The sequence below is a fragment of the Hippopotamus amphibius genome, chromosome 6, assembly GCF_030028045.1.
Source record: "Hippopotamus amphibius kiboko isolate mHipAmp2 chromosome 6, mHipAmp2.hap2, whole genome shotgun sequence".
Taxonomy (NCBI): Eukaryota; Metazoa; Chordata; class Mammalia; order Artiodactyla; family Hippopotamidae; genus Hippopotamus; species Hippopotamus amphibius.
In genome coordinates this window covers 134,451,307-134,581,940 of record NC_080191.1, presented here as the reverse complement: position 1 = coordinate 134,581,940, position 130,634 = coordinate 134,451,307, and the positions used below count along the sequence as shown (strand labels likewise).

The 130,634-nt window shown below is 37.8% G+C and overlaps 1 protein-coding gene, 1 non-coding gene and 1 pseudogene across 3 annotated transcripts; 2 read left to right on the top strand and 1 right to left on the bottom strand.

The window, feature by feature from the left end:
- The first annotated feature begins 4,833 nt into the window (after positions 1–4,833).
- On the top strand, positions 4,834–4,940 carry LOC130856273 (U6 spliceosomal RNA). The gene has a single exon (XR_009054551.1). It is a non-coding gene; the product is annotated as a U6 spliceosomal RNA (small nuclear RNA).
- Positions 4,941–36,774: 31,834 nt separating this feature from the next.
- GMPS (guanine monophosphate synthase) lies at positions 36,775–111,411 on the bottom strand. Of its 2 annotated transcripts, XM_057739399.1 has the most exons (17): positions 111,060–111,411; positions 95,662–95,773; positions 87,803–87,984; positions 84,305–84,419; positions 77,859–77,956; positions 75,182–75,285; positions 60,165–60,358; positions 59,618–59,783; positions 57,957–58,108; positions 57,293–57,466; positions 55,841–55,946; positions 54,338–54,453; positions 51,791–51,916; positions 48,583–48,698; positions 44,954–45,084; positions 43,850–44,022; positions 36,775–42,814 (listed from the first exon to the last, which is right to left on the bottom strand). In XM_057739399.1, exons 2-17 carry the CDS (start codon positions 95,680–95,682, stop codon positions 42,713–42,715), a joined length of 2,076 nt encoding a protein of 691 aa, XP_057595382.1. In that variant the 5' UTR covers positions 95,683–95,773; positions 111,060–111,411; the 3' UTR covers positions 36,775–42,712. The 2 variants fall into 2 exon arrangements, with proteins under 2 accessions (XP_057595382.1, XP_057595381.1); XM_057739398.1 differs by lacking the exon at positions 95,662–95,773 and having other exon boundaries at positions 111,060–111,401.
- An 8,473-nt stretch (positions 111,412–119,884) lies between these two features.
- Positions 119,885–120,385, top strand: LOC130854830 (serine/threonine-protein phosphatase 2A 55 kDa regulatory subunit B alpha isoform-like; annotated as a pseudogene).
- Positions 120,386–130,634: the final 10,249 nt, after the last annotated feature.

Here is a 130,634-nt window from a genome sequence, read left to right as displayed (position 1 = left end):
ACAAATTTAAAAAATAAAAAAAAGTTTGAGTTATCTCTGACCAAAACGTAAAGGAATAGTAACTCTTTTTTGCTGATGTCTTTTATAACTTTAGATTTACAGAACTGAATGGATCACATTCCTCAATTCAGAGTATGCTATCATTGGTGGCACCCGCAAGGCTATTATATTCTATTTCAATTTGTTTTCTTTTAAATCTCTTTGTTCCACATTCCCAGTCCCAATCTCTTCCCAGGTAGTATAGACACCCACTCTGGTACATTTATAGTTTGATCTTTCAAGCTATCTTTCATACATATTTATTTAGATATATGTATATCTATATTATGATATGTAAATCTTGTTTATATCAAGCTTTTGCCTGCTGTGTAGTATTCCATTAAATGCATGTATCACATTTCATTTAGACATAGATAGACACCTATATTATTGCTGACCTTTGTCTGTTAGAACAAGTAATACTGCCATGAACATTCTCACATGTCTTTCTGAGGACACCTTTTTGTAAAACCATGCAAGTGATTCTCTGGATGTTGACATTCTCTGGGTATGGAATTTCTAAGCACAGTATATCCTTAGTTTCACTCTGCACTGCCAAGATGGCTCACTGGAATAGCTGTTTATATTTCCACCAGCAACACAGGAGGATTCTCACATCCTCACATCTTTGGTCAGTATTTGATGATACCTGATTTCATAATTTTGCCAACTGGATTGTTGGAAAATGGAGTCATTTTATTTTAAATTGCATTTTTCTGATTATATTCACTTAAGATATTTAATAATTATACATTTCCTTCTCTATTAATTACTTATTAACAGTCTATGTTTTCTGACTTTTCTTGCTATGAGTTAAAATTATGTTCAAGAATTCCTTGAATATTCTAGATATTCTTTGTTAGTATTATACATTGAAAATAGCTTTTCCAATCTCTTTTCTTACAGGTTGCTTGTCTATGATGGCCATTGTTGAATAGGAATCCTTAATTTTGACAAAAAATAATTTTTAATATATACTATCTGGAGTCTTATTTATGAAATCTATTCTCAAAAAAATGACAAAAATATTTTCTTGCATTTTCTTTCATACACATTAATTTTTCATATTAAGGTCTTTAATCCACCTAGTGGAGAACTGGAGATTCATGCTAGCTCCCAACGGGATGATAGCAATGCAGCTCCAGCCAACTCTACCAAATCCAGGAATGTCAGCAAAAAATGGAATTCTTTTTCATTTTTCAAGAGAAGCCATATATCTGTATTCTTTCTATGTAATATTTCCTGATATTTAAAACATAGTGTTGCCCCCCACAAATTTATATATGAGCCCAGACTCATCCTTGTGGGCTGCCAGCTTGTGACCTTAAGTCACAGAATTTCTTTTTAATATTTTGATGTAGCTTTGTACTCTAGGTATTGCCAGAACAAGCAATTTCTGTTTTCACTGCTTTACACTTTCTCTACCCATTTATTTAACAAAGCTTATCTATTCCTAATCTGTTCCTAATTCTCCCCATCTAGTCATTTTTATCCCCATCTCTGTATAGATGAAATAACCATCACTCAGTCAACTTATTTCCTTATCATTACACAAATGCAACCTGAAGACAACAGAGGTAGCCACATGCTTCTCAAGAACCAAACTCTGATGTGGCATAAAAGAGGAGTTATTTTTCTACCATCTGTTTTACAATGCAGATTCCAGGAACATATATGCCTACACCAAGTACTGGCTGGATGGAGCTGTTTTGGAAATACCTTGAAAACAAGTGCTGTGTCTTCATGCCCAAGCAATGCCCAGGAGCTCCTCACAAAAGCATTTAACTGAGGATTCCTTTGTCCCCTCATCCTCTAGCAAGTAAATGTTTAAAAAAAAAACAAAATAAAACAAAAAAAACCTCAACCTCAAAGTGGGCATGGAGGTGGCCAACAGAAACTTTGCATAGTAGTAAGCACAATCCTGGAACAACTTGGATAAGAGAATTCTAGTTGGCCAACTCACAATAAGCTGGAAAAAAACTTGGTAGAAACTATGGTAAATTGTATTAATATTCAACATACCTGACACCGTTTCTACAGGAAGATTGCACCTTCTACCGTGCTGAAGTCATACGTGGCAATGTGACTTGTAATATCCTTTCCTGGAGCCCACCTTATTGAATTCAGGAGTAGCCACATGACTTGCTTTGGCAAAGACATGTGAAGAGAGGTGCTATGTGTCTCTTCTGAACAAAATCCTCTCTTTTCCTTTGACTGGCATGTGACAGGGAGAGCCCTCCTTCGACCTGAGTCACAGAGTAAAGATGACATGGAGCAAAGCGTCAGCTGACTTGCAATGGAAATGCAGCATGAGTGAAAAATGGGCCTTTGGTGTCATAAGCCACTGAGATCTTGGGGCTGTTTGCTGCCACAGCATAACTGAGCCTAAACTGACAGGTAAAATTTACTGCAACAAATTCATGATACTTGCATTTTAGACATTTTTCTTCCAAACAATTCAGAGTGCTTTATGTTCTCTCACTAATTCTCTTAAAAGCAGTGATTTTCCTGTTTTGTTGTTTTGAAATTATCTTTTAATAAATACAATTACTATTATGTTACCTCTGTCAACTAACACCAAGTACTCTTTTCCCCAGACTACTAAGCACACTGCTAAATGTCCCTGAAAAGTGCTTTGAGAATTTAGGAGTAAGTTAAACTTAAAAGTTTTTAATTTTAGAGTTCTTTCAGGGACCAACTTCTGCATGACATGTAAGGTGCTTAGAAGATGCCACTCTGTGCTAACAAGTAACAAGCTGAACAAATGGAAAAACCAACAATTCTTCTTAGAGCCATCAGAAAAGAGATGTCACAGGGCAAATTGCTACCCCTCAAATTGCAGAGATAGACAGGCAGATACAGAGAATCACAACTTACCAGAGCGGAAATAGGCAAGTAGACACCTCCTTGGAAACCAGTGCCAGGGTAGGAAAAACCAGAACTGTAACTGATGAACTGCTGGAGGCTAGTGTGGACAGCTCTGAGAGTTAAAACTCCAGGGGGTGAGGGGGGCCCAATACTTTTGTGAGTTTTACCTCCTGGAGCTGAATCAGGTTCTCACAGTGAATATCAGAGGATAATCCTCTTATGCTTCCAGCAGGGGGAAGAGAAACAGAACGATTTTGAAATACAGCAGAACATTCTATTCTTTTTAAAGAGGCCAGACCTTGAGAGAAAATATTTTACCAGAGCCTAAGCTACCGGGCTTTTATCAGAGCCTAACTGACCTGGGGGAAGGGAAATAGCCAATTCTAGCTTACATTAGCCATCCCACCTAAGGGGGCGGGGAGTTAGAGGTGAGATGAGATGCACTTGTGAAGTTCACAGCCCTGGGCCACAGGCTCACTAAAAGGCTGAAACCTAATCACAGGACTGAATGATTTCCTTACTCCCACACCTTAGCCACATCACTAAAGACTTATTTGTTGGGAGTTCCTTTCACTCAGTACATCATGTCTGGCTTTCAACACAATTATAAGGCATACCAAAAGGCAAAAAACACAGTTTGAAGAGACAGAGCAAGCATTGGAACCAGACTCAGATATGGCGGGAATATTAGAATTACCAGACCGTGAATTTGAAACATCTGTGATTGACATGCTAAGAGCTCTAATGGAAAAAATAGATAACATGCAAGAACAGATGGGTAAGGTAAGCTGAGAGATGGAAATTCTAAGAGAGAATCAAAAAGAAATGCTAGAGGGTTTCCCTGGTGGTGCAGTGGTTAAGAATCTGCCTGCCAATGCAGGAGACATGGGTTCAAGCCCTGGCCCAGGAAGATCCCACATGCCATGGAGCTACCAAGCCCCTGCACCACAACTACTGAGCCTGTGCTCTAGAGCCCGTGAGCCACAACTATTGAGCCCATGTGCCACAACTACTGAAGCCTGCACACCTAGAGCCTGTGCTCTGCAACAAGAGAAACCACCACAATGAGAAGCCCGTGCACTGCAATGATGAGTAGCTCCCGCTCTCTGCAACTAGAGAAAGCCCACATGCAGCAACGAAGACCCAACACAGCCAATAAATTAATTAATTAATTTTTTAAAAAAAAGAAACGCTAGAGGACTTCCCTGGTGGCACAGTGGTTAAGAATCTGCCTACCAATGCAGGGTACATGGGTTTGAGCCCTGGTCCAGGAAGATCCCACATGCCTTGGAACAACTAAGCCCGTGCAGCACAACTACTGATCCTGCACTCTAGAGTCTGCAAGCCATAACTATTGAGCCCATGTGCCACATCTACTGAAGCCTGTGCGCCTAGAGCCTGTGCTCTGCAACAAGAGAAGCCACCTCAATGAGAAGCCCGCACACCACATCAAAGAGTAGCCCCTGCTCACCACGACTAGAGAAAGCCGCATGCAGCAACGAAGACCCAATGCAGCCAATTAATTAATTAATTAATTAATTTAAATTTAAAAAGTGAGAGATCAAAAACACTACAACAGAATAAAGAATGCCTCCAATGGGCTTATTAGTAGACTGAGTACAGCTGAGGACAGAATCTCTGTGCTTGAAGATATGGCAAGAGTTCTATTATTTGGCACTTTAAATATAAATAGTGTAAATTTTAAAAATAAAGAAACCTCTCCATTTGGAATCCCTGAGTTTCAAAATATCATCTTTATAGGGCCGCTTTCCTTTGAGCATCATTCAAAATTATGAGATGGAAGAATCTGAAAAAACAACAGCCAGTTACAGCTCAGAACACTCTAACATCTGTTCCTGCCAGCAGAGAAGTGAGGTTTCCCCTTGCTGTTGCATTTGTCACCTTCTGAGTTAAAACAGAGGACCAGTGCTCGCTTCAGCAGCACATATACTAAAATTGGAACGATACAGAGAAGATTAGCATGGCCCCTGTGCAAGGATGACACGCAAATTTGTGAAGCGTTCCATATTTTTAAGTTGTTGTATAACAAAGGGAGTCCAACTCGAGGATGGAAGATGCCTTAGAGGACTGGGGCGGGGAGGGTGGGGGGGACTCGAGAGGGGGGGAGTCAAGGAAGGGAGGGAATACAGGGATATGTGTATAAAAACAGATGATTGAAACTGGTGTACCCCCAAAAAAATAATAATAAAAAAAAAAAAAACCAGAGGACCAGCAGCATAGTGAAAATAAAACATTAGAACACTAGTAAATTATCTTACAATACTCTTCCCAACATCTATTTGGTCCTGAAGCTCTAAAGACAGTCTTGCCAACAAAGTTTTGGTTTCTCTTAAACAGCTAGAGAAATACAGAGCACTCACAAGGGAAATCCACATAAACATCTATGGGTTTCTTTTTTTTATTTGTATCTCTGAAAATTCTTCTTTATATCCCATCTGGCTTCCTGGAAAGAAAGAGTACCCTGTGGACATCCAGTTGTTATAGTATTTTAACGTGCCATAGCCATTTTATAAGGATACTAAATCACGTCTACAGTTTAACAGTGACATTTCTAAGGTTTATAATACTCTAAATTTGTGACTACAGTGGAAACACTGAGAAAATTTAGGACTTTGGGATGATAGCCAGTAATATCATTCAACCGTACGTAGCACCTGCTTTTTTTTTTAAAGGCTTATAAGCATATTATTTTTTCTAGCTTTTAACTTACTAGACCTTATCATTTGGGCATTTCTGAAAAGGCCTCTGTGTTTGGGTATTATAGGCCCACTGGCCTCACCACCAAGTTATTCTCACAGTACCTGGGAATGATAGCTATGTAACTCATAAACACATAGTCTGGCACCTTAGGAATCCCTGTACTTTACCACTATACTACAGTGCCTCTTCCAAAGAACAGAAAAAGAGGATACACTTCTCCAATCCCTTCTATGAAGTAAGTATAAACTCAAGATCAAATCAAAAAAGTAGCATATGGGAAAGGATTATTACCCACTCATGAACATAAAGCCACTCATGAACATAAATGCTAAAATCTTAAATAAAGCATTAACAAAACAAACCCATAAAAATGATAATATAGTTGACCTTTGAACAACTTGGGTTTGGGGCATTGCCCCTCTCCCCAGAAATAAAAAAAATCTGTGTATAACTTTATAGTCAGCCCTATGTATCTACCATTACACATCTGCGAATTCAACCAACCTTGGATTGTGTAGAACTGTAATGTATTTACTGAAAAAAGTCCTTGTATTAGTGGACCTGTGCAGTTCAAACCCATGTTGTTCAAGGGTCAACTGTACATCTTGACCAAGTTGGGTTAATACCAGAAATGCAAGCATAGTTAAACTCTATAAAATCTATAAATGCATTTATCATGTTAATAGATTAAAAAAGGAAAACCATACATATAATCATTTCAATAGATGCATAAAAGCATTTTATAAAATTCAATATGAATCATAACTTAACAACAAAACCCTTTTACCAAACCAGGAATCAAAGGAACCTTGCTGAGTTCCCTGGTGGCCTAGTGGTTAGGATTCTAGGCTTTCACAGCAGTGGCCCAGGTTTAATCCCTGGTTGGGGAACAACCCACAAGCCATGCAGTATGGCCAAAAATCAAAAAACAAACAAAAAACTATCTAAAAAAAAAAAGGAACCTTGCTTACCTTGATAAAATACATGTAAAGACTAAAGACCAAGAGCAAACATAATTCTCAATGATAAAAATATTCCCTTTAAAGTCAAGAAAAAGATAAAAGACACCCTCTGTTATGAACTGTGTCCCCCCCAAATTCATATGTTGAAGCCCTAACCCCTAATGAGACTGCATTTCGAGAAAGGGTGTAATAAAAGGTAAGTGATGTTATAAGGCTAGGGCCCTAATCCCACAGAACTGATGTTCTTATAGAAAGAGGAAGAGATGGCAGAGCTCACTCTCCCTCATCATGCACAGAGAAGAGGTCATGTGAGGACACAGCTAAGAAGATGGCCATCTGAAAGCCAGGAAAAGAGGCCTCACCAGAAAACAAACCTCCTGTCATCTTTACTTGATACTTCCAGCCTCCAGAACTGTAAGAAAATAAATTTCTATTGTTTAAGACACTGAGTCTGTGGTGTTTTGTTACGGCAGCCCCAGCAGACTAAGACATTCTCAATAGTTGGTTCAATTCAACTCTGAATTGCAGGCCTCAGCAAGATGGATTAATAGAATACTCCATGACCTCAGGATAGGGATGTAAGCAATATAAAAAAGTGCTACCCAAAACAAAATATTAATAACTTTGAAACTGAAAAGACAAGTCACAACCTAGAAGATATTAGCAACACATATATCTAACAAAGAATCAATACCAAGAATAAAAAACTCCTACAAATCAATAAAAAAGGCTACAAAAAAAAGTGCAAAAGACATCAGCAGGTGTTTCAAGGAAGAGGAAGCAAGAGTGGTGAAAATAAATATAGAAAGATGTTCAATCTTCTCAAGGAAATAGAAAGTAAATAAGACCACTGTATACTCTACATTGTCTGACAATAGCAAGTATTGGGAAGAAGTAGATCAGTGAAGATGTATATATGTTTCACACATATACACACCCCTATACCTTATATGGAACTATAAATTGATACAGAAACTTTAGAAGAAATTTGGCATTATCATGTAAAGGTAAGTATGTATGAATCTTACAACTCAGCAATCCCACCCCTTGTTATAGTCCCTTGAGAAATTCTTACACATATGTACCAGAGGACATGTATGACTATTTTTTTAAATTAATTTTTATTGGAGTAGAGTTGTTTTAAAAATGTACAACTATTTTTATACAAGTACTGTTCAAGACAGAAAAGCACTTGGAACACTCAAAGGACCACCGACCAGAGAATGGATAAGTAAATTATGGTGTATTCACACAATGGAATACTATACAATCCTGAAAATAATGGATCACAGTCACATGCAACATGAAGGAATCTTAGGAAAATAAAATTGACTGAAAAAAACCCATGTTTTAAAAGACTACATTTAGTATGAAAACAATTTTATAAGGCACAAAAATAAATAAAATATGATTTACTGATATATGTGATAAAACTATTAAAAAAAAAAAAGCAAGGGAATAATACATTTGAAATGTAGGATACCTTCTACCTCTGGTGGAAAAGGCAGAGGGATAGAATAGAGGAGGGGAACTGACCGGTTAAATGGCATTGGCAAAGCTCTAACTCTTAAATTAGGTTGTGAATTAATCAGTGTTCATCATTATGCCAATACATCTGTGTTGTATACATTTGTATATAAATAATATATTAAATAATTAAAAAAAAATTTTAAATACTAAACTGATTTCTGGTTGGCGTAGTCTGGGCCCAGGAAAATTCAGGCTGAAGTTGAGTTCTGAAATATCCCCATGAAGCAGGGAAGCTCCTTAGTCTTTCACTATACAACTCTTTAAGATTCTTAACATGCCTCGAGAGTCCTACGTAAGACATGTCATGTACCATTTGTAATCTGAATTTTGACTGCTGAAGGTGCTACAATCTACTGATAAGGCAAGAAATTCTGATTTTTTCTTTAAAAATTATACTTCAATTAATCATATTTTCATACATATAAGGTGACTTCTGCAGACTTTTTCTGTTTTGTGTGTTCAGAAGATTTCAATATATCTACTTTATATAGCACTGCAGCCCATCATTTGTGTGTTACTGATTTGAAAACATATTGCTTGATAGAGGCTTAGTCTGGTTTCTGCTTTCTCCACTAGAAGAATAGTTCTTAAAATGTGGTTTGCAGATCCCTGGGAGGACCAAGAGACTTTCAAGAATTTCATGAGGCCAAAGCTACTTTCACAGTAACACTAAAAGGTGCGAAAAAGCCAATGGGTAAAACATCAGCTTTTTAGCATGAATTAGGACAAGGACACCAAACTATGCTAGTGGCTATTACATTCTTCACTTCTACACGCTTGCAGGGGCTGGGGCCCAGGGGGGAGGAGCCAGGTCACTTATGAATGTCCTTGATGAAGCAATAAAAACAATTACATTATATATTACTTGAGCACGTCTCTTACATGTTCTGTGGCATGAAATGGAGAGTACACATAGAGCCCTTCTGCCTCACACCATGTCTGATAGTTGTCTTGAGAGAAAGCACTTGTGCAACTGTTTCATTTGCAAGCTGAACCTTTTCTCATGGAACACCATTTTTAATTGAAAGAATAGCTGAAAGATAAACTAGTTATTCAGATTTGGGTTTGGTAGACATTTTCTCAAAAATGAACAAATTGAGCCTGTCACTTCAAGGAAAACACCTTACAGTGTTTGTTGCTAATAATAAAATTAAAGTTTCAAAGATGACATTAAAATTTTTGGAAACTTATGACGGCCACCACCAACTTGACAACTTCCCAATACTCAAAGGCTTTTCTGATGAGATCACTGGTGATATTAACAAACGTGATTTTCTTTTATTGTATACAGAAATGTGCCACATTCAGAAGACCTGCATAACAGCAAGCCAATATTTTCCAAATGACCAATGCATGATGTTATAAAATTATACATGGGTCAAATGTCAACTCAAATTGCAGAATGGATGAATTTTAAAATAACAGAGTAGGAAAATTAATAATCTTGTGAATGTTATCAAATTAACTCTTACCAAATCAGACTATTTTAAGAAGTTTAACAAAAAGTTATTTCTTTCCCTTTATAACTGCAGGGGAGAGGGACCTTCTCTGCTTTCCTTGCTCAGCCTTCTTTGGTTAATAATGAAGACTTGGTTTTTTTTAGGATCCTTGTGCTTATAAACCAAAACCAGGCCTATACAAAACTATAATGACACAGAACAGATCAGTGGATGCCCAGTCCTGGGGGTGGGGGACAGGGACAGGAATAGATTGGAAAGGGCCAGGAGGAAGCTTCTTAGGGTGAAGGATCTATTCCAGTCTAGATTGTGGTGGTGTTACATGACTTTGTGCAACTACCAAAATTCATCAAAATAATATCTTAAGCAATAAGAGGGGTAACTGGCCTATAGGGCTCAATTTTACTGTCAGAAAGAAGTAAGAGATATAAAATATAATAAAAATCAAATAAAGAACACAGAGTTTTTTCTTTCTATGAAAACCTTTTATTCTAGGCCTAGTGGTCTATCCTGGAGGCATTCAACAGAATGCATAGCGGTTATAGATTCAGACGCTCTAGTTAGTCCTGAGAAATCTGGTATTGCCACGTACTATCCATGTGACTGTGGGCAGGTCACTTATTCTATGCCTTGTTTTCTTCATTTGTAAACTGGGGATCAACACAGCACACATCTTACTCTTTTAAGAAGTCAGATAACATGTGTAAAGCGCCCAGGCCATAGGAAATGCTCAATAACATTTGTAATTACTTTATTGAACCATTTAGACACCTGATTACTATATGCATATTCCCTCAGATGTTATTATGGGTTGAACTGTGTCCCCTCACCCCAAAAGATGCTAAAGTCCTAACTCTCAGAATGTGACCCAGTTTTGGAAAGAGGGTATTTACAGAGGCAATCAAATTAAAATGAGGTCATTTTAGGGGTAGGCCCTAATCCAGTATGATTGGTATCTTTATAAAAAGGAAATTTGGACAGAGATACAGACACACACACAGGGAGAACACCATGTGAACATGAAGGCAGAGATCAGGATGATGTATCTACAAGCTAAGGAATGCCAAGATTGCCAACAAAACACCAGAAGCTAGGGGAGCGGCATGAAATAGATTCTCTGTCACAGTCCTCAGAAGGAACCCATCCTGCCAACACCTTGATCTTAGACTTCCAGCCTCCAGAACTGAAAGACAATACCTTTCTGTCATTTAAGCCACTCAAATTGTGGTACTTTGTTACAACAGCCCTAGCAAATTAATAAAGATGCTAATTGTAAAAAGGCCAATCTTTATTAACTCCAAGTCACCAGATAACTCAAACAGACTATACAATATGAACATAAATGAGTCACTTTGGGCAGAGAGAGGATAGGGGCAGACAGGAGAGAGAGGGAAGAAGGGAAGGGAAAGGGGAAAGAACACAGAAACAATGATTGGGACTTCCAAGGTGAAAGAAGAGAGGCTGAGAAGGAAGCAGTTTGCATTAACAAGAGAAAAACAAATCCCACAGAATCTGGCCCACTTCTTCTTTTAGGCTTCCAGGGGCTTCTCACCTCCTCAAAGCCTGTATAAAAACTCATCCCCCCCCAAAAAAAAAGAAAAAAAAAAGAAAAACTCATCCCGATTGGGATCCACTTACTGGGTGAATCAGATGTTTAAAGATTAAGTTTTCTTCTCTTTCCTCTCAGAATTTCTTTACGGGAGGAAGGTCTCAGCTCAATTCCTTTATCAAACCACCTTCTAGCCACCAGGCTTTGCCCCAAACAATTGAGCCCAATGCTTCCAGCAAGCGTGTCCTTTCCCTACAGACTCAGAGGTCCAGCCAGCCTTCACTATTGCACAATAATTTCAAGTCTTCACAACTCACTGGCTGCACAGATAATGGACTGTCACGTAAGGTTTTCTACAAGAAATATTTCCTATTTAGTTTTGTTATAAATTGCCCTGTACCTTGAGTTCAAATGAGTAGGTCTGGTTGAGAAAACTAGAATATCACTTTCACAATTTTCTTAAAAACATATCCTAGGAGAAAGAGCCCTTTAAGATAATCTGGGTTAATTCAACTACCAAATATTTAAATTCCGGTCAAGAACACAGGAATGATATAAGCAGGACTTAAGGATTAAGCTCTTGACTTTTAGTACAGTGCTTTTTCCTATGAATTATTCACTCTGTAACTTTACAATAATAAAATATAATAGGGTTTCACAATTAAATAGGGCCAATCTGGATGCTGAACTTGCCCCTTTTAAACAGAGTTTAGACTCCTCCCTTTACAAGAACAGCTAGTTCTAAGTATATCTTTGACTGTTGTACGGAAAGTAGGAAGCAAATGTTTGACAAATGTTTATGCAGATGTTGGCAGCTATCTGTCCCTTTCTGTTGTAAGAGCTCTGAAGTCACTGTGCCTCAGGATGCCCAAGGCGATTACAGGATGCAGAGACCAGTGGCAGGGCTCGAAAATGCCCATGGCATGCATGGTCCTCAGGATCATGCAGAGAAATAGATCAAGGAGGGACCAGAGGAAGAAAGATACATACTCAAGCAGAACCATTACTCTCTAGCTATTCTGGGGACCAGGTGTCCAGCAGCCGAGATTCTGAGTATTCACTCCAAGGTGAAAATATGAAATGACAATTAGCAAATCCCTAGCACCTAAAACGGTATTTATCCTTTTTATGTGCTACACCCTGTTCCAAACATTTTACACATATTATTTTGTCATAAAAACTGCCCCCTGAGGCAGACATTATTACCATCCCTACTAAACTGATGAAGAAATTGAGGCATAGAAGGGTTAAGTAACTCACCTGACATACCAAAGCAAACAGTAGCAAAACCAGGATTCAACAGAGGCAGCCTGGCTCTGGGGTCTATATTCTGCACTGCATTTCTACTACCCTTAAATCTCTACTACCCTCAGCAGTGTGCTGGTAGATGTTTAACAACCAGCTCTTAGGGGTGGGGATAGGGGGCTGATATAGCATATGCCCATTTCCATGGTGTAAATACTCCCAGTATGGCCAGTTTCAAGCTACCAACATGATGTCACTGAATATAAAATAGGTGAGAGCCAGCTCCCACACACCAATAAGTTGAGCCAGAGTGAGTGAATGAATGAAGATAGGGAGGCAGGGACCAGAATAATAAAGTATGCCTTCACCGTGCTACCTCTCCTAGCAGCAATACCTGAGGAATTTGCAGCTGTCATAGGGAGGGTCCCATTGCTGAGTGGTTCTGACAGCTTATTCACATATTAGAGTCTTTCTCACAACCAGCCTGAGAAATGGCAGTCTTGGGATGCAACCAAAATATGATGACAAAATCCATAGCCTTCAGCTAACTCCTGCTAGCCTGAGAGCTGGATCCCACCTCAGCCTCTTCCTTTCCCTCACGGGGGTATCTCAGCCCTCTCTAACTGTGCCCATCTCTGACTCTGAGAACTGGAGTCAGGGATGATGCTTCTGGCTGTCCACTCTGCTGCCATGGCTGACAGGATGGCTTCCCCAGGGCTAGGTGGGCACTGTTTTCCCCAGCTGCAGCCTTCCCCTTGCTGCTTCTCTCAGTCAGTATTGCTGCAATTGTGGCACCATGCTGAGTGTCATCAGCACTGGTAGGTACCTAGCATTGCTTCTGGCCACAGCACCTCCCAGGCCTACCCACCCTTTCAAATGGTCCTTCTCCTTCCCAGACAGAGCAAAGTTGGTCCTCCAAACACCAGGAGGTAGGTGCCTATCTCAAATCCAAACCTGTGCAGAGCAGGTCCACTTCTGCCTGGAGCTTGATTACCCTACATGGAAACAGTGTAGCGTCCCCCCCACCCCACCACCCCCAATGCACAAGGGACGGTTACTGAGTGCCTACATATCATGCTGGTCTTTAGGGATGTAACAGTGAACACAGCAGTCCCTGCTTCTGGGACTTAGTCTGGTCAGGAACCAGAGGGACAGATTTCAGGCAGGCTTTGTTTTGCTATTAGAGTGCATCAAGGACACGGATCCTGAGAAACTGACCTCTAGTCAGCTTGCTGGAAAGCACTCAGGAATGAGCATTTCTCTTGCCCACGGCCTACAACATCCTACATTAACCAGGCCTGGGCTACTTCTCTGACCTGGCTCCTGGAGCCCTCCCATCCTCCTCACCTGGAACCGTTCCTCCCAAGATATGCATGGTTCTCTTCCCTCACTTCATTCTGGTCCTGGCTCACCTATCACCCACTGAGAGGCTTTGTCTGGCCACCCTATAAAAAACTAGTACCCTCAGCAACTTTCAAGCCCCTCATCCTGCTGTGTTTTTCTTCATATCAAGACTGTCACCATAAATTTTCTCATTTGTTTATTGCCAATCTCTCACTACTAAAATATAGGACCTCTGTTTTCTTCACTGCTGATTAAGGTAGGCAGAATAATGCCCCCTCCTGCCAAAAATGTGCACTTTCTAATCCCTGGAACCCATAAATACGTTACCTTACATGACAAAAGAGATTTTGCACATGTGATTAAGTTAAATACCATGCAATGGGGAGATTATTCTGGATTAATATAATCCAGTGAAATCACTAATTTCCTTGTAAGTAAAAGAGGGAGGCAGGAGAATCAAAGAGGAGATGTGCTGACAGAAGCAGAGTCAGAGTCCTGTGATGTAAGAAAGACTCAACTGGCTATTGCTGGTGTAGAAAATAGAGGAAGGGGCCACGAGCCAAGGAATGCAGGTCTCTAGAAGCCAGAATAGGCAAGACAATGGGTTCTCCCCCCCAAGCCTCAGAAATAACACAGCCCTGTAATAACTTCATTTTTGTCCAGTGAAACCCATTTTGGGCTTCTGACCTCCAGAATTATAAAAAAACAAAATTAATCTATGTTGGTTTTTTTTGTTTTTAAGAACTTTTATTGAGATACAGTTAACAGACAATAAACAGCATATATTTAGAGTGTACAATTTGGTATCCCAATCCCCCAATTCATTCCCCCCCGAATCCTTCCTGCTTTCCCCACTTGGTGTCCATGTGTTTGTTCTCTACACCTGTGTCTCTATTTCTGCCTGGCATTTCCTCTTTCATACTTGTTAGCATCTGCCTTATGTATTGAGGTGTTCCTATATTGGGTGCATATATAATTGTTATCTCCTCTTCTTGGATGGATCCCTTGATCTTTATGTAATGTCCTTTCTTGTCTCTTGTAACATTTTTTATTTTAAAGTCTATTTTATCTGATGTGACTATTGCTACTCCAGCTTTCTTTTGATTTCCATTTGCATGGAATATCTTTTTCCACCCCCTCACTTTCCGTCTGTATGCGTCCCTAGGTCTGAAGTGGGTCTCTTGGAGACAGCATATATATGGGTCTTGTTTTTGGATCCATTCAGCCAGTCTGTGTCTTTTGGTTGGTGCATTTAGCCCATTTACATTCAAGATAATTATCGATAGGTATGTTCCTATTACCATTTTCTTAACTGTTTTGTTGTTGTTTTTGTAGGTCCTTTTCTTCTCTGTTTCCCGCTTAGAGAAGTTCCTTTAGCATTTGTTGTAGGGCTGGTTTGGTGGTGCTGAATTCTCTTAGCTGTTGCTTGTCTGTAAAGCTTTTGATTTCTCTGTCGAATCTGAATGAGATCTTTGCTGGGTAGGGTATTCTTGGCTGCAGGTTCTTCCCTTTCATCACTTGAAATATATCATGCCACTCCCTTCTGGCTTGCAGAGTTTCTGCTGAGAAATCAGCTCTTAACCTGTTGGGAGTTCCCTTGTATGTTATTTGTCGTTTTTGACTTGTTGCTTTTAATAACATTTCTCTGTCTTTAATTTTTGTTAATTTGACTACTATGTGTCTTGGCGTGTTTCTGCTTGGGTTTATCTTGCCTGGGACTCTCTGAGCTTCCTGGACTTGGGTAGCTATTTCCTTTCCCATGTTAGGGAAGTTTTCAACTAGAATCTCATCCAATATTTTCTCAGGTCCTTTCTCTCTCTCTTCTCCTTCTGGGACCCCTATAATGTGAATGTTGCTGCGTTTAATATTGTCCCAGAGGTCTCTTAGGCTGTCTTCAGTTCTTTTCATTCTTTTTTTCTTATTCTTTTCCGCATCAGTGATTATCACCATTCTGTCTTCCAGGTCACTTATTCACCCTTCTGCCTCAGTTAATCTGCTGTTGGTTCCTTCTAGTGTATTGTTCATTTCAGTTATTGTGTTGCATATCTCTGTTTGCTCTTTAGTTCTTCTAGGTCTTTGGTAAACTTTTCGATCTTTGCATCCAGTCTTTTTTCAAAGTCCTGGATCATCTTCACCATCATTATTATGAATTCTTTTTCTGGAAGGGTGCCTATCGCCTCTTCATTTAGTTGTTTTTCTGGGGTTTTATCCTGTCCCTTCATCTGGTACAAAGTCCTCTGCTTTTTCATTTTCTCTGTCTTTCTGTGGCTGTGGTTTTCAGTTCCACAAGACGAAATACTGCTGATACTGCTGTCTGCCCTGCTGTGGAGGAAGCTATCTAGGAGGCTCCTGCATGCTTCCTGATGGGAGGGACTGATGGTGGGTAGGGCTGGGTGGGCGGATCTCAGTAAGGCTTTAATCTGATTTGGTGGGTGGAGCTCAGTAAAACTTTAATCTGCTTGTCTGCTAATGGATGGGGCTGTGTTCACACCTTGTTGGTTGTTTGGCTTGAAGCTACCTAGCACTGGAGCTTACAGGCTCTTTGGTGGGGCTAATGGCGGACTCTGGGAGGGCTCACACCAATAAGCACTTCCCAGAACCCCTGCTGCCAGTGCCCCTGTCTCCTTGGTGAGCCACAGCTGCCCCCACCCCTGCAGGCAACCCTCCACCATCAGCAGGTAGGTCTGGTTCAGTCACTGCTCCTTCCCCCTGGGTCCTGGTGAGCACATTTTTTTGGTGTGCCCCCCAAGTGTGGAGTCTCTGTTTCCCCCAGTTCTGTGGAGGTCCTGCAATCAAATCCTGCTGGCTTTCAGAGTCTGATTCTCTGGGGATTCCTCCTCCTGTTGCTGGACTCCCAGGTTGGGAAGCCTGACATGGGGCTCAGAACCCTCACTTTAGTGGGTGGACTTCTGCAGTACAACTGTTCTCCAGTTTGTGAGTCGCCCACCCAGCATTTATGGGATTTGATTTTAATGCTATTGCACCCCTCCTACCGTCTCATTGCAGCTTCTCCTTTGTCTCTGGATGTGGGGTGTCTTTTTTGGTGAGTTCCAGTGTCCTTCTGTTGATCACTGCTCAGCAATTAGTTGTAATTTTGGTGCTCTTGCAAGAGGGAGTGAGTGCATGTCCTCCTACCCCGCCATCTTAATCCTATCTCATCTATGTTGTTTAAAGCCACTAAATTTGTAGTAATTTGTTATAGCAACAACGAAAAATGAATATACCAACATCCTCAGCACCCGGAGCTAAACCACGAATAAGAGTTTGAAGGCAGCTGGGGGAAGGTTTTTTGAGGCAGACAGAAAAGCATACACAAAGCCATGGAAGTGAGAGAATGTCATGTTTTCAGAGGACATAAAGGGTATATATAGCATTGTATGGTTTACAATGTAACTTTCACACGTAATTTCTCATTTTTTCTTCCAGAGATTATATTCTCCATTGAATAAATAAAAGCAAGTTATGGGAAGATTGAATTCCTTGCCCCAAAACCCAGAGGAGTTAAATGCAGGAACACATCTATAATCCAAAAATGCTGGGTTTGATGGAATGTTTGCAAGCATGGAAAGCCGTGGGCCCTCTCGGTAAGAGTTTCTTATGAAGGACTTATCATATGATTTGGACTTGTGTTAGATGTTTGGGGGAAGATTTGATGAAGTTTTGTTCTGGATTGAGTGCTCCCAGGTAGGCAGAAGGAACAGCAGGGAGAATGCTGCCATTGGTAGGTAAGCAACAGTCAGCGGTGTGAGCCAAGTGAGGTGATATTAGGTATTCTTGCATTTTGCATCACGTTCTTCTCTTTGTCTGTGCTCAGACATGATTACAGAGTGGCCTTGTTTTGTTTCCCTCCATCGCAGACACAGAATGACCTTGTCAGATACTGTTAATGGTTAACATTCAACAGAACACCACAGCCTATTGGTGAGTGCCAGGCCAGCTTGAGCTTACAGCTGTCAGGGGCTACTTTCACATAGCAGGGCTCAAATCCCTATCTTGTGGTGGGAGGCCCTGGCTCCTCCTACTTCATGCTCACTCACCAGGCCTCTTTGGTCTGTAGAGCTGCAGCAGTTACCAGACCTTCCTTGGCAGTCCTCTTAATTGCCCTTCTCTCCTGTTTCAGTTCCTTCTTCTGCTTATTTGCATTTTTATTTTCTGATTATATTGTATATGTTTTGCAAAAATTAATGAAAATTTATAATCACAAGGGAAAACAAATTTGTACAATACAATCACTTACGAACCCACCTCCCTAACACACCACATGGTTCAGTTTTGTATTCCCTTCCAGATCTGGTCTACAGGCATCTACATTTTTATCCAGGAATGAGGACAGGGTAAATATAATTTTGTATTTTGCTTTCTTCATTCAATGCTATATGAGAACCTTGTTTTTCCAATTACAAAATTTCATAGCATAATTAAGAAAAGCTTTGAATAACAAAGTGTGTCCATTCAATGCATCCACTCACTTTGATTGGCTGTCAGTGGAATTCCACACCCAAGATGAAAAAAAATGGAGGTGGAAAGCACATAAGTAGGTCTAGTGGGTAGGGCTAAGCAGAGCTGCTGAATGATATCTGAACCCCCACACTTTGGAAATTCCAGGATTCCATAATTGTGTTATTGAGCACACAAGAACACTGGAGCACTTCTTTGGAGATATGAGAGTTCCCTGGAGGTAAGGATAACGTGGGGATCTTTTCTCCTGGCTCAGAGAACAGCAAAAGGAAAGCTTAAAGGTAAACTTAAAAGATGATTGCTCCCTTAACACCAATCCAGAAGAGACTGGATAAACCCTCTGGAGGAGCATGGACTAGATCCACTGCTAGGGAACTCATTAGGAGTTGCCCTGGCCATGTGAAGGTGGAAGTGGAATACAGAGATGTGGAGTCTGCTGGAACCCAGTAGGCAGAGAAACGTTGCACCCCGGAAATTAAAGATAGGCCTATTTTAGAAACCAACTTCTCAAGGAGAAAGTCCTCCCACAGGGGACAATGAGGTGTTTGGAGGCTGTGATACCATGTATCATAATCATCTTCCACAACCAGCCTAGTAGAGTCCCCTTAAAATGATTTCTGAATATATGAAACTGACTGAGGAAAACAGCTACTAAAGGCAGCAGCAAAAAACTTTCCTGATTAATGAGCTGCTGCTCCCCAGCACCACCTGCTGAAATGCTTGGGAACTCTGATAGGAGTCCCTGCCTCTGGAAACTCCAATATTAGTCTTAGAACCCCTGCCTGGAAGCCAGGGAAACCCTGCCAGGAAGTCTTGGAGCCCCTGCCAGGAAGTCCTGGAGACCCCGACAGACAGCTCTTAGACTCTGCTCTGAAGCTAGGGAATCGTGGACAGGAGGAACACTACTGGCTTTGGGACTGAAGTAGAGCAGCTCTTGATTTCTGGTGAACTTCCTAGGCATAGTTCCTATTGGTAAAACAAAAGCATAGAGATTACTGATTTCTTTTTAATCAACAGATAATGGTGGGGAGGAGGAAGGCAGCATAGCCAACTAAGAAACATTATGGGTCTGGGCTGTTAAAGGTGGTTGGAACTAGATGCTGGCCCAGATCCACAGAGTACAATAAAGGCTGTTTCAGGAGGATGGAGATTCATGGAAAATACTTAATTCACTGCAGAATATTCTAAATTTGCTTCATAAACTGGGCGTATATGTATGTAATGGGAAGTTCCTTAACTGGTGGCTTTGGCTCTGGCTCTGGATGCTATAAAAGATGCTTACCAGGGAGATCTGAGATTTCTGGGTGCCACTTCTCTATGCAGGAAAGAAAATTTCTGAGGGATGAGCTGATTATTGAAACAAAGAAAAATGAGACATAAAGAAAAATAACTGCACATGGTGTAGTTAACGAACTCCTCTCTCCTAGGAGGAAAACTATCACCACCCTTAGGACAAGGCACAGAAGATTGATACTCCTGAATCTTAAGCTTTCTCCTTAAGAAGGCAGAGCCTCTCAAGTGTCTGAGGGAGCTTTGTGAAATGGAAGGGCCACAGGATAATTGCAGATTTAGTGATAATGGGCTGGGTCAGGAGGGGAGATGGAATGTCTGTTTTTTCTTTGTTCATGATAATGAGAAGGTATAAGCAGAGAGAGAGGGGGTAAAAAAAAAAAGGCACATGGCCAGCAAAACCATAAGAAACGGCTGAAGCATGAAGTGATCCAAGACTAACCTTTGGAGAGCTAGCAACTTCTTTCTAAGGCTCGGATCAAAACATAGGAATTGTCTGTTGAGTTCTGGGAGAGTGGCACTTGCTTCACTCTAATGGCAGAAATTCTCTGATGTCGCTTCTAAACTCACATAGACAAAGGGAGGGAAAGAGATGAGGGGGTCAAAAAGCAATGAAGATAAGAGGGTGCAAGGAAAGGGAGAAACTACCAGACAATGGATATACCACAAGGATCCTAGTTTTACCCCCTTGAGTACCACTTCTGCAGCTATCGGGAGGATGTCCAGAAGTTTGGAATTCTGGGTAGATCTGGGAGCACTGGACTGACAAATGCCAACACTGGTGCATTGGTTTCTGAGCATAGAATGGGTAGGGATCTAAGGACAGAGGCTGTGGTTGTTGGACAGGGAGTCCTCTTCAGCATGTAGAGAACTAGCATCTTAACTGGGCAAAGAATTGACTCCTGGAGTTGCCTCTTTGTAACAGTATGCTTGACTCTAGAGAGCCAGGTGGGGCCCATATTAGTGAGGACTGGACTCCAGAAAATGTTGGCTCTCCTGCTAATGCTAATGGCAGGAATGTAAGATAGACTACAGAGGGAGGTGGAGTGAAACTGTGATAAGACAAAACTTGGGGGACCAATCTTAGTTAATAGGGACAAGACAAGTAGTGGTCACATTGGTGACGAACTGGTGCTGGAAAATGTTAGCTCCTTTGTTGACGGTAATTGGAAGTGCTTGACAGTGACTACAGAGGAACCTATCGTGAAATGTTTGGTAACACAAAACTTAGCCAATTTTTATTCATAGTAACAACTGTGATTGTGTTCATGCTGAATGAGGAGTAGGGTACTGGAAAATAGTAGGTCCTTTGTTAATGGTAATTGGAAGAGCTTTAGGGCAACTCAAGACATTAAAGTCAAATAGTAAGGCAAAACTTGGATGGCCATTCGTACATAGGGACCAGCTAGTTAGCGCCCACACTAGGTGAGGATCTGGGCTCCCTGAAGTGTTAGTTCCTTTGTTGATGATAATTGGAAGAATTTTAAGGTAATTGTACGGGAGCCTAGAGAGAAATTGGATTAGGATAAAACCTAGATGGCTAAGTTGGCTTCAAAAGGACAAAGGTGGAAAAGAACTAATTTCTCAAATCTATGGGGCAGTGAACCCTGCCCCTGTGGGTGGTCAAATGAGGGTTTCCCATGAGGTCTGCTTCTTATAGTTTAAAAAAAAAATTGTTTTAAGATAATAGAGTGAGACACACAGGAAGAGGAGCTTCAAACAAATAGAGTTGAAGTTAACACTGAGAATGAGAAAGAAAGAAATGTAGATATAGGGGGAGAGAAGAAAAAAAGCATAATAGGAGAAAGTTAGTGGTATTGAAGTTGCTGCTGTCCAAATGCCTTTAGACAAGACAAAGTTCAAGAGGATGACTCATCACAGCAAAGCTGTAGGGGCAAAGAAGATGCCATATACACACTTGAGTTTAGGGTTTGGACTGGGCCAAAGGGAGTATCACCAAACCTCAATCTGGAGCAATCTAGAGCAGACATTTGTGGGGGTTTTTAAAATAAATTTATTTATATTTTATTGGCTGAATTGGGTCTGTGTTGCTGTATACGGGCTTTCTGTAGTTAAAAAGAGCACGGGCTTCTCATTGCATTGGCTTCTCTTGCTGCAGAGCACATGCTCTAGGCACGCGGGCTTTAGTAGTTGTGGAGCGTGGGCTTGCGGGCTCTAGAGCACAGGGTCAGGTAGTTGTGGTGCAAGGGCTTAGCTGCTCCATGGCATGTGGGATCTTCCTGGCCCAGGGCTTGAACCTGTGTCCCCTGCATTGGCAGGCAGATTCTTAACCACTGTGCTACCAGGGAAGGCCTGTATTTTTAAACAGACTGAGAAAAGTTCATATTTTTAGCATTACCAACTAATACATGTTATTCTTTAATGTATTGTTGATTGGTTCTCTGCTTTCAAAAGGATTTTGAGGTAGCTTTTGTTGATACTGGCTTCCCATTTTCATGTAATAAAGAGGAAAGCTCCAGGAGAAAGACATGGGTACATAATGGGAGCAAATGGAGCAATAAACTGGAAGTATTAACATCACAAGGGAGGTTCTTTCAGAAGCTACTGGCTACCTGAGAAGAGTGGCATTATGTACCAGATGACTGCTCAGAAGGAGGAATAGGAAAAAGGATTTCAAGAGGAAGAAAAACCTTTCTTCAGAGTTTTGCAACAGTCTACCCACCTACACAAAAGATAAGGAACATTGTATCCCTAGTGTGGACTTAAAAAAATTGTAATACAGGAATGGAAATAATACATTAATTTATTCCCTTGAAAGGTTCTAGCATATAGAATACAGAGTAAAATGTTAAAGTCCCAATTTCCCCACTCCACTGACCTATAACTAAAGGTAACTAACTACTTTAGACAATTTATAGTTTTTTCGTGCATTTATAGAATTACATTTTTTCAAATGTAAGTATGATTAAGCTATATATGGGTTTTTCATATCAGCACATAGAGCTTTTTATTCCTTTTAGCAGCTACATCAGTACTAGATTAGGCATGAACCTTATTTTGTTCGACCATTTTCTATATGGACGATGAATTTTTCCCTATTTGTTATTAAATACATTTCTACCATGATAATCCTTATATAAGTCAAAAATCTGTGTATCATGAATCATTACATGAACTCAAGGTGAATGTGTAATTAAAGCCAACTTAATAGTTTTTCTTTATAAAGAAAACTGTAAAGTGTTGCAATAGAATTAAGACCAAGAAACACACTTTTCATTAACTGTATATAAATAATTTAAAAATAGATGTCATTTCTCTAGTATGCATAGGGAACACAGTCCAGGAAGGGGAAAAAAAAGGAAGAATAGTGAGGGAGAAAGGAAGAGACAGATGAAATCTTTGCTCTTTCTGAAGCTCAGTGGGCCTGGTATTAATAATACACTTGGTCAAACATTTTCTAAAACAAAGCTTCTCAGCTTTTGAAAGTTCAAAAATATGGATAAATTTGCCAAGTTTAAGAATTCTTACTTAAAAATATAGAAGCAGAAACTTTCCTTAGTCCTCCATTTTCCAGATTTTCAATGAAAAAAAAATACAGCTCTGTAGACTAGAGAAAATAGCTTTACAGATTTTAAGAACCACAAGTCTAATTCCACAGAATACCACCCTTGTCCTGCAATCCCCTGAATTCTACGGTATTGTTACAAAATACTTTGGAAAGTACATTTTTGTCTACATACTTGGGCCAGCTCATATTAAACCAAGGTAAAGATCAGACGAGGGATAGTTTTTCCTCTCCTCTCCTGCAGGCCTAGCCACCAAACTTCGGCTTAACTCTTTTAAGGTTTTATTTACCAAGAATGTACAATATTGAGTGATCAAGAAGCAACTGAGGATCAGAATTTAATTATTAGTCTGGAAAATAACTTGCATTAATCAACTTTGATTCCTCAGAGAGTGACTCAAAAACAGACAAGGTCACAGACACAATATGGCCTTTCAGTCTCCTTTTTATTTAACCAACTATAATATAGAACTTTCTATAGTCCAGGCTCTGATCTAAGAGCTTGTACTCTGCCTATCCTTGTCTGTAAACTAGAGATAACAATAATAATAATACCTACTTCAGAGTCGTCATGAGGTTATGTGAGGCTGAGTAACTTGTCCGAGGCCATATATCCAATGCTGTGTTTCATCTCCTTTACAATTGGTTCAACTTCTGCTTCCCTTCACTACTTGTTCATTATTTCTCCCAATTTACTGCAAAGAATAATGGAGGTGAGATGTGACCTAAAAGTTCTACTCAATACCCTTTTTACTTATCTGCATGTTTTTTAGCATTTATTCTTTTTCTTTTTTAGCACTTGTTCTTAATGAGTGCTCAGTCGCAACTGATAATATAGAAAAATATTTTTAAAATATTTATCTAAAACTCTCATGATAAATACAAAACCTAAATGAAACCTAAATGAAAAAGAAACTAAGGAATTTTAAAATAATTTGGAGTAATTATGAAAGCTTCCCTTTCCTTTAAACTCTTCTCTGACAAGATTTGATATCTGGAATAGAATAGGAGTTTGTCCAGGCTTAGGTTGATTTGGACCAACTGTAAACCAATTTGTGTTTTTCTAAACTTTCCTGGTTAGGAAAACTATTAACCATATGTTAATTAGTGACAGTGATTCAATATTAAAATTCAAGAAACAACCTAACCAAAAATAAAACAATGCATATCAAAGTATGTCATTACATATAAGCCCCCCCCACACACACACTCATTTCTCATATGTGCACCTGAGAGCCACTGTTTACCTTCTATGGAAGGGCCTGAGCAGAGTCCCCTCTCTAATCTAGGCCCCTAGTTGTATAGCTTCTGGCTATGTATTTACATTTAAATACCTTAAATAACATGGAGATCATTCCACCTTACAAGGTGCCCAGGTTCCCTAGACACACTTAGTAACAAAATTTCCAACAAGGGCATCAGGCCAAAACACAAGGCTGGAGGTTTTCTGTTAGGCAACTGCTTTTTTGTTTGTTTTTTCACTTTTTCTTGGGTTTTCAGGGAACTCATGCTCCCCTGCCAAGTATCAAAAAGTTTACTTTTATCAAGACTTGTCCTTTCCCATATTCCCCCAGGCTCTGAAAAACCTCTTTTAATCCATTAATTTCATCTACACGTCCTATTTTCCTTGTTTCTTCAGCTAAAATTATGGTCTAATTAAAGTACAGTTAGGCCTTCTTCTCAAGGAGTATCTTCTTTTGTTTGGTGAGAATTTTTTTCTTACTGTGAAAGCATGCATTAATTGTGGGTAATTTAGAAAATTCAAACAAAAAGAGGGGAAATTTTAGAATCCCCTCTAATCTCACTATCCTGAGTTAACACAGCAATAACATTTTAGTGAATATCCTTACAATTTTTCCATATGCATATTTTTGCAGTAATGGGTTCATTTAGTTCATAATATTTTGTATACAAAAACTACTTTCTTATGATGACGATTTTCTGTAATATCAACTTTAATGATCACATGAATGTGCTTTAATTCATTTAACCAATATGCTATTGTCCTCAGGTTACCAGACCCTGAGGACTTGCACCTAAAAAAGAGTGGACACCAACCAGAGACCCTGAGAAGAGAAGCCCCACAGTATGGTGGGAATTATCTTCTGATGGGGAGGATGAGGATGCCTTTGTGGTTAAATGGGTACTCATGTCACGTAGAGGATTCTTTGGCACTGTTTTTACTTATGGAACAAATGGCTCTACCCTGCACTAAGAAATCACACTGTTTAAACACTAAACCTCTCTCCCCATCTCACAGTGTATTCCTTTAAAAGTGATCTTACTTCAAAGTCAAGTTTAATGTTAGACACAGACACCAAAATAATTATAGACACGTGTATATTCATGGGCTAATATACATACATATATTTCCTAGCTTTGTCCAGTGAGAGAGGCTAGAAACAGTGACACACACCTCAGTAGCAACAAACACCCAGCACCCAGATCTTGGCTTCTAATACCCAATACCATTATCCAATAAAAGAAATCAGAATTCTTGGAGAAGGTGCTGATTCTAGAGCTGGGGCAGGGAATACACAAGATAAGCCAGGAACATCTTATAGTGACAGGAAAAAAAGGATTTAACAAAAAGGCAGTGGGGCAGGGGGGTGTCAAAGAGACACAACACAGGAGCCAACCTAAAAGATCTCCCAACTGTTAAAACTGGAACACTCTGAATAACAAAATAAAAAACATGACCCCAAAGTATAAAATAGATATCCATGAAATATCTAAAGTATAAAGTAAATATATTAATATAAATAACTGAATGGGAGAAAAGAACCAAATCTCCTACACAGGATTCCAAATAATTTATGTAAATATTCTTCCTACCCCGCCCCCCACCCCAGTTGCTTGCTAAGAGTAGGATACGGAAAGGAGGGGAAAAGCAACTTTACACAGGAGAAACCTGGCAAACACTATCTTGGCCAGGTGATCAAGATTAATAGTACCAGTGATAAGTCATACAGACAGTATGTATTCCTTGATATGACATCATGAGGGCCCTTCATCTATGTGATCTTCCTCAGAAAACAACATAACTCCATTCTAAGTAGAAGAAAAACATCAGAAAAACCCAAATTAAGGAAACAGTATTCAGCCCTAAAAATGAATGAAGGACTGATGCAAGCTCTAACACTGATGAATCCTGAAAACATTATGCTGAGTCAAAGAAGCCAGCCATGAAGGACTACTTATTGTGTGATTCCATTTATATGAAATGTCCAGAATAAGCAAACCCATAGGGACAGAAAGTAGATTAGCGTTTGCCTAGGGCAGGGGCACTGGGGTCGAGGAGGGAGAATTGGGAATGACTACTGTTAGGTATGGAGTGTCTCTTAGGAGTAATGAAAATGTTCTAAAACTGTGGAAATGGTTGCACAACTTTGTAACTATACTTAAAACCCCTGAATTGTACACTTTAAATGGGTGGATTTTATGGTATATGATTTCTATTACAATAAAGCCATTATTACAAAGAAAAAACAAACTGAGGCATACTCAGCAAAATACCTCACCAGTACACCTCAAAACCATCAGAGTAATCAAAAACAAAAAGTCTTAGACACTATTACAAACAAGAAGAGGCTGAAGAGATATAACAACTAAATATAAGGTAGTATTCGAGATAGGATCCTAGAATAGAAAAAGGACCTTAGGGACAAACTACTGAAATATGAACAAAATATGTTTAGTTAATAGTAATGGACCAATATTAGTTCCTTAGTTGTGATAAATGTAGCACGTAGAAATGCACTCGTCTGACTCCACAGTCGGTATTTTTAACCACTGAAGGCTCTGCCTCTCTTGTAGCCCTACTTATGGAAGCTGAGCCTTGTTCCTGCCTGGGTGCTGCTTTAGTCTGGGATCATCTCCCCATATTGAGGTTGGGATTCATGGACATGTGGGGATTGGGATAAGCCTAACCATGCTAGGTGTCCTCACCCCAGCCCTTATGTTGGAAGCTTGTCTGTCTCATCCAGGCCTACCACTGCCATTCCAGGAGTCCTCATGAAAAAAGCCATATAAGTTTAAAAAAGAAACATCACTCCCTTAGCTCTGTCTCAAGATACATTAAAACATAAAGCAGAATCAAATTATCTGAAAACCGTATCATGATTCTCTTCTGTTTAAGTGTCATGAGATGATTCAAGCATGGAGTGCGCATACAAATGTTGGTTGAATTATTAAATAAATTAGCTTTTGAAGACATTAAATGTCCTTTCTCCATACACTTAAAAAGTTAAATTCTGCTTTCCAAAAAGACCTCTAACGATTGACAAATCAGTCTCTATGATCTGATACAAATTAGCTTTAAAGAGGAAAAGATCTTGCAGGCGGTGGTTCTCTCTCTGCTAAAAGAACTCTGCTCTTGTTTCCATGAAGGAAGCAGGATGGGTTTCTTAGTTTTAAACTAAACTTGACAGGGAGGCCACAAATGATACTTCAGTGACTCAAGACATAGACGAGACCAATGGGAAGACGCATTTGCTCTCAAGTGGGGTTGTGGCAGGTGGGAGATGGGGGGAGGGTCTCTCCCTATTAGGCTCTACAGGGCTGAGAGTCTGATGTAGAGAGACAGGCTCCCTGGACTGGAGTCATCTGTGCAGCTCCACCTTTAACCAGCTGTGCAATCTTCCCATCACTGGAGCTTTAGTTGCCCTTTGGGATAAAATAGAACTCTTTTCCCAGATCCTTACCAGTTCTCATCGTCTAGAAATCTGAATGAACTAGAGATAAGCCTTGAACAGCCTTGAGGCTAACAGTATTTCCTTCTCCACTAAACTTCTTTATAGGCTGAAGTTATCAAGAAATAAAAATTAGTGTTTCTATGCCTTGCCTTCTTCTTTCCTTCCCAATGACCAATATTAACGAGCAGTTTTATAGCTAAAGTCAGGCAGTAAGAAGACAGGGAATAGAGGGTATAAATAATTAGGCTCACACAACTGAGGGATGAATAGGTAGGTATCAAAAAGCATTTTAGGACTTCCTAGGTGGCGCAGTGGTGAGGAATCCGCCTGCCAATGCGGGGGACACGGGTTCGAGCCCTGCCCTGGGAAGGTTCCACATGCCATGGAGCGGCTAGGCCCGTGTGCCACAGCTGTTGAGCCTGTGCTCTGGAGCCCATGAGCCACGACTACTGAGCCCATGTGCCGCAGCTATTGAAGCCCATGCGCCTAGAGCCCGAGCTCCACAACGGGAGAGACCACTGCAATGGGGGGCCTGCGCGCCGCGGTGAGGAGTGGCCCCCGCTCGCAGCAACTGGAGAGAGCCCGTGTGCAGCGGCGGAGACCCAATGTAGCCAATAAATAAATAAAATAAATAAATTAATTAAAAAAAAAAAAAAAAGCATTTTAAACAAATTATAATTGGACCAAGCCATACTATATGAGCTCCAACAGCCTGCACCAATATATACACCCTATTTTTGTTTTTCCTAGAAGGCAAAAGGCTCTACAAGAGTGAGAAGATGATCCAATTGTTTAAAACAAAGAAAAAGTGACTTCACATCTTTTTTTCCCCCCAGACATCTGGTTGCAAAAGTGTTTTAAATTGAGACAGGCTGACTTCTGGCGCTAAAGGATGAAAAGAAAAAGAAACCAATTAAAATAGGAACTCTTTTTGACGCTGAATCAGAAACTGAGCTGGTAGCATTCTGTGCCTCAATCTGGGTGTGGGAGGAAGGAGGGGGGAGCTGGAGATTTGGGGAGTGCTTAACCATTATGTGAAGAGGACTCAGGTAAATCTTAACATTATTTCTGAACTATTAGACAAGGATGGATGGATTTTATGAGCCCAGTTTCATTGCCTAAACTGCAAAAATGAATTGAGATTTTTTTCACTTTGTTGCTCAAATTTTCAAAAGTTGCAGCATCGTTTTGATCATTTAATCTCAGCTGTAAAGTGCATACTCTGTGGACCCCCACCCCTGCTCTTCGGTTTGGTTCTTTTGGGTCCCAATGCCAAGCTCCTATCCATCATATGAGTCATGACTGGGGTCTACCAGCCCAACACCTTATATACATACCCTAGTGCCTCAAGTGACCACATCTGAGCCTTCCAGGGAAACAAAGACTGCTCCTGTAATGATTCTCCATGCAAAAAGAACCCAGAGTCCTAGGGGCAAGTGGACCCAAAGATCCCACTGCAGATAATTAATTCTTCAGTAATTCCCTGTCTAGAAAAGCATACCGGGCATTAACTCTGCAGACACTGCAAGAACCTGCCTAACTAGCTGGACTGCACTGCCCTAGGAAGAGAGGAGGTAAGAGCAACAAAGCCCACATATCGCACGATGTCACCACTTCTGTCTTCTACAGCAAGACAGAAGGCCACTCATCCCTTCTGGGAAACTACTAAGAGCTACTAAGAACTGAGTCTGCTCACTCTTTTGCTCTCCCTCCCTCTCTCCCCATCCATGCCCCCCAGCTCCCAGTATCCCTGCTCCTTTCTGGGTATCTCTTCTGTTCTTACTTAAACACCTGCTTACTTATAATCATCTTACAGAGAGCCAACACAGCCTCTCAAGATCCAACTCTAATTTATCTTAAATTCCCACATCCCTATATAACTCAGTCTTTCAGAATCCCCTAGTTCAAATTCCCAAGGCAGGAAATAATAGCCACCTCTACCTGAGAGAACGCCTTCATGTCAGGTCATATCTCAGGTCACTGGCCAGTCTATGAACAGACTGCCTTTGTCTGTCCCTGTCAGTTGTAGTTAGGGCTGTGGAGCGTCATACAGAACAGAACCAGTCCACGAAAGCAGCAGAGGCTGTGGGCAGAGCAGGCAAGGTATATATATGACTACCACTTGCTGGAAAACTGTTATGTGCCAGCATTGCACTAGGTGCTACATCTAATCTTATTTAGTCCTTACAACAATCCTAGTAAGTACGTAATATCCTCATCTGACTACATGTGAGGGAAAAGTTTCAGAAAAATTAAGTAAGTTGTCCAAGATTATGCAGCTGATATAACTGATGAAGCTGGAGAAACAACCTCAAGGACTCCGTATCCCATGTGACTTCTCTGCCTGTCATGCACAAACCACCTTTGACCTTCATTACCCGACCCTTGTTAAGTTTGGGTGACGAGTCCAGTTTCCTTTTTAAGCACTGATGCTGGTAATTTATGAAAACTAAGATAGTTTGCTGGCCAAAAGGCAAGCGATTACAAACATATAAAGCATGGAATGTAACATCAATCAAGCATTTGCTGAGCACCCACTACAGACCAAACACTGTTACAGGTGTTGATGGGACACAAAAGTCAAGACCCATTCTCTGCCCTCACAAAGTTTACAACTGAGAATGGGAAACGGGCAAGCAAACAACTGCAAAGCAAAGCAAAATAGAATGAAAGCCATAAGAGAGATGCACATAATGTGCTATAAAAATGTAGAGGAGAGAACAAATGCTCTGACCTAAAGGAACTGAGAGAGGCTTCTAGGAGAGGTGACTTGAGCTGGGCCTTAAAGCACAAGCCGGCTTTATATCACACCAGCCTAGGTAGAGCACAGCCTGGACACACAACAGGGGCAGAAAGATGCCTAAAGTTTGAGGAGATCCAATGGCTGGAGGATAGTCTTAATAGATGAAGATGGAAAAATAATTAAGTGCCAGGTAAAGCAGTCTGGGCATTATTCCATAGACACAGTAAGTTACTGATGTGTGTTGAGCAGACACATAAGGTGACCAGAATATTTTATGAGTCTATGCTCTGTGCTTGGAAATAGAGATATTAGCTTGGACAGGGAAGAAACCAGGGGCAGAAAAAACCCTAGGTTGCTACTGCAATGAAAGAGATCAGAGACAACCATGGGCCTGGACTATGGTTGAAGCTGGGAATGGAAAGGAGCAGACTAAAGAGACATCTTGGAAGGATGCAAGGTCATTTGAAAGCAGTGGATGTATGTGTGGAGGGTTGGGTATGGTGAGGGAGCCAGAGGAACCATAAGATCAGCTCCTCTAGGCTAGGAGCCTTGTTCTCTGGAGTCTAGCACAGTGCCAGGCAGGCACAGAACAAGTGCTCAACCAGTAGTGACTGCCATGAATGAAGGCATATTTGCTTCTTGGAGGATAACAAATGTCAAGTTACATACACTTTCCCCTTACTGAATAAATGCAAAATGTTTATTATAACAGATAATAAATCTCACGTGCTCTTCTACCATAAAGCCACAATAGAAATGCAGCCTATGGCTGCCTCACGTTTGCCAGGCCACTGAGCAGCATATTGGCACTCAAAAATAAACCTCATAAGATAAACACCATTACTCTTTACTTTTGTGAGTAATGAACTAAATAGTGTCTCCCTGCTGCAACAAAAGCTGAAAAACATTGAAACCCTCACTCAGGATTAACTGCTTAACCTTTTTCCAAAATTCTTTTACCTTGTAAAAAAATGTACTTACAAGATGTCCAGAGAAGAAATAAAGAGCAGAACTAAAGAACTAAAAGAGAAGAACTAAAGAACAGTTTCTAAAGGAAACCTGAACTGCCAACTGGCCTGTCTAAACATAAGCACCGTGGAAATTGTTCAGACCACATTAAGTCAGGACCATTCCACTTCTTTGAATTCTGTGGTTAATGCTTCCTAGACAGGGAAGCCTTTAACCACCCAATCTCATTGAACAAATCCCCAATAGCTGAATGCTATTCTCTAAGCATTCATATTTTAATTCATAATTCAAACAGAATTTGCAAAAAAAGAAAAAGCAAAAAACAAAAACCAGACTGACTGCCTAGAGTTAAAAAAAAGAATAATCAAAAACAAACAAACAAAAACAACAAAACACTGCCCTTAGGACTGTAACACAAAAGGCTGATGCTACAAATAATTAAAACTATAAGTGGTTTCCTATTTTGTGGTATCACTGTGGAAGCAAGGGTACAGGCTAGGTTATCTGCTTGAGCTTAGCTTTTTTACTTAGGTTCTGTTATTTGGAATTCTACTATCAGACATTTATTCCTTCGAAAAAAGCTTTGTCCTTTCCTTGCAGGTTTCTAAAAAAGCATTTCAGGACTTCCTAGGTGGCACAGTGGTTAAGAATCTGCCCGCCAATGCAGGGGACATGGGTTCGAGCCCTGATCTGGGAAGATTCCACAGGCCACAGAGCAACTAAGACAACGTGCCACAACTGTTGAGCCTGTGCTCTAGAGCCCGTGAGCCACAACTATTGAGACCATGTGCTGCAACTACTGAAGCCCACGCGCCTAGAGCCCGTGCTCCACAACAAGAGAAGCCACTACAATGAGGAGCCCACGCACCACAGTAAAGAGTAGCCCCTGCTTGCAGCAACTAGAGAAACCCCGTGTGCAGCAACGAAGACCCAACGCAGGCAATAAATAAATAAACTTTTTTTTAAAAAGCATTTCATTTTTACACTTGATGAACTCTGAGAGTTCAAAGATGAGTAAATTGTTGAACCTGCCTTCAAAAATTGGCAGTCTGGCAGAAGAAAACAAACAAGTAAAAGAGAAATGAGAAATAAAATATAAACAAACAGTCATGGAATTCCTCAACAGGTAGTGGGAGCTTAGAAAAGGTATGAAGTTTTCGTAGAGAAGACCCTGTATTGAAAGTTGTGACTAAATGTTTGTAGACATTAAGGGCCCTGGGGCTGGCACTCCAGGTAGGGGGCGCAGTAGTGGCAAAGGTGAGAAGTGAAACAGCAAGGGCATGAAGGACCCACCAGCGGATCCTCCTGGCTGCAAAAGGCAAATTTAAGCCTGACTGGTAGGCAAGAGTTAGGCTGAGGAGGGCCTTAAAAGCTATACTAAACACTTTTCTCAAACATATAGCATGTCACTTGAACCACACGTATACCATGGAAAAAGTATTCATGACTGACTAGACTGACGATAGATTATCACAGACCTTATTAACAGCAAGGGAGAGGGCTGATGCCACTCTCTTACAGAGTAGCTGGGCTACCAGCTTCTCCAGTCCTTCTGACTTATCCAGTACACAGTCCCAACAGCACACAATTCAAACCCTTGGCTGAATCACAGCCCTCTACAATTTTGCACCAACTCTCCAGTTTTACCCTCCCAAACAACTCAGGCTGGTCACAGTTTATTCACTTCTGGCTCCTTCTGCCCTCCACCCACCAGGAACATTTCACAATTTCTACCTCTCCATGGACTACTTCAAGGACTCAGCTCCAATTCAAAGGTGTGGCATAAAGCACCTGAACATCACAAGAGCTTGAGGTGTTCTTCCTCCTCTCAACTTTTTATGGAAATTACTGCCTGAGTATTTAATTCTGCAATTACTCGCATGCTGACTTATCACATCTGTTATTGTCCCAAATTTCTTTTCCCAACCAAAAGACAGAGAGGACAAATGTTTCATTATTGTACATACCACTAGAATCAGAAGAGAAAGGAGATAAACAATTTTTGTACTTTTCAAGTGCAAGGTTGGAAATTAAAAGACAGAAGCCAGTTAGATCTGTTCCCTTTGTCAGGGTTATTATCATGTGGTATAGATTCATAAAAATGAATACATAGCCTTTGTACAGCTAAAAGGAAGCTATCCCACCCCACTCACAGAATCTGGAGATCTGGCATAGTGTAAATTTATCTGATTGTCCCAGCTAATTAAGCACAATGGAATTTTTAATCCACATCATTTTCCCATGTACACTGCTGTCTGTTTTAAATAACAGATTATGCTTACACTAGCATTTTACAGATAATATTTTCACACATACTTGTTTTTCACACTTGACCCACAAAGGCAATACTATTCCTATATGACATTTGAGTTAACTGTTGCCCAGGAGGTTGGTGTCTTGCCCAAGGTAACACAGCTACATGGAGTCAGAGTCAGAAATAAATGAAGTTTATTGGATTTCAGGCTGATGTTGAATCAGCAGAATTAGGAACAAATATTATTTCTAAAATACATTCCCAAAATTACACCTAACAATTTAATAGGAACCTTACCTGGTGTCACTAATACTCTCAAGATTTTCTGATAGATTCTTATTCCCATGTCTCAGAGAGGAATTTTTTATTTTCTACACTGCTTCTGAGATTTAGGGTAAAGAAATCACACAAAGATGAAACTATACACAAGACAGCTATGCCCCCTTCATAAGCTGAAGTTCAACTCATTCCCAAACTAACATGAGCTGTGCTAATTCTCTCTCTCTGCCTTAACGGAGCAACATTTCTAAATTCTAAAAACACATTCAAGGGATGGCCATGCCATCACTGTCTACTTAACAAAGATTTTTTTTTAAGCATGTGTGTGTGGTATGTGACTATTTTCCCTTGTTTTACAAAGTGAAATTAATACAGTAGTAACAAATGTGTGGATAGTACATTTAGCAAAGTCTAAAGCCAGTAAATTAAAATATTCACTACTACATGTAGGTCTAAAAAGCATAGGATAGTTTTAAGCCTCTATAGTAACAAAAGGTACCTGACAAACCAAGCTCCAAAGTGAATGAAAGTGTATATCAAACTTGGATCTAGGCACATTCTACAAACATATACTTTATGTAATATGTGGCATATCTGTTTCTACACTCCTAGGAAAATGCATTAAGATTTTAAAATATCTATACTTTTGCAAAATATTCCAACTTTTAAATATCAAAGCCAAGAAAGACAACTCTTTCAGTATTAAGTACACAAGTATATTTTAGACATACCCTCCGAAGCTAAGACAACTAAAGTGAGAAGAAAAAAATGAAAATACTGCAACTCCATGGTTCTCAGACTGTTCATTCAGGCACTCCACAAAATAAGGACTATAAATATGAGCTCAATTCATTACATCCTCACCACTCACACTGCCAAAGTTGCTTTCTAAAGAATTTTCTTGCACTTCGCTAAATACTAAAATTTAGTCCCCTGAAACTTTTCTTCTTATTTAGAGCAAATATCAAAGTCCTAATGCAATTAGGTGAAAGCATTTTGACAAAAGGCTCTCATGTTCTCTACTATTTAATGTGGGAGTTAAAAATATAGCCTTCTCTAGGATATTAACTTTTTTAAAGTTTGTGTGTTGGCAGGTTACATATTGTATAAAAGAACAGGATGCATATGGAATATGTGTTGGCAGGATGCGTATGGAATAGCATCCTGAAAAAAAAATTTAATTACAATTCAACATAGTATTTGGATAACAGTGAGGTTTAAGTGGGATTACTAGTGCTTTTCCTAGTATCTAACATAAACAACTCATTAAAATAACTAACACTCTAAGAAAAACCTTAGCTGCAGTGTGAAATATAGCTTTTGATAAAAGTAGAATTTTTTTAAAAAGTAAAATGACAAATCTGTGAGAATGCAAGATAAAAACTCAGTAATATTTTTGTTTTGAGTCATGTTAAAACCGTAAAAACTTTACGAAATACAGTTGAACAAAATACAGTCTTCCCAGATAGCAGAAGGCCAGACTAGGTCATTCACCTGAAAGGATGCAGCTACCAGAGCAATGTAGCTGCCTGAAAGTAATCACTGAATTCAGTTTCTGAACATGGTTGTTTCCTCTAATTTTCACATTGGTAACTCACTAACACAAACATTTACTTTAATGGGTTTGATCAACTCTAACATAGTTCCAAACAATGAAAAGGAGCCAACTTCTGTATTAAATTAATAAAGGAAATTTATGTTTTAAGGAATTGAGAACAGTTTTGATCAAATATAAATGAATATGTAAGAATTCAAACAAGTATGTATGTGTACATACACATGACTTTAATTTTGGAAACACAAACACCTTTAGCTAATCATTTAAATAAAAAGCTCCCCAATATTTTATGTCCACTGTCAACAATGTAGGTAAAACACTAACACTCTCCTATATAACTAAGAGAAACAGATGAACTTTATCATCCAGAAACCTCTGACAGCACATGCAATTTCCTATTTCCCACATCCTGAGAGTCTGTCCTCTTTTCTCTTGCTCCTTTCTCTCATGAACCCTGAAGCTTAATGACAAATTATGAAAGTCATCATTTCCTCCTTTATGAAGTCTACTGAAGACAAAAAAGCATTAAAGTCATTTCACATTAATTTAGCAAAGCTATTTTATGCCAACATTACTGCCACAACACACAACAGACATTTCAGTATACCATGAACAATTACATAGTGATTTCACAACTACACTAGTTACTCCAATTAACAAAATATTTCTTTATAAAAAAATCCGTCCCAAAGGAGGTTACATTCATTTCTTCATTTAATATCATAAGGTTGTAACAATGGTCATAGTAAATTCAAAAACAGAAAATTACTTACCTTAAACATTTGTATTCTCTAAAGGCATACACCCTACTTGGATTAGCCAAGGTTCAGGCTTCCTGGAATACTCAGATGATTTTGGAGCTATTAAACTTAGTATACCCAAGAAACAGCCAAACTTCCCCCTAAAGTCTCCTGATTTTGCTAATTAAGCAGTCCTTAACAAGGTCAAGGAATGCCACAGGATGGACCAGTGAACAAAGACCCTAAATGGGTAAATTAACACAGAACTGTTCAAAAGATTTCATTCAGGGAACTTAGGTTACAGGTAGGTAATTTCTAGCTCTCTAGAGAATTATATCAAAACGACATGGCTCCAGAAGGCGTTGTGAGTAATAGCTCAGTCTCAGTTTCATAATGGGGCTAAAATCCAATTTGTAGACTTCGCTGCAGCATAGGGGTGGATTTCTCCTCTTTGACGAAAAGAAAAAGGAGTAGGAAAAAAAGAGGTTGAAAGAGAGAAGCCTGTGTAGTTGCTGCACAGACCTCAAAGAGGGTCACATCTTTGTCAGCTACCCTGAATATTACCAAATGGGCCTTTGGAGTGTCTGACCTACAAGACAGTACAGGTATTTCCTGCTTTTTGAAAGTTCACTTACACTTCACTTTTGCAAAAGACCAACAGTAGTTCCTATTTTCACAAATTGAAAGAAGTTGGAAAAGGAGTTTTGCTTTACAAAAAATGATGAAAAGTGAAAACAGCATTCAGCATTTGTTCTGCAGTGAGCTAGCATAGAGGTAGCGCACACTCCAAGCAGCAAAAGTGGTGCTGCCAAGCTCCTTCCCTGGGAACAACACTCAGCATCAAGCTGCCAGGGCTTTGAACTGTGTCTGTGAGCATCTGTGCTTTATCTGGATTTATTTTGTACATCACTAGCAAGATGTGTCCTAAGGTAATGTGTCCTTGCTTCTTTGCTTTATGCCATTTTGGCTTAGGAAAATCCTTCACAGGAAAGCTCTACTTTTGGATAGTAGGGATAACCTGATTAGGTAGAATCAGTTCCAGAGTTGGGTCCCTAGCTTTGAACTAATTTATCTGTATGGATCTTCAACAAGACAGTATCTAGGGCCTTCTCTTCTCACCTATGTTTGACCAAAATTTTAAGCTGTAACTAAAGAGATCAGGTATGTCCCTCAATAACAACTTATTCCAGCTGGAAGATTTTAAACTGTCAATGCTTGGGCCTTGCCAAGATTCTAATTTAACTTATGTGATTCTGGGGTCTGGGTGTTATACAGACTTAACTTTTCAAGCAGTAATAACAAGCATCCAGGGTTGAGAACCACTGAAAATGGTTAGAATTGGGTGGTATACCTGGGCCTCTTCAATATATAAGACTAGGGTTGGGTGCCAGCATTTTGGCAATCTTTGGAGGATTTCAAATTTTTTGTCATTAAATGAAATGTTTGGGAATGTAAGAGCCAAGGATGCCACTGTTATTGTTGTCAAGGCCCCACACTGATGAAAAAGATTCTGTGGTTTCCTACATTATTTGTGTGGCTAAACTACCTCAGTAAGGACAAAGGCATACTTTCCAAGCGTGGAGACATCCAACTTGTATTCATTTCCCTGTTAAGTTCTAATTGGGTGTTCCAGTTTACATTCCCACCAACAGTGTAGGAGGGTTCCCTTTTCTCCACACCCTCTCCAGCATTTACTGTTTGTAGATCTTTCGATGATGCCCATTCTGACTGGTGTGAGGTGATACTTCATTTTAGTTTTTATTTGCATTTCTCTAATAATTAGTGATGCTGAGCATCTTTTCATGTGCTTTTTAATCATCTGCATGTCTTCTTTGGAGAAATGTCTATTTAGATTTTCTGTCCATTTTTTTATGGGGTTGTTTTTTTGATATTGAGCCATATGAGCTGTTTGCATATTTTGGAGAGTAATCTCATTAGCTGCTTCGTTTGCAAATATTTTCTCCCATTCTGAGGGTTGTCTTTTTGTTTTGTTTATGGCTTCCTTTGCTGTGCAAAAGCTTTTAAGTTTAATTAGGTCCCATTTGTTTATTTTTGTTTTTATTTTCATTACTGTTGGTGGGAATGTAAACTGGTATAGCCACTATGGAGAACAGTATGGAGGTTACTTAAAAAACTAAAAATAGAGCTACCATATGATCCAGCAATCCCACTCCTGGGCATATATCCAGAGAAAACCATAATTAGAAAAAATATACACACACCAATGTTCACTGCAGCACTATTTACAATATCCCAGGCACAGAAGCAACCTAAATGTCCATCGACAGATGAATGGATAAAGAACATGTGGCACATATATACAATGGAACATTACTCAGCCATAAAAAAGAATGAAATGATACCATTTGCAGCAACACGGATGGACCCAGAGATGGTCGTACTGAGTGAATTAAGTTAGACAGAGAAAGACAAATATCATGATATTGCTTAAATGTAGAATCTAAAAAAAGCTGCAAATGAACTTATCTACAAAACAGAAATAGTTACAGATGTAGAAATTAAACTTATGGTTACCAGGGGTACGGGGAGGGGGAGAGGGAGCGGGAGGGATAAATTAGGAGACTGGGATTGACATATACACACTACTATATATAAAACAGATAATTAATAAGAACCTACCGTATAGCACAGGGAACTCTACTCAATACTCTGTAATGGCCTATATGGGAAAAGAAACTAAAAAGGAGTGGATATATGTACAAAAGATTCACTTTGCTGGACACCTGAAACTAACACAACATTGAAAATCAACTATACCCCAATAAAAATTAAGAAAAAAAAATAAAGGTAAAAAAACCAAAAATAAATAAATAAAATTATGAACAGTCAAAAAAGATTCTAACTGAGGTCAATGGAAGGAGCATCTCCTGAGGTAATAGCTAAGGTGTGTTCTCACCACATTTCAGTAGCAATTCAGAAGACGGGGAAAGAGGAGGAGGGTGTTGGGAGTAGCAAAGGGAGCTGTTTGGAAAGGTAGGAAGAAAACAGAGGTATAACACCGGGCATGAGAGTGACAGAAGACTCTGAGAAACAGCAGTATTTCCAGAAACGTAATCAGTCACTTAATTGTAAGGAGATGATTAACACCTTGGAAATACACTTATCCCTGATGGTCAATTGCACACTGAGAACTTCCTGTTAAGCCTTGCTTAGAAGGGCCTTGGAGTACTACCTTTTCAATGTAGAGAGCAGAAAACCTGGATCCTTGCTCTGCCAACAATTAGCCGTATATAACTGAGTATGGGAGACTTTTCACTGGTCTCAAAGCCAAAGCATACTGTCAACTTTTCCAAAAACACATAGTGAAGAGACCACCACTAGGAACACGTTGTTGATGAGTATCTTCCAAGTGTCATGGTCACAAAAGAAGAAAGACTCTCAAGTGGTCAAACCTTCATCTATGCCCATGGTTCAAAAAAAGTTAATTAACATCTGATTTTACAATGTATTTTGATGTTTACTTTTGACTGGGTCATATCTGATGTTAAAAGCACTTAAAACTATCCCATTTCTCCATTCTATCTCCTGCTATGTTTTTTTTTGTTGTTGTTATTTATAAAGTAAGAATTTAGAGCTGGGTTTGACGTAAATATAATTCAATTGCCTCATCTTACATGTAAAAAAGAACAGAAATGACCTAGTTCACACAGCTATTTAATGGCAAGATAAAGCACTAAAGATGAACAGCCCTACCTACCTACTCTGAAGGCCCTCATTTTCTAGAGGTTTGGTTCAAGTTACTCAATAAAACAAGATAATAGGAGATAAGCCCAAACATAGCAAGGAAACAAACTTTTATGAGGCTTGTTTGGCTACATGCATGCATCTATCTTAGGATAAAGGAGTGGCAAAAGATGGGAAAACTTGGGTAACCCTACCTCCCAGAAACATCTAAAGACCTACTCTCAGAAATTATGCCAGGTTGTTACTTAGAGCTGATGATCATAAATGGGGCCACAAAGGTGGGACAAGATATTTGGTTCTTGAAATTTCTTTCATGCCTACCAGTCTTAGGAATAAATGATGCTTTCACAAACCTGCCTTCCTCCTTCTAATAGGTACAAAGAAACAAATATATTTATTAGATAGAGAGGTGTCCCAGGTACGTGGTGAGTGATGGGAATGCAGTCATGAGCTTTCAAGGATAACCAACGATGAATGTTATTAGACAGAGAGCCATTGTTCTAAGCCTTGGTCAAAAATAACCATCCCATAAGTTTATCATAATTTTAGGTGCCAAAATTCACTTGAAGAAAGAATAACTGGGAAATCCTACATTTAATTCTGAAACTCTAAGTAACCATTACTAAGCTGAGCTTGTTCCCTTAACTGTAAAATGGCACTGCAACCTTAACTTTTCTCAGGTCCTCGGATGAAATACTGTAAAGGTATATAGTAATACTATATAGCACAAAGTAAGAAGTGCTTTGAAAAGGAAGAGAGGGTACTGAATACTAAGAAGTCTCTGAATTTCAGAATTTTTTTTACTATATCATGTCAAGATGTGCTGTGGAAAAACCATTTTTCCAGTTTTAAGAAGGATTAAGGGGTTTAAGTGAACAAATATCAGAAAAACATTAGGAACAAAAAACAATTGTTTCTAACTTCTAAATTTCTCAGAGCTTTGAAAATAACGTATACCATAAATCTCCAAGACAGAAGGACAAGTGAGCAGCACTTTCCAAACTTATATGACCACCTAACCCTTTATCTGTGTGGAACAGCATTCCACAAAATATACTTTAGGAAAAAAAGTCTTCCTAGATTCCTATCATTTGCTTGAATACAAAATCATAAGACACTTTTGCTAGAAGAGGAATTCTTTTCATATAAACACAAATGCTTATAAGCCTTTCATATGTTGTCTATTCCAGCTCTAAAATAACATGCCTCCAAATCTGTTAAGGCCAGAACACTAATATACCCTCTTTGCAAAAGGCCATTACGAGTACCTCATCAAGACAGAGAATGAACCCGTCAAGTTTTACAGAAGTCAAATACTCCTGTCTCTCAGATACAGGTATCTGTTTTAGCAGTCAGAAGCTCTTCCCTTGCTGGTCCAGCAACACAGTTTTCTTATATCCTGGGCCAAACAGAATGAAAGGATGTCTTCTGCCGTGTGTAGTTTTATTATTTACCTAACACTGAATCCCAAAGAAAATTGTATGCCTGATTAATACAAAAGATCTTGAAGGTTAGATAAGAGGCAGCAACCTGAGATGGAATTGGTATGAGAAAAACATGGTAACATTTTTAAATAGTAACATCAGCTAAAATATTGAGAGAGAAATAGTTGCAGAATTCAGATCTAGTACTGTCTATCTTTATAGTGCTTATATGAATGTTACAAACGCACCTGTTAGAAACTGGTGGCAATGGCAAAGAGTCCTACACCAGTTCTTGAATCTTCTCTTACAGGTGACAGAAAGGAGTACAAAGTTGGCAATACTTTGCATTGGCCAAGACTGGTCACAATCTTCTGAGCAGTGCACAAAAAATGTATCTATAGAATACATCTAAGAGCTCATTTTACAACTCTTTACTAGATTATATAAACTGAAGGCATGCATTTGTAAGCTGTGGGCATGCATGATGGTTTCTGTGATCTCAGAGCTGCTCCTCTGACCAAACAAGATTAAAATGATCGAATTTTATCTACGCTAGACCAAAGACAGTCTCTTCCGGGGAGAGGACAGAAACTTCCTCTACAAGTCTATGGGAGCTGGCAGTATAAGGCTGGGAAGATAAAGCTCCTTACTAATGAAAAGGTTGACAGTGTGCAATGTGACGCATGACTGGAAAACATTTTAAACTGAGACTACTCATAGTTCCTTCCTCCCATGGCTGTGATGACATAAAATTCAAAGTACTTCAACAAATTCCTGGTGCTTTTCCATCTTAAGATAGCTTACCATTTCATGGCCCCAGTGTCCTGCAGAAGTGGACGGAACAGACCACCTATACCTTTATCTGATATGTTGACTGCTTCTCGGAACCTTTGGAGGAATAAGGTTACTTACAGGGAAACTCAGATTCTCCAAAAGGTATACATACTAAGTCACACTGGTAAATAATGGTGTTTCTAACATTTCTTAGAAACTGGCAAGGGGACAGAAGTCCATTACCAGCCCCCAAACTCACCCACTTCTATACATCTTTGATGACAGAGACATCAATAGCAACAGTGAGTTTATACATAAAGAACAAGTGAGGCAGAGGCAAAGGCAAAAGCAATGTCAGTCTGTCTGAGTGTAGGCAATGGTGCTTTGATTATACCCGTACAAACTCTTCAGTCCCTTTTAGTTATCCCCAACTCAGCTCATAAGCTGTAGATTTTTGCTGTAGAGAACTCAGATGTGATGTAGTTGCTCCAGTAACTCTCTGGACAGTACGGCATGTCAATACTGGGAATGGTTTCTAATCAATTTAAACTGCACACGGAACTTTAGTAGAACAAGAAGTTTATTACTCCCACTCAGTAGTTCCTGGGGGCTTTGATGTTAAGTCATACATAATTCGAGAAATACCAGGAATCTTCTTAATCTCTGTGACCATCTTTAACACCACCTGTTATAAAACAAAGATTATAAATAAAGGGCCAGGGTCCACTGCATGTCCAACAGACCTAGAAGTCCTGCATTTGTAATTTGAAATTAAAACACAATCCATTTTTACTATTGTCCTCTATGTATATATTTATGATTAACTTATGTAGTGACCCTCTATAGTTTAAGTGACTTAAACTCAGTACTATTCAAAGTGCAGTTGCAAGTCATGTTTGTTACTGGTTCATAACAAGTGTTTAGAAGCATTTATAGCAATTTGACATTGCTGTAGCATCCAAGCATCTGATTTTATGAGTTTAAACTAATGCTTCACAAATTATCTATGGCTTACAACTCTGAGGCCACCAAGGTGGCACATAATGCAAGGTAATAATAATCACTGCCACATGTATAGAAAAGGAAGGCCCTGTCACTTGGCTGGCCAGAGACTTAGCAAATGTGAGCCTAAGGGAAAAAAGACTCTAAGCCACATTCCCCAATCCAGCTATCTAGCTATAATCAGAGCCCTATATTAGAGTCCTGGAACAGTGGTCCAACTAATAAAGTTGCACTTTCACTTTCATCAGCTATTATGCAAATAGCTCCTCTGGAACACTCTACTGGAGGGATAATAAGAAAGGAAGATGGTGATCAAAACTACAACTGGTAGCAGGCAAAGCATTAAGAAATTCATGGGTGCCTGGCCATAATGCCATCAAATCTCATCTTTATGTCTAATCAACTCTCTTCATTCCTAGGGTTTTCTTCTCTGCTTGGAGGATACCATTTATAAAATAATGATTGGCAGGATTAGATAAAATCATAAATTAGAGTTGGTAAGTTTCCACGTAGTAATCAGATATTTGGAGGAGTTTAATAAACTTAAGGCCTTTTTCTACTATAGTGTATTAAATAATGAATTACGTGGAGATTAAAAAAGTAACAGCCTGTTTTATGAACAGAAAACTAACCTCAGAAATATCAACATTCCACTTACCATTATTATAAAATGTATAAGGTATTAAAAATGTACATTAGGAAAAAATGTATAAATTACCTCTACAGGGATCTCATTGCCAGGGGTTGCAGGTATACCAGTCATGAAATCACTAGTAATAAAGGTTCGAATAACCACAGATCTCTGGCATGAAGGCTGTTTCTGAAGTGGGTCCCGATCAAAATGTAAAGGTGTCAAAATCACCGGCATCTGGCTGATTTTCCCAGCATACCCTAGGGAAAGGAAGTTAACATGTAGAACCAATCACCACACCATAGAAAAGCGCTCTTAGTTCAATTAAATCCTCCAACAGTAACTTAAATCGCACACATACACACACCACTTCTTAGGACTGTCATCATGTACTGTTTCCAGCTACTCTCATAGCACTGTAAGTAAACACAATCACAAATACAAATTACAGAATGTGATGACTGCAGTGATATGTTACAGTGATGTGATATACATATACAGTCAATTCATTATCCATGGTAGTTACCTTCTATACTGCAGGCACTGAATAAGAAAATACTGAACCACTAACCCTAGGGGAAATAGAGAGTTAGGTTCTTGCGAGCCTCTGGTCATAACATTTTCATGAAGTAATCAATACATAACCTTGCTTACATGTGTTTCTGTTTAAGGACAGCTTATTCAATATTTATTGTAGATTCATTAACATTGAGCTCACAGCCAATGGCACTATAACTCATGCCTGAATGAAGATTAACTAACAAACCTATTTTCTCAGTAAGGTACATCACAGCCTTCCTGTGCTTAGGAACCTAGACAGCACCCCAGCACTATTTTAAACACTGAAATCACCAACAAAAAACATGAAAATGCAAAAAACATGGCCTTAAATAGACTACAAAAAGGACACTTGTTTACAGAAAAAGCGCTGAAACAAGAAGGCAGAGGACTGCCTTGTTCAACCTCAGCTGGGAACATGTGAGTTGACCAACTCAAATTTTCTGCCACTTTGTGCATGTCCAAAAATGACCACAAAGGTGAATAAATTTTATATAGATAAGGCAATATCACAGAACTATCCATAGAATTAAATAATAAAACTAAAAGCTGCATCCTCCTACTAGAAATCATAATGCCAAGCTTCCAAAATCTAGTTAGAACATGAAGTGATGAACAACATGGACGACTTACCAGACTCCCTGAGAATGTTATGGGCCTCAAAATCAGCTTGGCGTAAAGTACTGAGCACCCCTGTTGTCAAGAAAGTGGGAGTAACATCTGTAGGAGGTTCTTTTACTGGTGGGCCAAATATATAGACAACTCTAGAAGCAGGCAGGTGAAAATCAGAGAAAATACATTTAGTATGAGAAGCAAAGCACATAATTATAACATTCTTTCCATGTGTTCTTAGGCCCCTCTCTTACCCACTTCAAATCCCCAAATGGGAAGGATAGCATATAAGAGTATAGAAGGGTCTCTGTTCTATGAACCTTCCTCAAAGTATATTTTCTGGAATGCCAGTATCTCAGAATGTGAGAAGATATACGTGATTATCACAATCCTCTTTCTATTTAATGTACTGGATTGAAGCGTATTCCCAAAACTTCATGTCCACCTGGAATCCATGGGTGAAAATGGGGTCCTTGCAAACGTAATCGAATAAAGGTTGTAGTAGTTTTGGGGGGAGGGGATTAATACAATGATTGGTGGGCATTTTTCTAAGAAAAAGGAAATCTGGTAACAGAGACACATGGAGAAAAGAGGGCCATGTAAAGATGGAGACAAAGATTTGAGTTATACTACCACAAGCCAATGACTGCCAGCAAACATCAGAAACTATTAAGAGAAGAGGAAGGATTCTCCCCCAGAGCCTTCAGAGACAGTCATGACCCTGATGACACCACCCTTCATTTCAGACTTAGAGTCTCCAGAACTGAGATAATAGGTTTCTGTTGTTTTAAGCCCTCCAGTTTATGCAAATTTGTTACATTAGCCCTAGGAAATTAATTCACATAAGCCTGGGGAAACACTGAACTAAATAAATAGGTTTTATTACAAAACTTTAGAAACTATAATATACTAATATGCACTAGAAACCTCCAAGATGAGGCTACAGTGAACTTCCCAAACTTATCTGACTGCCAACTCGACCTTCTTTTTTTTTTTTTTAATTTGGAAAACACTGACCCCAAAGAAAGATTCTTATTTCCATTTTATTAAGAATGTCACCAAAGTAATACTTGGTTGAAAAGGAATGACTCACTACTGCTTCAAGTAAATGAAACTTATGAAGATACACTGTAAGTATTGTTCAATATCAAAAAAACCCCCAAACAACCTAATCAAAACATGGACGGAAGACCTAAATAGGCATTTCTCCAAAGAAGACAAACAGATGGCCAAGAGGCACATGAAAAGCTGCTCAACATCACTACTTATTAGAGAAATGTAAATCAAAACTACAATGAGGTATCACTTCACACCAGTTAGAAGGGGCATCATCAGAAAATCTACAAACAATAAATGCTGGAGAGGGTGTGGAGAAAAGGGAACCCTCTTGCACTGTTGGTGGGAATGTAAATTGGTACAGCCACTATGGGGAACAGTATGGAGGTTCCATAAAAAACTAAAAATAGAATTACCACATGACCCAGCAATTCCACTACTGGGCATATACCCAGAAAACACCATAATTCAAAGACACATGCGGGCTTCCCTGATGGCGCAGTGGTTTAAGAATCCCCCTGCCAATGCAGAGGACACAGGTTCAAGCTCTGGTCCAGGAAGTGCCCACATACTCCCCAACAAGAGAAGCCACCACAAAAGAAGCCCGTGCACCACAAGGACGAGTAGCCCCCGCTCTCCACAACTAGAGAAACCCCAGGCCCAGCAATGAGGACCCAATGAAGCCAAAAATAAATAAATAAATAACAAAATAAATCTTAAAAAAAAAAAAAGACACATGCACCCCAATGTTCATTGCAGCATTATTTACAATAACCAAATCATGGAAGCAACCTAAATGTTCATCAACAGACAAATGGATAAAGAAGCTGTGGCACATATATACAATGGAATATTATTAAGCCATAAAAAGGAATGAAATTGGGTCATTTGTAGACACATGGATGGACCTAGAGACTGTCATACAAGTGAAGTAAGTCAGAAAGAGAAAAATAAAGGGAATCCTGTCCTGGTTTGGAGAATCTAGTCTACAGTCTTCACCCAGAAAACAAGAGAAAGAAGGGGTAGAGCTGAGTGCCACCTGGCTCTTTCCAATCCAACTCCAGCCAGCAGACAACTGTCCCTTTTCCTTAGCCCTATCTGTCTTGAGCAGAGAAGATAAATCTCCCCTGCAACTACCACAGTGAAGTTCAATAATGCTTTTTTCTTTGTTCTTAATAGGGACTTAGAATAAAACACACAGAAGAAAAAAGCATCAGATCAAAACCACCACTACCACCAACTACCTCATTGCCTCCTTCCAAACATACTGTGGCAGGAAGGGTTTTGTCCCATGCATAGAAAGTAAGCCACACTTCTAAACAATATAGTTCCTACAGCTCATAAACTATCTTTAGAGGAAAAAGCAACTAGGCAAGAGAATGCCATGAACTTGCTCCTTTTTGTCTTATTTCTTCAAAACAAGAATGACTGTAGAATGTAGACGGATAGGCAGTCTTCCACACTGCATAGGACAGTAAAACTGGAACCATCCCTCTCTACACAAAGATTCCATCACTCAAATGGTGGGGAGACTGGCAAAAATGAAAGCTTTTCTTTTAAATTGCTTACATTCCAATTGCCAAAAAGACCCTGGCAAAGAAATCAAGAATTCACCACACTTTAAGGGTTTGCTAGGTTCATATTTTAAAATCTAGATTTTTGTTTAACTTTATTTTTTTCCTTTTTGGGGAGGGAGAAAGGGTAAAGAATGGAGGGAGAGACAAACAGGGAAAAAAGAAAAGACAGGCAGAGAAACCAGAATATAAAAGGACAGAGATAAAGTTTAAATAAGGGTAAGTGCCCTTTGGCAAAAGAAAAGGACAGAGAGAGAGAGATGAAACTATAAGAATGTTGTGAAATGAAAAACATACCAATTATATAGTAAAAGCAGTGGAGCCAGACTTAGTGAAAGGAATTTTCTGTATGACCTATGAAGTTTAGGTATTAGCATTTTTCAGAAGATGAATTATGAACCATTATTTTAACCAAGACAGTCATCTCCATTCAAAACAGGCAATTACAAATTAACCATTATTTATTAGTAAGTGTATTAAAGATGCTTCTGTATTTGGGGGTCTTTGGTTCATCTATGCAAGCCTTTTAAAGGACATGTTCCCAACAGTAAAAACGTGACTTTCCTTTGACTTCCTGTCTTGACGCCCACACCAGCCAAGAAATACTAGGCACACCAGTATAGAAATATACATACCCTGCTAGGAAACACCAACAGGTAGGTTTATAATATCTGTACCTAATTTGAGTAAACTGAAATCTCAAGTAATTCTTTTTGGTTGTTTGCTGCCTAATACCCATGAACAAAATAGAAAAGAGTGAAAAGCTGTGAAATAACATTTAATTAGCAACCTGGTACTAAACGAGTAAGATTTCTTTTAAACAAAACAATTTTTTAATAAGCAGATGACTGCACTGTGATAAGGAACAAAATACAAGGTATTATTAAATATCTGCTGGACTGTGACCTAAGCATATACCTGTATCTATACTTGAGCCATTGGTCTTGCAACAACGGGAAGACCTCAAAACAAAACACACCCTTTCAATACATCTCACCCGCTACTGCCAGCAGAGCACACCTGTTAATGTTGTGACACATGCGAGGTATAAGTCTAGCCAGGAAAATAAGAGATTCCCAGTCAGGCTCATCCTTACTGGAGATTCCACACACGTAACTGTAAGAGCGACAGTCACCCTGAAAATAAAAATACAATTGATAATTTTTAATGATTTTATAGAATTCAAAAGATGGACTGGAAAATATTTCAGTATGGTGATACCATTAATAGTAATTTTTTAAACAAAAACATGCCTGACTAAAAGTATATATGGATAGTTTGCTAACGATATAAATAAATCCTAAATTAAAATCCCCTATTAAATTCTACCTAAATCAGCTCAGACATTAAAAAAAGTGTCATGGTAATTTCAATAATTTATTCAACATACACCAGCGATCCACTGGCATTTCATTCCAAATACCTGACTGACTACAGACAGTCAGCACACTTAATTTGGCAGACAAGATCTGTCTATGTTTATTAGATGGATAAAGGATTCTGAAGTCAGATATAAAAACAAATTACTCCTTTAAAATGAGTTGAAGTTAATTTTAAAATAAGTGAAGACAACCTCATCAAAAAATGGGAAGAAGACCTAAATAGACATTTCTCCAAAGAAGACATACAGATGGCCAAGAGGCACCTGAAAAGATGCTCAACATCACTAATTATTAGAAAAATGCAAATCAAAGCTACAATGAGGTTATCACCTCACACTGGCCAGAATGGTCCAAGAGGGAGGAGATATATGTATACATATAGCTGATTCACTTCATTGTACAGCAGAAACTAACACAACGTTGTAAAGCAACTATATTACAATAAATAAATAAGCGAAGAAAGTTAAATAAGTGAATAAAAGTGATAATATTGATTCCCTTTTCCTCTGTCCTGTTTAATCCAAGTAATTTGCTTTAAAAAAAGAAAACAAATCAAACTGAAAAGCAACTTAAAAATAAGATTCATTGGATAACTACCTAATACACAGCAAACTTGAGAATATGAGAATTCAGACTATCTGAATGTTAACATAATAGTATCTACCAAAGTTTAAAATGTACATGTTCTTTAATCATAAAATATTACTGAAATACAAGAATAACTGCTTGAAGAAATAAGATACTACTTGCTGAAATGCCTATAATAGTGACAAAGTGAAAATGGTTTAAATGTCCATTGGTAAGGGAATGATTAAATAAATTATGGTATAATCATACATGGAATATAAGGCAGCAGTTAAGAATAAAAATCTACTTGCAATGACGTGAAAAGATAAGACGTTCATAATGTTCAGTTAAAATAAAAAGGTGATGAACAATGTGTCAATAATTCCCTTTCATTTTCTTTCTAAATGGTTCTGGAAGGAACATTTAACTGGAGAGCTTAAATAGGATGAATTACTTTTTAAATTTACTGTGCATTTCCTTTTTTTTTTTTTACAAGTGCAGTTTATTTTGATATTTAGAAAATAAACTTCATTGCTATACTAACCATGAATTATGATTTTTATCTGGACTTCTAAGGGTCTCAGCTTCAAAGGCCTAAGAGACTAGATAAAGTTAGATAACTAACAACAAAAGAAACTTCTATTTTGATGGGAAAAGTAGTGGAGCCTGAGTAAGCTTCATTTTTTTAAATTAAAGTGTAGTTAATTCACAATATTGTGTTAGTTTTAGGTGTACAGCAAAGTGATTTGGTTATACATACAAATATACACATATACATATATGCTTTTTCAGATTCTTTTCCAATATAGGTTATAGTTCCTTGTACTATACTATACAGTTATTTACCTATTTTATATATAGTATGTACATGTTAATATTTTTAAAGAAGAAATCACTCATCCAACAAATTATATTTATTTATTTATCCATAGCATTATGTGTGAACTTATCAAAAAAGGGGAATGGGGAACTATTTCAATTCAACTCCCTGACTAGCAGGAGTTAGCATACAGAGCTGTAAGTTTTCTATAACAGATCTACTGGGGGGGGGGGGAGGGGGGGGGTGGAATCAACCTGTCTGCTGCTCTATTTTCCTATAGTAGGGTAATATCTGCCTGAAATATCATATCATGAATTTCATAATGAATTTGTATATGATAAATGAGAGAATCCATACACCACTGAAAGAAAAGTGTTTCTACAATTTCAGGAAGGGTTATCTCAACATGATTTAAAAACAACTTAAGTGTTAGCATTCACATAGGGCCTTTAAAAAAGAGGGAGAAAGGGGAAAATAGCTGGCCCTATCATTTGCATGAACTAAAATATTTTAGTTTAATTTTAAAGTAACAATGAATTTCTATTGTCTTACAAACAGAGCTACGTGAATTCAGGAGAGGAATTTAAAAGGATGGCTCAGATTCACATATTTAGGGAAAAGAGGATTTATTAACTTTTAGATGAACAAGCTCTAAAACATATTTCTTTCCATGCATAATTCTACTATAACATTATAAACACATTAACCCACTAACTGGCACTCATACCATTTTGAGTTGAATTACTGACACTTTTTCTAGTTTTTATTTAACTTCAAGTCCTAAATCACAGAAAAGAAACCTTCCTCCCTCCCTAGATTCCCAAGCTTTTTTGCCCCATAAACTCACTTGATGATCATATAAAGGAGAACTTAATATAATCTATTTATGAATAGCATTTCAAAAATGAGAACTATATTATAGTCACATGCTTTTACAATTGGAAAGACAGAACAATAAATACAGAAAATGTTAGTTGTACATTATCACAGCTAAGAGAGAGACGGGGAGAGACAGGACATGTTGAAGAGGCAGAGGACACTGGTCTAAGGAATACACAAGCTGAGAACAAGGCCTAAATGGTGTAACATGTTCATCTGCAGGCCTTCTTGCAGTTATAGACCTCTAAAGCCACAGAATATTTCATATCAAGGATAAAAATGAGGACATGACCTATCAGTACCTGTCCTTCAAGGCAGAAGCAAGCAATCCAATCCTATAACAAATCATTCTTTGAATTTTTTTACTTTTGGTTATAGATGACACGTGTTTCAAATCTACAAAATCTCAGCCTGAATTTTTAGTTATTATCTTATTCACTCCATAAATATTCTATAACATATTGCCTTTTTACATTTTTACACTTAGTGTATATACTTTCATATTTCATTTTCCTAAGTCATTCCTATTTCAGTATTAGCAGAAAGTTATGTCACAGGTCAATGAATTCACACAACTCACCTGCACACCCACAGTTTTAATTGGTAGCAGGAAGGCATTCAGTGAATGCAGACTTGTAATTTGCATCAGCTTCTCCTGATCCTCTTCTGTTGTGCAGGCTTTGACTCTTTGTAATAGTGTATGTGGCTAGGAAAACCAAAGACACATTTCTTAGGGTTTCAAGAAATAAGATATTCACTCTTTCGGTACCTATTACTATCTTATGTATCTACACTTTTTGGTTTTTAAATATAGATTCTATTTGGTATTTCTCTCTGACTAGTGTGTGCTATGTAGTGATTAAGAATTTCATTTCTGAGGGCCAGGGCTATGAGAAGTTAAATATCAGGACAAGAAATACAGATCAGATTTACATACATGGAGGCTTTCTGTCCTCTATCACCAACAAGGGACATCTCTTGTGAGTCAAACCTTCACCTTATCTGTAAGGAAACTTTCCGCCATAAAGTCAACAGTGTCTGAAATTAATATATCTCTACCTACTTCCTTTTTTCGGCTTATCTGCCTGGTATTTATGTTTTTCCATCCTTTTATCTTCTCTCTTTCTACCTCTAGGAAAACAGACTACAGTTAGATTTTACTCCTCAATCTAGTTTGACATTTATGTCCTAACTAAAGATGTTAGTCCTTTTAATTGTGGGTTAATAATATGGTTGAATCCCATTCTACCATTTTACTCATTAGTTTTTATTTGCCCCACTTTTAATGTTTCTTTTTCCTTCTTCACATTCCTCTGAACTGATGATTTCTCCCAGTTCATTTACTTCCCCTTTACTAGTTGCGAAGCTAAACCCTCTATTTTTATTCTTTATCAGTTCCCCTTAAGTTGGGATATTTAACAAAAGAGAACCAATCTCTGCCTGTCTAGCAAACAATATAAAGATCTTTGAATGCTTTAACTCCAATCAATCCCCCTGTGGCTTATATGCTATTTTGGCTACATAATGTTATACTGTTTTTTAAAAATAAACACCAAAATTTAGATCAGTTTATAGAGTCCATGTCTGTTTAATTTTATCCATTTACCATTTTGTTTGCTTATCAGTCCTTGTATCTCAGACTTTTCAACTGGTATCCTTTTGCTTCTCCTCAAGTCAGTTCTTTAAAACAGTGGTTCTCAACCCCAGCTACACACTCAAATTACTTAGTATGCTCAGGTCCAATCCCACATCAGTTAAATAAATTCTAGGGAGAAGAGGCCCAAGCATAGTATACTTCAAAAGCTCCGCCTGCTGAATCTAACACACAGCCAGGGTTGAGAACCACTGCTTTTAGTTCCTTAAGTAACAGACTGTTGGTAGTATATTCTCTTTATGTGAGAACGTCTTTATTTTGCCCTAGTTCTGAGACAGTTTATCTATTCAATATTGTTCACAATTATTTTCTCTCGGCACTTTGAATTCTTCCTGCTTTTACTACTGCTTTCAGTAATACTCTTTTCCTTAAGCAGAAATCAATCTTTTTCTTTGCAGCTGCTTTGTCTTTGGCAGTCTGTCATTTCCATAGTTATGCCTATCAGGTGTCAAATTCTTCTCCTTTATCCTGATGGGGATGTACTATCTTTCGTGAATCTGAAGCATGGTGTCTTTCACCAGGGTGGAGGAATTCCAATACTTTTGTCTATTATCTCTTGGATATACATTAAAGTTGACATTCTCATTCTATCTTAACCTCTTTTAACCATATTCTCTTTTTAATGCTTTGTTCCAATTTCTGAATAATTTAACATCTACCTTCAAGTTCACTAATTCTCTCTTTAGCTCTTTTTAATTTGTTATTTTCATTTCTAGAACTTAATTTTTTTTCAAAGCTCCCCAGTCACATTTTATAGTCTCCTATATACCTTATTAACAATTTCTTTTAATTCACTGTACTTTAAATGTTGTCTATATCCTAATTACAGTAACTGAATTGCTTGAGGGTTTTCTGCGACTAGTTGTATCCACTAGCTCTCTCATTCATGGTGCCTTACTTTTATATGTATTTTGTAGCTTTTTACTGTAAGCTCATACTTGTTGAAACTCTATTTGTGGGAATTCTTTGAGGCCTGGTTGAAAAGACTCCAAAGAGGATTTATTTCCTGCCTGACACCTAGAAATAGAATTTGCTTCCTGTTTGACACCTGGAAACACTACCAACCAAAGCCCACTTTAACATGGATTATAAATTTAGGCACCAAATATACAGAAGAACTGGAGACTTTTCCATCATCCTCAATTTGGAACTAAATGGATTTTCCTTACTTTCTTGTAATACATATGAAAGGGTATTTTAAAATACTTTATATCTATTATTTTTCAGGGATTCAAGGTATCCAATCTGTTAAAATATATGGAATGGCTGAAAAGAGAAGTCTGCATTTAAGAGTCTCTGTAGAATACTTTCTTCATAGCTATTTCCAAAGGTTAAATTACTCTGAATTCTCAAATAATGAAACCCTAATCAATTCACTGTAAATACTGAAGTACAACAATCCATTCAATTCCTTGCACCAATTAGCTGTGTCTGTTTAAAATTCCTATAATATACAAATTCAACACAAATTACCTTTTTAACACTTGCAGAAAAATCAGCTACTATTTTCAAAATATTGTTGGTTTCAGGAAAATCCTTACATATATAAGGTTCTTCAGCACATATTACTCTGATTGCCAGGCCTGGCCCTAAGGAGAAGAGTAATAATGGTATTTAATATGCTATACTTATTATAAAATTTTAAATTAAAAAAGTCACTATTCCCAAAATATAAAACCCACCTGCCATTGTTTTTCTAACCAGTTTTATTGAACTATAACTGACATATACACTTTAGGTTTTTTAAAGTGTTTAATATGAAATGCAGCTATCAGCTTCCCATTCAACTTTTCATTTTTAGAATGCCTCAATTCTCTTCTCATCAATGATATCCATCTCCTATTTTAATAGTTCTTGTATTAAGAATCTCAAAATTCTCCAATAAATATCTTTAACTCACAATATATGTGCCAATCTATTTAAAATTACTTTCATACACAATCCTTTGCCAACACACATTAGGGACTAAACATCTTAAACTACTATAGTTGAAGTTAGTAATATAAGTAAGTGCTAATCTCCACATGGGCTTCACCTTTGTAACACTGTTTATGGAGGCAACATGGTAGTTAAGAGTAACAAGCTCTGAAGAGAGCCTATTGGGGCTAGAATTCTGGTTCCTAACCCAATCCGCATAACTTTTGGCAAACTAGTCTGTGTCCCTAAATTCCCTAAGCTGAACAACAGGATAATAGTAACTTTCTATTGTGAGAATCAAGTAAGACAATATGTGTAAAATATTTAGCAGAATGCCTAGCACATACTCATACTCAAGAAATGTTAACTATTACTATGCTTTTTCATTTAATTAGACCATTCTCTCAACTCATCAGCTAATGACTATTGTAGAGACCTAGAAACTGAGGTTAAGACTTGCCAAGCTCAAGAGCTCATAACAAAACCAGGTTAAGACTCACAGTCTTGACTTTAACAAATACCAACTCTAATTTTTTTTATGACAGCAAATGACTGTTTAAAAACTGAGTATTTTCATTTGTTCTTGAATTAGTTACATGTAGCACTGTGCAAAGAAATAGTTCAACCATTCAGACAAGTCAGGGGATAAAGACTTCAGAGAATTGAGTCTTAACCCTGTGGAATACATCATGGTATAGTAGAGAGAATACAGTAACCCAAGTTCTAACACTAACAATTGTGTGGCAATGTTATTAAAATCTCTCTTGGTTTTCTCATCTGATGTCAACATTACATGCCAATCTACTTACACAAGGATGATGTATTTTTATTTAAACATATATATAAGAAATGAGTATTTAAAAAAAAAGAAATGAGTATTTAATAAAATGAAGTATTATACAGTAGGCACTAAAAAGAATGTTTATTCCTTATCCATCCTTTCCTTTCTTTCAAGTTACATATTCCCTAAGATGATAAATTACTTCAAAAACTGTCTGAACTGATTTTTGTTCAACATGAAGGCCTAATGATAAATCAAAACAGAATTCCATTTTTTACCTGGAAATGGATGCCTGGACACTAACTCTTCTGGAAGTCCAAGTTCTCTGCCTAAAATTCTTACTTCATCTTTATGAAAATCTTTCAAAGGTTCTATTACTTTTCCCTTCAGGGAAGAAAAATGCCAATTAATATAAATTAGTAACCAAAATGACATGGAAAACAAAGAGTAACAAATTATTGGCTTCTCCTGTTGTCTTTTACCTTTAAAATTTTTTTAAACTCCATCTTTTAAAGTATTTCTTCTCATGTGCTTATAAGGAATTAAGATATTTTATTGATCTTCATATTTCTCTTTGAAACACATTTTAAACATAAACCTCTTAAATAGAAATAAATCAGAGCAAACCTACCCACCTATCTCTGATGTGGTTCTCATTGTAACACAAGGCAATCAGAAAATATACTAGTGTTTAAAAATTAAAACTTTCCAAATGATACCATCAAGAAAGTGAAAAGAGAACCCACAAAAGGCATATATCTAATAATGGACTTGCAACCAGACTATATAAAGAACACATAAATTCAATAATAAAAAGATAAATAAGCCAATTTAAAAATGGGCAAAAGATCTGAATAGATATTTCTCCAAAGAAGATATACAAGTAGCCAATAAGCACACAAAAGATGATTAACATCATTAGCTATTGGGAAAATGAAAATAAAACCCACAATGAGATACCTACCATTTGCCATCCACTAGGATTTCTAAAATATTAAAAAGGGACAGGTAATTCACACCCATTAGGCTGGCTACTTTAAAAAAAAGAAAAAAAGAAAAAATAACAAGTGTTCGGCAAGGTATGGAAAAATTGGAAGTTTTATGCACTGTTGGTGGGACTGTAATATAGTATAACTTCTAAGGAAACATTAAGGAAGTCCCTCAAAAACTTAAAAATAAAACTACCATAAGATTCAGAAATCCCACTTCTTGGTACATAGCCAAAAGAACTGAAAGCAGGGGATCCAAGAGATATTTGCAAACCCATGTTCACTGCAGAACAATTCACAACTACAAAGTGGAAGCCATCCAAATGCCCATCAGCGGATAAATTAACAAAATGTGTGTATACATACAACAGAATATTATTCAGCTTAAAAAGAAAGGAAATCCTATCCATATGCTACAACATGGATGAACCTTGAGGACATATACTAAGTGAAATAAGCCAGTCACAAAAAACCAAATACTCATACATCATACATTTCACTTATGAGGTAAAGTAGTCATAGTCACTGAAAGAGAAAGTAGAATGGTAGGTTACCACGGGTTAGGGAGAAGAAGAAAAGGGCAGCTGTTGTTCAATAGGTACAGAGTTTCAGTTTTGCAAAATGAAAAAGTTACGGAGATCTGTTTCACAACAATACAAATATACTTAACACTATTGAATTATACACTTGAAAATGGTTAAGGGAGGGAAGCTTTATGGGAAAGTTCTCATAAGCTTTTACCTCCTCTCTCAACTTTCTGATAAGCTCTGTGTCGTTGTGATGGGTTTTGATGAGTTCAGCTTTGCCACTTGCAACAAGGGATGCACTTTCAATTAGATCAGGCCGTAAAGTACCTTGGGCAAGGAAAACCTCCTCTGGTTTCAGGTTCATTTCTCCAATTACTTCATTGGCAATCTGTAACCAACAGGAGTAAAACAGCCTTTTAAGAGATGAATTTTTTAAAAAGACAGCAAAATTTTATACTTCCAGCTAAATTTCTTAAGAGTCCTTTTGGAATGTTGACCAGGAGATGAAATCCACCATCCCCCAAAATAAACTCGTTTAAGAACACATGCTTAACGTGATTCAAAAAGATATATGAACATTCCCATCAAAAGCCTAAAAAAATCTAGCTACTGAAATAACCAAAAAACTAAAATCTAATATCAACTGAAAATATCTATTCTTAAGCAGTTTAAATCAATAGCCTGACAACATAAATACATGTTTTTAAAAACATTAAAGTTTCTACTAAGTCAGTATAATAACAATATACAGTAAAAACACTTAGCCAACAAAAGAATCAAAATTAGTCACAAAATTTGATTATTCAATATAATGATAAGGAAAAAAATATTAAAATTCACATCAAAAATAGTACACATTGAGGATATTATAAAGGTACCTTAACGAAAGTATCCCCAATGATTTTTCTTTTCTCCTCAGGACTTGTAGTCATATTTAACGTTTTGCTAATTCTCTTTCGTGGAGTTCTGTCTTCATCTGATATTGGTAGAGTTGTTGTTCCATTGTAGAAAGAATGAGCAGCATTTATCACTGGGTAAGAGGAGAGAAGCATGTTTTTAATAAGATTTTTCAAAATCAAAATAGGTCAAAACTACAAAAAGAAAACCTAAATGGATCCTCTGATCGCCCCTTAATTTGCCTAGAAATCATGCATTTTAAAAAAATATTTATTTATTTAAAAATATTTATTTATTTATTCATTTATTTATTTATTGGCTGCATGGGGTCTTCATTGCTGCACGTGGGCTTTCTCTAGTTGTGGTGAGCAGGGGCTGCTCTTTGTTGTGGTGCAGGGGCTTCTCATTGTGGTGGCTTCTCCTGTTGCAGAGCACAGGCTCTAGGTGCACAGGCTTCAGTAGCTGTGGCATGTAGGCTCAACAGCTGCAGCTCACAGGCTCTAGAGCGCAGGCTCAGTACTTGCGGTGCATGGGCTTAGTTGCTCCGCGACATGTGGGATCTTCCTGGACCAGAGATCAAACCCATGTCTCTTGCACTGGCAGGCGGATTCTGAACCACATCATCACCAGGGCAGTCCCAAATCACGTATTTTTTAAATCACAAGTTAATACTAGGATGGCTAACACAAACTATAAACTAAACACAGAAACTACTGCAAATCACAAATATAGCACCAAACCCAAACTAAATGTATCCCCAACACAAACGTTTCCTTAGTACAATCCCAAAATGCCTGCAGCCACTACAAAATCACCCAAAAGAGAGCAAGTTAGAGTGGAAAGACAAAGTAAACAAAATTAACTACAAATTATTAAAATATCTTACTTGCAAATTTCATAAAGTTTATAACTATGAGAAGACACTGCTAACGTCCTTCCCCAGATTCTGGAAATGGAATAGCTAGTGAGCAGTCCTAAAATTTAAGCTTCACTAGCTTATCAGAGAAAATCTGCATAATCCATCTGCTTTCCACTTTTCAATATTTTGTTGAAACCATTAGACTGGTATTACCTCCTCCTCTCTACTCTTCATCCTTCTCACATTTCACTTGTTTTATGCCTGTATTGTTATTTTAGTGACTTTCCAAAGGAAAAAGAAATAGACTCATCTTTACCTTATGTTTCACTACAAGTCTTCATTTTACACTCAACCTTTGGCATCGATTCCAATTAAACCAATAATATAATGTAAAAAAAATGTATATAGGTATATCATTAAACTACTGACAATTTCACTATAACTACTGCTTACATCTTGTTTTTTAAAAGTATAAAAGATATCCACAAATATAAAAGCGGTTAAGGCCTAAAAAGATGAATAGAAAGAACAAAATGGTAGCTGGAAAATGGTTAACTTATTGATCTATATATAACATTAGGAGTAATAAACAGTTTCAAAATGTATACTGTTACCCCTCTTGAACCAGAAGTAATTCCAATGTAAAAATAGAAAACATTTTTCAACCATAAACTTAATGGGAAAACTGTACTTGGTTAAGGCACCTTGCTCACTTAACCATAGGCTAGATTTGATTAAATAAGCCCTAACATGTAAATTAACTTTTTTGGAGTTCATCAATACCTTTGACTTGAATTCCAAGCTTTTTGAGGGCCTCTTCAACAGACTGACTTTCTCGTTTTCTCATAAAGCCATTATCAATGTGCACAGCAATGACTTGATCTTGGTTTAAAGCGCGATTCAACAAAGCTGTACAAACTGTTGAGTCCACTCCACCACTGAGCAAAACCTACAGGGTGAAATGAAAAGTTATACTGAGTAGAATAAACAAAAAGAAAGTAACAGCTGTCAGCTTAAATCACTACCTAAAAACACTGGGGAATTTCCTGGTGGTCCAGTGGCTAGGATTCCAAGCTCTCACAGTGGAGGGCCCGGATTCAATCCCCAGTCAGGGAACTAAAATCCCACAAGCTGTGCAGAGCAGCCAAAACAAAAACCAACACCATTTGTATCGAAGGTATGTATGGTAACTGAAAAAGCACTGTGAAACTGTGCAACTCAAATGTACATGATCACCCAGTTAAAATTTAAGGGCTATGCTAAGTGAGCCAACTCTGAGTTCTAACATTATTGACATAAATTTATAGACTTTCAGATGTAAATTGCTTACCAAAACTTTTGACGTGCCAACTCTCTCTTTGATCTCACGAATGCACTCAATCTCTCTGTTCTGCACAGTGAAGGTTCCACTGCACCCAGCTATATCGTAGAGGAAATTCTTCAGTATTACTTTCCCATTTTCTGTAAGGCCAACTTCGGGGTGGAACTGGACTCCATACAATTTTTTAGATTCATTTGCTATACCTTTACAGAGAAAATAATCATAAATTAAAACTTTTTCATTTTGAAAAGACTCAACCAGTACCCACAGTAATTCCTCTCAATTTCTTTCTCCATAAATGTGGAAACTGACACAAATTAGTGGATTTTAGCTAAGAGGAAAAAAAATACAAATAAAAACTACATTGCCATGATCTAGCTTTATAAAGGTCTTTCCTGGGCTGTCTGTGTGGCTCAGTGGTTTGAGAATTCACCTGCCAATGCAGGGGACACAGGTCTGATCCCTGGTCAGCAAGATCCCACATGCTGCGGAGCAACTAAGCCCACATGCCACAACTACTGAACCTGTACTCTAGAGCCCACAAGCCACAACTATTGGGCCCATGTGCCACAACTACTGAAGCCTTTACGCCTAAAGCCTGTGCTCTGCAACAAGAGAAGCCACCACAATGAGAAGCCCATGTACCGCAACAAAGAGTAGCATCGAAGAGAAGACCCTTATCGCCACAACTAGAGAAAGCCTATGCACAGCAACAAAGACCCAACACAGCCCATAAATAAATTAATTAAAAAAAAAAGATTTTTCCTTATATAGCAATTAATACACTACATGACCTTGAAATAAGTCCTACACAGATTATTTCACAGTACCCTCACTTCTCCACCAAGGTTACTGCAATTATCTAGTCTATTTAATGCAATGACAACTCAATTTTAGATCTCAGTCCCATATGTCTTCACATGCAATGTGTGGCTATCTATTTTCTATATTAGAAGATCCTCATATATTAAACCTACCAGAATATTCTAAGTGTTTCTTTCTTGGATACTATTAATCAAATACAACTTCAGTGACTTGATTACTGTGTTTCTGACAAATTATCACCTATAAAGCAGCAGATGTTAGAGTAGATGTTTTACATACACATGTACTACCCCCTGTCTGTGGCTCTGAGATATCAAGAAACTTGCCTGAACTCCCACATAGTTAAGTAGATAAATTAGGCCTGCCAAACTCTCAAGCTTACACTCATTCTATTCTACCAGGGAACCTCACACTTTCTTTACTTGGCTTCTCAGACACCACTCTCTTGGTTTACTTCTTATTTCACTGTCTGCTTCTTCTGAACCTTCTTTGTTTGTTTCTCATCTTATTCATCTCTACATATGAAACTCACCCAGTACTCAGCCCTTAAATCTCTTCTCTATACACTAAGTGATCCCGAACTCTCATGACCTTATATTCTACCCATATGTTGGTATAACCCTGAATTTACTCCTCCAGCCCAGTTTTCTCTTCTACAGTCCTGACTCAAAAATACAACTGCCTATTCACACCTTCATTTCAGTGTTTAATAAGAAATCTTGAATTTAATATGCAAACCCAAACCCCTGCATTCTTTCCATCAGGTAAATAGAAACTGCATCCTTCTGGTTACTCAGGCTGAAGCACTTGGAAGTTAAAACTCGACTCTACTCTCTGCTTTCCATTTCACATGCAATCCAACAGCAAATCCTTTGTCTGTGCCTTCAAAACATATCAGAATCCAATCTAACTTCCGGTTTCCAGCCCAGCATATGTAAGAAGTTAGAAAACACCACTCTTCCCTAACAATAAGTAAAAAGCTGATAAATGCCCTTGGAGAGACTGTCATGAAAATACAGAGAATCACAACTTACTGGAGCAGAAACCCATGAATGCAAACCTCCACAGAAATCACTGCTAAGGCAGGGAGACCTGAACTATAACTGATAAATCACTGGAGGCTCAGCATGGACAAAAATGAGACATAAAAACTCCAGGAGAACCCAGTCATCTGGGATCCCCTCACTTTAGCAAATTTTACCTCCAGTAGAGTTTGACTAAGTTCTCACAGTGAATATTAGAGAAAAATTCCCTTGTGCTTCCAACAGGAAAGGGAAAAAAAACCATTTTGAAATACACCAGGCCATTCTTTTTTTCTTAATAAGGTCTGCTATTTTCAGGAGAAACTTTTTTTTTAAAGCTCTTTATTGGAATATAATTGCTTTACACACTTGCACCAGTTTTTTGAGGTACACCAAAGTGAATCAGCTGTATTTATACATATATCCCCATATCCCCTCCCTCCCACAACTCCCTCCCACCCTCCCAATCCAGGCCCTCTAAGGCATCACTCATCATTGAGTTGATCCTCAGGAGAAACTATTTAACCAGCCTAACAAGACAGGGTTTTACCAGAGCCAAACTGACTGGGAGAGAAAGGGAAACACCCACCTCTAGCCCACTCTAGTCCTCCTGTCCCATCTAACAGGGGAAAAAACCTGAAAACACTTGTGAAGTCCACAGCCCAAGGCCACAGATTCACTAAAAGACTGAGACCTACTCATAAGACCAAAGAACACTTCCCATCTCCCACCACCTTGCCATAACACAGTGAAGACCTATTTATAGCAATTTGCTTTACTCAGTATATGCCAGGCTAACAAGAAAAAAAGTACAAGATAGACTAAAAGGCAAAAAACAGTTTGAAGAGACAGATCAAGTGTTAGAATCAGACGATATTTCATAGATATTGGAATTATCTGATTGGGAATTTAAAACAACTATAATTAAGAAGCTAAGGGCTCTAATGGATAAAGTAGACAGTATGCAAGAACCACCCGGCAATGTAAGCAGAGAGATGGAAATTCTAAAAGGGACCAAAAAGAAATGCTAAGATCAAAAACACTATAACACTTGTAAATAAGAACAAAGAAATTTACTTCTACAGATCATATACACAAATATTTAATTTTTTAATTTATGGAGGCTAAAAACATACACTTTGGTGTGAGCAAATTTTTATGTATTTTATAATATTACATATTATGTTAAATATATATTTTATTAGAATTTATGTGTTATTGTATGTTTTGTTCATCGAGTGTTTGCCCTTGGTAGACTCTCTACTACTATTTTCCTATATGCTGAAAAATAAAGTAGAATTGAACTGAAAAAAAAAAAAACAGAAAAGAAGAATGCCTTTGATGGGCTCATTAGTAGACTGAACATGCCTTAGGAAATACTCTCTAAGCTAGAGGACAACTCAGTAGAAATGGCCTGCACTGAAAATCAAAAAGAAAAAACACTGGAAAAAAACAATATTCAAGAATTGTGAAACAAGCACAAAAGGTATAGCATAAACATGATGGAAATTTCAGAAGGAGAGAAAAGAGAGAGATGAACGGAGGAAATATTTAAAACCATAATGAATGAGAATTTCCCTTGAAATTAATATCAGACCAAACTGATCCAGAAAACTCAGAAAACATTGAGCAGAATAAACACAAAAAGAAAAAATTACACCTAGACATATCATTTTCAAACTACGGAAAGAGAAGAGGAGGTAGGCACCCCTACAGAAAAATAATTCAGAATAATGATGGTGAAGATGATCCAGCACTTTGAAAAAAGACTGGATGCAAAGATCGAAAAGTTTACCAAAGACCTAGAAGAACTAAAGAGCAAACAGACAGAGATATGCAACACAATAACTGAAATGAAAAATACACTAGAAGGAACCAATAGCAGATTAACTGAGGCAGAAGGGCGAATAAGTGACCTGGAAGACAGAATGGTGATAATCACTGATGCAGAAAAGAATAAGGAAAAAAGAATGAAAAGAACTGAAGACAGCCTAAGAGACCTCTGGGACGATGTTAAACGCAGCAACATTCACATTATAGGGGTCCCAAAAGGAGAAGAGAGAGAGAAAGGACCTGAGAAAATATTGGAAGAGATTCTAGTTGAAAACTTCCCTAACATGGGAAAGGAAATAGCTACCCAAGTCCAGGAAGCACAGAGAATCCCAGGCAGGATAAACCCAAGCAGAAACACACCAAGACACATAGTAGTCAAACTGACAAAAATTAAAGACAGAGAAATGTTATTAAAAGCAACAAGGGAAAAACAACAAATAACATTCAAGAGAATTCCCAACAGGTTAAGGGCTGATTTCTCAGCAGAAACTCTGCAAGCCAGAAGGGAATGGCAGGATATATTTAAAGTGATGAAAGGGAAGAACCTACAGCCAAGAATACTCTACCCAGCAAGGATCTCATTCAGATTCGAGGGAGAAATCAAAAGCTTTACAGACAAGCAATAGCTAAGAGAATTCAGCACCACCAAACCAGCCCTACAACAAATGCTAAAGGAACTTCTCTAAGTGGGAAACATAAGGGAAGAAAAGGACCTACAAATACAACAACAAAACAGTTAAGAAAATGGTAATAGGAACATACCTATCGATAATTACCTTGAATGTAAATGGGCTAAATGCACCAACCAGAAGACACAGACTGGCTGAATGGATACAAAAACAAGACCCATATATGTGCTGTCTCCAAGAGACCCACTTCAGACCTAGGGACACATACAGACAGAAAGTGAGGGGATGGAGAAAGATATTCCATGCAAATGAAAATCAAAAGAAAGCTGGAGTAGTGATACTGATATCAGATAAAATAGATTTTAAAATAAAAAATGTTACAAGAGACAAGAAAGGACACTACATAAAGATTGAGGGATCAATTCAAGAAGAGGAGATAACAATTATAAATATATATGCACCCAATATAGGAGCACCTCAATACATAAGGCAAATGCTAACAACTATGAAAGAGGAAATCGACAGTAACACAATCATAGTGGGGGACTTTAACACCCCACTTACACCAATGGACAGATCATCCACAAAGAAAATTAATAAGGAAACACAAGCTTTAAATGACACAATAAACCAGCCTGATTTAATGGATATATACAGGACATTACATCCAAAAACAGCAGATTACACTTTCTTCTCAAGTGTACATGGAACATTCTCCATGATTGATCACATTTTGGGTCACAAATCAAGCCTTGGTAAATTTAAGAAACTTGAAATTGTATCAAGCATCTTTTCTGACCACAACACTATGAGATTAGAAATCAATTACAGGAAAAAAAACTGTAAAAAACACAAACACATGGAGGCTAAACAATACACTACTAAATAACCAAGAGATCACTGAAGAAATCAAAAAATATTTAGAGACAAATAAAAATGAAAACACAACAATCCAAAACCTATGGGATGCTGCAAAAGCAGTTCTAAGAGGGAAGTTTATAGCAATACAATCCTATCTCAAGAAACAAGAAAAATCCCAAATAAACAATCTAACCTTAAACCTAAAGAAACTAGAGAAAGAAGAGCAAACAAAATCCAAAGTTAGTAGATGGAGAGAAATCATAAAGATCAGAGCAGAAATAAATGAAATAGAAACAAAGACAACAATAGCAAAAATCAATAAAACTAAAAGCTGGCCCTTTGAGAAGATAAATAAAATTGATAAACCTCTAGCAAGACTCATCAAGAAAAAGAGGGACAGGACTCAAATCAATAAAATTAGAAATGAAACAGAAGTTACAACGGACATCGCCGAAATAAAAAGCACCATAAGAGACTACTACAAGCAACTATATGCCAATAAAACGGACAACCTGGGTGAAATGGACAGATTCTTAGAAAGGTATAACCTTCCAAGACTGAATCAGGAAGACATAGAAAATATGAACAAAACAATCACAAGTAATGAAATTGTGATTAAAAATCTTGCAACAAACAAAAGCCCAGGACCAGATGGATTCACAGGTGAATTTTATCAAACATTTAGAGATGAGCTAACACCCATCCTTCTCAAGCTCTCCCAAAACATGCAGAGGAAGGAACACTCCTAGACTCATTTTATGAGGCCACCATCACCCAGATACCAAAACCAGACAAAGATACTACAAAAAAAGAAAATTACAGACCAATATCACTGATGAATTTAGATGCAAAAATCCTCAGCAAAATACTAGCCAACAGAATCCAACAACACATTAAAAGGATCATACACCATGATCAAGTGGGGTGTATCCCTGGAATGCAAGGATTCTTCAATATATGCAAATCAATCAATGTGATACACTATATTCACAAATTGAAGGATAAAAACCACATGATCATCTCAATAGATGCAGAAAAAGCTTTTGACAAAATTCAATACCCATTTATGATAAAAACTCTCCAGAAGGTGGGCATAGAGGGAACCTACCTCAACATAATAAAGGCCATATATGACAAACCCACAGCAAACATCATTCTCAATGGTGAAAGACTGCAAGCATTCCCTCTAAGATCAGGAACAAGACAAGGATGTCCAGTCACCACTACTATTCAACGTAATTTTGGAAGTCCTTGGCACAGCAATGAGAGAAGAAAAAGAAATAAAAGGAATCCAAATTGGAAAAGAAGTAAAACTGTCACTCTTCACAGATGACATGATACTATACATGGAAAATCCTAAAGATGCCACCAGAAAACTACCTGAGCTAATCAATGAATCTGGTAAAGTTGCAGGATACAAAATTAACACACAGAAATCTCTTGCTTTTCTATACTCTAACAATGAAAGATCAGAATGAGAAATTAAAGAAACAATCCCATTCACCATTGCAACAAAAAGAATAAAATATCTAGGAATAAACCTAACTAAGGAGGTAAAAGACCTGTACTCAGAAAACTATAAGACACTAATGAAAGAAATCAAAGACGACACAAACAGATGGCGAGATATACCATGTTCTTGAATTGGAAGAATCAACATTGTGAAAATGACTATACTACCCAAAGCAATCTACAGATTCAATGCAAACTCTATCAATTTACCAATGGTATTTTTCACAGAACCAGAGCAAGAAGTTTTACGATTTGTATGGAAATGCAAAAGACCTCGAAGAGCCAAAGCAATCTTGAGAAGGAAAGACAGAGTTGGTGGAATCAGGCTTCCTGACTTCAGGCTATACTACAAGGCTATAGTGATCAAGACAGTGTGGTACTGGCACAAAAAACAGAAATATAGATCAATGGAACAGGATAGAAAGCCCAGAGGTAAACTATGGTCAACTAATCTATGACAAAGGAGGCAAGGATATACAATGGAGAAAAGACAGACTCTTCAATAAGTGGTGCTGGGAAAACTGGGCAGCTACATGTAAAAGAATGAAATTAGAACACTCCCTAACACCATACACAAAAATAGACTCAAAATGGATTAAAGACCTAAATGTTAGGCCAGACACTATAAAACTTCTAGAGGAAAACATAGGAAGAACACTCTTTGACATAAATAACAGCAAGATCTTTTCTGATCCACCCCCTAGAGTAATGGAAATAAAAACAAAAATAAATAAATGGGACCTAATGAAACGTCAAAGCTTCTGCACAGCAAAGGAAACTATAAGCAAGACGAAAAGACAACCTTCAGAATGGGAGAAAATATTTGCAAACGAATCAACAGACAAAGGATTAATCTCCAAAAGATATAAACAGTTCATCTAGTTCAATATCAAAAAAGCAAACAACCCAATCAAAAAATGGGCAGAAGACCTAAACAGGCATTTCTCCAAGGAAAACATACAGATGGCCAAGAGGCACATGAAAAGCTGCTCAACATCACTAATTATTAGAGAAATGCAAATCAAAACGACAATAAGTTATCACCTCACACTGGTTAGTATGGGCATCATCAGAAAATAAACAAACAGTAAATGCTGGAGAGGGTGTGGAGAAAAGGGAATGCTCTTGCACTGTTGGTGGGAATGTAAATTGATACAGCCACTGTATGAACAGTATGGAGGTTCCCTGAAAAACTAGAGTTACCATATGACCCAGCAATCCCACTACTGGGCATATACCCTGAGAACATCATAATTCAAAAAGACACATGCACTCCAATGTTCATGGCAGCACTATTTACAATAGCCAGGACATGGAAGCAACCTAAATGTCCATCAACAGATGAACGGATAAAAAAAGATGTGATACATATATACAATGGAATACTACTCAGTTGTAAAAAGGAATGAAATTGGGACATTTGTAAGACATGGATGGACCTAGAGACTGTCATACAGAGTGAAGTGAGTCAGAAAGAGAAAAACAAATATTGTATATTAACACATATATGTGGAATGTAGAAAAATGGTACAAATCAACCAGTTTGCAAGGTAGAAATAGAGACAAAGATGTGGAGAACAAGCATATGGACACCAAGTGGGGAAAGCAGGGAGGGCTGGGGAGAATGAATTGGGAGATTGGGATTGCCATATATACATTACTAATAAAAAAAAAAATACCAAATTGTACACTTTAAAGATATGCAGTTTATTGTATATTAATTGTATCTCAGTTTATTGTATATTTATTGTATCTCAATAAGAGTTCTTTAAAAAAAAATTAAATAAATAAGTAAAAAATCTTGAGACAAAGAAAAATGGAAACAAAACAACCAAAACTTAGGGAATGTGACAAAAGCAATTCTAAGAGTGATAAATGCCCACATTCAAAAAAAAAAAAAAAAAAAAGACACACCTTAAACAACTTAACTTTACACATCAAGGAACCAGAAAAAAAAAGAAAGCCCAAGGTTAATAGAAGAATGGAAATTATAAAGGAGCAAAAATAAATTAAATAGACTAAAATGGTGATAAAAAAGATGAAACTAAGAGCTGGTTTCTTGAAAAGATAAACAAAACAGACAAATCTTTAGCGAGACTTACCAAATAAAATTAGAAATGAAAGAGGAGACAATACAACAGACACCACACAAATACTTTGAATAATTATATAACAACAAATTGGGCAACCTAGAATAAATGGATAAATTCCTAGAATAAATGGATAAATGGAGAAACATGTAACCTATCATGAAGAAACAGAAAAGTGGAACTGACTCACTATAAGTAAGGAGACTGAATCAATAATCAAACACCTCCCCAAAAGTTATAAAACCAGATGGCTTCATCAGTGAATTCTACCAAACATTTAAAAAAGAACTAGTGACTTCCCTGGTACTGCAGTGGTTAAGAATCCACCTGCTAATGCAGGGGACACGGGTTCTATCCCTGGTCCGGGAAGATCCCACATGCCACGGAGCAACTAAGCCCGTGAGCCACAACTACTGAGCCCATGTGCTGCAACTACTGAAGCCTGCAAGCCTAGAGCCCATGCTCCACAAGAGAAGCCTGCGCACCACAACAAAGACCCAATGCATCCAAAAATAAATTAATAAAAAATAAAATATAGCCCTCTTCAAAAAAAAAAAAACTAATATCAACTCATAAAAAAACAGAAGAGGAAGGAACACTTCCAAACTCATTCTATGGGACTAGCAATACCCTGATATCAAAGACAGACAAGAAAATAATATAAGAAAAGAAAACCACAGGCCATTACCTCTGATGAATATCACTGCAAAAATCCTAACAAAATATTAACAAACCAAATATGATACATTAAAAAGATCATATACCATAATCAAGTGGAATTTATTCCAGGAATGCAGGGACTGTTCAACATCTACCAATCCATGTGATATACCACATTAACAAAATGAAGGATAAAAATAATATGGTCATCTCAAAAGATACAGAAAAAGCAACAGATAAAATTTAACATCATACATGATAAAAACTGTCAACAAAGTGGGTACAGAAGGAACGTACTTCAACATAATAAAGGCCATATACAACAAGCCCACAATAAACATACTCAGTGGTGAAAAGCTTTTCCTCTAAGATCAGGAACAAGACAAGAACTGAACAGAGGACTGGAAGTCCTAGTCAGGCCAAATAGGCCAAAAAGAGAAGTAAAATCATCCAACTGAAAATGAAGAAGTAAAACTGTCTTTATTTGCAGGTAACACGACACTGTCTTTAAGAAACCCTAGAGACTCTACCAAAACGCTGTTAGAACTAATAAATTACTTCAGCAAGATTGCAGGATAGAAAATCAACATATAGAACTCAATTGTGTATATACCAACAAGAAACTATCAGTAGGAGAAATTAAGAAAACATTCCCATTAACAAAATCAAAAAGAATAAAACACTTAAGAATAAACTTAACCAAAAAGGTGAAAGATCTGTATACTGAACACTGTAAGACCTTGATGAAAGAAACTGAAGAAGGCACAAATAAAAAGACATTCCACGTTCATGGATTAGAAGAATATTGTTAAAATGTCAATTCTACCCAAAGTAATATACAAATTCAATTCAAGCTCTATCAAAAGTGGAAAAGTAGTGATGAGGGGAATAAGGAGAGATTGGTTAAAGGGTACAAATTCTTGGTTTTAAGATGAATAAGGTCTGAGGATCTAATGTATAATATAGTGGCTATAGCTGATAGCAAATTTCAGTGATCCAATACAGTTTTAAGAAAGTAGAACTTATTCTCACCAAAATAAAGTAAATACAGTTGACCCTTGAACAATGAAAGGGTTAGGGTTACCTACCCTCTGTGCAGTCAAAAATCTGCATATAACTTTACAGTCAGCCCTTTGGATCTGCAGTTCCACATCCATGCTTTCAACCAACCACAGACCACAGAGTACTGAAGCACATTATTTAGTGAAAAAAAATCCACGTATAAGGTGACCCACACAGTTCAAAACCATGTTGTTCAAGGATCAACAGTATGTGAGTTGATGGATGGGTTAATTAACTCAGTGGGGAAAAATTCTTTCACAATGTATATCATCATATTGTACACTTTATAATAATTTTGTCAATTATACCTCAGCAAAGCTAGAAAAGTTAAATTTTTAAAAATGTTAGGAGAAAAAAAGCCAGCAACGTAGAATTCTGTGCCCTGAGAAATTACTCTTCAAAAGTGCTTGAAAAATAAAAAACTTCCTCAAACAAACAAAAATTAAGGCCATTTGTTGCCAGTAGGCTGCCTTGAAAGAAATGTTAAAACCTCTCTGGAGAGAAGAACGATAAAAATCAGAAACTTGCATCTACCTAAAAAAGAGCATCAGAGAAGGAATAAATTAAGGGAAAATAAAAACTTTCTTTTTCCTAACTAATCTAATGGATAACTTTATTCAAAATAACAGCAACAATGACACAATTACGTATGCTTATATATAGATATGCTTATTCATGCTTACTTATAAGTGAAATGAATGACAGCAATGCACAAGGGATGAGAAGGAAAGAATTAGGTTTATTTTGTTATTAATAAGGTACACTACCTGTGAAGTGGTATAGTGTTATTTGAAAGTGAATTTGGGTTAGTTGTAAATATATTGTAAAATCTAGGGCAACTTTTTCTTAAAAAATTAAAAAAGAGAGAACTGATATGCAAAGAAAAGAGAAAATGGGATCATATAAAATGTTCAATTAAAACCAAAAAAGGCAGAAAAAGAAGACAAAAATACGAACAAAGAACAAGGACAACAAATAGCAAACAGTAACAGAGATGGCAGACGTTAATCCAACACTATCAATAATCACTTTAAACTCCAATAGTCTAAATACACCAAATAAAAGACAGAGGTTGTCAGTGGATCAAGAAAGAAAACCTAACTATATGTGTTGTCTGTAAGAAATCCACTTCAGGACTTCCTAGGTGGCGCAGTGGTTAAGAATCTGCCTGTCAATGCAGGGGACACGGGTTCGAGCCCTGCTCCAGGAAGATCCCACATGCCACGGAGCAACTAAGCCCGTGTGCCACAACTACTGAGCCTGCACTCTAGAGAACATGAGACATAACTACTGATCCTGTGTGCCTAGAGCCCATGCTCCACAACAAGAGAAGCCACTGCAATGAGAAGCCTGAGCACCACAATGAAGAGTAGCCCCCACTTGCTGGAACTACAGAAAGCCCGCGTGCAGCAATGAAGACCCAATGCAGCCAATAAATAAATAAAAATGAATAAATTTATAAAAAGAAAAAAAAAGAAATCCACTTTAAATATAAAGATACAGATCAAAAGTGCATGGATTCAGATATATTATGATAACACTAATTATAAGATAGCGTAAGTAGATACATTAATGTCAGACAGAGCAAACTCCAGCCAAGAAAAGTTATCAGGGATAAAGAGGGCCATATGTATAATGTTAAAAAAAGACATCATAATTCTTAATGTGTATGCACACCTAAGAGGAAAGCATCAAAATACGTGAGGCAAAAACTGATATAATTATAGAGAGAAATACACAAACCCACTTCTGCAGTTAGATACTTGAACATCCCTCTGTCAGAAATAGAGCCAATTACTGTAACCCATCACATCAATAGGCTAAAGAAGAAAAATTACATGATCATATCAACAGATGCAAAAAAAGCATGTGAAATATATCCAAACACCCACCCATGATAAAAATTCTCAGGAGATTAGGAACAGAAATAGAGGGGGACTGCAACTTGATAAAGAGCATCTTCTAAAAACCTACAGCTAACATCATATTGTACCTAACCATGAGAAACTCAAAACTGTCCCATTAAGATCAGGAACAAAGTGAGGATGTTCCCTCTCACCACTGTTTTTCAACATCATAATAAAAGTCCTAGCTAATGCAATAGGACAAGAAAAAGAAATAAAAGAGAGAGTTTGGGAAAACAGAAATATTGGGTTGGCCAAAAAGTTCTTTTGATTTTAAGTAAAAATAAGACATTTTTCATTTTCACCAAGAACTTTAATGAGCAACGTATTTACTAACCAAACGAACTTTTTGGGCAACCCAATAAAATGGTCTTTGTTCACACATACATGATTATCTACGTATAAAAGAATCGACCAAAAAACGCCTAGAACTAATAAGTGGTTACAACAAAGTTGCTGGATACAAGGTTAATACACAAAGTTGCCTTCCCACATACCAGCAATGAACAAGTGGAATTTAAATTAAAAACACAAACAATTAACATTAGCATACCCCTCCCAATGAATTACTTTGGTATAAATCTAAAAAATATATACAAGATCTATATGAGAACCCAATGACTCCTAAGCACTTCCACCTCTACCACCCTGTTCCTTTCACACCGTCTCCTCTCCTGCAATAGATTTCTAGCTGGTCTCTGCTTCTACATTTAATGGTCTCTTTTCTCCTCACTGGAGCCACGGTAATCCTGAAATTAGATCATGTTTCTCTCTCCTTTGTTCAAAACTCCACCTCACTATGAGTAAAGCCAGCATTTTCACAATGGCCTCAAAGGTCCTGGTGTTCTGGCTCCCAACAACCTCTATTGACCTCATCATCTACCACACTCCCCCATGCTTACTCTGCTCTAACCATGTGGTTTCCTTGCTGTTCCTTAAACAAGGTCCCATCCCAGGAACTCTGTACTGCTATTTATTCTTTCCTGAAATATCCAGAAGGGTCAGCACTTACTTCCTCCATGTCTAATATCATCTAATAGGAACATGATCTCTGAATAACCTATCTAAACAGTAACAGTCCTAATCACACATTCCACAACATTCCTCTCTTCTATTTATTTTTTCAATGCATTTAACCACTGTTGGACACCCGACTTATTCTGCATTTATCTGTGTTCTGTCTGTCCCACCCCTCCCTCATCCCCACCCTTACCAACTAGAACATTAAACAGAGGTTTTGTCCATTTTGTTCACTGGCACCTAGAACTGTGCCTGGCCCATGTGGGTACGCAAATATTTGTTGAATGAATAAAAATACATAAACTCATCTACCACTGTTGACCTTGTATATGAAATAAAAACCTGTCAATACAAAAACCATTCTCGATAATTCCTATGCTAATACATTAACCTGTTAAGTAACTGCAGGTAGATTACACAACACAATTTATCCATTACAAATTCTTTTTTCAGCTTTTTAGGTATAGCATATCAAACAAGAAGTTTATTGACAACCCCACTTTTTTCTTTTATGGATATCCAGGATTACTGGTGATTATTCACATTACTATTACTCAAGTAAGCAAGTTAAAAAAAAAAAATTCACAAGCTGCCAGAAAAGCAACTCCTCTTCCTCAAAAAAATAGAGAATGGGACTTCCCTGGTGGCGCAGTGGTTAAGAATCCACCTGCAATGCAGGGGACATGGGTTCAAGCCCTGGTCTGGGAAGAGCCCACATGCTGTGGACCAACTAAGCCTGTGAGCCACAACTACTGGGCCCACGTGCTGCAACTACTGAAGCCGGGCGCCTAGAGCCCATGTTCTGCAACAAGAGAAGCCACCGCACTGAGAAGCCCATGTACCACAACAAATAGTAGACCCCACTTGCTGCAACTAGAGAAAGCCTGTGCGTAGCAGTGAAGACCCAACACTGCCAAAAATATTTAATAATAATAATAAAATAAAGATATATTTTTAAAAAAGACTATTCTTTAAAAAAAAAAAAAACAGAACAAAAAATGGTTTAGAGCATGAGTTGGCAAACTTCCTACAAAGGGCTAGATAGTATAAACTTTAAGCTTGGTGGGACACATACATACAATCCCCATCATTTATTATTTAACCCTTTAATAATGTAAAAATCATTCTTAGTTCCTGAACATACAAAAACAGGCTGAAGGCTGGATTTGACCCACAGGTGATAGTCTGCCAACCCTGGTTCAGAGCAATGCCCTAATTGCTTAGTCTGGTGTTTTAGAGATATCCAAGATACATGCCTATATATATATCAAAGAAAAGCATAAAAAGAAGGGCAATTAATGAATATAGCAAGCTAGAAAGGTAAATCGTTCTCAAGTTTTTCCTGAGTTGTAACATCTGTATTTTATGTCTGAAAAACATATTAGAATAAACATCTTTAAAAGTATTTCAGAGCAAACTAGTAAGTGACTTCTAGACAATCCCTCTAATATTAAATACCCTTCATAAATTAATGGTTAACACTATGACATTTATATCTTTAAAACAAAAGAAACATCAAAAACAGTACCCCCATACAGAAACATATGTTTACAGACTCTTCAGATAAACTTTTTAAAATGAAATCTGCCAAAGTTTTAGAATTTTCACCTGCTACAATGTTCCCAGAACGTGCCACAACCTTGAATCCATCTGCTACTTTGTCTACACTATCTCCATGGGTAAGCAAAACAATTTCTTCCTTCTGAAGGCCCCTAATAAAAAATAAAACAATACATAAATAGCTTAATTATTAGACATGATTAATGGATTCTTTTGCTTTATTTTTTTCTAGCTTTATTGAGATAGATGACATACATAACATTATGTAAATTTAAGGTATACAATGTGATGATTTGATATACATATATAGTGTGAAATGATTACTAAAACATATCCATACCTCACACAGTTACCATTTTTTGTGTGGTGATAACATTTAAGACCCACTCTCTTAGCAACTTTCAAGTATACAATACAGTGTTGTTAACTATAGTCATCATGCTATCCATTAGATTCCTAGAACTTGTTCATCTTCTAATTGGTAGATTTTTGCTTTAGAAACACTAGCTTCTTCTATGTGTGAATCAAGAGAAGAGAGAAAGTATGTAACAGTGCAACACTGCTAGAATTTAAATTTATTCTGTCCATTATAAAGCCAATAACAATAATAAATCTCAAAAAAGGCAATCCATAAAAATTGAAAACTGAAACAATATATAAATTGGTTTTTAACTTTTTATTTTATATTGGAGTATAATTAATGTGCTAGTTTCAGGTGTACAGCAAAATGATTCAGTTATACATATACAAGCATCTACTCTTTTTCAAATTCTTTTCCCAATTAAGTTGTTAGAGAATATTGAGCAGAGTTCCCTGTGCTATACGGTAGGTCCTTGTTGGTTATCCATTTTAAATATAGCAGTGTGTACATGTCAATCCCAAACTCCCTATCTCCCCACCCCCAACCCTTTCCCCTCTGGTAACTGTGAGTTCATTCTCTGAGTGTGTGAGTTAAAAAAAAGGGGGGGGGGGTAATATAACCACATACACACACAGTTTCAAGAGGCTATAAAATAATAATTTCAAAATTATATCTCTATTGGAGTTTATTTTAAGAACAGAAGTAATTAATGGCATGGATTAAAACAGATGTAACAATTATCAAATGCAATTGTGTGGACTTTCTTTGGACCCTGATGCAAACAAATCATACACAAAAAGATATTTTTTACATTATGAAAAAATCTGAACAAGGACTTGGTATTAAATAACATTAAGAAATTTAAAAATTTAAATAAAACAAGAAGACAAGTACATTAAAACCAAAAGGATGTTTTGGGGTTGTTATTATTGTCATAAAGACAGAAAAACTTTAAATCTTAACCAGATCTTTATATTTAAAGCCTCTTGTAGTATCACATTCCACCAGCAAGATTCCTGAAGTAGTTCTCAAGAATAGTTACCTGAGATACAGATGAATGTAAGCAACACCTATTCATTATGAAGTAGAACAAGCACTGGATTTCAAAAATGTATTTTGGCAATGAGTAGCTTCAGTTCATAAAATTATTTTGAGCAACTCTGGCTTTTTTTAACATCCCTTTGAAAAGGAGAATCGTTGAATACAGATATACTTATTTTTGTTTTCTAATACTAAAGAAAAGCCAGCCACAGCCAGTTTTGTATAAAAACTGGGATATCTCCATTTCAGATAAAAGTAAGTTCTTAACTTGGATTTTAAAGTTTCTGATCTGTCAGATTTGGAGAACACTATTCATTAAGAATTAATTTAGGCACAACTCAATGGAGGCTTTAAGAATATATGTTAGTTAACAAATCTACAAAAATAATTAGCACAGTTTTAAGAAATGATAATAAAAACTACGTGTGCACATTAATTGACATCAGCCAGCATTTTACAGATTTAATGCAGTTAGGGAGAAATGTGATTTTTAAATAGGAATGAAATTTAGTTAAAAAAAAAAGTGAGTAACTCTATCAATAGTCCACTTACATGGGTTAAACCCAAAACATGGAAAAACCCCAAAAAAGAAAGTAAGTGACTAAAACTTAAGTTTTCTGGTCTTTCAGGTAACTGAATGAAAACTCAGCTGTTTTTTAGTAAGGCAAAAGATAAATGATTCTAGGAAGCTAAGGAACAGCTCATTCACCAATCTTTAAATACTTTAGAGCTACTGCACCTAATCTATTATCACCTAGCAATAAAATCAATTAATACATTCACTGTATTAAAAAGACAGTACACACCAGGTACAGTGATGCTCAGACACAGTAGAGAAAGTGAGAAAGAGGGAAACAAAACACATATTTAGTGATGAGTCCAACAAATGGGTAGCTTGCTAAGTACTCAAAGCAAGAACATGGTAGAGGAAGAGGTATACAAATGCAGGACAGTTTAAAACATTACCCATTTGCCACATCTGTCATACTAATGTTTAGAATAACATGCTACTAAAAAGTGAAAAGGTAAAACTACAAAGGTTGGCATCACAATACGCAATCCCAAATAGGAATTCAAGACTGCACAGGTGCTTTTAAATTATGTCATTAAGTGCTTTTCTTATTCCTAATTAGCATCACCACCATCTTCTGCTGTCATGACACTCAACTGGAAGACAAATATGACAATTAACACCTTTGGCCATTACTGTGGTCTTAGTTTTGTCTAAGAATTACAGACTCTCCAATTTTGAAGAATAACTTTCCCAGCTTTAAGTTAGTCAATCTGTTAACATTCTTATTGATCTAAAAATATCTTTAATACCTGAATAATGAGCATGTGTTATCCACACTAATACTGAAGACTCCATCTTCTCTAACACTTTTTTTGTGCACAGTACCTCCAAATACCTTATTCATCATCTGTTCCAAGAGAAAATAAATTGATGTTAATATAAATCAAAAGAAAATTACCCAATTTCTTACACTAATAATTTATTATATTTCTTACTTTTAGTATAGCTAACGTTATGTGCCAAAAAAATAAAGGAAGTTTGATAACTGTAGATAACTTGGTATTACATATAATTATAAAGTTCTTAAAAGGCATAGTTATAAAACAAAACTAGATTAGGAATTTGATCTGAGGTTAATTTTTATTAAACACTGGCAAATTTTCCATTTAGTGTACTTTAATTCACCTGCTAAAAATAGGGATTTCTTTAATACTTACAACTTAGTTTAATTTTAAAGCATTTTGAGAGGCACTTTGAGCTTAGAAAGTATCTAGTTGGTATTAAAACTAGGCAGATATAAATTTCTCCAAGCTGTTTAATCTTTGGCCCCAAAGGAACAGTCTGAAAGTCTGCAGAAGGCTGTGCTGTGGAGATGGGATAAGCAATAAAATCTGGTCTATCAATTAAATTTATTTGTTCAAATCCCATACACCTACAGACTTTTATTTTAAATGGTCTCTTCATTTTGACCCTTCTTGTGTCAAACTTCTTATCATCTATGCATGTCCAAACACTCACAACACCAAATAGACACACAAAATATTTTTAGGAACATTAAATCTGCATGGATAAAATCACTACAACCCATGTTGATATGTCTGTTCCACAAGAAGTGTCATAAGATACCTGCCACTACAATACATGATGCAGGTGACCCAGCCCGCCACATAAAAGCAGGCAGAGGGCTAAATAAATGTTCATTCTTAATGCACAATGGTGTATTCTTCAAAACCATCAGCAAATGCTGCCCTCTACATTCTCTTCTTAGACAGTCACAAAAAACCTTTCTGCAATAAAGGTTTGGGTTAAGTCCAGCAACAAAAAAAAACCCTGCTAACCCTTGTTTAACCCAGTATTTCCCAAACTAAAGACTCATATGTAAAACACGTTGTGCAGCACCTTAACCAACACGTAGTTTAGGAAACACTGCCACAGTATAATCAGTCTCCTTGCCTCCAGTCTTGCCCATCTTCCAGCCTATATTCCAGAGATCTACGAATGTCAGCTACTAAAACATAAATATGATCGTGTTAGTCCATGATTAAATTCTTAATGGCTTTCTATCACCTACATCTGGGTTGGTAAATTTTTCCTGTAAAGGGCCAAAGAGTAAGTATTTTAGCCTTTGCAGGCCCTATTGTCTCTGGAACAACTGTTTAACTCTTGTCGTCATAGCACAAACGCGTACACAGATGATACTTAAAGGAATGGATGTGGTGGTGTTCCAATAAACTTTATTTATGGACACTGAAATTTGAATTTTACTTAATTTTCATGTCACAAAGTATAATTCTTTCTTAAAAATGTTTTTCAGCTCCAATCATAAAAACCATTTTAAAATCATAAAAACCATTCTTAGCTCACAGGTCATACAAAAACAGGCAGTGGGCCAGCTTTGGCAGCAGGCTGTAGTTTGCTAAATCCTTGTCTACAGGATAAAGTCCAAAGCGCTTATATTGAACAAAAACTTTTCAATACATTGCCCCTGTCTAATTTCACCTCTCATCTTCCCCATCATTCTCTATTCCAGCCATTCAAGCTAGTGTGATTACCAAAGTAGACCATGTTCTCTCCCCCTATATCTTCAGGTCTCTTCCCAGCTCCAGGGGCCTAACAAAGTATGTGGCCCAAAGCAGTCATTCGAATTTGCTGAATAAAAAATGAATGTTTTCTTCTCAATGAACCTTGTACACCTCTGCCTCCTCTAATTTGCAGTTCTTAATTAGAAGACAGCTAAATGATCAAGACAACCAAAGCTGTTGGAATACACACAGTTTAAAAGTCCACAAAGTCTAAATTTAAAGGCTTTCACAAAGCCAAAGGCTTGCAGTAAAATTTAAAGCTATCTCACCTGTTCAGAAGGCTTTCATGCTTATTCTTGATTCCTGACTACGTATGCTACTTAAGGGTGAAAATACAAGGAGCTGAACAACCAGCTAAGTGTGTGTGTGTGTGTGTGTGTGGGAGGAGGGAATAACTTTATGTAAAGTAAAACACTTTACTATGTTAAAATTTTGTTTTAATATTCTATTTTGACTTAAGGAAATGATTTTCAGTGTGGATTTCTGATAACCTCGAGGTCCTAAAGGCCTCAAAAAAGACCCCTGTAAGTCTACCAAGGTCTATCACTCCAACTGGGTCAGCTCTCCTCTTATCTGTCTTATATGCCAAGGTTTCAAAATAAATCTTAGATTTGAGAGGGGCAAACGGAAAGAAATTCTGCCAGTAAAAATAATTTGACAAAACCTGTGGGAGCGTATAAAGAAACCAAATCCCTGTAATAAAGATGTTTCTTCTAAAAAAAATGGAATTATAGTGAAGAGAGAAGTCACAATCTAGAAGGAATATGCAATATATATAATTGGAAAAAGTTTAGTGGGATCCAGCATATATAAAAACAATTTTAAAAAGTCAACAGAAAAATGTGCAAAAATCATGAATAAGCTTTTACAGCAAAGCAGACACTAATGACTAATGGTAAATAAACACATGAATCTTAAAATAAGGAAAATCCATTAACACCTCTTCAGCTAGGTAAATTTAAAAAAAAAAAAAAAATCCCTGACCTTGTCAAGGCCTGGCAGGAATATAGAAAAGGAACTTTCATATACTGCCCTGGGAATGTACTTTGGGGGCAAATATCATTTCCTAATGAAGCTGAGACTCGGCATTTCAATTAATGCCTAGCCTAGAGAAAAGTCTGTGTATGTACAATACCAGATGAAAAGTCCAAAAATATTCATGGCAGTATCTGTAACAGCAAAAACCTGGGAAAATATCAGCGATACTAATGGTGGAATGTATATAATTAATTTGTGCTACATTCAAACAATAAATTCAGCAGTGAAAATAACTTAAAATTAATGAATCTCAAAACCAAAAATGAAAATACACAAAGTATGATTTCACTTATATGAAGGTCAATAGGCAAAACTAAATATTATTTAGAAATACAATATGTATAAAGCTATGACAAAAAGAAAGGAAATGAATAACAATTCAGGACAGTGCTACCTCTTGCAGAAAGACAGAAGATTGTGGAATGGAAAAAAGCATAAAGAGAGTTTCAAAAGTTCTACTAATATTCTATTTCTTATGCTGAGAGATAAACTGTAATAGAGATAAAGGGAGCAAGGAGTAAGACAGACTTTTTTCTTCCAAAGCAAAGAATTACCAGGAAGCAATCAGAAAGACTCTTGATAAGTTAATAGGAAGGGAGTTCCCCAGTGGCGCAGTGGTTAAGAATCTGCCTGCCAATACAGGGGACATGGTTTCAAGCCCTGGTCCAGGAAGGTCCCACATGCCACAGAGCAATGAAGTCCGTGCACAACTACAGAAGCCCATGCACCTAGAGCCCGCGCTCCTCAACAAGAGAACCACACTGGCCCCCCGCCGCCCACAACTAGAGAAAGCCCACATGCAGCAACAAAGACCCAAGGCAGCCAATAAAGTTAATTAATTAAAAAAACAAGAGTTAATGGGGAAAGATGGTGCATAAGACACTGAAATAACTAAAATCTCAGGATGCCATGGAGGGGGCAAAGGTATATTACAGAGTGAGGTTTTTGGTGAAAAAAGTACCCAACTAAGAGTCACTAAGGAGCAATAGTCCTTTACAAACAATGTATTAGCTACGTGGTATTATTTACATCAGTATTTTATAGGAAGACAATTTCTGCCCAAAGGACCAAGATCAGCCTATTCCGTTATCCTACTATGAAAGTTCAGATGACAAAGGTAAAATTTTTTACGCATTTAACATAAGCAGGCTTGCCTCTGGCTACCATAAGTTCCCTACTGAATGACAGATAAATGCGGCCTACAATTTTTAGGGGATACTGACGTAATTGGAGAAACAGTCAGCCACTATCATTTAAATTAAAGGAGATGTTCCAGACCTATTTCACTCTAAGTGGGTGCTAAAAAAAATGTGAGACTCTTCCTTGCAAAATGTTATAATGCTTCTCAATATACTAAAAACTTTTTAATTATAAGTTGTGCTGGACTTCTCTGTCAGTCCAGTGGTTAAGACTCAGCACTTCCAATGCAAGAGGCATGGGTTTGACCCCCAGTTACCATGTGGCACAGCCAAAAATTAAAAAAAGAAAAATTGTAATTATAAGTTGTGCTTTCTGATTAATATTGACTACTCAGGCAAGGAAGATCAATAAATTATTTAAATACATTAAATCATGGGGCAAAGATATATTTTTTTAAAAACTCAGGCACAATTTCCAATGTTCAATCTGATCAGGAAGCAGGCGCCTATGAGAAAACATTAGAATACTAGATGGGAAAATCTAAAAATAAGCTATTATCCAAGTCAAATTTATAATCACCAGTTGACTTTTCAGAGAACATTAACAGGGGAAAAAGAACCTTTTACTATAAAATTTTTGTGGCCTAGACAAGAAAATATCCATTATTACAGATTTTGTACTTTGCATATTTTTAGTCAGCATTTCCTCTAAATCAGTAGAAAACCATAACAATTAATTAGCAAGAAATGAAATCTGGTAAAGCTGTTTTGCAAATCAGTGATTTCTAATATTCTGCCCTTGTATCAAGAATAGGAATAATAAAAATATTCATTCTTATGTGAACACTGATTTATATTTCCTTCCTTTACTGAAAGCTCCAGACAGCTAGAAGAAAATATATTGGTCTATTCACTTTCCAACTTTTGAACAGCTTCTTTGTGCATTATTCATATCAATACACAAGTTTCAACCAGATTGTTTAAAAAAAGACAATTCACTGTTTTGCTCACTTACTAAAATGAGGAGGATCCCAAAATGGCACCAACACCAGTGTCTCCTCATGGTAGAATAATCTCCCCAAAATAGCTGCCTCCACTGTCTACGTCCCCAGGGGAGCTCCATTTGCCTCCTGCCTCTCCAAGAGACTCTCCAAGATCAGCAGATGGGTCTGACCCAGGCTCCTGTTATTTTTTTGTTATTTTTTTCAGGCTCCTTTTAAATTACTGCTTCTGCCCTGGGTCTTGGAGTGTGAGATTTTGTGTGCTCCCTTTAAGAGTGGAACCTATTTCCCACAACCCTCTGTCTCTCCCAAAAGTAAGCCCCACTGGTTCATTTTCCTGGTGAAGGACCCCTGGACTAGGGAGCCCTATGGGGCTCTGACCTTGGGGAGAACCTCTGCTGTTGTAATTATTCTCCTGTTTGTGGGTCACCCACCCAGAGCTATGTGTTTTGACTGCGTCTCCGACCCTCCTACCCTTCTCGTTGTGGTTTCTTCTTTATATCTTTAGTTGTAGAGGTTCTTTTCTGCTAGATTCCCATCAACAGTTGCTCTCTAAATATTGTAACTTTGGTGTCCCCATGAGAGGAGGTGAGCTGAGGGTTTTCCTATTCCACCACCTTGGCCTCTCCCCTACATATACTTAACATTATAATGGAGACTCCTGGCACACACCATCTTAGCCAAATAATCAAAATGAACATCACCTATCATGATATTAATTGACATCATGTGCCTCCTAATGAGATGCTCTGAGAAGAGCACATCATTACTTCTGTGGTACTTCTGCCAAAAATGCATAACCTGAGTCTAACAATGAGGAAGTTATCAAACAAACCAAAATTGAGGACTACTCGATAAGGTAACTGGAATGTACTTTAATTGCCAAGGTCATAAACAAGAAGGAAAGATAGAGGAATAATCCCAAACTAAAGGAAGGTAAAGAGACATGACAACTAAATACAACACACGGTCCTAGATTGGATTCATGACTTACAAGAGACATTAATGAGACCAAACAGAAAAGTGTGAATGCCATCTGTGGATCAGAGGCTAACACTGAGTCAATGTTAACTTCCTGATTTTGATAACTGTACTATGGTTATGTAAGACAGAATTCTAGTACTTAGGACACAAAAGTAACAGAACACCTTGTTTGCAAATTACTCTCAAAATGGTTAAAAATGTCATAATTGGGGAATTGAGTAAAAGTATACAGGAGCTCTGTGAACTACTTGAGCAACTTTTATGTATATTTAAATGCCTAAGTTTTTTTTAATGGACAGTGTTTTGTTGTAAGCAGTAACATAGTTCCTTTCCTGAAAATCACCACTCAAATCAGTTCTGCCATACTAGTGCAGCAATTCATAAACAGTTGTAATATGAACAACTTATACAACTAAATATCCTAAATACTCTAAAGACAGAAAATACTAATATAGTAGGAATCACAAGCAGAATAAATTAACTCTTAAGGCAAATTCACAGATGTATGTACCTGCATGCCATAACAAATTCCAAGAACAGGCTTGCCAATAGTGAATATTGCTGGATCAAACCAGGGGGCATCTTCTGCATACACAGAATTAGGTCCTCCAGAGATGATAATAGCACTGCGGATTTAAGGAAGAGAGTAATGAAGAATCTCTAATTGCTAATTTTTATACAAGGTCTATGCCCTCCCTTGCTTGTACCACTGAGGGAGACTCGATACAGATTCAGAGCTTTTGCTATGTTTTCAGTATACTACAGCAGATCCAGATTCTATCACAGTTAATTAACAGCCTCCTACACAACTTAATTTTTTTTTTTGGCGGCACCATGTAGGATCTTAGTTCCCTGACCAGGGATTGAACCTGAAGTCCTCTACACAGCTTAATTATTTTTACTCTATTTTATTGCAATATGTGGAAGTTTATTAATTCAACAATCACTTATTAATAAGCACAAACTTCCAATCTATGAAGGTTAGCCTGAATTTGTTTTGTTTTCTTCATCAATGGAGAAAGTAAATAAGAATTCTAAAGGGAGATGGTGAAAATACAGGTCTTCTGAAAGCTAAGGAATAAAGCAGGTCACAGTAGAACAAGTGAAGGTATCACGAAGGCCCTGGATTATGGAGGGCAAAATACTCTACAATAAAGAATGGCAGAAAATGTGAAAATTACCTAACTTTGCCTGCTTAAAACCTGTCCAATATTCCCAACAATTTTACCTGAGACCCAGGAATAGGAACTAACACAACTTACCTCATATGCCCTGCTCTCAGAACCCTGGTCAGTATTATCACTTAACTACATTACAGTTTATAAAGCATCCTATGGGTTAACTTGCGAACAGAATTACTCATCTAAAGAAAGCTGAAAACTGAGGCCTATATTCCTCACCTGGCCTCTGATACAGCTAACTTTGGTCCTCAGCATGCAATCAAAAACTTTTAAGAACACTTTAATATTATGATTTTTTACATAAAAATTCAGATTTCTAGATTTTCTTTAGGAAAAACGAGGGAAAAAATCTGCTAACACTGGACTTTTACCCTTACATGGCTACAAATAACTGGAATCACAGAGAGACTTGCACCATCAAACTATTCATGCTCTCCAGTTTGCCACACATGCCCACATACACAATACAGGCATACTTATGCCCTTTATTCAATTTAAGGTATCCTCAAACTCATTTTAAGTTTGAGTTTGCAGGAGTCCTGATTTATCTATATTTCTAAAGGAAAATGCATTCCAAGATGTAACCAAAATCTACTTACAAACAAACGTGGACTACAATTCACTTCATAATTAGTGGCTGCCTGCCATGTAAAAACGTATAAACTAAAATGCTAGACTTGTAATACACCCAGAAAAATATGTCAAATCCACAAAAATTATTTAACAAGCTTATGTATTTTTTTTGAAATATATAACAATAATTTAAGTGAGCACAAAAGCCCTACTCTCTGAACTTTGTTTCGGTAACACGAATTTTGGTGTACATTTTGTCTGTTAGCTTATCTCTTGCAAAAAGAGACTGAAGACAATCTTGCCAGGTGATAAATGTGCCATTTTAAAGGGGAATGGGGCTAGCCCTAAGAGTAGATATGTAACCTAGCTCCTTAAAAATGCAGAAGCTAAAATTCTATAACACATACTTAATAATCAAGATCTCCAGAATTTCAGTACGATATTTAGTTTTATAAAGGATAACCACCATGGGACTGCCCAGCATCCCTCATTAATCTGCTAAACAACTCAAGGCTATAAGATTCTTAATACTATTAAAAAGAAAAGGCAATAGACTTAGTCAAGGATAAAACTCAAGCAGCACTTAAGCCAATTATGAAAATTCTTATCTCAGTAAGTCTCAAGAAGAGCTAATCACTCATTCTGAGTTTTCTATTTCTACCCTGCTATTATTTTGAAACAACTTGCAACTGCAAGGCCCAGTAAGTCCTGAGGCACTCCAGACACCTTGAACAAGCAGATCAAGGTTCTAAGCACAGGTTAAGATGTCTCTCATGTCATAAACCTAAAATTTATTCTAGAGAAAGGGTGGTCAAATAGCTCTCAGCAGAAAGGATTATAATAATGAAAGCCACAGTGCTATAGTTCCTATTCTTCTACAGAGAAAAGAAGCTATAGGCATAAGCAGGACCTAGAAACTGTTTATGATCAGGTACTCAGGTGACCAAAAAAAAAAAAAAAAATAGACTTCTATTGCCAATATTGGATACCCTATTCCAAAACAGTTGGTCTAGATTAGTTTGCTGGGGATTTTTGTCTGTTTCTTTGGGTTGGGAGAATGATGGAGCTTGGATTTGACAGAGAGCCATTCAGATTTCTTGCAATTTTGATTCCCTTAAAACTGGTTCTCACTGGCAAATTAAGACAGTTGAATTAGATAAAGCGTCCCTTCTTACTCTAAAATTCCACAGTTTAAAAGAGATCGCTGTTTTTTGGTGTTTTGGTTTGGTTTTTTGGTTTTGGTTTTTATTGTTTGGTTTTTCTGTTTTGTTTTTTTGTTTTTGTTTTTAAGCTCTTTTTTGCTGTACAACAAAGTGAATCAACTGTATTTATACAGCTGATATCCCCACATCCCCTCCCTCCCAGACTCCCTCCCACCCTCCCTAGCCCAACCCTCTAAGTCATCACCCATCATCGAGTTGATCTCCCTGTGTTATGTAGCAGGAGATAGCTGTTTTTAATTTAAATCCTAAAACTAGAACAGAGTTAAATGTAAATCTGCCTTTTGTAATTTGCAATTCACTCTACTTCAAAAACAAGAAAGGATAATGTAGACATATCTGTGAAGTTTTTAAAAGTTAACCATTTGTCTAATGGGGAAACATACTTTTAAGAAAAATCAGACATTGTATTTTGGAAGAAATACAGCATTAAGGCTTAAGAGCTAATTAAGGATATAAACTACAGTTGTTTACTTCTGAATAACACTTTTAATAAAAAACTAACATTAATTTTAAGAGAAAAGACATAGCATTAACCAGAAATAGTTGTTAAAGGAAGAAGTTATATATAAGCTGGATGTCATTTTGACTAGTTTTAAGAGTACAAGCTATGGAATCAGCCCTTAAATTAGAAGTCTTCATAATTTAGAAACTAGTCTCCTGGGATAGGAAGCAAAAGAGACTCGTTGTACACAGAATTCTCTAATTTAAGTATTCTAGCCATTATATATACATTTTTTCCTTTGATCAAATGATCTGGGATGAATGAATGAATAGCCAAATCTGTCTGATCCAGAAGTCCTATAAAACACAAGATATTCAAATGATAAATTCTTAAAACTATGCAAGTAAAATTAATGTAATCTTTTCCTTTAATTTTAATTCCTTTTAATTCCCAAAGTCATGGGAAATTTCTTGTAAAAACCATTCCATGTCTTATTTTCATTAAAAAATTCAGTGCCCAAGCAAATTTATAATAAAATATCCTGCAATCTAAGCTCAGCCTCCTCAGAAAAACATAAGTGAAAAGTCTACCGGAATCCTTGCTCTTTTATGGCAAATGCTGGTGTTTCCAAGGGGAAGATTTCAGACTGCACAAACAGTTCCCTCACTCTTCGGTCTATGACTTTCCCGTACTGAGCACCCGCATCCAGAATGACAACAGCTCCTTCGTAGTGGTGGTGGCCATCCTTAAGGTCTCCTCCAGCATTCTCCAGCTGCAAATATTAACACAAATGTCTTCTTAATTATAAAAATTAGAGCTACTTTTAAAAACTGTGGTCACTGTCCACTCCAAAAACACACAGAAACAGAAACTGTTAACTTAGGATCTTGAGTTGCCAACTCAAAGCACTTCTTTTAAAGGAAAAATTTTTATACATATCCATACACAGGCATAAATAAAAGCTACCATTGACTGACTACATGATATACTCATTTTATGTTTAATGCATCTTATGCGCATTACCCAATATGAGGGTAAACATACAGTTCTGCTGTGCCAAAATATAGTACCGGTTTGTGCCATGTCTGTTAAACTGGCATTATTATTAATAGTGCCTCCTTCGAATCTCAAAAGCATGCCAGTTCGGGCAATAAATTATATGATCACTCTAACTGTCACAGCACTCCTATGAGACACATACTGATGAAGAACTGAGAGTTTCCTGCCAGAGTATATAAGCATACTCAAATTCACTTTATTAGGATTTTTTGTATTACCTGAGGAAAATATATACATGCATCTGACCCATAACACTAAAATTTTTTAAATGTTTTTAAATCTTATCTCTGACAAGTCTACATTGAGAACACGTGTGCTGAAATATTTATCTGGAGCGTGCTAAATTATTTACCTGAACTGGCTTCAAAATAATGCAAGAGTAGGTGGGTATGGATGAAACAAGACTGCCCATGTACTAAAATCATTAAAGTTGGGCAATACATATATTGTGTTCACTTTAGTCTAGTCTCTATTCTGTTTTTGTATGTTTTACATAAGAAAAAGCTTTGAAATGTGTATGTACCCTAGAAATCCACTTGGAGGAAGCCTATAGAATATGACCACATTTTAAAACATTTTGTGTGAAAGTGCAAGAGCGTATGTACATGTCTGAAAAAGAAATGTATAAACAGATATATACCAAAATATTAACAGAGGCAGTATCTGAGTATTAATGGAACTACAGTAGACTATTAAAATTTCTTCTTTCTTTATGCTCTTCAATATGTTCAAATATTTACAACAGACATATATTTGTAGTTTTCCAGCCCCTTAGGCATTTGCATAACCCTTTCACCCCTCTTCCCTCTACATTTATGTGAATAAATAAATGCAGACTGGGACTTCCCTGGTGGTCCAGTGGTTAAGACTCCTTGCTCCCAATGTAGGGGGTCTGAGTTCCATCCCTAGTCAAGGAACTAGATCCCACATGCCACAACTAAGAGCCTGCATGCCACAACTAAAGATACCACATGTTGCAACTAAGACTAGGCATAGCCAAATAAATAAATAAATAAATTTAAAAAATAAATGCAGACCTCACAACACCACTAACACTTCTTCACTGCAGTAATGAAAAAAACAACAATCACAGCCATCTACAGAGGAGAATGTGTGAGAGGGACCCAATCATAAGCCAGAAGGAATTCCTCAGATCACAAAATCAAGGTTTTAATCATAAGAATATCGAGCAATGTAGAATAATCAGATCACAGAAAACAGAATTTTACAGAATATATTAATGCAAGAAATGCTAAAACTTTCTCCTTTCAGACCTTTACCCTTAGTCTTAGTATACATACACACACAGACACATATATTCCCCTTTAAGGAATTTATCTAAAAATTTTTAAATCTATTTTTTGTAAAGAATAAAGTGTTTTTGAAAGACCATTATATTATTGTGTAAATATCTCAGATTTAGTTCCATTATCACCTTCACAATTTTCACCAAATCCAAGTACAACCTGTTTTTTCATATTAGAGGTAGAGTTCTCACTTTGCATGACTCTGATATGCAAAAATTTCATGCCATGTTTATTTGAGTTAACTAAAAGCAATTCCCAACATCATGGTTCCAATTTCAGTTAACATATATTAACTGTAATTACATAAAGTACAAAAAATCATCACATAAATAGCAGCTGAACATCATGATTAGCAGCCAATCACATCCCTTCTTTCAAAGTCTGCTGGTGATGCGTCACTGCACAACAAACAGCCAAGAGTGCAATTGTTTTGCCTCCTTGTTGCCCAGTGATAAATCCACACGCCGTTTTACACATATGGATAATCCAAAGAGAGGTCTGACCAACAAAGATGAAAGTACAGCAAATCAATCATTTTTCACAGAACTAGAACAAGAAATCTTACGATTTGTATGGAAACGCAAAAGACCCCGAATAGCCAAAGCAATCTTCAGAAGGAAAAATGGAGTTGGTGGAATCAGGCTTCCTGACTTCAAACTATACTACAAGGCCATAGTGATCAAGACAGTATGGTACTGGCACAAAAATAGAAAGGAAGATCAATGGACTAGAATAGAGAACTCAGAAGTAAGCCCAAACACATATGGGCACCTTATCTTTGACAAAGGAGGCACGAGTATACAATGGAAAAAAGACAGCCTCTTCAATAAGTGGTACTGGGAAAATTGGACAGCAACATGTAAAAGGATGAAATTAGAACACTTCCTAACACCATACACAAAAATAAACTCCAGATGGATTAAAGACCTACATGTAAGGCCAGACACTATCAAACTCCTAAAGGAAAACATAGGCAGAACACTCTATGACATACATCAAAGCAAGATCCTTTTTGACCCACCTCCTAGAATCATGGACATAAAATCAAGAATAAACAAATGGGACCTCATGAAACTTAAAAGCTTTTGCACAGCGAAAGAAACCATAAACAAGACTAAAAGGCAACCCTCAGAATGGGAAAAAATAATTGCCTATGAAACAACGGACAAAGGATTAACCTCCAAAATATACAAGCAGCTCATGCAGCTTCATACCAAAAAAGCAAATAACCCAATCCACAAATGGGCGGAAGACCTAAATAGACATTTCTCCAAAGAAGACATACAGATGGCCAACAAACACATGAAAAGATGCTCAACATCACTCATCATCAGAGAAATGCAAGTCAAAGCCACAATGAGGTTATCACCTCACACCAATCAGAATGGCCATCATCACAAAATCTGGAAACAACAAATGTTGGAGAGGATGTGGAGAAAAGGGAACTCTCCTGCACTGTTGGTGGGACTGTAAGTTGGTACAGCCACTATGGAAAACAATTTGGAGGTTCCTTCAAAAACTACAAATAGAACTACCATATGATCCAGTAATCCCACTACTGGGCATATACCCAAAGAAAACCATAATCCCAAAAGAAACTTGTACCATAATGTTTATTGCAGCACTATTTACAATAGCCAGGACATGGAAGCAACCTAAATGCCCATCAACAAATGAATGGATACAGAAGATGTGGCATATATACACAATGGAATATTACTCAGCTCTAAAAAGGGATGAGATGGAGTTATATGTAATGAGGTGGATAGCAGTACAATCTGTCATACAGCGTGAAGTAAGTCAGAAAGAGAAGGACAAATATTGTATGCTAACTCACATATACGGAATCTAAAAATGGTACTGATGAACTCAGTGACAAGAACAAGGACGCAGATACAGAGAATGGACTGGAGAACTCGAGGCATGGGAGGGGGTGGGGGGTGAAGGGGAAACTGAGATGAAGCGAGAGAGTAGCACAGACATATATATACTACCAACTGTAAAATAGATAGTCAGTGGGAAGTTGTTGTATAACAAAGGGAGTCCAACTCGAGGATGGAAGATGCCTTCGAGGACTGGGGCGGGGAGGGTGGGGGGGACTCGAGGTGGGGGAGTCAAGGAAGGGAGGGAATACGGGGATATGTGTATAAAAACAGATGATTGAACTTGGTGTCGGGGATATGTGTATAAAAACAGATGATTGAACTTGGTGTACCCCCCCAAAAAAATAATTAAAAAAAAATACAAAAAAAAACAAAAAAAAGAAATCAAAACCAAGAACACAGAATATGCAGAAAAAAAAAAAAAAGCTGGAAGTGAATTTCAAAACCAATGTAAATGGAATTATAGAAGAAACTGCTGGCCATGGCAAGGTAGACACTGCTGCCATGTTAAGCCCCGCTAGATGTGCAGTCAGAGGAACTTCGTGAAGGCAAACTTATCAACATCAATGGGTGGTTGTGATAAAACAGATACCAATGTCCCAGAGGAATTGACTCCGAGAAAATACTTAAAATTAAAGAAACTCTTGGAGATATTTCATGACATTCAAAGTGCAAAGGATAGGGACTTCCCTGGTGGCTCAGTGGTTAAGAATCTGCCTGCCAATGCAGATTCTTAACAATAAGAATTAATATAATTAACAGTAAGAATTAATATTTCAACAAAAATTTTCAAAATGTCACAAAACCATCATAATTTTCTCACTGATTATAAGATTGCTTTGCATGGATTCAGCTTGCAAGTCCATTTTTATGATCATTTTACTATCACACAGTGAGCATCTATTTCTTTAAATCAACCAATTTTTTCTTAAATAAATGGGTTTTTTTGTTTTGTTTTGTTTTTTATTTATTGGCTGTGTTGGGTCTTCGTTGCTGCACATGGGCTTTCTCTAGTTGCAGAGAGCTGGGGCTACTCTTCATTGCAGCGAGCAGGCTTCTCATTGCGGTGGCTTCTCTTGTTGCGGAGTACATGCTCTAGGCGCAAGGGCTTCAGTAGTTGTGGCATATGGGCTCTACAGTTGTGGTGCATGGGCTTAGTAGCTCCACGGCATGTGGGATTTTCCCGGACCTGGGCTCAAACCCACGTCCCCTGCATTGGCAGGCGGATTCTTAACCACTGTGCCACCAGGGAAGCCCAATAAATACACCTGATACTAATACAACATTGTTAATCAACTATACTCCAATATAAAATAAATTTTTTTAATTAAAATGCAAGAAATAAAGTTTGCATGGAACAGAAACAATAAGCATAGAAGTTAAATCCCATACAAAGTTACAAGTAAAAAGGAAATAAGGAACAGAATAATATCTCTAAAGAGAGCAAGACAGAAAGACAAACTCAAACAACAGATCAAAACTGGAATGCGCTATTTCTAAATGAGCTAAACGGTATTAAAATTATGCAATGCATGAAAGAATATGAATCAAAATTAGACTATAAACCCAGAATGATCAATCTCAAGACATACTCTCAACAATATTATTGGGCTTTAAGGAATATTTTGCATAAAAACTTATAATTCACTCAACTACACATTTATTGCGTGTAGTTTTCTTTACATGTGTCTTATTTTGCAATAAAGATTTTTTACATAAAGCATAGTGAGAGTGGGAGGGAGGCTTAGGTGGGAGGGGATATGGGAATATACATATAGCTGATTTCACTTTCTTGTACAGCAAAAACTAACACAACACTCTAAAGCAATTATACTCCAATAAAGATGTAAAAAATAAATGAATGAATAAGTAAAGCAAAAAGAAGGGAACTAACAGTCTGTACCTATTATTTCAGATGTCTTACGTATTTTCTTATTCATAATGTATTCAGTTGTCTTGGGATAGGACTAAAATGTAAGTCTTTTCAAACCCCCAAATAATCAGTACTGCAGAAGAAAAGTGGGTAAATATGCATTATGTTTTTGGAAGACTACCTTCAAAGTTATCTTATTTTTTAATATTTGGTATTTAATAGGGGTAAGTGTTATTACTTTAAAAAGTTTCCTTACTTGATGAAATAATGTTCTGCTGATGTCTAAGAAAAGTACTACTATACTATATAAATTATATTTGAAATCGAATTTCATCAATACTAAACTTATTCAGGTAGTTGCCTTTAAAGGGCTTTCAAATTAGAAGACTTCAAGCCTTATTGTTGAAATAAAATTAAAAGTTTTAGAGTTAAGAAAGATTTTAAAAACACCCACCCACACCCATTTTAGTGATCTGAGATTCTCAACTACACAGAATAATCCTTTCATTACCAAAGGCTACTGGAAGTTTGACCACATTCATTTCCTAATCACGCCACACCTATAACAAAAAATAGTAGTTTCTTCACAAAATTATCCAACATCTCAAGTACCTTAGATGAATCAACTTCACCAAAGGTTTTTCATAAGAGCCTATCACCTCACGTACAATGCTGAATGAAGTTTGAGCCTACAACTACCATACGCTTGTTATACCCTCCTTCTATTTTGAAAAATTTTGAATCTACGTAAAGTTGAAAGTAAGGTAAAATGACCAGTATCCCCTACCTAAAATAATTAGTAACATTTTGCCACATTTGATTTCTACCTATGTATACTTTTTCCCCTGAACAACTGGAAAGTAAATGGTAGATATTTCACTCCCCAAAAAGCTTTTTACCATGTACCTCCTATAAACAGGGACATTCTCCTACTTAACTACAATACCATTTTCAAACCACAAAAATTTAACACTGATAGTATCTATACACAAATTTCCCCAAATGTCACAAATACCTTTACGGCTTTTTCTTTTTTTTTTTTTAATTCCAGAGCCGTATCAAAGACCACATGCTTTGCACACACATTAATCTAGAACTATTCATTTCTTCACAGTTTTATGGGCTTTCATGACACTGACATTTTTAAAAGTTCAGAGTAGCTTTTGGTAGAATGACCCACAACCAGGATCTGTTTCCTTCCTCATTATTAGACTCTAGATAAACACTTTTTTTGGCAACAATTTTACACTGGTGATGATTTTACACTGCCTTCTCCTGATGTCATACAATGGCAAGGACACAATGTCATTTTGTTCCACTATTGGTGACACTTTGATCACTTGGTTAACATGACTGCGCTTGAAAGAAAAAAAAAATCTGATTCAAGTCCTTCTCCTGCTTAAAACCCTATAGTGGGACTTCCCTGGTTGTGCAGTGGTTAAGAATCCTCCTGCCAATGCAGGAGACACGGGTTCCATCCCTGGTCCAGGAATTTCCCACATGCCACAGAGCAACTAAGCTCGTGTGCCACAACTATGGAGCCTGTGCTCTAGAGCCCTCGAGCCACCACTACTGAAGCCCATGCACCTACAGCCCATGCTCTGCAACAAGAGAAGCCACTGCACTAAGCCCGTCCACCTAAGGAAGAGTAAGCCCCACTCGCTGCAACTAGAGAAAGCCCGAGTGTAGCAACGAAGACCCAACACAGTCAAAAAATAAATAATAAATAATTAAAAAAAAAAACCCTATAGTGACTTTTCCTTAGAATAAAGTTCAATAAAATTCAAAATACTTTCCAAGTCCTATAAGGCTTTGACCTGCTCTTTAGCCTAAACTGCTCTTTTAAACTCTCTACGGTCCCAAAGAGTAGTATGCTGTCTTCTCTGAATCAACCTCAAATATGTCAACTGAAAAGAAGTCAAACATCTCTAAAATCACGCTGTATCTTAAATTTGCCATCAGCCCAATGACAAAGCTGTCATTGCCAGGGTCATACTTATGTACAATCTGACATAAAATCCTTTAAGGGAAAGTGATTCATGGAATCTCTCGGGAAATTTCTCTTAAAACAGAAAGATGTCCCAAAAGTTCAGGGAAAGAAATACAGGTGAGCTTGGCTGAAAGTCATCTAGAATAAACATGCTGGAGCTTTATGTAACTCACTGAGTAAGTCATTTCTCTATGCATTCTATGAACAGTTAATATCCCTGGAAAGTGTAGTGGCTCTTTATTCCTAGTGGTATGACTGGACAAGTGCAACCCCTTAACACTTCAGTCAGCAAAACATCTAAAAAACATTTGAAGAAGGACTGATTTCTGAATATTACCTGAAAAACTTGTATTGACATCTTCTGGTAAGAACAAGAAAGTGCTGGGACTTCCCTGGTGGTCCAGTAGTAAAGAATCCTCCTTTCAATGCAGGGGGTACGGCTTCGATCCCTGGTTGGAGAACTGAGATTCCACATGCTGCAGGGTAACTAAGCCCGAGCCACAACTACTGAGCTCGTGCACCTCAACTAGCGAGCCAGTGTGCCGCAAACTACAGAGCCCAAGCGCCACAACTAGAGAAGAGAAAACCCACATGCCACAACTAGAGAGAAGCCTGCGTGCCACAACTAGGACATGACACAGTCATAAAAAAAATTAATTAAATAAAATTTAAAAAAATAATAAAAAAGACATAGCTATCTGTCTTACAAGTGCTTATCCTTTTCAAAAAAAAAAAAACAAGGAAGTGCTAGTGTCAAAAATTCCAGAATGAGTTGTCAACGGCCTGGAAAAAAATTCCAGAAGTAACTGAGCACTTGCAAGAAATACTAAATCATCAAAATTCTTGAAGGAATAAAAGATCTACGGAATCTACATAAAGATTTAAAGGAAGAAGTAATACTTGTGCTACATTGAGAAGGTGAGAGTACTTCCCAGCTCTTTTGATGAAGCTAAGATTATCCTGATACCAAAAATAGACCAAGACATGACAAAAAAGAAAAGTACAGTACAATGTCTCTCATGAAAATAAATGCAAAATTTTGAAACAAAATATTAGCAAATTGAATCAAGTAGTATATCTAAGTCAGGAATTGGCAAACTTTTTCTATAAAGGCCATGTGGCTTTGTGAGCCACAAAGTCTCCGTTGCAATTATCACCTCTGCCATTGTACTGCAAAAGCTGCCACAGATAACATGTCAACAAGTGTGCGTGGCTGTATTTCTATGAAACTGTCTTTATGAAAATAGATGACAGGCCATAGTTTGCCTACTCTTGCTTTAGATGCATCTAGTAAATAAGATATTGAGCAAAAGAAGGCAGATACAGAAGGATATATACTGTATGATTTCATTTATATAACATTCAAAAACCAAACTGGAATGACAGCATTGAGGAAAATACTCGTATAACAGGTAGTAAAAGCGAAAGGTAAAGGATGGAAGTGATTACTCTTTACCTACAGGCAGGTAGTGATTGGGACAAGACATTCAAGGAACTCCTAGAATGTTGGGGAAATTTCTTAAACCTCTGTTATGCTAACATGAATATTTTCTTTAAAGAATTTAAGCCGTACATATTGTATGTAATATTTCATGACAAAAAAAAAAAAGCTTTTCTTTTTTTATTAAAAAATAATTTGCAGTCAGTTTAGTGAATAAGGTCTGGGTAAGGCCAGTTGCCAGGGCAGAGTGCCAATTTTGGCTTAAATAAGATATGACTGAATGAATGAAGCAGATTTTCTTAGAAACCAGTGCATAAGTTTATTTCCAAAGAGGAGTTCCAAAAATATTTGTAGCATGGCCAATACTGCTTGAAATAAGAATGTAACCTCTGAGGGGCCTGTTCTGAAAAAGACAATGCTTAATTAAATATTGACTATGCTGTGTTTGCTTTAACAAATATAACTCTTCTCTAACACACACACAGACACACACACACACACAAGATCTGTGGAAAAACAGGACATGGACAACTCAAATGAGAAAGTAATTAAGAAGAGTCAGGCTAACATGAAGAAGGTTTTAGAAATACTAAAACTAATTTATTTCATATAAATAGATATATAGATATCTTTCACCTACACCTAAGTAGTATGAATCTTCTAAAAAATTCTAAATCTCTGAAATATATATAAAAAATTCTAGGTGCAATTATTGAATACAGATGACAGTTATACAGTTGTTCACTTTACATAATAAATGTATAAAATGCCTTTAGGAAATGATTTCATACACCTGAGAAAAATCTAGACGCCATGAAACATCCCTTGACGCAATAATATACAATACTGAATATACGTTTAGTTGTTTAAGCAACGCTTACTTATTATCAACTGTTTCATGTTGTCTAAATTATAATTACTAACTTTTGTTCCATTTATCTTATAATTTCAACACATTTGTAGATATTAAGCATTATAAGCAAAAATTCTGATCACTCAATTCGTTTGCATTCATTTTTCTCTATCCTGTTTAATCTACGTATACAACCTATAGGCCTCTTCAATAAATATCTTCAATAAATGACTAAGTTTTTAAGTTTTCGGTGTTCAACAGGTTTGGGAAATACAAGTCCCTAGTGAGATAGAGTGTTGTCTTAGCCTTTTACTGCTCCTGGTTTGTTAATGAGTTCATAAGTCGAGGAAACACTTTTCCTAATGAGATTTCAAGCTAGTAGTTTTCAACAATCCTACTTTGTTTCTACATGTTATCTGGGATTATGCTACTATCAATTCTATATTGCTTCTAATTTAATTATTTTTTCTCCTTTACTGAACCAATGTGTAGTACTTCTGATTACAACTGTATCTTCTTTTGAATAAACTATGTCTCTCGATTCTTCAGTCATTCCAAATCCTCTTCTCCCCTATCTACAAAAGTGCCAACAGTTCCTTTCAAGTTCAAGTGGGCACCATTCCTGAGCATAATGAATGCAGTCTGAATGTACTATCTAAATCAATGAATTGCAGTTTAGCTTGGACTCAGATACTACTACTACTAGCACTCACTTAAACACAGCCAGACCCCATATACACAAATTTCAACTTAGATTAATTAAGTATAGTTCTAATGCTAAATATAATTCTAATGGATTTGATATGTATGATCACTGGGTAAGAAAATAAACAAACTATTACTTTTTCTAACTTCAGGGGAAATAAAAATTTATTCCAGTGTCACAATTTCTAATTTCAATTTTTAAACCTTTTGAAATAATTATCTATTTTTACCCTTGGATTTCAATGACCCTAAAAGAGGTCTTTCCAGAAAGTTATAGCAATGTTATTCAGCTAACAAACTGTATTTATGTAGTCAGTTTTAAATTAAATAATTAAGAAAACTTGGCACTGTTGGCTAAAATCAAAGTACACTATTCTTTACCTCATGATTTTTCAACCCTTGTAAGTTTTATTATAGCTACTTTTCCCATTTGATGATGAGCATTAGCCAACTAAGGGAAAAGGTTATTTCTAGATAAAGCTAAACCACTATTAATTAGCCCAAATCATCCTACTTCTAAAAGTTGGCAATGTATACACTCATATACACACACACACAGGAAAACATTCAGTAACAACTGTTGTCACACCATTAAAATATTAGAAGGAAAAGTTTTCTACTGTGTTCGGTCTGATAATCTCTGTTTAGTTACACTCCTCACAGGTTTTTTTCTTTATGTTGACCTCTAGTTTTCCTGACTATGCAGTCCAATTGTGACTGAGACCTACTACTTTAACAAAAAATATTTCTTTGGATGATGATTCAAGTGTGAGTAGACTGTTCACATGAACAAGAACCAAAGGTTCTTTGCAAAGAAACAAAGAAATAGAAAGAATACAGATTTATATACCCAAATGTCACTGCCTCTCTTCAGTTCATCTCCCCACGCTATCAGTATACTAAAGATGACCTCAGATGACAACACTTTTCATGTAGAGATGAAAGATAATCAAAGGGCTATCTCTTCCTAAATATACTGAGTTTGTGAATAGATTCAATTTTGCCTCTAATTACCATTCCTAAAATACTTTTAAAAATTAATTTTAGCTTAGAAGAGATCTACCTAAGAAAAATTTTAAGAAAAAAAGTTTTCCTAAGAAAAATTTTAAAATTTAAGCAGCAGAATGTCACAATTTCATAGGTATTTAGCACATGGTTCATTTTTCAAGCTGCAACTATTATACTTCATAAACCTAACCTTTCTACATCTTGCCTTTTCCACTGTAACATGTGCCTGAACTACACTTTGCTGAAAATAATGAGTTAATATAACTTGAAAAAAACTATGGATAAAACTGGTGAAAGTTAGGGAAGGAATCAAGCATGCATTCTGTCTTTCTAGTATCAACACTGCCACAAATAACCACATAGTAAATGAGCTTTTTATAAACAGTTCCAGAAAGAATAGAATTAGAATATTACCATTTTGCAATCTCTCATAAAATAAATAATGGATCTTAGCTACTGTGGTCCACAAAAGGTCAGTGCTGATCTGCAAACTGTCACCAGTTCATAATAACAAAAGGTACATAAATTTTACATAAGCATCCATAAACCTGTATAACAAGTTGACAGTAATTTTATTTCCTTGAATCTATAATAAAAATTTGGGGCTTTTATTTTCTATGTCTTATAAGTTTTTTTAAAAAATATATTTATTTATTTATTTTATTGGCTGTGTTGGGTCTTTTTTGCTATGTGCGGGCTTTCTTTTAGTTGCCGTGAGTAGGGGCTACTCTTTGTTGTGGTGCGCGGGCTCCTCATTGCCGTGGCTTCTCTTGTTGTGGAGCACAGGCTCTAGGCACGTGGGTTTCAGCAGTTGCAGCACATGGGCTCAATAGTTGTGGCTCACGGGCTCTAAAGCACAGGCTCAATAGTTCTGGCACACGGGCTTAGTTGCTCCGTGGCATGTGGGATCTTCCTGGAGCAGGGATCAAACCCCTGTCCCCTGCATTGGCAGGCGGATTCTCAACCACTGCACCACCTAGGAAGCCCTCTATGTCCTAGAGTTTTAAATTTCATTTGTCTAAAAACTTATTGTGTTTTACAAAAATAGCAGTCATGGTAGGATTGCAATTTTTTTTTAAATTGGTTCCTTATTGGAGATCTGTCAGAAGCACTGAATTAGGCTTTAGCTATTAAAATCATTAGGTTAAAGACTGATGAGAAATTTGATAATGGATGGATAAGATGGCAACACCCTGAAACAACTAATCAATCTTAACTTACAAAAATAGAGACCCAGACATATGTAACTTTTTTTGTAACTGAAATATAGTTGATTTGCAATGTTGTGTTAATTTCTGCTGTACATCAAAATGATTCAGGTATGCATATATATACTTTTTTTTTATATTTTCCCATCATGGTTTATCATAAAATATTGAATATAGTTCCCTGTGCTACACAGTAGGCCCTTGTTGTTTATCCATTCTATATGTAATAGTTTACATGTGCTAATAACCCCAACCTCCCACTCCATCTCTACCCCAAACCCCCTCTCCCTTGGCAACCACAAATTAGTTCTCTATGTCTGTGAGTCTGTTCCTGTTTCGTAGATAGGTTCATTTGTGTCATATTTTAGATTCCACATATCACTGATATCATGTAGTACTTGTCTTTCTCTTTCTGACTTATTTCACTTAACATGACAATCTCTAGTTGCATCCATGTTGCTGTAAATAGCATTATTTCATTCTTTTTTCATGGATGAGTAGTATTCCATTGTGTATATATACCACATTTTCTTTATCCATTCATCTGTTGATGGGACATTAAGGTTGCTTCCATGTATTGACTACTGTAAATAGTGCTGCTATGAACACAAGGGTGCATGTATCTTTTCAAATTATATGGATTATATGCCCAGGAGTGGGACTCCTGCATCATATGGTAATTCTTTTAGTTTTCTGAGGAAATTCCATACTGTCTTCCATAGCGGCTGCATCAACTTCCATTCCCACCAACAGTATAGGAGGGTTCCCTTTTCTCCACACACTCTCCAGCATTTGTTATTTGTAGACTTTTTAATGATGGCCATTCTGACCAGTGTGAGGTGGTACCTCATGTCATTTTGATTTGCATTTCTCTAACAATTAGCAATGCTGAGCATCTTTTCATGTGCCTATTGGCCATGTGTATCTCTTCTTTAGAGAAATGTCTGTTTAGGTCTTCTGACCATTTTTCAATTGGGTTGTTTGTTTTGTTGTTGTTGGGTTGTATGAGCTGTTTGTATATTTTGGAAATTAAGCCCTTGTCAGCTTCATCGTTTGCAAATATTCTCTCCCATTCCGTAGGTTGTCTTTTCATTTTGTGTATGGTTTCTTTTGCTTTGCAAAAGCTTGTAAGTTTGACTAGGTCTCATTAGTCTATTTTCATTTTTATTTCTATCGCCTTGGGAGACTGACCTAAGAAACCATTAGTACAATTTACAGACATATGTAACTCTTACTATAAAGCACTAAGTAAACATATGTTAAGGAAAACTGACCACATGTTTACAACTGCTGAGAGGAATGAGAGGGACATTATTATACTCTTTGCTCTACTTGTGCATGTTTTTAAATTTTCCATACATAACAGACTACATTGGCCCTAATTCTTCACCATTCCCTATAACCATGCCTTCTGTCATGTCACTTTGCAGTTTGTCCTCCTATAGGCAGAATATATTTCCTCACTCTTAACACTGGGCTCAACCACAAGACCTGCTTTTGCCAATGTAACAAGGGCAGAAATGATAGTGTGCCAAGCCTTAAGCCACCTTAATGTTTCCACTTGTCTCCTATGCTTCTGCCAACATCATAAAAACACCATGGGACTACTTACTGGTCCAAGCAAAGGATGAGAGTAGTGGAGCTCAGCTGAGCTTACCCACAAACTCCTGAGCAAGAAGTAAGCATCATCTGTCTTTCTGAAAATGTTCCTAATACTACCTAAAGTGAAATTTTTAAAAAACCATCTAACACCAAAGCACCCATGGCAGGTTATGAATCAATAACAAATTATGATTCTGCTTTCCCTGGCCATACATAGCAGAAATACTCATATGTAAGGATGTAGCGGAAATTGTACAAAATGGCTATTATGTTTAGTTCTCTATGACCTCAACTTCAAAATATACATTACACTGAATCTCTGGCTTTAGAAATTAAAATATAATTGCATGCACACCTCTTTTTTTTAAGGGGGTAACTAATGAAGGAAAGACATCAGGGAAGAGAAACCACTTAGAGGAACTATTAGATAAGTTCTGGAGAGCTAGGCCTGGTGAACTCAAGAGGTACCAGACTAGACAGAATATGCCTCATAGACAGACTGATAGAAATTTCCTTATCGAATACCTGAAAATAGCTTCTATTTGAAAATACTGCACCAATGCCAAGGCTGCATTTTAAAAACACCCAACCTTGTTAAATCCAGAATGCTTCAAATTCTATTTATCTTAATCACTTTACTGTCACATTATTTTTTTATTTAAAATTCAAATTGCTACTATCAAATAAAGTAGTGGTTAATTTCTATTGGCTTCTATAAACCTATCTAAAAGTAGCCTGTTTGTCCACAAACCACATACTATTTCAATTAAAATACAGCTAAGCAAGATACTTTTAAAACATCCTTAAGGATAAAATATTATAATGCAGCTTTCATAAAGTTTGTTTTACTATATCAAGGTTTATTTCTTCCAAGCATCAAGTAGCCTATTATTATGGCCTAAATATTCCAAGCTGTAGGAAGTGGGGAATAGCAAAACCTATTAGGGGTTATCCTCTGATTCAGCAATTTCACTCCTAGATATCTATACAAGAGAAATGAACACCCAAGTCCACAAAAACTGGAAACAATCCAAATGGCCATCACCATGTGAATGGATAAATTCTGGTATATCCATATAGTGGAATACCACATAATAATAAAAATGAACAAACTACTGATACATGCAACGACACTGATAAATCTCAAAAACATTATATGGAGTAAAAGAAGCCAGAATCATTATATGATTCCACGGACATAAAATTCAAAAACAAACAAAACTGATGTATAGATAGAGAAATGAGAACACTGCTTGCTGCTGAAGGAGTAGAGGAATTGACTGCCAAGGGGCACAAGGGAATTTTGGGAGTAATGGAAATGTTCTATATTTTGATTGGGGTAGTGGTTACATACGTATATATATTTATCGAAACTGAAATTGTACACTTGAAGATCTGTGCATTTCACTACATGTACATTTTACCTCTATAAAAACAAGAAAAAGAAATCACCTATTAGTGTCCATTTCAAACTATCATTTCTCTCCACAAACTGAAAGACAATGTAACAATCACCAACTGTTGCCCTTAGCCTTCAGGGGCACTGGATGGTCAAGCTCTGTCATGGTGTCAATAACAAGGCCAACACTCAAATTTAAGAGCTACTCCTGCTTCAAAACCAAAAATCTATCAAGTTAAATCCAATTAAGTGGCCTGATTAATCATCCATTAAAAGCTTATACTTTTATACCTAAAAATTTTTAGTCTAACTCAAGCTATATCCACTCCACATATACCAATTGCCTCTAAAAGAGCTATCTTCTTCACTGTAATGCTCTAAGTCTTGTGCCTTATTTTTGCCCAATCAGATGTTGGACTTGGGAGGAACAGTTCATTACAGTAATGCAGCAATATGAAAATGATCCACCAAAATGTAACCTAGGATTTCAGTCCAAAAACTGATAACATAGAGCAAGTTTAGTAAAAAGTGAATGGTAGGGAATTCCCTGGCAGTCCAGTGGTTAGGACTCTGAGCCTCCACTGAAGGGGTCTCCAGTACAATCTCTGGTGCGGGAACTAAGATCCCTCACGTCACAGGGTAGAGCCAAAAAAAAAAAAAAAGTGAACAGTATCCCAACTCATTCTATGAGATCAGTGTTGTCCTGATACCAAAATCAAAGACATCACAAGAAAAACTCCAAGCTGTTATCTCTTATGAATGTGGATGCAAAAATCAACAAAATTAACAAACCAAATCCAGCAACTTATAAAAAAGGATTATACACCATGGCCAAGTGAGATTTATCACAGGAATGCAAGTGTGGTTTAATATCCAAAAACCAATTAATCTATCAACACAATAAAAAACAAAAACTATCTGATCATCTGAACATATGTAGAAAAAGCATTTGTTAAAAATCCAACATCTTTTCATAATAAAGATAATCAACAAACAAAGAATAGAGGGAAATGCCCTCAATCTGATAAAGGGCATCTATGAAAAACCCACAGCCAACATCATGCTTAATGGTAAAAGACTAAATGCTTTCCCCCCAACTGAGATCAGGAACAAGAATTTCTGCCTTCACCACTTCTATTCAAAAGCATGAGGCATCAGGTAGGGCAACTAAGCAAGAAAATGAAATTAAAAGTACTCAGAGTAGAAAGGAAAAAGTAAAACTATCTCTATTCACAGATGACATAATCTTATATAAAGAAAACTCTGAGAGTTCCATTAATAAACTATTAGAATAAATAAGTTTGGTAAGGTAGAAAGATACAAGATAAATACACAAAAATCAATCATATACACTTGTAATGAACAATCCAAATATGTAATTAAGATTCCCTTTACAGGGACTTCTTAGGTGGCGCAGTGGTTAAGAATCTGCCTGCCAATGCAGGGGACACGGGTACAAGCCCTGCTCTGGGAAGATCTCACAAGCCACGGAGCAACTAAGCCTATGAGCCACATCCACTGAGTCTGTGTGCCACAACTACTGAAGCCCATGCGCCTAGAGCCTGTGCTCCACAACAAGAGAAGCCACCACAATTATCCATAATAGGCAAAGAATGAAAACAACCCAACGTCCATCCGCTGATGAATGGATAAGTAAAAGGTGTTATATCCATACAATGGAGTATTATTTGCTAATAAAAAGGAATAAGGTACTTACACAAGCTACCAGATGGATGAACTTTGAAAGCATCTTATGCTAAGTAAAAGAAGACAGTCACAAGAGACCACATATTATAAGATTCTAGCCATATAAAATGTCCAAAGTAGACAAAACTATAGAGACAGAAAATACATTAGTGGTTGCCTAGGGTTGGGAGGGAGAGGCAGGAGGGGGAAAATGAGGACTGACTGCTACAGCGTACAGGATTTCTTCTGGGGTAACGAGAATATTTTAAAATCCACTGGACTGTGGTGATGGTTGCACAAATCAATGAATATACTAATAACTAATCAACTGTGCCCTTTAAATGGGGGGAGGCATGGTATTTGAATTACATCTCAATTAAACTGTTACAAAAATAATTTTTTTAAAGAAAAGTATGGTAGAATCTAGGTGGTGGACACAGATGTTGACCAAAATTTCTTTTAACTTGCTTGTCTGTCTGAAATTTTTCATGAAATGTTAAAATAGGAAAAAAACCACAGCATAAAAATGTTTGACTATTACCAATAATATACCAAAACAATGATCTATCCACAACCATTTTTATTCATCTAGAGTGTTCCAAATTAATTAGGGATTGTTCATCCAAAATTGTCCAAAGCAGATTTTAGAATTCTGGAGTCCCTGATTTACATTCACAATGAAACTGAGAGGATAAGAATTAGTTCTCACACACACACACAAAAGGATTAGTTCTCCAAATTACAGACAAGGTGAGGGTGACTTAATTTTACACAAACCTTCATGAGTTTTGAGAATAAAAAGGATTTTGTTCTCCTGTTGACAAACAGGAGAAACAGGGAATTTTACATGTCCGGGGAGTTTTAAAGATTTAGGAAACATCCTCTGCAATTGTTATGGCAGACTAGAGCAGATTATTTTACCTTTCGGTCAGTTTCAACATTGCTGGTTCTCAAGTTTTAGAAAGCAAGTGATTTGATGCTTAATTTTTAAGAAGTTCAGAATAACTCTCTTAGAATAGTAACTAATTCAGAAAAGAACTATTTTAATGTATACACATTAGGCTTGAATTTTAGGCAAACTTTAAATACATGTCACTAGAGAAATCAAGATCCCAATTCAGGATGATATGTACTCTATAACTGGAGTGACCATATGGCCCAGTTTGCCCAGGACTGTCCTAATTTACACCTTTTATTTCCACATCCCGCCCAACTTTTTGTCTCATCTTTTTCATTTTTTAACATATAAATAATTGTATTAAAGTAAGATAGGATGGGTTTGTTATACTTCCACTTTATACTTCCACCTTCTACCATGGCTTTGCCTAGTACTCTGTGGAGTCCAGGTTCAGTGAATAGAATGCTCACCTTAACTTCTGGGTCAATCTAAAAGCCAACCACTGAGAACCCATCTCTCTCTTTCCTGGCGCTTTCCTGTTAAAATGAAGTGCACTTGGACACTAACAACATCCAGTTGTGGGTGCTGATAGCAGAATGTTTGAAGCTGCTGTCCCAGCCAGCCACCTGGTGTACCTGCTAGGTGTGCCACAGCCATTCTTCAGCTTGCAAAATGCACATAACCTCCAGGCCTCCATCAGCTGGGTCAGTGGGATATGTAAGGTGTTTGTGAAATACATGCAGGAAAGAGACTCTGTGTGTTCCAGTGCATAATGTACAGAGTAATCTGAACTTATGCTATAGGAGTTTTGCCTTTTATTTAACTGGATTTACACAATACAGCAAATATTCATTTTGTTTGGTAACATTTTACAGCAATTATTATAAATTTATTACTTTTAGCATCTCCTATTTTATGCTCTAGTGCCCCAGTTTACACAAAGAGTATATGGTCACACTACCAGAAACAAACACCTTATTCCCTATTAAACTGTAATGGACTATGTGAGATAATGTATAGACCTAACTACATAAAGCATCTCCTGGGTCCTCAAAACCATGAACCCAAAGGGATGGCAAGGGTCAGCCAACAAGAACACCAACTAACATCACACTATTACTGCAGTAAAGCTATTTTTTGAACTACTGTGATTCTTGAACAATAACAAAAAAAATCTATTCCACAACAAGCATGAGATAAAGAATATTCTACACAATCTAGAACTACATATTTGACACAGAGATTCTAAGTTCTATTACTTCTCTGTTGAGTCACAAAGTGCTTCAAAATCATGTATTAACCCTGAGGACTTCATTCATTTTGAGCATCTAAACAGAGTTTAGGTTAGGAGGAGGCATGAAAACAGTTTAAGTACTGTAACAAAGGATAATTTCAGCATTCTGGGTAGCAACTGATTATTACTTCAAACAGCATCCTTTAAAATATAATTCGTTAAATAACCTTAAAAAGTACCAAACACATTTGAACAAGTATAGGACAAATCTATATTCTTTTTTAAATTCTTAAAAGACAAATATTTTCCTTAAGTGACAAGTTGGCCCATGCTAAGGACAAGGTCATCTCAGGTTCCTGAAGGAATTTCAAAACCTTTCAAGTCTAAGAACAGAAAACAATAAAAAACCTGTCTGTAACAGCTCTTCCATTCTAGGTGGATACTTTAACATATGGGACAAAATCTGGAGGGAAAAAAATGCATCTTTGACCTTTAAAAAAATGTACTATAGGTTTATCATAGAAGGATAGTTGTTCAATTCTCAATGCATCCCAGATAAAAATCTCAGGTTATCTTTCCATTCAATTCAAAACTTAAATTTTAAAATGGCAAATTTAAATTTTCAACATTAGATGTCATTAAAGATTCTATATCACATGCAATCAATAGGTATTTATAAAAAAAAAAAAAAACTCTTTAATCCAAGTATGATATACCCTAGTCGACATCTTAGTAAAGGTGGTGGGGCAGGTCCTACCTCTACTCCAGCCAAAAGAGTCTAAGGATTAGATGGGACCAAAAGTGTGAAATTTGACAAGTAGCCCAAAGAACATTACTCTCATAACCTTGCCTTAATAAAACTGAAAAAAGTTACAATGTCTAATATTTGTTACATACATATACTCGTATAAAACACTGAAGAGTCGTAAAAACGTTTTAAAGAAAAAGCTGACTGCCTATGCTCTTGTTTAAATGAAATATCTTAACTAAATAACATTATATCAGCTCTGCCTTGGATGGTTAACCAAAGTAGTCCTGAAGAAAAAGAAAAGCCAGCTATATTCTTTCAGCTTAGGAAGCTAGAACACATAAAGGTCCTTTCCAGCTCTAAAATGATACTCCGTGGATAAAACTAATGAAAACGGTCCAAATGCTTTTACAGAATTTAGGTAGATCTCTCCGTAATTTCTATCATGCATTAATGTCATTTTAGAAAACCATGAAAAATAATGAAATGTACCAGAATGGGAATCAAATCAGCTCTTTGCCATTTTAATTATCAACTAGAATTTACTCCCAATTGTCAGAGGCACAAAAGATGTACAACATAAGCTTGGGTTCAGTGCTTGTATTTCATGCCAGAGGGAAAGATGGTTCAGTGGTAAGCTACGGAAAATAGATGCCTACTTAGATTTCTGGTTGGACCTCTCACAATATCATATTTCACCTACTTTACTCTGCATATCCCCCCATATTTAAACATCTCTTTATTTGAAATGTTTATTATGATCAATGACATACCATGATCTTATAGGATTTTTTCCCCTCCTTAAGCATATACGAAATAATCATAGATTTCATGAAATGTTATTTTCCCGGATTGTTCCTCTTGAAAATGCTTTCAATTTGGTTTACATCTAACTGTTAGTAGAATCAAAAAAAAAAAAAGGGAACTCCCTGGCGGGCCAGTGTTAGAACTCAACATTTTCACTGCCTGGGCCCAGTATGGATCCCTGGTCTGGGAACTAATGCGGCCAAAAAAAAATAAAGGAAAAAAAAAAAAAAAGACATGCTTGATTATGCTACAAAACATAAAGAACCCTGAAATAAAAATTAGGTAATCAACAATTCACCTGGGTCTCAAATATACCAAACTTACAAGATTCTCTTTAAAATTCAAGTTGAACAAAACAAAAACATACCAACTAGGAAAAATAAGGTATGTTCTGTACACCTGAGTCAGGTAAAGTAATATGAAAATTGAATCTTTAACTTCATGATGTCACTCAATTTTGTGAAAATACTGTTTTCAAATCAGCACATATTTTTCAACGTCTGTAAATCAGTTTGAATCCTCCTAATAACACAGTCATTTCCTCTACTGGCACAAAGATGAATCTTTGCAATGTTTTTACGGTTCAAAATTAAAGAGACAAGAAAAATTCTTTTTTAAGTTAACTAGAGTACCGGAAAGAGCTGTACGTTGAGGTTTACATACGGTTCTGAGGTCATAAACGAAAGGTTAGAGTGTCATCTACCTTTATAATCTTAAGAAAGGGCTCCAACTAGTCTGAGCCTCAGTTTCCCCGGTTTAAAAGAGTTTATCAGCTACCTTATAATCTTTACTCACTTGTTCAACACTTTTTTTAATATCTACTAGAGACTAAGCAGTTAATTCACGGAGAGGACCCACTAAAAGGTGATTAGGCACCACCTTTGTAAGAGAATAAGCCTGAAAGGACACTTCTACCTGACTTAGAACACCAATTCCCACCTGACGTTTAAAATTCCACACACCTGAATGAAACGTAATCAAGTAATTTCTTAAAGCCAGGCCCTAAACAGAGTATGGGAAGTACATCTCGCTTAAGTAAATCGTAATTCAAAACCGCGCAGTTCCCGCGGACAACACTGACTTTGCGGGTATGAGAGAATTCCAGGCCAACGAAAATTTTAACACAGAAGTGAAAGCGAAGGTGCTCAATTCAGAAGCGAGACGAAAGAAGAGGGTCTACAGAAGTCAGTCGGAGGTGACGAGAAACGCAGCGGCGGCCCAAACTACTCTCTCCACTCAGCGCATCAAGTTAACTTCTTCGGCACCCGGGACTCGCGATTCACCGGGAGCACTGGCTGCGGCCTGAGTCCCGGAGGGGGCTCCCCAAGGCCGTCCCACCGCAAACCAACGGGCAAAATAAGGAATGAGCGGGATGGGGGCGGGGCTGGACACACGCTCCATCCCTCGGAGAAGAATGGGGGGAGGGGAACGGAGTGAGCGACCCTCCGGCCACCGGCCCTGGCCGGGGGAGGGCGCTGACGGGGGAGGGGGGCACGACGACAGTCACGCGGCCTCACCCAGGGTTGGCCTCGCCGCCGCGGATCCCAAGGCAGACGTGGGGGGAACCCGGCAAGCCTCACCGAGGGCAGGCGGGAAACGGGGTGGCGGGAAGACGGGAGGCCGGCCCAGCTCGAACACCGCTCGCGAGGCCCCGACTCTGCCCTGCCTTCCGCTGGCCCCGGGAGCTCCACAAAAGGCTCCCCGGCTCTCAAAGGGTGGGGGTGAGGGCTGGGGAAGCCCCCCTCTCACACACACACCCGCCCGCGCGCGCACACACACACACACACGCTCGCCTCCCTACCCCCACCCTCCGCGGGCTCCGCGCCCCACAGCGACGCGGGGGAGGCGGGGGCCAGCGGCGTGGCCGCGGGAAGCTGACGCCCTCCCCGACGCCCGGAGGTCGGCGGGCGCAGAAACCCCGACACGCAGACAAAAATCAACAAAGCACCTGCCTCTCCCGAGGAGAAAACATGCCACAGGCCCCGACCGGCGGCTCTCCGACGCGCCGCTACCCGGGCCGCAGGGCTGCGCTGGCGGGCTGGGGGGAGGAGGCAGGGAAGGGCCCCGCGCGGTGGCTCCCCGGGCCCGGAGCCTCGCCTCCGTCCGGAAGTGGTGAGGCAGGGACCCCCCCACGCCAGAGACTGACCTTGGAGTCTCCGTTGCACAGAGCCATCGGGGCTGCGGCCGCGGCGGCGGCCAGAGATGAGACGGGGCGGGAGAGGGGCCGATGGGGTCAACGCCACGGGCCGGGACGTAGGAGGAGGCCTGGTCGAGGAGAGGGCGGGCGGAAGGCGCGGACAGGAGCTCGCCGCTTCCGAAGCGCCGAGTCGAGCAGCCGCCGCGGAGCGCGGGCCCCAGCGCCGCGGGAGAGCGGACCAGCAGCGCGCACGCTGCCCCCGCCTCCTGCTTCCGCCCCGGCCGGCCACTGGGAGGAGCCAGAGCCCGTGTGGCTAGGCTGCTGAGCAAGAGACCTCCGCGGCCGCCGCGGCCGCCGCCAAGTACACCCGCCTCTAGAGGAGGGAACTTCGGCGTCCGGCCCCGCCTCCAAGTCCGTCCCAGGCGCCGAGGTCCGCCCCCGGGAGAAGAAACCCTTGGGTCTCCGGCCTCCCCGCCCACAAGAGGAGGAGCCTGCGGTGCCTGGTCCCGCCCCCTCGCCTGTCTGGCCCGCCCCCGGGAGGAGGAGCCCGCGGTGCCCAGCTTGGCCGGCGCTGTCCCGCCCCCGCACCCAGTGGCGGGCGCTGAGAGGAAGGCCCAGCGGCGCCCTCCCCCACGCCCGCCGCCAGAGCCGGCCGAGGAGAAAAACCCAAGCCGCGGTCAGCTTGCTGTTGGCCGGTCGGCCCGCAGCCTTTGATGGCTGGTGGCCCTGAGGAGGAAGCCTCTAGAGAGCTGGGTCACTGGGGAACCCTTAACCGGTGGTGCGGCCTCATCTCAGGTTGCGGGTCATGGGAGGAGGCCAAGGCTGCTTTGAAGACTTTCGTGGTGACTTCTCCGTTGAGTTAAAAGTGATATTTGATCACTTAGGTCCCTCAGAAGTTCTACAGCCGGTGCAGAATTTCCAAAAGGAAGGGTTTGGGGAGCGGCAATCTGGTGGGAAACTGGACCGGAGGACTGGAGCTCTGTTTGCGCAGCAATATTTTTATTTGGATTGTGGGAAAGGGGCTGCAGTCTTTCCAGCTACTCATTGGCAGCCGTCAATGCAGGTATTACAGTAGCCTGAATTTGGTCACCTGAGGGTCTGAATCAGGGTTGGGCAATAAATAATAACACTGGGAACTGCTTTCCGTTTACAAAACCTTTTAACAAATATTCAGTTAATATTATAATACAGCCATTTGCTGAGCTCATGCTATGTGTCAAGCTGTAGTCCAGGTATTAAGGAGCTAGAGTGAGACAGCCCAGACTTCCAAAAACTCCTTTTATTCTAACTAATCCCATAGAGTAGTGCAATAAGATTGAGTTCTTATCCACTTTTACTAATAAGAAAATTGAGGCTCAGTGAGATTATGTGCTTCTGCCTCTCTATATAGGAGGTAAGGGGCACCTGATCTGGGAAAGGATAGACAGTAAAACATTTACAGGAACAAAAGACCCAAGGCCCTCCTGGACCTCAGACTCAAAGAAAGTGTTTTACTTACCTTTTTTTGAGGTGAAAAATGGATACTTGAACTTTATAAAGCCATGGAGACTGTGTTCTCTTGATAGGTCTGAGTGAACAATCCAGAGAACAGTGTAGTAACCAATAGGAGAACTGCATCAACACCCACCTGGAATGGAATGGATTGTGATGTGCTGGCATTAAGGATTGGCTAAACCCCATCTGTATTAAATAATGCTTAGTTTAAATATGTTCTAGTGGTCACTTGTGTTTATAGCTAAGAATGTCAGCATGTACCAAAGTTCTTACAGCTTAAGTCTTCTGCAACTTTTGACTCTATTCACCTCTTCCTCCTTGAAACTGGATTTCTTTATAGGGCACCATAGTGGTGTCTTTTCACCTCCATGATTGTTCTTCATCACCTTTTCTTGTCCCTCTTCATATATCTTTCCTACAGGAGGAAACTTAAGTATTGCTTTTCTTCAGTATTTCCATTCCTAGCCCTTTTCTCATCTTACTCTTCACCTGTATTTCCTTGGGGCACTTATTTAAAAATATACCCTTGCTGAAAAACACCTTAATAGGCTCTATGTCATGACAGCTCTCTCTTCGGAGCTCCAGGTCCCTATTACTATGTACATCCCCAGTCAGATGTTAAATGTCATACTGGATCCCAAACTCAAATCAGAAACAAAACATTGTTCAAGACTATTCCTTCCAGAGACAAAGGAGAAGCCTCAATGAGACTGTAAGAGGGGCACAATCGTGTTAAAATCAAATCCCATAAATGCTGGGTGGGTGACTCACAAACTGGAGAACAGTTGTACTGCAGAAGTCCACCCACTAAAGTGAGGGTTCTGAGCCCCACATCAGGCTTCTCAACCTGAGAGTCCAGCAATGGGAGGAGAAATCCCCAGAGAATCAGACTCTGAAAGCCAGCAGAATTTGATTGCAGGACCTCCACAGGACTGGGGGAAACAGAGACTCCACTCTTGGAGGGCACAAAAAAATGTGCTCACCAGGACCCAGGGGGAAGGAGCAGTGATCCCATAGGAGACTGAACCAGACCTACCTGCTGGTGTTGGGGGGTTGCCTGTGGAGGTGGGGGGGTGGCTGTGGCTCTCCGAGGAGACAGGGGCACTGGCAACAGGGGTTCTGGGAATTGCTCATTGGCAGGAGCCCTCCCAGAGTCTGCCATTAGCCCCACCAAAGAGCCTGTAAGCTCCAGTGCTAGGTAGCCTCAAGCCAAACAACCAACAAGGTGTGAACACAGCCCAACCCATTAGCAGACAAACAGATTAAATTTTTACTGAGCTCTGCCCACCAAATCAGATTAAAGTCTTACTGAGCTGCACCCACCCAGCCCTACCCACCATCAGTCCCTCCCATCAGGAAGCATGCAGGAGCCTCCTAGAGAGCTTCCTCCACAACAGGGCAGACAGCAGTATCAAGCAGTATCAGCACTATTTCATCTTGTGGAACTGAAAACCACAGCCACAGAAAGAGAGAGAAAATCAAAAAGCAGAGGACTTTGTACCAGATAAAGGAACAGGATAAAACCCCAGAAAAACAACTAAATGAAGAGGAGATAGGCACCCTTCCAGAAAAAGAATTCATAATAATGATGGTGAAGATGATCCAGGACTTTGAAAAAAGACTGGATGCAAAGATCGAAAAGTTTACCAAAGACCTAGAAGAACTAAAGAGCAAACAGACAGAGATATGCAACACAATAACTGAAATGAACAATACACTAGAAGGAACCAACAGCAGATTAACTGAGGCAGAAGGGTGAATAAGTGACCTGGAAGACAGAATGGTGATAATCACTGATGCAGAAAAGAATAAGGAAAAAAGAATGAAAAGAACTGAAGACAGCCTAAGAGACCTCTGGGACAATATTAAACGCAGCAACATTCACATCATAGGGGTCCCAGAAGGAGAAGAGAGAGAGAAAGGACCTGAGAAAATATTGGATGAGATTCTAGTTGAAAACTTCCCTGACATGGGAAAGGAAATAGCTACCCAAGTCCAGGAAGCTCAGAGAGTCCCAGGCAAGATAAACCCAAGCAGAAACACGCCAAGACATATAGTAGTCAAACTGACAAAAATTAAAGACAGAGAAATGTTATTAAAAGCAACAAGTCAAAAACAACAAATAACATACAAGGGAACTCCCATAAGGTTAACAGCTGATTTCTCAGCAGAAACTCTGCAGGCCAGAAGGGAGTGGCAGGATATATTTCAAGTGATGAAAGGGAAGAACCTACAACCAAGAATACTCTACCCAGCAAAGATCTCATTCAGATTTGACGGAGAAATCCGAAGCTTTACAGACAAGCAACAGCTAAGAGAATTCAGCACCATCAAACCAGCCCTACAACAAATGCTAAAGGAACTTCTCTAAGCGGGAAACATAAGAGAAGAAAAGGACCTACAGAAACAACAACAAAACAATTAAGAAAATGGTAATAGGAACATATATATCGATAATTACCTTGAATGTAAATGGACTAAATGTACCAACCAGAAGACACAGACTGGCTGAATGGATCCAAAAACAAGACCCATATATATGCTGTCTCCAAGAGACCCACTTCAGACCTAGGGACACATACAGACGGAAAGTGAGGGGATGGAAAAAGATATTCCATGCAAATGGAAATCAAAAGAAAGCTGGAGTAGTGATACTGATATCAGATAAAATAGATTTTAAAATAAAAAATGTTACAAGAGACAAGAAAGGACATTACATAAAGATCAAGGGATCCATCCAAGAAGAGGAGATAACAATTATAAATATATATGCACCCAGTATAGGAGCACCTCAATACATAAGGCAAATGCTAACAAGTATGAAAGGGGAAATGCAAGGCAGAAATAGAGACACAGGTGTAGAGAACAAACACATGGACACCAAGTGGGGAAAGCAGGGAGGGTTGGGGGGAAATGAATTGGGAGATTGGGATACCAAATTGTACACTCTAAATATATGCTGTTTATTGTCTGTTAACTGTATCTCGATAAAAGTTCTTAAAAAAAAAATTAAATAAATAAATAAATAAATAAATAAAATACAAAAAAAAAAAAGTAAATAAAGACTATGCTTGCAGGACTTCCCTGGTGGCGCAGTGGATAAGAATCCACCTGCCAAGGCAGGGGACTTGGGTCCGAGCCCTGGTCCGGGCAGATCCCATATGCTGCAGAGCAATGAAGTCCATGTGCCACAACTTCTGAGCCCGCACCCTAGAGCCCGTAAGCCACACTACTGTGCCAGTGTCCCGCAACTACTGAAGCCTATGCTCCACAGCAAGAGAAGCCACTGCAATAAGACCACACACCACAATGAAGAGTAACCCCCACTCTCTGCAACTAGAGAAAGCCCACACTCAGCAACGAGGACCCAATGCAGCCAAAAAAATAAATAAATATAATAATAATTCATTAAAAAAAAATAGCATACCTGATTTCTTGACTCATTCTTGGTGTGGTATATCTTTTGCAGCCCTTTATCCTGTTCATATCTTTATGTTTAAAGTGTTTCTTGTAGACAGCACATGATGGGGTCTTGCCTTAATTGGAGTGTTTATACTGTTTACAGTTAATGTGATTATTGATATGGTTAAGTTTATTTCTTTAATCTGGAGATTCTCAAGGCAGTAAGCTGAGGCAGTCGAAGGGCTCATCTTTTTTGTTTCCTGTCTCAGGGATCTGTCCTTTGTTGCTTGATATCCAGTATCTTGAAACCACTGTTGCATATATTTTGTCTGAGTTTTCTGTTGTTGTTGTTACCAGGAGGGTACATCCAGTTCGTTACTCCATTTTAGCAGAAGTGGAATCTTTTAATGATTAGTTGAGGCATCCTTACACCTGTAAGGTCTTCCTTCTGTTACCTGTCCTATCATATTTTTATATGATTATTGAGGTTAAGGGTGAAGATTGCCCTGAATTCAGAACAACTTAGGCAACGTAGAATAGTGATGCTGATTCTTATAAGTGTAATTGTATGGTTTCTGGGACTAACACATTTTAGAAGAAACATTTCGGAAAATTCACAGAGAGAAAATTTACGTGACTTTTCAGATTTGGTATCATATCACAAAATATTTATTTCAGGTATAATCCATGGTCATCTTATTTCATCTTTCAAATGTTTAATATTTTAAATCTGCCATTAACAAAAAAATTAACTTTTACGCTTATGAAGAATATTAGATGTCAACTTAAAATGTGGAAGGAAGTACATAGCTTTTCAAAATCCTTTTAGGATGGTATGTGAGTTAGAAAACAAAACAAAACAAAACTTGAAGACAGCTGTTCTAAATTTGATCACATATCCTTTGCCCAGAATCTTCTTAATGGCTTCCAGTTGTTCTCAGGATAAACTCCAAACTTCTAACTTTGCTTACTTGGTACTTGGAGATTTGGCCAGCCCCTGTTTACCCTGTAGACTGCTCTCACCACTGCCTCCCCTCACTCTACTCTCTAGCCATATTAAACTTCTTTCATTCCTTTAATGTGACATGTTCTTCTCTCTTGACTTGGGCATTTTGCACATAAATGTCTTTTGTGTGGAATATTTCTGTTCCCCTCCCCACAACTCTGAGTCTTGGGTTAGATGTCTCTTCCTCTTTTGTGCTCCCATAACCCTTTCCCCTTCATTATTACCACCCTTTACAGTGTTTACCTGTTTACTTGTCTCTGTCCAGGAAAAGCCCAGAAACAGTATCATCCCAGTAGGAACAAGCAAACCGAGTACTCAGCACAAGAGGAACCAGGACTTCTTGGAGAAACGGCTGATTTCAGGACTGAGGCAGGGACAAGGTAACCAGGAACATCTTTTGTGCCAGGAAGTTAGGAAGTGCTCAGAGAATGATGGGGGCATTTCAGAGAGACACAGAAGTCACTTTCAAAGGATTTTACTGACCAAATCTGGAATATATTGAAATAGCACCAGTAAACAAATTATATACTCTGATTAAATTAGGAATCCATCAGTATACGATGACATAAATAAATGATTAAAAGGAGAGAAAATCCTTCCTTATAATAGTGTCAGCTAATAAAGTTCAAAGGAATAATTGAGTTAGAAAATCATCATTTGTATACACTACTATATATAAAATAAGTAATCAACAAGGACCTACCACACAGCACAGGGAAATCTACTCAATATTCTGCAATAACCTGTATGGGAAAAGAATCTGAAAAAGAATGGATATATGTAAATGTACAATTGAATCACTTTGCTGTACACCTGAAACTAACACAACATTGTAAATCAACTATACCCCAATATAAAGTAAAAATTAAGTAAAAAGAAAATAATCATTTGGAAACCATCATAGAAATAATAAATTCAGACAAGAAACATCAATAGATGGTAAAATTCATTGATGAAAGTACAATCAGGAACAGGTTTTATTTACATTGTCTCAAAGTATCTCCCTACAAAATAATAATTATAAAAGGAAAATAGCAACTTTACAGTGAAGAAACTTGAGGACACCTCCTTACTCAAGTGATTGAAATTAGGAAAAAATCAACAACACATATCACCTGATGAATGCAATGAGGCAACCATAGTATTGCTTCAGTAGTGCTTGCCTAAAATGTATAACCTAAGAGTGAGTAAACATCAGGCAAACCCAAATGCAGGCACATTTTGAAAAATAACAGGTCTGTAATTGTTCCAGTTACCTCTTGCTTTGCAACAAACAGCCTAAAATCTAGTGGTTTAAAACAACAGTCTTTGTTTTACTACAGTTTGGACAGGCTCAGCAGGAGCAACTCTTCTTTGCCCTAATGTGTCAGCTAATACAGTCTAGCTCCACTAGATCTCAGCTAGAGTGGCTCAAAGCCTGGGAGCTAGAATCATGTGAAGGCTTTCCCACTCATATCTCTAACACCTAAACAGGGAGACTCAAACAGCTGACAGCTGGAATAGCTGCACCCCTTCTGGCATCTCTGTCTTTATGTGGTCTCTCCATTACCACAGCTTCATGGTAACTGGATTTCCTATGGGTCAGTTCAGCACTCCCAGGGAGAGTGAGTGTGTGACAGAGAGACACACATACAGAGAGAGAGAAAGACAGAGACAGAGAGAAAGAACTCGTGAGAAGCACGTAAAAGCTGTGTGGCCTTTTCTATCTAGCCATGAAAGTCACCATTTACTTCTCTGTGTTCTATTCATGGAATAAGTCACAAAGCCTGTCCAGGTTTAAGGAGAGAATTCTGGAAGAGTATGTGGAACTGCAAATGTGGTGCAATGCTTGGAAAATACAATCAGCTACAGTAATCTTGAAAAATGAAGGTCAGTATGTGGAACTGTTCCAGGTTGAAGGAGAATAAAGAGACATGAGAGCTGCAAGAAATACATGCACCTAGATGGAAACCTTTTGCTATAAAGGGTATTATTGCATCAGTTGGTAAACCTTGAATGCTCTAAGAGAAGGGTTTATGGAAGCTCTTTGTACTGTTGCGGCTTTGCTCTAAGTTTAAAATAATAAATAAAACTAATGACACCATAGAAGCTTGTTGTTTAAAAATCTTACAATTAATCCTTTCATAAAGCAGCAGGTGATTGTGTAATGATATAACCACCCATATATGATACAATCAGATTTTGAAAGTCACATTTTATTAAAGCAGATCATTGACTGTTGTTATCATAATTAAATTTTTATTAATTACCCCTGCTATGCCCTCTGTCTCAACTTTTCTCTCAGATTTTGGTCACCTTCTCTTAAAGCCAAACTGATATCTTCCTGATAAGAAATGATTCAGCCAAATCCTGTCCATTCATCATCTCTAGGAAAAGGAGGAATACAACTTTTGGTGTCTTGCCTTTGAAAAGTTTCTAAAACTGGTGAAGAAAACCCTTAACAATAGTAGTAGTAGTAGTGGTAGTAGTAGTAAACCTTATATAGCACTTTATATGCCAAGGCACTATTCTAAATTTATTACATATGTCAACTCATTTAATCCTCATAACAGTTCTATGAGATGGGTACTATTATTATCTTCTTATTGCCCTTTTGTGATTGAGAAAGAGAGAGGGACTAAGTAACTTAAGGTTATACAGCCAATAAACCACAGAACTGAGATTCAAACCAGGCCAACTGGCTCTAGCCTTTTATTGTTTATTAAACATTCAAAATATACATTGCCAAACAATCTTTAAAGCCACACGTATCACTGGGCACATTTTAAAGCAGAGCAACGGCCCTATTACCACTGTTTCTTTCATCTGCTTGCAGTGCCATGATTTTGATGGATTTTTTTAAATTGATTATCCTTAACAAAATTCATGGCAAATTCACTGAGTGTTTATATATTTAATTGTGGTTTAAAAAAAATACATTACATAAAAATTCAGCCATAGTGGTCGATATATGATGACTAGAGACTATTTGTCAGTCAAAATTTGGGACTTAAATATGGAAAACAGGCCTGTGGAAACATACCAGGTGCGTGAATATCTCAGAGGTAAACTTCGTTCACTGTATGAAAATGACTGCATATTTGACAAATTTGAATGTTGTTGGAATGGATCTGACAGTGTTGTCATGACTGGACCTTACAATAATTTCTTCAGGATGTTTGACCAGAACACAAAGTGAGACATAACCCTAGGAGCATCACGGGAAAACAATAAACCTCACACAGTTCTGAAGCCACACAAAATGTGTGCAAGTGGCAAGCGACAGAAAGATGAAATGTGTTGACAGCCTAGACTTCAACAAGAAAATACTTCATACAGCCTGGCACCCCAAGGAAAATATCATTGCTGTAGCTACTACAAACAATCTGTATATATTTCAAGACAAAGTGAATTAGGGTTGGCATTCCTAGCAGAAGAGCCCACTTCCTGCTTAGTTGAGATAGTTGAAATTAGCATTCGTACTTAAAAAAGAGAGAGGTCCATTGTGGCACCCCTTTTCCAGTGTTTGACAATGTGCCATTCGACAGCACATTTTTAATAGCTACATGGAGAAAGCTCTGTGGATTCCTCACTGTGGTGTTCTCCATGTCTGCTAGCCATTTAGGTAAGGGCAGCGTACTTTTAGTTTAAATGACTTCTTGCACCACCTTGCCTAACGGACTAGATTGGACTGTATCAACATTGATTTACTCCACTTTTTATGCCTTCCATTGTGATGATGTCAAACACAGTGAAAGCCTTCAGTCATGCTTATGGGATTTAATTGTGTATCCTCATTACTGTATCATTTGTGGGGTACACCCCTCCCCCCCTTTTTAAATTAAATACAGCTCATTCTTACTGTGGCTTGTAGCATTCCTCCCCTTCTGGCCTCCTGGACTCTTCCCCTTCATCTCTTTTACCCTTGCCTCTCCATGCAGTCTTGGTGGTGGTACACAAAAGGAAAGAACGAAAGCACATAAAATGAGTCAGTTTGGGGTCAGTGGTAAAGGGGGTATGTGTTGCGAACAAATGTTTTAATAACAGTTGGCTGTAATCACTCCTTGCCACGTCTGGCACTGAAAATAAGAGGAAAAAAAAAACTACTACTGAATAAATGACAAAGAATGGAGAAGAAAAAAATACATTACATAAAATTTACCATCTTAACCATTTTTAAGTGTACAGTTCAGTAGTGCTAAGTATATTCACATTGCTGTGCAGCAGACCTCCATAGCTTCTCCAATCTGTAAAAAACACATCCCATTTTCTTCTCCTCTCAGCCTCTGATAACCACCATTCCATTTTCTGTTTCTATGAATGTGACTACTTTAAATACCTCATACAAGTAAAATCATACAGTATTTGTCTTTTTGTGACTGGCTTATTTCACTTAGTATAATGTCCTCAAGTTTCAACCATGTTGTAGCATGTGAAAGGATTTCCTTCCTCTTTAAGACTGAATGAAATTCTATTTTGTATGAAATACATATACATATGTTTGTTTATCCTTTTAAGTCTCTAGGGGCATTTGGGTTGCTTCCACATCTTGGCTATTGTGAATAATGCTGCTATTAGAGTGTTCACATATTAAAAACTGAAAATATAAGAATGAAACATGGTAACAAAATAGCTCACAGTGAGGGGGGAGAAAATGAAGCTCGTTGGGTTTTAAAATGTAGTATGCTTTCTGTTCTTGCACAAGTAATGATAACACTTTACATAGAATTTTTAAATTTAGGACTTTAAGCTGTTTTCATATATCAAAGTTGCTTTTTACATAATGTCCCTGAATTTAGTATTCTGGCAATAGGCATCATAAAACTTATACATGTTACTGAACTGAACTTGGGTCCCCTCACCTGCCACATAGTAAGGGCAATTTTTTTTTTAGCTGTATTTATACACATATCCCCATATCCCCTCCCTCCTGCAACTCCCCCCACCACCCTCTCCATCCCGGCCCTCTAAGGCATCACCCATCACCGAGCTGATCTCCCTAGTAAGGGCAATTTACTGACACCGAGTTGCGGTGAAGGAAAATACCGTGTTTATTGCAGGTGCCATATGAGGAAAATGGGCAGCTCACGCTCAGAAAACCTGAACTTCCCTATGGCTTTTAGGGAAGGGTTATTAAGGGTAACATTTGGGGTGAGGACTGCAGGGTACATGCCTTTCCTCTGACTGGTTGGTGTTGAGGTAACACAGTGGTGTTTCAGGAATCTCAATCATCAACGTTCTGGTTCCAACAAGTCTGGGGTCTAGTGCTTGTGCTCAGAAGGTAACCACCATCCTCCTCCTGGTTGGGGGTCTTGGTTCCTGGAGAACGACTCAAAGATATGTATCAGATTGTTATGTATATCCCTTGAAGAGGAACTAGGACTCTTGTCTTATCACTAAACTGTTGTTTCTTAACTGCTTTTCCTTTGTTTCCTTCACTTCCTTAATTAGTAACTGCTTGAGTCTGCTCTTTGGAACTTAGGGAAGGCCTAGGAGACCAAAGCCTTTTTTTTTTTTTTTTTCCTTTTTGCTACAAGAAAGAACTGGGGACATGAGGAGCCTTTGTACATGGAAGGACCCTGCAGGGTCCTGCTTGCTTTCGGTCCCCCCTTTTCTTTGATACTTCTTAATCCTGAGGGAGACATGAGTGGAACGAAGGGAATCAAGTTTTGGGTAGAGAGGTTAATCATATATTTGGCAGGGAAACAGTTTTAACGGGACTCGGTTTCACATATATTATGGGCTCAATTTGTAATCAATAGCTTGATGTTTTTAAATTTCTACATCTTCCTAGTAATAAGCTCTACATTCAGATCCTCAGTTCAACCAAGGTGCCACGAATCTGAGGTAGCTAAAAAAAGGCAGTGTGGCCCAAATTTACATAGGGACTGTTACAAGACTAGCTGCTTTTCCTGAAAGGAGAAACTTTACAAAGTCTGCTTTTTCAAACCTACTCCCATTTTACCTAAGATTTCTTTCCCTAGTGACAGTGTTAGTTGCCCAAAGTAAAATTCCTTCTCTGGGAACCGCTTGTTGGAAAAGATAGGTGAGCAGCATTTCAAAGATTATGTAAAAATGTGAAAGTGTATTGCAAAGATACCCAAGGGAATGTTTAACCACTACTCTTTGAATGGCCTGCCTTTCTCCACTTGCCAACCTCCATTCACACATTTGTTACCTCATTCTCCAATTTTCTCCATTCCTTAGTCAATTCAACACATCTTTTGACTGTCCTTCTATTGCTCATTCTGACATTTTTCTCTGCCTTTTAATTGACCACAATATACACATGAAAAGAATGTTTGGCTGTGGGTGATTGTGAACAGCACAGCTCAGTTGGGACTCAAACCCAGCCAAAACCTAAATTGGGACTTGAATCCACTGTCTTTTAATTGAAATTACACACCTGGTCTCAGGACTTAATGAAGCTTAGGTTCTTTGTGTCTCAGTGCAGAAGGAATTCTGCAAGAGACAAGGTGATAAGAAGAAATTCTGCAAGAGACAAAGTAATAAGTAAGAAGGAATTTATTTATTTATTAAAAGTTTGTTCGGGTTTCCATACCATCCTATGGAAAAAGCTGAACGAAATTTTTGGCCAACCCAGTATTTAGAGAGATACATATTCTGTAGACAATGCAATCATATCAAAAAGCAAGAGCAGCGCTGGAAGAAACACACTCCACAGACAGAGCGTGAGCCATCTCAGAAGGCAAGAGACCCGGAAATAAGGATGGTTAGTTTTTATGGGCTGGGTAATTTCATAGGCTAATGAGTGGCAGGATTATCAAAACTATTTTGAAGAAGGGGCAGGGGTTTCCAGGATTTGAGCCACTACCCACTTTTTAGCCTTTTCTGGTCAGCCTCAGAACTGTTTTGGTGCCTGTGGGTGTGTCATTAGCATATGCTAATGTATTACAATGAGTATATAATGAGGCTCAAAGTCTGCTGGGAGTCAAAGCTTCCACCATCTTGGACCTAGTTGGTTCCAACCAGTTTATGTTGTATCCTCAATGGCTATGTGATTATTTTATAAATTTATTTATTTATTTATTGGCTGTGTGAGTCTTCACTGCTGCACACGGGCTTTCTTTAGTAGTAGCGAGCGGGGGCTACTCTTCGTTGTGGTGCACTGGCTCCTCATTGCAGTGGCTTCTCTTGTCACGGAGCATAGCCTTTAGGTGCGTGGGCTTCAGTAGTTGTGGCACATGGCTCAATAGTTGTGGCTCATGGGCTCTAAAGCACAGGCTCAATAGTTGTGGTGCAAGGGCTTAGTTGCTCCACAGCATGTGGGATCTTCCTGGAGCAGGGATGGAACCTATGTCCCCTGCATTGGCAGGTGGATTCTTAACCACTGAACCACTTAGGAAGCCCCTGTGATTCTTTTAAAAGTTGTGCCCTGCCCCTTCCCATCCTGTTTCAATTGTGTTTCTTCTCTTTTAACTTTCTTATATAGAATTAAATAATACATATGAAAGAACTTTGTAAATGATAAAGCACTATACAAAATATTAGTTATTTTCAGAATATATTCCACTGCCTAGCACATTTGAGTACTCAATGATTTAGTAAAGCATTATATACTCTGTCCTAATTTTTAAAATCATGTACATTAAAACATGACAAGAGATAGGGAAATTTTAACAGCAAAAGAACAGGTAAAGTATATGTAGCACATTATAATAAATAAAAACAAAATTAAAGCAAATAAAAACAAAAATTACTAAGACCCCAATTGAAAAAGATGTAGACAAAATTCACAAATTAGGCAGTAAAAATAGTTAATAAACATGATATGCTATTTTAAGTATTTTGGTGTCATTTTCCCAGCCTTCTGAAATCCCATAAAATGAGAGAAGAAAAAAATTGTAAGTAAAATATGGCAATATTGGAAAAACAGGTGGAAGGTGATAAGCAGAGAAAAATGTTTCCAGCAGGAGTGCAAAATGGCACAACTACTTTAGAAAAGTTTGGCAGTGTCTTATAAAGTTAAATATACACATACCATACAACTCAACAATCCTATCCTACGTAATTGCCCAAGAGAAATGAAGCTTTTATCTGCACAGAACCTTGTATGCAAGTGTTTATAGTGACTTTATTCATAATTGCCAAAAACTGAAAATAATCCAAATGTTCTTGAACTGGTGAATGGGTAAACACATGCTGGTACATCCATACAATGAAATGCTACTCAGCCAAAAAAAAAGCAGGTGGGAGTGGCAGGGGAGTTACTCAGGGAGGAATTATCAATACAGGCGACAACATGGATGAATCCCAATGCGCTATGTGGACTGAAAGAAGCCAGACTCAAAGGCTACATATTGTATGACTCCATTTATTTGACATGTTGGAAAAGGCAAAACTATAGGGAGAAAAAAACATATTAGGGGTTTCTAGGGGCTGGGGGCTGGGTGGAGAGGCTGACTTCAAATGAGCACAAGAGAATTTTTGGAGTAATGAAATTATTCCACATCTTGATTGTGGTGGTGGTGGTTACACAACTATTTGTGAAAATGGTTTATATTTGTCAAAACTCATAGAACTGTACCCTAAAATTTTACTGTATATAAATTCTACCTCAATAAACGTGATCCCCCCTCCCCCCAAAAAAACAACTAAAAAAATCTGAGGAATATATAGAAGATTCCAGTTCGCTATCATTCAGGAGAGTGAACTGGAAAACCAGTCAAGAAATCTGCAACCACACATAGGTTTAGGAAAAGGCCACTAGATGGTGGTATTAATTTTTGTAATAGAGCCCAGGAAAAAAGTGAAGCTCAGAGATCACAGGCTTGGCAGCGGAACAATTTTTTGAAAATTTTCCTATAAATTCATAGCTATAACTCTTGCTGTCAAGCCTTAAGTTGCACTGGTTTCTGTGTTTTTGCTAAGCTAGGTCTCCCAGCCTTCCACTCATTCTGGGAGGCCATCAATATCCTTCCAGTAAAATTCTCTCTCTCTCTCTCTCCCTCTCTCCCTCTCTCTCTCTGCTTTTGTTTTTGTTTTCTGAAACAGACCAAATAACAGAACTACCAATGGCTGTTAACCAATTTATTATTTTTTTGTTTTGTTTTTCTTCTTTTAATTACATAAAATTTTGAGCATGTACAAAAGAAACAGAATGGTATGATATACTCCAATATCACCAAACTTCAACAGTCATTGATAATCTGCCTTTTTTTTTTTTTTTTTTTTTTCTGGCTATGCCATGTGGCATGCGGGATCTTAGTTCCCCAACCAGGGCTGAAAACCCGTGATCCCTGAAATGGAAGGGCGGAGTCCTAACCGCTTGACTACCAGGGAATTCCCATGATAATCTGCCATTCTTAATTCATCAAAACTTCATCACTTCCAACCCCCATGCAAATAATTTTTTACAGTCATTTTTTTAATGAGATAAATTTATGTTATTTTGAAATGCACAGGTTTTAAAAAATAAGCTTATTTTTTCACAGCAAAATTGAGCAGAACATACAGAGATTTCCCCTATACTCCCTGCCCTCACACATGCATAGCCTGCCCTCACACATGCATAGCCTCCCCCATAATCAACATCCCCCACAGAGTGGTACATTTGTAATAGTTGATGAACCTACACTGACATGTCATTATCATCCAAAATTCATAGTTTACATTGGTGTCATACATTCCGTAGGTTTGGACAAACATAATTATATATAACTGTCATTACAGTATCATACAGAGTAGTTTCACTTCACTAAACATCATCTGTGCTTCCCTTATTCATTCTTCCCTCTCCCTAACCCCTGGAAAAATGCACAAATTTTAACTATATAATTCCAATTTTTTTGGACTGACCTAGTTCGGAAGTTTCTTTTTCTTTTTCTTTTATTTTTTTGTTATTTCTTAAATTTATTTATTTATTTATTTTATTGGCTGTGATGGGTCTTTTTTTGCTGTGCACAGGCTTTCTTTAGTTGTGGTGAGTGGGGGCTACTCTTCATTGTGGTGCGCGGGCTCCTCATTGCCATGGCTTCTTATTGCGGAGCACGGGCGCTAGACGTGTGGGCTTCAGTAGTTGCAGCACATGGGCTCAATAGTTGTGGCTCACGGCCTCTAAAGCGCAGGCTCAATAGTTGTGGTGCACAGGCTTCGTTGCTCCGCAGCATGTGGGGTCTTCCTGGAGCAGGGATTGAACCCCTGTCCCCTGTATTGGCAGGCGGATTCGCAACCTCTGCGCCACCTAGGAAGCCCAGTTTGGAAGTTTCTAATAACATAAAGCTAAAAGAAAAGGGAAAGTTGGGAGAGCAGACTGAAGAAATAAATCCAGTGAACAAACTAAAAGTTAACCAGGATTTCTAGGAAGGGTTAACAAAGAGGAAAGAAAGAAAGGAAAAATCAAATATAAAAGAAAATTTCCCTAAATTCTTGAAAGATTTGGAACTTTGTTCAAAAAGGCCTAATAAATGTTGAATAAGATTAATAGAAAAACATACAAACGTATACCTTCATACATTCTGGTGAAAGTTTTGAACTCCAAAAATAAAGGAAAACTCCACAAGCTTCCAAACGGAAAAACAGGATACCAGCAAAGGAACAAAAATTGGACTAATAGTGTCAACTGGAAAAAAAAAAAAAAAGCACAATGTGAGAGCTGTGGGTTCAGTTATATTTGGGGACTTACTGAAGACTATAGCCCAGAAGACAGCCTCTCAGAGAGTTCTGAGGAACCACTCGGAAGAGGTAAGGGGGGAGGTCAGTATATACATGATTTTGGCAAAGAGGTATATGCAATCAAGCACACATCTCAGTAGAAGGTTGCTGCTAGTCACGAGAAGCAGATGTCTCCTTTAATGATTTTAGTGCTTTTCTAAGAATGAGAAGATGCAAGAAATTTGGTTCATAAAATTTTCTCCTGAAAATATCTAACTATGAGAAGGCCTGTTTTACTAGTTTTGCCAGAGCATAGAGTGCTTCATTCCTGATCTCCACCCTGAATTCCTTTCAGGGTGTGTTAAAGCTCAGTGACTGCAGTGGCTAGTGACATCATTCTCATAGAACCAGATGGCAACTGACATTTTTTTGTTGGCAATATGAATAACAATAATATAATAATGTGTTACAAGTAACTTTTTTTGGTGTAATTCATATCTCATTTTCAAGAGCTTCAGCCTCAAGTCATAGGAAAAAAGAAATAAAATTTAAAAAAATTGATGTCATAAACACGGACATATACTTTTGTCATTAATAGAATACAATTCAAATAGCATCACATTTTTGTGTTTTCATATTGGTGTAGACTGACAAGTTTGAGATACAAAGGGTTGATGAGGGGCAAGCAGATGCAATTAATCACAGCTAAACATTATACATTAGTAGAAAACTTTTTGGAGGACTATTTGGCAATATATTACATTTTAAATATGTATTTTGACCCAGGAATTTCACTTCTAAAATATACGTATGCATGTTTTATTTTTGTACACATTAATAATTTTGATATATATTTTATATATGTATTTGGGTGAGGGAGTATTGGGAAAACAAACCATCAAACCAGAAAGAACCTAAATGGTCATCAGTATCATAAGTATGAGCCTAGTTGGTAAATTTTAGCAAATCCATGCAATGGACTCTGATAGGCCTAGTGTGGACCTTGTGTTCACTGCTAAGGTTGTTTAGGTGTAAGCAATAGAGAATGAGGGTGGAGCAATTGAAGGCAAGAAAGGGTCATGGCTATCACCAGAAGGATTTTTTTGTTTTTTTTAATTTAGTTTTATTTTTAAATTTATTTTATTGTTTTATTTATTTTATTTTTGACTGCTTTGGGTCTTTGTTGCTGCGCACGGGCTTTCTCTAGCTGTGGCAAGCGGGGGCTACTTTTCATTGCAGTGCACAGGCTTCTCATTGTGGTGGCTTTTCTTGTTGTGGAGCATGGGCTCTAGGCTCATGGGCTTCAGTAGTTGTGGCTCACGGCTGTAGAGTGCAGGCTGTGTAGTTGTGGCTCATGGGCTTAGTTGCTCCGCGGCATGTAGGATCTTCCCAGATCAGAGATGGAACCTGTGTCTCCTGTATTGGCAGGTCGATTCACCACCAGGGAAGTCCCCAGAATGCTTTTGTGTCTGGCAGTTTTGCTAGCTTTACCAGGACACACCAATCAAGGAAGACCAGTTTCCCAAAGAAAAGGGAGAATGATATTAACAGAAGTGAGTAAGGGGCACTGAATATGCAAAAAGAGTTTAGATACTCATTGTGGAGTATACATTATGTATGACCAGCTGGCTTACTATGCATAATATCTGGCATTACATTAATTGCTACCTACACCTTAATTACACCAAAATTGCACCATATCCTGCATCAGAATTTCCTGACCCACCCCTCACCCTCAGTATGCTTTTGGTCGAAATTTGGCTCCTAAATGAGAGGAATTGACCAAGAGGGATTTGGGCTTTTTTTGATGCAGTATTATCAATTGAATGTCAGCTCTGGATAGCCATGTAGTAGCATTTAAACCTCTGGCAGATTGTGGAGAATGGCATAATGAGGACAATTATAAATATCATGAAACTTTTGGAAACTATTTTGTATTTAATTTTTTAGTTAGCCTATACCTAACCATCAGTTTGATCAATTTTAGTTAACCAAGCAGCGTATTAAAAAAATGACTAATCATCTTTCTGTTTGATGGGTACAAGATGTATTAGCTATTGTATGGCTCTCTTGGCTGGCCTGAAAATAGTCCAGGGCAATTGTATTATTTTGGATAATTGTAGACAACAAATTTATATTAGTTGTTGAATTTCTTGGTGCTTTTTTTTTTTTTTTTTGGTGTCATGGTTGATATGATCACATGTTTTAGATTAGAAACTTCTAACCAGTGTAGATACCTATGTCCTGGACTCTTCCTGGTAAATTGACTGGGCTTTAAAAAACAATAAGTTACTAAGAAGTTTGTTTCGAATACTTGGAAATTCAGGATGACCTGTCCAAACTACAAGTCACAGTTGATATAGTAAGTACATGAAGGCCATCTGAATACACAAGAATTGTCCTGAGGGTTTACACTAAGGAGACATAAATTTTTGTCTGTAGTAATCCACAAGTACCAAATTACTATATGAATTTACTTGGTCTGATGGATGTCAATATATTTTGTTGTAGCATCTGAATCTTTCTAAGAAAATAATTGGACTAAAGTGTATTTCAGTAGTCCATGTTCTTTTTTCTCCTTGACATCCCTGGAATTTCTTTGAGACTCTAGGAAACATCAGTAATGGTAGTAATATCAGTATCAGAGATACAGAATAGGTGTGTTGGGGTTAGTAATATTAACAATAATAATATAACTATAGTTATAAATTGATACATAACTATATAATGTGTATAAATATAGTTAATATTAATCTAATAGTAACCTATAGGATTTAGGGGCTAGATGACAAATACAATAGCAGATTGTAATTCAAATGATTTATAATATAGCAAAGTCCTTCCATTGGCACCTACACCTGAGTTAAGTCAAAAGTACACCTTTCCTTCATGAAAATGTCTCAATTTAAACAACGCTTAAAAATCTACAAATTATTATATGTAACTTTTTTTAATAATAGAAGGAAACTTCACTGAACTGGAAAAGATTTTTATCTTCAGATTGAAATGATTAACTAACTTACAGTGTGACAGTATTAAACTATGTTTACAAATCTTTTGATACTCCTCCCTTCTAGAGGTGGAGATTT

Excerpts from the sequence above, each read along its gene's own strand:
- GMPS (XM_057739398.1), bottom strand. The coding sequence starts at position 111,086 with ATGGCTCTGTGCAACGGAGACTCCAAG. Across the intron at positions 58,109-59,617 it reads GCTTGGAATTCAAGTCAAAG|TGATAAATGCTGCTCATTCT; the intron begins GTATTGATGAAC and ends CCTCTTACCCAG. Across the intron at positions 55,947-57,292 it reads TCAGAAAGTTGAGAGAGGAG|GGAAAAGTAATAGAACCTTT; the intron begins GTAAAAGCTTAT and ends TCTTCCCTGAAG.